The 144,179-nt window shown below is 45.5% G+C and overlaps 1 protein-coding gene and 1 pseudogene across 2 annotated transcripts; one reads left to right on the top strand and one right to left on the bottom strand.

Moving 5' to 3' along the window:
- Window positions 1-193: 193 nt before the first annotated feature.
- On the bottom strand, window positions 194-1,873 carry LOC112619174 (annotated as a pseudogene). Its single transcript, XR_003118186.1, has one exon. The product of XR_003118186.1 is annotated as a heterogeneous nuclear ribonucleoprotein A1-like (transcript).
- A 24,663-nt stretch (window positions 1,874-26,536) lies between these two features.
- Window positions 26,537-115,513, top strand: SPSB4 (splA/ryanodine receptor domain and SOCS box containing 4). Its single transcript, XM_025376458.1, has 3 exons — window positions 26,537-27,130; window positions 41,088-41,934; window positions 114,049-115,513. The coding sequence occupies exons 2-3, from the start codon at window positions 41,241-41,243 to the stop codon at window positions 114,174-114,176; spliced, it is 822 nt and encodes a 273-aa protein (XP_025232243.1). The 5' UTR covers window positions 26,537-27,130; window positions 41,088-41,240; the 3' UTR covers window positions 114,177-115,513.
- The last annotated feature ends 28,666 nt before the right edge of the window (window positions 115,514-144,179 follow it).

Raw genomic sequence — 144,179 nt, 5'->3', positions numbered from 1 at the left:
ATTTTTTTCCTAACTCGGATGCTCACAATCTGCCCAGGTATGCATGGATCAAGGGCTATGCAGAAATTAGGGTAGAGATTTTGCACAGAATTTGGGACTTCTCCTCTCTAGCTGTGTCCTTTACAGAATCCCTTCTCACTTCTCAGTGGCTTCAGTTGCCCTGAACTCTGTCCTCTAGTTTTTTGGGTTTTTTTTTCATTTCATTCAAGAGAATTAAATCGTTTATTGATTACACATGATAATGGATGATACACAAGCTTCATTCCCATCTATAATTTTATCTGGTACCATTATTCAATTTAGATATATCGCATAGGATGTGCCAACAATCACTTTTATAACCAATAATTCCATGATTTTGCTTGGGTAATCCCTTTCAATGGTGAACTTCAGGTCACAGCAGTAACTATCAGTTCAACTACACCAAGGTTTCCAAAGACAATGGCTTCTCCACCCAAGCAGATTGTATATAAATTCCAAATAGAACCTGGCATCATCCTGAAGGAATTCTAACTTCAAACTGTTGGGAAAATTTGCCAAGATGGCTTCAGAGTAGACTAACTTTACACAGCACATTAAAAAAAAAGACATTTATTCAGTGTCACGATCCGACTATTACATTTAGCAATCAACAGCATGGGTGCAAAAAAAAAAATCTACATTAAAACCCTTTGTTGGAATGCTTTACATTTTCCACAGAACAGAAACTAAAATAACCTGTTATACAATTAGTCACAAATACAGTCCTTGAGTTTTTTGCCCATACACATGAGTATTTGTCTAAAACATGTCTTCTTTGTAGCAACTAGGCCCTGCCACCACTGTGCTTGACTGAGTTCACAAATCTGTTGTAACCTGTAGCTTCCTTGTCACTTCTCTGGCTCTCCTCTCCTGCTAAGCTTTGTTTCCTAATTAAAATCTTCTGCCACTGCCATAGTTACTGCTGCTGCTGGAACCACCATAGCCATCTTGGTTTCATGGTTTTGCAAAGTATTGGCCTCCACCACCATAGGGGCCAGAGCTTCTGCCTCCAAAATTTCCTCCCTTCATGGGTCCAAAATTTGAAGACTGGTTGTTATAATTGCCAAAATCATTGTAGCTTCCACCACCTCCAAAATTGCTTCCATCATTACCAAATCCATTATAGCCATCCCCACTGCCACCATATCCACCACCACCACAGCTGCCATCAAAGCCACCATGACCACTGAAGTTTCCTCCACGACCAAAGTTGTCATTCCCACCAAAACCACCTCCACGACCACCACCAAAGTTTCCAGAACCACTTCGACCTCTTTGGCTGGATGAAGCACTAGCTGCCTCTTGCTTTGACAGGGCTTTCCGAACTTCACAGTTGTGGCCATTCACAGTATGGTATTTCTGAATGGCAATCTTATCCACGGAGTCATGGTTGTCAAAGGTTACAAAAGCAAAGCCCCTTTTCTTGCCACTGCCTCGGTCAGTCATGATTTCAATCACTTCAATTTTTCTATACTGTTCAAAATTATCTCTTAGGTGATGTTCTTCAGTGTCTTCTTTAATGCCAGCAACAAATATCTTTTTCACAGTTAAGTGGGCACCTGGTCTTTGAGAATCTTCTCTTGAGACAGCTGTCTTTGGTTCCACAACTCTTCCGTCCACCTTGTGTGGCCTTGCATTCATAGCTGCATCCACCTCCTCCACAGTGGCCCATGTGACAAACCCAAAGCCCCTGGAGCTTGGTGTTTGGATCTCTCATTACCACACAGTCCTGGAGTGTTCCCCATTGCTCAAAATGGCTCCTCAGGCTCTCATTGGTTGTTTCAAAGCTCAACCCTCCAATGAAGAGCTTCCTTAGCTGTTTGGGCTCTGTAGGAGACTCTGACTTAGACATGAGGGCAGGGAGAAGAGAGACTTTAAGGATGCTTCTTCCGTGGCGTCCACAGGCAGAAAAGGGTCCTCTAGTTTTTTCAGGCCAGAAAGACTATTGGTTTTCTAGCAGAGATTTAGCTACTTTGTGTAGTACTGATTTAGACCTGGAACAAAGGCTAAAAGCCACACGTGTGAGTAATTCAATCTGTGCCATTCATGTTTTCCAAGTGTAGATGCCTCTCCAGAATCTACCTGCTTACCATCATTCTTCAGGCCCAGGTCATTTTTTTTTTTTTTTTATGTTTATCCAAGTTTATATTGTTCTCTTTGGGAGGATCAGATCCATTGGTCATATTGGCAGTGAAAATCTCCTTTTGCCTTTGTTTTGTCTATATACTTACTTCTGTTATATTTATTTTAGGCCTGTTTGACATATGTATGACAAAATGTGTCCAACATAAAATAAACTTTTATTTTGCCGAGTTCTAACAACGTTGAAATGAACACCTCCTCCAGTTTTCCATAAAAAAGGGTTCACTCTTGTGTGTTCTAACATTTCTGAAGGGCAGACCTTTGCAGGACACTTTCCCACAACAAAGGTAAAGCCATTAGCTCAAATTAGGAGACTACTGAGTGGGAAGAACTTGAAAGGAGCCATACTAGGTAAACAACGCCCCACTCCGTATTGGGAGACTTGCCCCTTGCAACCCCCTTAGTTGATTCATTTACTCATTAATACTTATGGAACACCTCATATGTGTCATATGTGGTGCTAAGTGATAGTGAAATGGTTAGCAGCAATTTACTAGGGGAGCCAGATGTTAAACAACAGCCCACAGATACAGAATTTTAAACTGTGATTGGTGCCATGCATGAAAAGCATTGAATGCATAAATTCAATAACAAACAAGAATGCATAATGGGGAACTTGGCCCAGCCTGAGAAGTCACAGAAGGCTTCCCTCAGGAGCAAGAAGTCATTTAAAAGGAAGTAAAAGCTAACTGTGTGTGCTAGTTGGGGTAGTTCCAGTTAGAAGGAACAGCATGTGTGAAGATCCAGAGGTCAGAGGGAGGATTGAAAATGCAAAGAATGGGGAGCAGTCTAGTGAGCTAGAGCCTGAAGGACAGTGAAAGTGAGTAGCACAAGATAAATCCATAGAGGACAGAGTCATGGCCAGGCAAACTTTGTGGTCCAGTTTAGAAATATGTTTTTCTTTTTCTTCTCTTGCCTCATCTTCCTTCTCCTTTTACCCTTTGTTGAAAATGAAAATAACCTATAGATTTATTCAAAGAAAACCCAGTGACCCTCTCTTGCCCCATCCCTGTCCAACTCCATAGCGACAACCACCATCGAGGTTTCTAGAACTATTTCACAAACACAAAAACATATGTGGAAATGTATAGCTTCTTCTTAAAAAAAACTGATATGCAGCAAGAAGGGAGATGGGGTTCTATACACAATGTTTTGAACCTTCACTTGCTTCATTTGATAATACACAAAGAGACTTTTCCACATCAACACAGTTAGATGTACACCAATATTTTCAAGAGCTGCACGGTACTCCAGTGGACAGACATGCCATGATTTATTTACTCAGTCCATGATTGATGGATATTTTAAGTTTCTTCTATTCTTTGTTGTTACAAACAATGTAGCAATGAACACTCTTGTAAAGACAAATTTGGACACAGGGAGGGGAACAGCACACACTGGGGTCTGTCAGGTGGTTGCAGCAAGGGGAAGGAGAGTGTTAGGACAAATACCTAATGCATGCAGGGCTTAAAACCTAGATGATGGGTTGATAGGTGCAGCAAACCACCATGGCACATGTATACCTATGTAACAAACCTACACATTCAGCACATGTATCCCGGAACTTAAAGTAAAAAAATATATATATAAAATATATATTATATTTAAAATATATATATTTTAAAGACATATTTGGGTACATTTGTGAGTATATGTGTAGGATAAATTAGTTCTGGTGGAATTTCTTGGTGAAAAAAGTATGCACATTTACAATTTTTATAGACATTGCATAATTGTCCCGCAGAGATGTTTGTCTAGGGCCATTTCATCATTAAAATGTTCTGTAGGCATAGTTTATCATTAGGGGTCTAGGAACAGGTTTGGGCACTGAAAAGCATATATTAGCTTCCTAACACAAAGGGAAACTGCAAATTTGAGATCAATAAATATTTCATCAAATAGCTCTACAATGTATTACTTGTAATGTTATTATTCCTAAAAAGTTCATTATATTTGAAAAAAAAATTTGTAGGCTATATATTTTACTCATTTTGCAGGAATTCACAAGTATGTGAATTCTTGTTGATAAATGGCCTATCATAAATCAAATAGCCTGTTATAAATTCAATAGCCCATTATAAAAATTACTTATAGCCAAGACATTTCAAAAGAAAAATTATTTTAAAAACCCTTTCAATATTTCAGTATCAGCAAAAATTACACTTACTATGAATGTATGTGTAGTTTAATATATTTTATATACTGTAGGGTATGGCTTTCAAAAGTAAGACTGCCTGAGACCTGTGAAAGTTTTTAAATACCTTAATTGTACAACCATGTAGGAACTTGCCTGTATGTTTATATTCTCATCAACTTGCATATTTTCACAACCTTTTATTTATGCCAATATGATAAGCAAATCTTTTGCTTGTTTCTTAGTTTCATATTTATTTAATTACGGCAGCTAAGAACCCTTTTGTGTATTCATATGCCATTTCCCTCTTTTATGTTAGCTAAAGGAGAGCCAACTTTTTTTATTTGTTTGTTTGTTTGTTTTGATGGGGGTCAGCTCTCAAGGAGGTGAAAATGTGGGTCTGATTTAGGTTATGCTGAGTTGCAATATCGCTGAGATACCCAGTGGAAAAGCAGAAGAACCATGGGAATAGCAGAGAGGCAAGCTCTTTTGATAGGATGTTTCCATTTGGATGAATCTTAGTTCCACATTGAGAATCTAAGCTCAACGAACCCCTTCATGGTTTCGACTCATAATGTTTCACTCAGAGAGCTCAACTTGGATCCAGAGATTGGCACAGATTTAAGAAACTGCTGAATGATTTTCCCGCTGGGAGAAAGGGCCATTGGTTTAAACAGAAATACATACTCATTTTAGCCATTCATTTCTGGCTCTAACTTTTTTTCTTTTAATTTAAGAATAATATCAAATGTTCAGAAAAGTTGCAAAAACAATACAAAGAATACCGTTTTTATCAGTCACCTAGTGCTAGTTATCAATTTCTGTATAAAGATCTACTCCAAAACCTGATGGCTTAAAACAAGCACCATTATAACTATATATTATTCTTTTCTATGACAAGAATTTGGGCAGAGCTCAGTTTAGTGATTTACGTTCAATGTGGTGTTCACAGAAGTCATAGGATAGTATTTGGCAAGTGGATGGATGGGTCTGGAGAATCCAAAAGAGCTTCTGGCACCTTGCTGAGGATGGCTGGAAGGCTGGATCCAATGGGAACTATTGACAGGAACACCTACACAAGACACTTTCAGTGCGGTGGTGTCAGGGAGTTGGATGTCTTATAGCAGTTCAAGGTTCCCAGACAACGTGTTCCAAGAGCCCCAGGTTGAAGGCGTAAAGTTTCTCATGACAGTCCTGCAAGTTGCAAAGCATCAGTTCCCCCACATTCTGTTATTCAAGTCACTAAAGCCAGCTCCAGCCGGGCACAGTGGCTCACGCCTGTAATCCCAGCACTTGGGAGGCTGAGTGGGGGGGATCACCTGAGGCCAGGAGTTCAAGACCAGCCTGCCCAACATAGCGAAACCCTGTCTCTACTAAAAATACAAAAATTAGCCAGGCATGGTGACGGGCGCCTGTAGTCCCAGCTACTTGGGAGGCAGAGGCAGGAGAATTGCTTGAACCTGGGTGGTGGAAGTTGCACTGAACCAAGATCGTGCCACTGCACTCCAGCCTAGGCAACAGAGTGAGACTCCATCTCAAAAAAAAAAAAAAAGAAGAAGCCAGCTCAGATTTAAAGGTGGGAAATTGGACTCCATCTTTCAATCAGAGGAGTAGCAAAAAACTAGTGTTTATTATACAACACTAGTTTTATACAACAACTGACCAATTGTTAACATTTGCCACATTTGCTTTATCATTCTTCATCTGGGCTCGTTGAGAGTAGGTTACATACATTATGCTCCTTTACTTCTAGATACTTCCTTATATACACTCTAAAAACAATTCTTTTTACTTTTATTTTTTAATTGACAAATAACAATTGTACTTATTCACGGGGCACATAGTGGTGTTCCTGTACATATAATGTATAGTGATCAGATTGAAGTAATTAGCATTTGCACCATCTGAAATATTTGTCATTTCTTAAAACAAAGAATTCTCTTACATATCCACAATATAGCAGGAATTTAACACTGATAACCACTGTTATCTAATCTATAGTCCATATTCCAATTTTACCAATCATCCAAATAATATCATTTATAGCGAATTTTTTTCTAGGCCAGGATCAAATCCAGCATCACATATTGCATTTGATCATCTGGTCTTTTATTCTCCTTTAACCTGGAACAATTCCTCCTTCTTTTTCTTTTACAACCTTGATATTCTGAACGGTATAGTCAGGCCAATTGTTTTACAGAATATCCCTCTATTTGGGCTTGTCTGATATGTCCACATTGTTAGATTTAGATTATATACTTTTGGCTAGAATACCACAGAAGTGATGTATTCTTGTCAGTGCATCGTACTAGAAAGCACGTGATGCAGATTTGTTCCATAGTGGTGATGACTTTCATTCCTATGCTAAAGTGGTGCTTACTGAGTTTCTAGTTTTCCTTTTCAAATTAATAATTATGTTTGAGGAGAGCTTTGTTGGGACTGCAAATATCTTGATCCTCATCAAACTTTCACCCACATGTTTTAGCATTTCTTGATAATTATGGCCTGTGTCTATTACTAGAATGGTAGCAAAATGGTGATTTTCTAACAGTGTTATTTGTTCTGCATTTATTAGTTGGCATTCTACAGTAAGGAAGAGCTGTTCTTTATGTATGTATGTATGCATTTGTACAAATTTATGAATTCTTATTATATTCATTTGCTTATAATCTATTACTGCTTTATATTTGGATACTTAGTGCCTTCAGGTGTGTCTTGCATACTTTTGATATGGTGCCATTATTTCTTAATTTCTGTTATAGCATCATGTTCCAGATTTATCTTACACTTTTCCTGCCCTAGTCCTTGAATCAACCGTTTCTTCAAGAATTTCTGGTTCTCTTGAGCAGAAGAAAATGTTTTTCTGTTTTTCAGAAACCAAGAATTGTGTGTTAGAGCATGCTCATTCCACTAGAATGTCAGCGCTTTGGGCCTTTGGCTGGACAAAGCCAGAAATACTAATCATCTCTAATTCCAAGCCCCCTCTGTAAGGTTGTGCTTGCCTTGCTGGTTTCGTAGTTATGTCTCCTTAACTTCCACAGTAAGAACTCTGGTTACCAACAACATTAGCGTATTTGCTTATTTGTTCAGATCTGGAAATCATAGAAAATAGTTTCAGAATTCTTACACTTCTACAAAAAACCAGATCTATTAAGTTGAATATAAGATTTATTTGTTTATCTATGCACTTCTTTTTGTTGATAAACTGAAGGTTTATAGTCAAAATACTGTGCTGAAAAATTACTTAAATTCATTCTTTATTCCCCTTCACTGTGGATATTCTTTTGAGATACAATTGGGTTCGTTTATCTGTTTGTATTCCATTTTAGTCTTCCCCCAATTACTTTAGATTAGTTTGAATATGCAAAACGCTAGCACACTTCCAATATCCAAAACTATGCAAAAGATTAAACTCAGTGAAATGTTATTCCTTCTCTCCGTCCTTTTCTCTTCCTTCCTGCCCACCTGTCTAAGCAACAAACTTCAGTGGTTTCTAGTTTTTATTCCTGTATTGCATTTTTAAACAATGAACAGTTACGTGTGTATTTTCTTATTTACACTTTTTCTTACATGAAAGGTTGCATATTCTTTTGTACTTTGCTTTTTTTCTCTTGACAGTGTATCATGGAACTCCCCCATATGAGTTCATAAAGATCGTTTTTGTTTGTCTGTTTAGAGATGATCTCGCTCTGTCATGTCACCCAGGCTGGAGGTGAGTTGTGTGATCACAGCTCACTGTAGTCTTGAACTCCTGGGCTCAAGCAGTCTTCTTGCTTCAGCCTCCTTAGTAGCTGGGACTACAGGAACATGCCACCATCCCTGGCTAATTAAAAAAAAATTTTTTGTAGAGACAGTGACTGCTTCACTATGTTGCCCAGGCTGGTCTCAAACTCCTGGCCTCAAGTGATCCTCCCACTTCAGCCTCCCAAAGTGCTGGGATTACGGACATAAGCTACCACACTCAGCCATGGATTCAAGATCTTCTGCATTTTTTCTTTACAGCTGCATGATGCTCTATTGTGTGAAAGCATCACAGTTTATTCAACGATTTCTTTCTTTGTTTTTTTTTTTTTTTGGAGACGGAGTCTCGCTTAGTCACCCATGCTGGAGTGCCGTGGCGCGATATTGGCTCACTGCAAACTCCATCTCCCGGGTTCACGCCATTCTCTTGCCTCAGCCTCCCAAGCAGCTGGGACTACAGGCACCCGCCACCATGCACGGCTAATTTTTTGTATTTTTAGTAGAGATGGTGTCTCACCATGTTAGCCAGGATGGTCTTGATCTCCTGACCTCGTAATTCGCCCTTCTCGGCCTCCCAAAGTGCTGGGATTACAGGCATGAGCCACCATGCCCGGCCTTATTCAATCCATTTCTTAACATTTTGGTGGTGTCTCATAATTTATAATACAAAATAATGCTGCAATAAATAACCTCGTGCAGATGTATTTTCATATTATTTGAGGTGTATCTTCAGGGTAAATTCTAAAAGAAGGATTTTCTGGATAGAAGGGTAAATGCTTATGACATTTTGTTAGATGTCAATTTCTCCTCATGTGGCAGTACTACTTTGCATTCCCACCAGCAGCAATGTATGAAAGTAATGGTCCTAACTTTTCAACTCTCATTCTTATTTAAAATAATTTTGAGGCCAGGCGCAGTGGCTCACGCCTATAATCCCAGCACTTTGGGTGGCTGAGGCAGGTGGATCAACTGAAGCCAAGAGTTCAAGACCAGTCTGGCCAACATGGTGAAACCCCATCTCTACTAAAAATACAAAAAATTAGGCAGGCGTGGTGGCAGGCACCTGTAATCCCAGCTACTCGGGAGGCTAAGGCAGGAGAATCGCTTGAACTAAGGAGGCAGAGGTTGCAGAAAGCCTGAGATCACACCACTGCACTCCAGCCTGGGCAACAAGAGTGAAACTCCATCTCTAAAACAAAACAAAAAATAAAATAATTTTGACAAGTTTTCTTTTTCTTTTTTATGTTTTGTAGAGACAGAGTCTTGCTCTGTCACCCAGGCTAGAGTACAGTGGTACAATTGTAGCTCAATGTAACCTCAAACTCCTGGGCTCAAGTGAGCCTCCTGCCTCAGCCTCCCACAGCACTGGCATTGCAGCTGTGAGCCACCGTGCCTGGCCAACAAGTTTTCTTTTCTTTTTTTTTTTTTTCTTTCGACACAGGGTTTCTCCCTGTTGCCCAGGCTGGAGTGCAGTAGTATACGAGCACAACTTACTTCAGCCTCAACTTCCCGGGCTTAGGTGATTCTCCCACCTCAACCTCCTGAGTAGTTGAGACTACATATGCATACCACCACACCTGATTTTTCTTTTATTGTTTTTTTAAATTTTAGTAGAGATGAGGTTTTGCCATATTACCCAGGCTGTCAAGTTTTCTTCATAGCCAAATTCTGTTTGTATATAGGCAGGAAAACCTATTCACTTGAGATTCAAGAGAACTGAGAAAAGGAGCTAATTCAGGGGCTAGGAAATTCATTTATTCATGGAGGACTTTTATGTCAAGTCAAGAAGTCTGTATTTTATTCAATGGGAAGTCAGTCAAGGATTGTGCTGAAAAATTACTTAAGTTCATTCTTTTTTTCCCCATCACTGTGGATATTCTTTTGAGATACAGTTGACTTCATTTATCTGTTTGTATTCTGTTTAAGTCTTCCCCCAATTACAAGGCAGTACTATGACTAGATGATGTACTAGCAAGATTATGATAATGATTAGGAATCATTTTGACTGCAAACAATGGACTACTCTCAATGGCTCAAGTAGAGAAAAATGTGTAATTATCTATTTTATAACAAGAAGCTGCAATAACGAAAATACTACTTTAATGGCCTCCTAATTTTGCTCCTGTCCTTGTCCCCCTATTTTCAATATCCCAGTGGAGGGCATAGTCATACTGGTCTCTTTGCTGTTCTTGAACACAATATGCAATTCCCTATTTAGGGCCTTTGCACTAGGTGCCTGGGAATTTCTTTCCCCAGTTACATGCATGACTCACTCACTCACCTCCTTGGGACTTTGCTCCAATCTCACTGTTTCCATGATGCCCCAGTACTTGCAATCACCTTTCCTCTCTTCTGTTCTTCATTTTCCTATATACTCATCACCCTCTTAAATATTCTATATTTTCTTTTTTTTTTTTTTTTTTTTTTGAGACGGAGTCTCGCTGTCGCCCAGGCTGGAGTGCAGTGGCCGGATCTCAGCTCACTGCAAGCTCCGCCTCCTGGGTTCCCGCCACTCTCCTGCCTCAGCCTCCCGAGTAGCTGGGACTACAGGCGCCCGCCACCACGCCCGGCTAGTTTTTTGTATTTTTTAGTAGAGACGGGGTTTCACCGGGTTAGCCAGGATGGTCTCGATCTCCTGACCTCGTGATCCGCCTGTCTCGGCCTCCCAAAGTGCTGGGATTACAGGCTTGAGCCACCGCGCCCGGCCATATTCTATATTTTCTATGTGTGCTGTTTATTGTCTGACTTCCACCTCTCCACCCCCGCCCCCATCTAAAAACCACAAGGTTAAAAATCATTGCTGTTCCTTGATATATCTTTAATGCCAGAAACAGTGCCTGGCACACAGTGGTGCTTAATAAATGTTTGTTGAATATATGAATGTAGTCATGGGGTCGTGGTTCCCAGTTGGTTTAGTGACTCAACAACATTGGAATGCTGGGCTGGCATCTCTATGATTCTCTTAGTCTTGTCTTCATGGTTGAGAGGTGTCTACAGCTTCAAGCATCATTTTCTTACATGGTAATGTCTGAAGCTAGAAGGAAGAAGCAACAACAAGTGGAATTTTCTCCTTTGCTCAAGATGGACCTTCTATTAAGGGAGAAAAACCTTCCCCAGAGAGTCCCAGTAGACTTCCCCTTAAGTTTCATTAACCAGAATTAGTTCACTTGCCTACTCCTAGATCAATCACTGGTAAAATAAAATGTGGTTGCCAGGAAGGACTGAGACCTATCAGGATTCATCTCCTGAGGCTGAATATATTGCCACTGGACCAAATTTAAAACTATTGTTCTGTTGATGTAAAAGGGATGGGGAAGGTTTTTCGGCATGCAATCAATAGTGATTGTCACATCACCATGGGTGTTATTTTGAGAACATGGTGGGGAAAGGAGTGAGGACAGGGAGAGGAGACTCGACTGCCAAAGCCCAGGGGAGAAATAATAAAATCCAGAAATCAGAAAAAAGTTGATTTCATGTTGCCTATGAAATCAACTTTTAACTTCATGATCACCTGTGAAATCATGGGCAATTTCATGTTGCCCATGAAATCAACTTTTCACAGGTCACTTCGGCTCTAGGAGAAAGGAAATGAGTCTGTCTGTAATGCTGCTCAGAGAATTTTTCCAGATTTACTTCTAATCAACAATTTTGGCCAATGGCATGCTTTTCTTTAATTGGCAATTACATATTCCTTTTAACTCTACAGGAATCTCAGATTCTTTTAATAGATGGCATTGTAATTGCAGTTTTCTTCATAAATCACTTTATTTTTGGAGAGAATGAGCAACTATGTCAAGACATAAGATAATTCAGTGAAAAAGATAAAATGCTTGACTACCACACAGGTAATAGCTTACAAGTCTCAAGTGGCAGTAGATTGGGCAGTGTGGAATGGGTAACTTTCAGTTGTGTGGTGGAATATATTCCTGGTTATTAATTCCGCAAGTGCTTGAGACCAGCCGTCCTCACTGATGGCTTGAACTGGTTTCCTCTCAATAGAGCTTGTGCTATTCAGGCTAGTCGTGGGGTGTAACAGCAGCAATCAGGGCTTTAGAGTCAGTTAGACCCGTATTTAAATTCCAGCTCTGTTATTTACTGCTGTGTGATGCTGAGCTGTTAAATGAGGGTAAGAAATCCTCTCCCCAGAAGATATTATGTGCCTTGGCTGAAATAATGAATGATGAAAGCCTGGCTAACAGGCACCCTGTAAACGTGAGTTCCTTTCTGTCTCTCTGTGACTTCCATGGCTTTACTTTTGTGCCTTGACAAAGCCCTACTTATCTATCTTCTCAGCCCCTAAGTAGTCTCAGCCTAATACACCATCAACCAGCTATGAGGATTAGACCACCAGAGGAATGAGAGCCAAAAGGAATAATAGTTTTTACAACTCTATACCCAGTATTTCTTTCAAGACCCTAGGAGCACTGAGCCACCTGCTTCTCTCTTTGTAAAGAAAAGTAAATAAATGTTTTTGAACAGCCACCCAGTGTCCTGACTCTGTATTCGATTTTTTAGATGATTCAAAGAAGTATATGATATGGTCCCTGCTTTCAAGGGGCTTAAAATGCCCCAAAGGAGCCCAAATAAGCACAATGCAAAGTAGACAGACCTGGGTTTAAATCCAACCTCTGCCACTTACTAGCTCTGTGGCCTCCTATATCATTAGGTTGTCACGAGGTTTAAAATTGCACTACATGTAAGGGACCTGGTGCAGAGTAGGCATTTGAAAAAAAATCTGAATTCCATCATCCTCAAACCATATATTAGTTAAATAATAAAGCAGAAAATCTATTACAAGATAACTTATAATTCATTACCAAGTGAAATGCCCTGAAATAAAGGCTCTTGGAGTTCAGTGAAGGCCAGGGCCATTCAGACTGAGGTAGGTGGGGTAAATTCCTGGAAAAAGAAGAAAAGTGACTGGCAGTTCACGGTGGGCTGATTTTCTCTGATGAATCATGGGAGCCTTGGCCCTAAGCCGTTGCTCTGCACTATTGGTAAGAAATAAAGACTTGAGTATCCAACTGATACATTGAAGACTGAGAAAGTAATTCAGGTATTCTCTCAGTGCTTAGACCACTGATACTGTTTGCCCTCAAATTGTGCTTTTACCATCCACCTGCCTCAATGGCCTTCTAGCCTATTATGAATGAAGCATCCCACTTCCTGCAGTGTGAGTAACCAGAGTTCACCGAGCAATCAAAAGCCGAGTGAAGGGCAGAGATATGCCTGGGATAAAGGAAATGTGAATGGACAGAGATGCGTTCACCTTGAGATTCCTGAGAAAGTATAGCTTTTAACAAAAACGTATGTTGCTTTTAACAAAAATATACAGGGAAATTTACCTGCAGAAGAGGCTTTTAATAACAATGATCAGACTGGGCACAGCGGCTCACGCCTGTAATCCCAGCAATTTAGGAGGCTGAGGCAGGTGGATCACCTGAGGTCAGGAGTTCAAGACCAGCCTGGGCAACATGGCAAAATCCCATCTCTACAAAAAATACAAAAATTAGCCAGGTGTGGTGGCTCACGCCTGTAATCCCAGCTCCTCGGGAAGCTCAGGCAGGAGAATTGCTTGAACCTGGGAGGCAGAGGTTTCACTGAGCCAAGATTGTGACATTGCACTCCAGCCTAGGTGACAGAGCAAGACTCCATCCCAAAAAAAAAAAAAAAAAAAAAAAAATCAGCTGTGGTAAATTACATTGTTGTTCCCAATTATCAAGTTCCTTTTCTGTAAGAAATATCAAGTGCCTAATGTAAGTTCATTTGGCATCATCCTCTTGTCTCTACCATGAGAACAGCACCACATCTCAGATGATTCTACTATCAGCCTGGGTCTCAGAATGAGAAAGCCTTGTGCTCAAGGTGAGCCAAGCAGAGCTGAGCTATGACAGACAGAGTTAAGCAGACCAATAGACCGGCAGACCCAGGAGCTAGAAATGTTATTGCAAGCCACTGAGACGTGGAGGTTGTTTGTTGCCACAGCAAAAGCTGACTAATTCATCAACAGTAATTAAACACTTGCTCTGTGCTGGCATTGTCCTAAGCATTTAACATGTGTCCTCTCATTAATCCTCGCATTAATCATGTAATGTAGTGTTTCAGCCAGGGTTCTCCAGTGTAAACACCAGAAAACTACTCTGGCTGTGTTCAAAAAGACTTCTGTTTCCAGCCACGATAGAACAACAGAATCTGGATGTACCTTCCCATCTGAAAGAACTAAAAAGGCAGAAAAAACATGTGAAACAATGGTTCTCAAGATATTAGACAACAGGCAATATGGGAGACTGATTTCTGAGAGATGACAAACAAACGTAACGAACACTGCAATTGACTCAGCTGACTACCTGGATAGAGTTTCCAGGCCATGGTGCAAAACAGAAGAGGCCAGGCAGAGCTTGGCAGTCTCCTTGATTTGGGAATATGGAGCTGAGAGAAGGGAGGCCAAGGGGACTAAGATTTGTGGGGCAGAATTCTAGAAAGGAAAAAGCTACATAGAGAGGAACATTGAGATTTACATAGAGTTCCCCCTTGATGATTTAGCTGAGTACAGATCAGCACACACATGAGAGGAAACTATTCAAGACCTGGAAAAAAACAACCAAAGAGAGGGAACAATTAGTAGAGCTCACATAGGACTCAGAATAGTGCCTAGTCTTACCAGGCAGAGTGGACTTTGGGTGGAATACTCAGAAGGAATTTTTTTTTTTTTTGAGACAGAGTCTCATTCTGTTGCCCAGGCTGGAGTGCAGTGGCGCGATTCTGGCTCGACCACTGCAGCCTCCGCCTCCCAGGCTCAGGTAATCCTCCCACCTCAGTCACCCAAATAACTGGAGCGACAGGCACATGCCACCATGCCTGGCTAAGTTTTTAATTTTTTATAGAGATGGGGGTCTCACTATGTTGCCAGAATTGGTCTGGAACTCCTGGGCTCAAGTGATCCTTCCACCTTGACTTCCCAAAGTGCTGAGATTAAAGGTGAGAGCCACTGAGTTCAGTCCCTTAGAGGGATCTTGCTCCATAGTTGGAAAAAACTAGCAGGCATACAAAGAAGCAGGTATATACAATCCTAAATTTGGAGAAAAATCCATCACTTGAAACTGGCCTAAAAATGACACGGATAATAGAATTAGTAGACAAAGACATTTTAAAAAGTATTATGACTCTATTTTATATGTTCAAGAAGCTAAAGGAAAAACTAAACATGTTAAGTTAAAGGTATAGATGACATAATAAAGTCCCAAGTTGAATTTTTAGAGATACAACTACAAGGTCTGAGATAAAAAAAATATGCTGAAAGGGACTAATAGCAGATTCTACATTGCAGAAAGGAGTGGTGAACTTGAAGACGTAAAAATAGAAGCTACTGAAAATTAAGCACACAGAGAAAAAGGATGAAAGAATCTTCAGAATAACAGGACAACTTTAGGCAGCCTATACATGTGTAATGGAGTCTTTGAAGAAAATGAAGGGGGCAGAAAAGTATTTATAAAAATAATCGCTAAAAAATTTCCCAATGTGATAAAAACTGTAAACCCAACAGATCCAAAAGCTAAATGAAACCCAAGTACAAGAAATATAAGGAAACCGCCACAGGACACATCATACTTCCCTTTATTAAAACCATTGATTAAGAAAAAACATTAAAAGTAGCCTGGAGGAAGGCAGGACATATTACAGAAAAACAAAGAGGAGAATGGCCTTAGATTGTTCGTCAGAAACAATGTAAGCTAAAGGACAAAGAAGCAACATCTTTAAAGTCTGAAAGAAGAAAAAAAATTAATCAGTCCAAAATTCTTTACTAAGGGAAAATATCACTCAAAAATTAAGGCAAAATAAGACTTTTCCATACATGCAAAAGCTGAAAGAATTTATCACAATCAGACCTGCACCATAAGAAATGCTAAAAGGAAATCCTCTCGGCAGAAGGCAAATTATACCAGATGGCAATGTGAATCTATACACTGGAATGAAAAGTATTTGAAATGGCAACTATGTGGATAAACATAACAACTTTAAAATACCTAAATCTCTTTAAAAGATAACCATTTGGGGCAAAAATAACAATATCTTAAGGGGTTTATAACATATCTAGGAGTAAAATGTATGACAACTATACATAAAAGTATACAAAAAAGGGTAAAAATGGAAATAAAAGTTTTGTAAAGTTCTTATACTATACATGAAATGGTATAATATTACTTGAAGGTAGACTATGGCAAGTTAATATGTATCCTATTAATATAAATTCTAAAGCAACCACCAAAATAACACAGTAACTTACAGCCATGAACCAACGAAGGAAATAAAAAGGATTTATAGAAAATAATCAAAAAGAAGGCAGAAAAAAAGACAGGAAAAAGCAGCAAAGAACAAATGGAGAAAATACAAAACAAATAGCAAGATATTAGATTTAAACCCAACCATATCAATAATCACATTAAATATAATAGTCTAAATATCCCAATCAAAAGGCAGAGATTACCCAATCAGATAACAAAATCAAATCACAACTACATGCTGTCTATAAGAAAACCTTTTGAAATATAAGAACACGTGTGTGTTAAAAGCTAAAAGATGGGAAAAGATATATCATGTTAATGCTAATTTTTAAAAGAGTCTAGCATAGTTATATTAATATCAAACGGTAGATTTCAAAGTGGTATTAGCAAGCTTAAACAAGGTAATTTCATAAAGGGACATAACAAACCAAAAATATATGCATGTAAAACAAAGCTTCAAAATACCTGAAACAAAAATGGATAGAACTACAAGAAGTAGCAGACAATCCATAAGTACATTCATAGATTTCAATATCCTTCTCTCAGTAATGGACAGAACAGGTAGACAGAAAGTCATTAAGGATATAGGAGACTTGAATAACACAACCAACTTGACTTATCTGCCATTTCCAAAGCACTCCACCCACCAATGGCAGAATACACATTCATTCCAAGTGCATCTGAAACATAAAGATCAACTGTATTTTGAGCTGAAAATACATTTAAATAAATTTAAAGCTATTCAAATCATGCAAAGAGTGCTGTCTGATCACAATAGAACCAAATTAGCAATCAATTCCAGAATGCTGTCTAAAAATCTCCAAATGTTTGCAAAAAATAACACAATTCTAAGTAACTTATGAGTCAAAGAAGAAAATTTTAAAATTACACAGTATTCTGAATTTGAGGAAAATACAAACACAATATAGCAAAATATGTGAGAGGTATCTGAAGCAGTGCTTAGAAGGAAATGTATAGCCCTAAATGCCTATATTAGACAAGAAAAATGGTCTTAAATAAATGATCTCAGTTTTCACCTTAACAAGACAGAAAAAGAAGAGCAGATGGATCTCACCGTAGGCAGCATAAAGGAAATACTAAAGATCAGAGTGAAAAAACTCAATAAAATATAGAAACCAGAAAAACACAGAGAAAATAAATAATACCAAAAGCTGTTTCTTTGAGAGGATTGATAAATTGCTAATGAGACTGAACAGACAAAAAAAAAAAAAGTGAGAACGAGAGCTGGGGGTTTGGGGGAGATCCAGAGAGAGACCCAAATTAACAATATCAGAAATGAGAGAGGTGACATCATTATAGATTATGCGGGTATTTAAAAGATTAGAAAGAAATAGGATGCACAACTTAATGTCAATATATCCTATAATTAGATGAAATGGACAGATTTCTTGAAAGGTGTTAACTACTATAATTCACTAAAAAAGAGATAACCTGAAGAGCTCTGTATCTATTAAAGATATTGAATTTCCACTTAAAAACCTCTCCACAAAGAAAACTCCAAGGCCCTATTACCTCACTGGTAAATTCTATGACACACTTAAGGACTAAATAACTCCAATTCTATACAAATTGTTTCAGAAAATAGAAGAAAAAACAACACATCTTAACTAATTAAGGTCAGTATTAGTTTGATGCCATAGCCAGACAAAGATGTCACAAGAAAAGACAAACACAGACCAATATCCCTCATGAGCACAGACGCAAATTGAATCCAACAATATATTAAAAAGACAAATACGTTATGACTAAGTGGGATTTAGTTCAGGATTGGAAAGCTAGTTTCGCATTCAAAATTCAATTAATGTAATTTTCTGTATGAAGAGACTCAAACTGAAAGGAAATTGGGAAACTCACAGAGTGGACGGGGAAGGATGGAAAACCAGATCCAGAAAACAAATAAACAAACAAACAAAAACAGACAGGAACAACAACGACAAATTCTAGGCAGCAGAACCACCACGGAGGAAATCTTGCCTCAAACCCAATCTCGTGAGGCCCACTACTGCCACTCCCGGCACTGATCACTGGATATAGAGGTGACCACCAAAGCTAACATTGCCCATGGGCTCTTCTGCCAACCCTGCCCCCAACAGAAAAAATTCTCCATCCTTGCTTTTTTGAATGGCTGGTCCCAGCTTCAAAAACCTAAGAGGGAGGTTTTGATTGGCCGAACCGTCAGGAAGGCGGAATAGTAAGGAACCAACAAGGGGTCTTAGTTGCTAACAACAGAATTCACTCTAACTACTACATTCAGATAGGGACTTAGTTTAAAAGATTGACTAGCTCACAGAATCATTGTGATTGTTGAAACGTAGGTTCTGAACGGAGTTTTCAGGAATATGCCTGTCATTACGCTGCAGAACTGACGCGGTAAGGGAGCTTCTGCCATAGCCAAGAGTAGGAAATTGCTACTCCTACCACTGACTCCAAACAAGAGTTGCATCTTCCTCACAGCAGCCAGAATGAATGCTCTAACCCTAGAGAGTTTCTTCAAGTAGTTCACTTCTGAGTCAGATCAGTGTGTCCGTTCGCAGAATCCAGACGACATCTGCATAGATTACTAGAAAGGAGTCTTGATCCAGATTCCAAGAGAGGGTTCTTGGATCTTGGGCAAGAAAAAATTTGGGGCAAGTATAGTGAAAGCAAGTTTATTAGAGAAGTAAAGAAACAAAAGAATGACTACTTCTTAGGCAGACCAGCCTTGAGGACTGCTGGTTGACTTTTTTTTTTTTTTTTAGATGGAGTCTCGCTCTGTAGCCCAGGCTGGAGTGCAGTGGTGCGATCTCGGCTCTCTGCAAGCTCCGCCTCTCAGGATCATGCCATTCTCCTGCCTCAGCCTCCCGAGTAGCTGGGACTACAGGCGCCCGCCATCACGTCCGGCTAATGTTTTGTAGTTTTAGTAGAGACGGGGTTTCACCGTGTTAGCCAGGATGGTATCGATCTCCTGACCTCGTGATCCGCCCATCTCAACCCCCCAAAGTGCAAGAATTACAGGCGTGAGCCGCTGTGCCCGGCCTGGTTGACTATTTTTATGGCTGTTTCTTGATCATATGCTAAACAAGGAGTGGATTATTCATGAGTTTTCTGGAAAAGGGGTGGGGATTTCCGGGAACTGTGGGTTCCTCTCTCTTTCTTAGACCATATAGGGTAACTTCTGGACATTGCCATGGCATTTGTAAACTGTCATGGCACTGGTGGGAGTGACTTTTAGTATGCTAATGCATTATAATCAGTGTATAATGATCAGCGAGGATGACTGGAGGTCACTTTCATCACCATCTTAGATTTGGTGGGTTTTGGCCAGCGTCTTTAGTGCATCCTGTTTTGTTTGTTTGTTTGTTTGAGACGGAGTCTCACTCTGTCGCCCAGGCTGGAGTGCAGTGGCGCAATCTCGGCTCACGGCAAGCTCCACCTCCCGGATTCACGCCGTTCTCCTGCCTCAGCCTCCCGCAAAGTTGGGACTACAGGCGCCCGCCACCACTCCCGGCTAATTTTTCGTATTTTTAGTAGAGACAGGGTTTCACCGTGTTAGCCAGGATGGTCTCGATCTCCTGACTTCGTGATCCGCCCACCTCCGCCTCCCAAAGTGCTGGGATTACAGGCGTGAGCCACCGCGACCGGCCTGCTGCATCCTGTTTTATCAACAGGGTCTTTGTGACCTGTATCTTGTGCCAACCTTCTATCTCATCCTGGTCTGAAAATGCCTAAGCTCCTGGAAATGCAGCCCCACAAGTCTCATTCTCATTTTACCCAGCCCCTATCCAAGATGGAGTTGCTCTGGTTGAAACGCCTCTGACACATCCAGTGCAAGGGAGGCTAGGAAATGAAAGACTTTTGTTCATTTGATTTTACCAAAAACAAATTGTGAAGAGGGTTTTCAAAAGATTGTGAGCATCATGTCATGACTGAATGCTGGGCTTTTTGGACATTACTGCGAAGTGACTCTGCTTCCTACTTAGAGTAATGTGGCAGGGAATTTCCCAGCTTAGGCAGGGGAATTCAAATGCTCAAGGTCCAAAAAGTAACAAATGTCAATAGAGGAAAGTACTTTTATTAGTTCCATTTTACAAATTGGAAACAGAAATTTCCTAGACATTTAGCAACTTGTGTAAGACCACAGCCCAAAGAACAAACATTCGCCAAGCCCTCATATGCATAACCTCCTTTCATCTTTACAATTTAATGTGGTAGGTGTTATTGCCCCCATTTCATATCAGAGAAAAATGAGGATTATAGAAACTAATTAAAAGCTAAAGATCCTGTGGTACATGCAACCCTGCCATAATCTGCCACGCCCACCCCAATGCTTCCTTCCAGGGTACCAAGTCATTTTATAGCAGAACTCTCCAGGTCTCCGTGCGTGTGTGTGTATGTCCTTAATATCTTGTCCTACACAAAATTCAGTGATCACTGGATATATTTGGGTAGCTGTGACTGAGCCTCACCTGTCTTCTTTCCTACTACAGACTAACTCAGGTCTTTTCCAGAGTTCTCCTGGGAGGCTGAGACTTCTGGGCCCCAGTAGGTCTAATTATCTAAGAAGTAAAGGGAAATGGGGCAGGGAATGGAATGGCCTGGAATCGGAAGCTCTGTCAGTATGCAAATAACTTACTTGCATGCAAATAATTCCAAGGAAATGGAGCTGGGTATCCCTTGTGCAAACATTTTTGTCTCCTGTGAATGATGCAAATTACTTTTGGTACATACAACCCTCCCTGTTTTGTGGCTAGATTGAAAAAGTTTTTAGCCCTTCATTTGAATAGGCTGACCCATGCTAGACAATGATGAAGAGGACAACAAGACACAATGATTCCACTCCTACGAATAGACCCAAGAAAACAGTAGCACAGATGCACCAGGGAACCTGTTCAGAAATGTTAATAGCAGCACGGTTTATAGTAGCTCCAAAATAAAATCAATCTGAACACCTATGGAAGGAAAATGGAAAAATTAATTGTGTATGTTCACTCAATGAACTATTATAGAGCCATGAAAATGAATGAGATACTGTTACGTGTATCAACATGGATGAATCTTGTTAAGTCCAAATGGCAATTCCTAGAAAATGATATATAATACAATATCTTTTAATAAAGTTCAAAAATCAAGTAAAGCTAAATAAATTCATGTTACATGTATTTTTAAATCCAAGGAAATGATAAATCATAAAAATCAGGATAGTGGCCAGGCGTGGTGGCTCATGCCTGTAATCCCAACACTTTGGGAGGCTGAGGTGCGTGGATCAAGAGGTCAGGAGTTCAAGACCAGCCTGGCCAAAATGGTGAAACCCCATCTCTACTAAAAATACAAAAAATTAGCCGGGCATGGTGGCGTGTACCTGTAATCCCAGCTATCCGGGAGGCTGAGGCAGATAATTGCTTGAACCTGGGAGGTGGAGGTTGCAGTGAGCTGAGATGGTGCCACTGCACTCCAGCCTGGGCGACAGAGCAGGACTCCATAAAATAATAATAATAATAATAATGATAGTGTTTTTTGTTTTTCTGGTTTTTTTGAGATGGAGTCTCCCTCTGTTGCCCAGGCTGGAGTGCAGTGGTGCAATCTCGGCTCACTGCATGCTCCGCCCCCTGCAGTTCGCGCCATTCTCCTGCCTCAGCCTCCCGAGTAGCTGGGACTACAGGTGCCCACCACCACGCCCAGCTAATTTTTTGTATTTTCAGTAGAGACGGGGTTTCACTGTGTTAGCCAGGATGGTCTCCATCTCCTGACCTCGTGATCCTCCCACCTTGGCCTCCCAAAGCGCAGGATAGTGTTTTTGTGTGAAGCGGAGGCAGAAGAGATGGGCTAGGAAAGGAGCACACAGGAAGATGTAGGTGTTGGAAATGTTCTAGGTCTTGGGTTCAATAGTGGGTTCATGTGTGTTCATTATGTTATGAATAAATACATAAATTAATAAGTGCCATACTTGGGCTAATGTTGACAATGTGTCATGATCAAGGACTATGATTAATTCAATTCTGATCATTCAATACCTTAAATGGAAGACAGAACTAGAGAGAGAGAAGACAGAACTAGGCAGTTAGCCTTCCTTCCTTTTTTCCTCCCTCCCTTCCTCCCCACCTGCCTGTCTTTCTTTTCTTCTCCTTTACCTTTAATTATTCCACAAACATCTACTGTCTGTTGACTGTATACACTGTGCCAGGCTGAGAACTAGGAACACTGGGATGAATCAGACACAATCCTGCCCCAAAGAGTCACCATGCAATGCGAGAGTCTGACAATTCCTCAAAGGTTTTCAAGGTGCTATGACAAATGTAAAGCAACAAGGTGTGGTAGGGCTTACAGAAGGGGCCCTTAACCCAGCCTGGGCTATTTGGGAAGACTGTGGAGCTTTCTGCTTTGACAAATTAGCAAGAAGAAAATGTGGTTGGGGGTGTAACAGGTATAAAAATGAAAAAGACAGCCTTGCCCTTGAAGAGCTCATATCTTGGGGTGAGGGACAAGAAAGGAGGCCACAACAGTGGGACTTGGGGTTGTGAAAGAGGCAAGCACAGTCTTGAGATGCACATAGGAGGGCACCGTGCTGTGCCTGCGGTGTTAGGAAGGCTTCCTGGAGGAGATGACATGTATATAGGCACAGAGACAAAGTATGAATTAGAGTTACCTGGAAAGTCTGTACCAGAAAGAAAGGTAAGCATGTACAATGGCCTGTGGCAGGAAGAAAGAGCATGAAGGGGGCCCCAGTGTGGCCTGGCCCAGAGTGCAAACGAGAGGAGGTGAAACTAGATGAGTAGGCAGGGAGCCAGATTCCATGAAAAAGCATGACTATTATCCTGTGGGCCATGGGGTACCTCTGAAGGGAGTGGCAAGGGTGGTTTTTTCTTTATGAAGAGAGCCCAGCAGTAGAGTAGAGGTGAGGGGGCTGCTTTCGCTGCTGGGGAAAGAGATGGTGATGTTTGGGTTGTAGAGAGGAACAGAATTTGAGAGCTGAGCACCTGATGGGCAATGCCGCATGGCAGACTGGGCTCAAACACGATTGCTCCTGAGGGGTGGGCAGAGGACATTCAGACCTCACACAACACAGTTCTATGTTGCCACAGACCTCCTTGGAGCAAGCTTCAAGCTCCAAAATTTCTCAGAACTGAAAGTTTTTCCTCCAACTTCTATAAAACCAAGGTAAGTACTTTTGCAAGACAGAGAAGGAGTCCAAGATTTCAATAGCTAAAAACTGGGAAGTAGACTGTATACCATGTCTTGTGGGAGAAAGGCAGGAGGAGTGAGGGTCACAGCTTTGCTTTATCCAAGGGGTTCTGGACTCCTGACTCCAGCAGCTCCCTACTGCACCTTCTGCCCCGGGCATTACTCCGCCTTAGTCCAAGAATCCCACGAATGCTACAGAGCTTGGTCTACTCCTGAGAAGTAGAAGGAAAAAGATTTATTGTGCACCTACTACACGACAAGCTACAACCCACAATTGTACTCTGGAGACATTCTTCTGTTCCTGTTTACAAATGAGAAAGCTAGGACCCAAAGGCTTGGAACTGAGATTTAAGCCCAGAGCTGTCTGACTATGCCGATGCAATACTGCACATTCTTTAGAGCAATACTGTGGCTAGTTTTTCACAGGTGTAGTTTTAGACTCACTCTTGGACAGTTAAGAACATCTTGTATTAGTTATCTACTGCTGAATAACCAATTGCTCCAACATTTAACTGATGAAAACAACAAACATTTATTATCTAACAGTTTCCATGCATCAGAAATCTGAGCACAGGTAGTTGGTTTCGGTGATTCACGATCTCCCGTGAAGTTGCAGTCAAGGCATCACACAGGGCTGTAGTTTCCTATGAAGGCTCAGCTGGGGGGGCAGAGATCTGCTCCCAAGTTCACTTGTGGTTATCGGCAGGTCTCAGTCACTCACCATAGGGCCTCTCTCCACAGTGCCGCTGCAGGATATGGCAGCTGGGTTCTCCAGGGGGGTGATCCCAAAAGAGAGCAAGAGTGCATGCTCAAAACAGAAGCCACAGTCTTCTTATAACCTAATATTGGAAGGAACATCCCATTACCTCTGCTGTATCCTGTTAGTGAGAAGCAAATCAGTAAGTCCAGCCCACACTTTAAGGGAAAGGGTTTACACAAGGGAGTACATACCAGGAGTCAGGGATCACTGGGGGCCATGTAGAAGCTGCTGATCGCAATCTAAAGAATTTTAGTAACCAGGCTATCCTGGCTTCTCCCCAAATAGCAAGTTGTTTCCCTTGTTATCCAGAGGCTGGAGGATTTGGGGGTCTACAGGGACACAAGAGGGCCCTGTTTTGGACCACTCTTTTGTGCCTGGGGCATCATCTCATTGGGAAAGGCCAGTGTGGTGAACCTAACTGGAGCCCCTAAGGGAGAGGGGAGTTGTTTTCTCAAATTATGGCCACTGCTCCCTCCCTCCCTTGTCCTTGAAGCTACTGTGATGCTTCCCAGCAAACTCTGGAAGCAACAGGCATCCTGCACACACACACCCAGCCTGTTAACCAGATTGGTAGAGAAACCATCAGCATGAACATCTTCTTTAAACTTTCCTTTGCTTCTGAGCTTCTTTCCACAAATTTTCTTTTCTTGCCCCCCAGCCACATCCATAACCCCCACAGTAGCTCACAGCAGAGGTGCTCCAGGAGCTTGTCAATAGGAGGTAGGAAGGAAAGACACCAAGTGTGGATGTAGATTAGCACTGTCACTTAGGGCAGTTCAAATGACATTCACTGTCCTCAGCATCTATCCTGTGCTGGTGCAGGCCATCCAGAGATGTGTGAGGTACCTATACTTGCCCTCCAGGGGGGGCTCACAGTTTTAGGAGGGGCAGACATGCAAACAATGATGAAACGTTAGAATAAGTACAATGCATACATGTCAATACATACTTTTGTCACCTCATCATGGTTATCTTAGTTCATAAAGCATCATCTTATGCTTAGACTATTACAATAGCTGCCAACCTGATTTCCTCCATCCACCCATCCACTTGGCTGCTAAGAGGTCTTTCTGGAATGCAAATCCGACAACATCACTACCCTGGTTAAAGGCCTCCCCAAGTGATGGGGAAGGTCAAGCTCTTGATACAGTCCCCACCCAAGACCCTAGACACCATCCATCCCTACAGCTCCATCATACTCCCTCTGCTCATAGCACAGGCTCTGTGCTGTGATAGGTAGCTCTCCAGGTGACCATGTTGTACCCCTGCCTCCAGGAGCTAATTCATGTAGACACATTTACTAGGAAACATTCCCAGTTGCCTTTTCCAGTCTGACAAATTCGCCCCAGAACCTCTCTCAAAACGTTTCCTTCACAGAGTTGGATTGTCTTTACTTGTTTTCCGTGTCCTTGATGAAATGGGCACTCTGCATCTACTCTTTGCCTCTTACCTGGCACAGAGAGGGATTGGGTCAGCAAATGACTGCGTAATGGACCTGAAGTCAATTCTGGGAGGCAGACGAGAGCCACCAAGACAAGAACTTTCAATTTCCCCAAGGAAGCGCAGATACCAGAAGCTCCCTGGCGGCTTCTGTTTTGGCCACGCCCTTTTCCTCAACGCTCAGTTCAGGCTCCCAAAGACGCAGCCCACCATCAGCGCTGGTAGAGCAAAGAGACCGACTTTCTGCGCCTCGAGTGGGCGGGGAACGCTCCTTGAGCAGGTGCGGTATGAAATTGGACTTTAAGAGATGAGTTGGAGCCTGATCTCAAAAATAAAGTGTGGACATGTGTGTGTCCGAGGAAGGTGGATATTAAACCACCCTCTTTTCCTCCCGGCTGCTATTTCCCACGTGCGTTGAGTAAAGGCACCAAAGCTGCCTAGCGACTGGGTGTCTACTCCCCGTCAGGGGCACCCACCCTGGCGCTCCAGGCGCGCTTGAATGAATCCGGAGGACCCGAGCGCATGAATGAGTGCGAGAGCTAGAGAGTGAGCGCGCGAGCGGGCGGGTGAGTGAATGGCGACCGCGCCGCCGCCTCGGAACAGGGGCGCGGGCGCGGGCTCCACTTCCCTCTCCCGCCAGCTGGTGGCCTCGAGAAGGTGGCGGCGCCGGCAGCGGCCCGGGCTGGGACGGCTGGGGCGCGGGATGGTGGGGGAAGGGGCGTTCCCGGCGACCGCGCCTTCCGCGGCTATTGGATTAGTGGCCTTCAGGGATGAGCTCAGCCAGATCGGCTTTCAGCTGCAGCCTCCGGGCCGGCCGGGAAGGCGGGGAGCGGGCGGCGGCGGAGGAGGAGGGGGAGGCGGCGGCGGCTGCAGCATCCAGAGCTGGCCGTGGCTGCCGGCGCGCCCCGCGCACAAAGGCGCCCAGCCCCAGGGGAGGGCGATGAACACACCACATCCCGGGCCCGGGCCCCAGCTGCTGCTTCCGCTGCGTGCGCTCAGGACGCTGGGGAAGACGCCCGGCGCGCCCGGAGCCGGCGGCCGAGGCGCGGCCCGTGCGCCCTGAGCGCGGGACTCGTCGCCCTCCGGGTCAGGCGCCAAGCTTCCAAGCGGCTAAAGCGCGGGCCTTGGAGCGCCCCCACGATCGCCTCAGTAAGGCGCTTCCCCACTCCAGGCCCGACCCCCGGCGCCTGAGCTCCAACTTCGCGAAGAACGCTCCTAACTCCAGGCCATCCTGCAGCGCAGAGGGGGCGCTGCTGCCGGGCATCAGCCGTGAGGACGCGCCCCTGGCCGTGGGGAGAGAGCGGGCATTCGCGGGTCGCTCGGGCGCCCCTGAGTGGGCAGCGGCGGCGGCAGCAGACTCCTCTCCAGGGAGTCCAGGACCTGCCAGCGCTGGGGATTCTTCCCGAAGAGGCGCTTGCCCTCTCGTTTATGGTGAGTACTCTCCAGCTCCTGGTGAGGGGCGCGCGGGGGCCGGGAGCCTAGATCCGGCTGCACGGACTTTGTGCGGGTGAGCAGTCGACACAGCTGGCGCTCCTGGCGTCCCAGTCCGCGAGAATTCCTCTCTGCAGGTTGTGGCAGTTCGAGAAGGTTGATTTGCGCTCAGCCCTGGGGCGTTTGGGGCCCGGCCCTTGGTATCATGGGTTCTCTAAGCCCTTTGCTTCTCTGCGTAGTGGACAACGCACAAAAAACTGCCATCCGATTCACCCGCTTGGGTTTGGATCCAGGATCCGTCACTCACTGGCTGGGTGACCTTGGACAGGGCGACAAACCTCTGTTTCCTCATCCGTAGGATGGGAATAATTATGCATGTTTTATAGGGGTATTGGAAAGATCTGTGGGATGGTGCTCGTAGGTAGGCATGTGCCGGGCACACAGGAAGCACTCAATCATATGTTAGCTAGTATTATTATTAGCTTTGCGAGCCCAAGCTTGTTATCCAACTTTCCGGAGCTGCAGCAGTTCCCTCGTCCGTGTAATGGGGACAATAATTCCTGGGGATCTGTTCGTCCGGGGTATTCGGAGAGGTAGAAGTAAAGCACGGGTCACGCAATAAGCACCGGTGGCTGTTGTTACCGTTTATTCCTAACGCTGGGGCAGTAAGGCTGGTCCCCTGACCCGAGAGCGACTCGGGGACCAGTTCCTGGCCTTGCTTGAAGACAAACTTGTCTATGCTCGGGAAGGGAGGGGGCTGGGAGCTCAGGAAACCCTGGGCGCGGGGCTCTGGGAAGGAGGTAGGGGGCCAGAGCCTTGAGCGCGGCAAATGTGTCCGCCCTGGTCGCTCTGTAAGTGCCAGGGGCTCCAAGCCAGGAGGGGACGTCGAGCCCCCGACCTCTGACTGGCGGGAGAACCGGGGGAGTGGCTGCTCCCGCCGGCCCACGGCCAAGCGCAGGCTGCTGCCGATAGGAAGGAGAGGAGGGCACTTCTGTACCGCTGTCGCGAGAAGGTGGAGAGCTCTCAGTTCTGGAGTCAGGCTTGTGTTCGAATCTGTCTTCACCACCAGCTCGTGGTGTGACCTTGGGCAAGTTCTCTAACCTCCCCCAGCTTGGTTTCCTGGTCTGCGCCCCACCCTCCTCCTTGGGGGGTTGGGGGATGAAGATCGGAGTTCGCTTCTCTCAGACTCTGAGCCCTCTATCCTCCCACCCACTTTCTGCCCCCGCCCCGCCCCCCACCCCCGCAATTTGATGAGCTTAAGTCTGGAAGACGTGAAATGTGTAAAAGCATGATATAAACATCCTTCACCCAAGGGCATATTCCTCTGAGACACATACCCTCTAATTTATTCCATTTTTAAAACATTCTTTAAAAATCGTAATGAAAAGAATTTAAGCCACCTCTGGCAAACCACAAACAAAATTCAACTTACTGGTCATTCTACCCAAGTAGCTCTCCAGTTTGTATTTCTCGTTTATTTTAAAGATACGTTTAATGATATAAAAATAAAATCTGCAGTGAAAAGAAATCACCAGAAACAGTCAAAAGATATATGACAAACTGTCACATATGACATATGCCACTCCTATCACAACAGGCTCATCTCTTTAAATATGTAAAAGATTACTGAGGTCAACAAACAAAAGATCAAATGAGCAAAGACACAATTTATATACGCAAAATAAAATAGAAATGATACTGAAACATATGACAAGATGCGTTATCTCAATAAGAAAAATGCAAGTTAAAATTAAAAGATTTTGTTTTTAATGTATCAAATTAGCAAGTAGTCATAACCATTTATCAGAAGCATCTTTAAAAAATGTTGATCACATTTCTCCCTAGCTCAAGACCTCCTTAAGGCTGCCACAGAGTAAAATCTAGATGATCCCAGGGATCCTCAGGTCTGGTGCTGCCCTCCTCCACCTCTTCATCACCATTTTCCTCTCCCCCCAACCCACTCCCCTAGCCTTCTTGGTTCTACTCCAACACTCCCAAGGCTCATTCACTTGCTGTTCCCCTTGCCTAGAATATTTTTCCTCCTAGTTTTTCATACAACTGAAACTTCCTCATCATTTATATAGACCTTTCCTTGGAAGAGCTTCATTTCTATCCCAGAAAGTGGCCAAGCAGCAGTGGCCAGTGCAGAATTCCTTGCCCTTTTGGGGAAAGACCTAGTACAACTCACCATACGGGAGTTACTTGATTTCCCCTGAGCTGCCCAACCTTTTGTCACACATCCATGCTCTCAAAAAGTTTTTTCTCTGTTGATACAGGAGTGAAGGGTCTCGGGCATGAAAATCAGGGGGTGCCAGGCCCTAGACCGAGGTCACCAGAAGTCTCTGCCTATATATGTACTATATAAGAACATAGTACGTACTCTTGATTTATGTGAACATGACCATCTGTGGCAAGAAAAGATCAACTATAAAAAATTTAAAATCCAGCAACACATTTTTAATCAAACATGGCTCCTCCATAAGCCAACTAATTTATTTGCTGCTGATCAGTTCAAGAAATAGGGATTTGTTTTGAGGCTATAGGAAAAACAGTTGTGGGTAGCGTGTCCTTTGGGAAAGACAGTGGTATACCTCAAACCAGTTATCATGAACTTTGTGGAACTTGAGAAGAACTTTCCTAAGCAGTGCTGATTGCGTGTGATTTTTGCTTTACACATTGAGTTCAGAACTTACTCCATTTAAAACGTATACACCTGGTGGCTCATGCCTGTAATCCCAGAACTTTGGGAGGCCAAGGCGGGCGGATCTCAAGGTCAGGAGATCGAGACCATCCTGGCTAACATGGTGAAACCCCATCTCTACTAAAAATACAAAAAATTAGCCAGGCCTGGCGGTGTGCGCCTGTAGTCCCAGCTGCTGGGGAGGCTGAGGCAGGAGAATGGTGTGAACCCGGGAGGTAGAGCTTGCAGAGAGCCGAGATCACACCACTGCACTCCAGCCTGGGTGACAGAGTGAGACTCCGTCTCAAAAAAAAAAAAAAAAAAAAGGCAAACCATGCTGGAGGTGTAGAGTGGCTAGTCCTTCTTCAGTCTGACAAGCACTTCTTAATGTAACCAGAGGTAACAGGTACAAGGCTGTGTATGAGTATTGGAGATAAAGGCTGGTTGGGTGCTGGCTCCACCAAGAAATGCAGATGTGGTGCAAGAAATAGCGGCAGGAATCAACAGCTAAGATGAAGACAAAGTGGGATGGAGGGCAGAGGGTGCAGTGGGACATAGGGAATAGGACATAATGGGGCAGAGGGAAGAGGATGCAGTGGGCTGGGGGGCTGCCATGGAGGGGTGTCTGGTTCTGCTTCTGCTAGAAGGGGCGGGGGAGTGAGAGAATGTCAACCAGGTCAGAGAAGATGGGAAGGGTCCCAGGATGTGCTGACGAGGAGAGTCTGGCATGATGGGTCTGAGGTGGGCAGTGATGACAGACAGTGTGGGAGAAATAAGAGCAGCCTGGAGGGCCCCTGGGTTCCAAGCAAAGAGGTGCAGCTTCTCTCCAAAGAAACCACCTGGAGGGTTGAATGAAGAGATTGGTGGGTGTCTTGGTCAAATTTACCCGTTGGCAGCATGGAGAGGGGGCTGGCGGGCAAACACTGGAGTCAGGGAAACCTGCTAAGAGACCAGTGAAGTAATCCAGGCAAGGTCTGAACTAGGGGAAAGGTGACAGGGTTGGGTGGTGGGAACTGAGAGACGGGATCCATGGCAGGAACAGTGACATGCAGAGGAACCTGGTATGTGAGAGAGGGAAGAGGCCAGGCTCAGCCCAGGACCTACAGATCCCGAGGTGCCCATGGACCACAGATGTCCCACGGGGCTGAGAGTGTGGGTGTGTCCATGGTAGGAGGCTTACGATGGAAAGAGGTCAGCTGGCCTTACAAGGTCATTTGAAAGAACACCCAGGCAGGGCTGGCCAGTGGCTTCTAGTAGGTGGGTCTTGTGCTGAGGAGAGTGAAGGCAGCACTGGAGACCCGGCTTGAGAGTGTCTGCAGGGCGCTGGAGATGCAGGTCATAAGAGAAGATGCATGGAGAGAGAGAGTGAGAAGCAGAAACTGAAGTTGAAGCTATGGACTTGGGGGTGCCCCATTGATGGGGTAGGCAGGAAGACCCTGGAGCCAGGAGGACACAGGAAAGCTGCTGTGGTAAGCTCTACACTTCAGTGTGCTCATATGTGTGGTGGGAGATGCTGCAGCAGTGCCAAAGTCATCCATCTGAGCTTTAAACTTGTGAAATGTCATGTGCGTGAACTGGAGCTCTGCTTTCTCCAGAAGCGAGTGGGCCTGGGCCCGGTTTGCTGGCCACAGAGACATTGCACCTGTTGTCTACCTTTAGGAGATATCCACCTGTTATCTGCATTCTATGAAATGCGCAAGTTGTGCAGATTCCTGGGGCTGGAGCAGCTCCCTCCCCGATCCTGCTCCCTTTCTCCTCTCTTCCTCTCATGCTCTCTACTTTCCTCCTTAGTATCTCAAAAATGCCCCGAGAGATACTGTAGGCTTAACAGAGGGATCTTCAGAAATCCCAGCAGGTCCTTGTTATGACCTACCTCAAGCCAGAGGCATGAATAGTTCTGCTTTTCTTTTAGGCATTCTGTTTCCAGACAAGAGTGATACCAAGTGGGGAAAGTTCATCTTGGGAGGTAAATGAGGGGTTGGACGCAAACCTTATCATGTTTTCATCATCGTTTTCCCCAGAGGGCTTCATTAAATGGCACCCTTCCCATCTTCTCCCTTCATGCTTTGACCCAGCCCAGACATGCTGGGCCTCAGGGAGGCCAGCTGCCCTGCAAACAACCTCCAAATGTGCCTGGGGCAGGCCTGTGGGCACAGGGGCAGCTGCAGTGACCAGGCTGGCCCGGACTGCACGTGGCCTCGCTGGCTCAGTGGTACGTCTCTTTCAAATGACCTTGCAGAGCTTGCTGCCCTGGTCACAGCCTAGCAAACCTCCTTCATCCCATCCGCTGCTCTCCTTGCTGGCTGACAGCCCAGCTTGCACCTTGGGGGCCCCTGGCTCAGTCACGCGTGGGAGGATTCCCATGGAAACCCCAGGAGAAGGAGAGGCTCAGGGAAACCTCATTGATTCTCACTCCAGGAAGATAGGCGTGAGATGATTCCACCTGGAACTGGACAGATGGCTCTCTTTGTGAGCTCTTGGGGGAAGAAAGGGCTTGCCCAGCCAGTTGTAGCCTGAGCTTCATGTGTGTATAGCAGGAAAAAGCTAATGAACGCCTATGAACAGAACCTTGGGGGTTCTTTAGTTCATTCATTGTTGGTGGGTTCATTCTGAATGAGCATCTTTAATAAAACAGCCTCCCTACTTAATATTTGCATAAGAAAAATCTTAAAAACATTCCAGTTAAACTAAGGTCAGGCACCTATCATTGGTACCTTTGCACAGAGCTAAAAATTGAAAAATAAAGACAGGAAATAAATAGTCTGAGCTCATAGTGCTCTGCATTCCCAGTTCATTCTTACGTGTTGGTTCTTTCTAAGGCAGTGTATTGCTTTTCTTCATTTGTTCATCCTTGTGCATTCCATAGACATTCACCCACCACTTTCTCTAAGCCAGGCCCATGGGGACTCTGATGAGAGAGACCCAGCCCCTGCTCCCCAGTCACCCCAGTCCGATGGGAGGGAGGCAGCCAAACAGACATCATGTCCCCTTGTGATAAGTGCTGTGGTGGGCACAAGTATAAGGGCTGTGAGAGCACAGGGGGCTGGGGAGCTCCCCAGAGTCACTAATATCTAATATCCTGAAAGCCTCAGAGAACCTGTGGAGGATTTTGAGCAGGAGCGTGATTAGATCAACTTTGTACTTTTACAAGTGCTGTAGTATATATTTGAAAGGTATGTGCAGTCTATAAAGGAATTCCAGTGGTATCTAAGTGGATTTCTTTTTACAGTCTTTGTCATTATTCAGATCTGTGGCGGAGTCTGACCCCTTCCGTGTAGGCTGTCTCCCTAAGGGAAAGTGGTTGAGTCTTATGCTTTTCAGCAGCCTGAGATCCCCAGACCAGCGTCATTACTGCTGGCTAGATGAAAGAAGGAGACTTGCCCCCACCTCTGGCTCCGGCAAGTCAAAGCCAGAGGCCACATAGAGAGAAGGGCATTTCACGCAGTCACTACCAATCCCCACAGCAGTCATGTCTTCTTGCAGGCCTTGTGCCTGTTGAGCTCAGCCAGACAGGCCTCTGTGGCTGTGATTTTGGGTCCCAGGCCTCTGAAGACTGTGCATCATATTTTTCAAACTAATGAGGTTCCTTAAACAGTGTGGCATCGCCACTTCGTGTCTCCTCATTCCCCTGTCGGGTAGGAACATCTGCTAGGGTCCTGGGAATGGCAATTAGCAAATTAGAGTTTTTGTTTTCTTGATCAGCCATGATTGAAGCCCCAGAGCAGATCCTTCCGGATAATGTCATTAAGCATCCCCATCCAAGCATGATGTAGGAAATTAAGTTTGGTTTTGGGGGAAAGTGACGGAGGCACCCTTTGGCATTCTTCAGGATACTGGCTGCTTACGGGGTTGAGAGATGATGGTATTCCTATCAGGAAGGTGGATTCTATTGTATGTCCCATGTGCCTGGCCCAGTGCTGTGTGCTGTGGTGGAGAAGAGGAGAGGAGAAATGTGCTAAGTGGCCACTCCCTCTGGCTGGAGAGAGAAGGCAGGGATGAGCCTGAGTTGGCCACTGCTGTGCCCCTGGCTTTCAGCTGCACGGTGCCTGGCACTGTGTTCACTAAGCATTTTTTGAACAAATAAATGAGGGTTGGAAGCAGGGAAGGATGCAAAGCAGTAGCTAATAAAGGAGCAGACTGGATATAGCCAAGAGTCAGCTGCTCAGGAGTGGGAGTCCAACCGTGATAGTGGCATTACTGGGCTTCATGTCCCCATATCCTGACTTTAGCCCTGGCACTTTCTCTGCTTCATCCTCTGAAAAAGAACAGAGCATGAGCCCTCCCTGAAGCCCAGCACAACCTCTCCACAGTCCATCTGTTTGCTCTGACCCATGTTCAAAGTACCAGGCTTGTGTCTTGCATGGAGGGAGTGGGGCAGTGGCTGGGAGCACAGAAGTGATGGTGAAAGCTTCCTGCCATCAGAGGAATGCCCTCAAAGTAGAGAAAAGCAGATCAGTAAGGCCTGAAAGATGTCGCCCCTGACTGACTCAAGGGTGGACAGAGGTACAGGGCAGGCCCCTGGAGGCCTACTGGATCCGGGCAGGCTTCTTAGAGGAGGTGGAACTCACTCTCATGGACTAATTATCTCTCAAAGGCTCCACCTCCAAATACTGTCACACTGGGGCTTTGTGTTAGGCCATTTTTGCATTGCTATAAAGAAATACCTAAGACTGGGTAATTTATATCGAAAAGAAGTTTAGTTGGCTCAAGGTTCTGCAGGCTTTACAGGAAGCATGGTGCTGGCGTCTGCCTGGCTCCTAGAGAGGCCTCAGGAGGCTTACAATCATGGCAGAAGGTGAAGGGGGAGAAGGCATGTCACATGGTGAAAACAGGAGCAAGAGGCGAGGGTGGGGAGGTGTCACACACTTTTAAATGAGCAGATCTCTCTCCAGAACTCAGTCACTATCCCTAAGACAGCACCAAGCCTTGACAGACTTGCCCCCATGACCCAGACAGCTCCCACCCGGCCTCACCTCCAGCACTGGGGATTACAACTCAACATGAGATTTGGGCAGGGACAAATATCCAACCTATATCAGGCTTCAACATGTGAATTTGGGGAGGACACAATCAGTTCATAGCAAGGCACATTCAAGTGGTGAGATGGCAATGTTGGAGGACGTCCACAATTTAAAAGAGCACTCACCACTTACTGGAAGCCCTGTGATGTGCCAGACTTTACAGGTGTCTGCTCTGATACTTGCCAAGGCAGGCAAGGTTAGCACATAGTTAGCAGTACTTCCAACTAGTCTCAGAGAGCTTAAGGCCTGGCCTAGGGCCCAACAGACAGGTGTGGATTCACATCCAGGTCTGTCCTTCATTAGATTGCCCAGCTGCTAGTTTCCCTTAACGGCTTGCCATTCATGGACGTGAGCACTCTGCGGTGTGCCCTGTACTGGGGGAGCAGCAAAGGGGCTATTTACATGCCCACCTTGTCACACCACAGTGTGAGCACCCTTCAGGATCTCTGCCTGCCTCTGGTAGAGACAGAGACTTTGAGACTATGATTGCAAAGGAGAGCACTGTGCTCTCAGTGACCCAGTATGGGCCAAGCCAAGTACTAGTAAGAGGTCTCCCCTGGGGCTGCTGTTTGGCTGTTGCTTTCAAACACGTGTAAGTGTCTTTTCAACAACAGCAGCTCCAAAGTTGGCATGGTTGTGTGCAAAGATAAAGCAGTTTTCCTTAGAAATGTTCTGTGTGGGCCACACAGAGCTGGTTACAGTCATTGCCGTGGAGAAGGCATTATTCTAAACAACATGGAGGAAGCCGTAAGAGCACAGGTTTGTCATATGGTGACTCTGGGATTGATCCCAGTCCTGCCACTTCCTGGCTGTGTGACCCCAGGTTATGCAAGTTATGCAACCTCTCTGAGCCCAGGCTGCTATTAGAAACAGTGCTGCGTATGTATGCATGTGCTGTGTACATAGGTAGTTTTGTGCATTTGAGAACACATCTGAATACATGCTGGAAGTAGAGTTGCTAGGTCAAAGGGTTTGCACATTTGCAATTCTGAAAGACGGTGTTAATTTGCCATTTGCTGAGGCTAAACCAGTTTATATCCATTTTAGCAATGTATGAGTATGTCTTTTGTTCACACATTCTCCAAGCATGCGTTATCCATTTTTTTGACCTTTGATAATCTGATAGACAAAAATGGCATTTCAATGGAGTTCTAACTCATTTCTTTTTCAGTATACTGAGTATACTCAAAGATATTGAGTATCTTTTCAAAGAAACCATTTGTTTCTGTGTAAACTGTTGATATCTTTTCACATTTTGTACTTGTATTCATTTGTAGGAGTGTGTCATATATTTGTTGGTGTGTTGCAAATTTTTTCCTATGTTAAAACAACAAACAAGTCTAACTTCTTTTACAAGTGCTTTTAGCTACACCGTTTTGTTATTTCCCATATTCATTTCTTATTTTACAGATTTCTGTCTTCTCCCCCATTAAATGATTAAATGGTTTATGTTTTATGTGTTTTTAAAAATTTAGTTACTTAAGTCATGCATTTAAAGTATATTTAGTAATATGTTAAAATGCTAATTACATCATTTTTAGGTGTAATAATCTAAATAAATTTTTAAAATTTACCAATTTTTAAAAATAAAATTTACTATAATTTGTAGACAACAACAACAAAAAAGAGAATAAAGCGAAATTCCTCCGAAAGCTGACAATGTTTATATCTAGTTAATGAGTAGGAGAAAGAGGTGAATTCTAGTTTTTGTCCTTTTTTTGTATTCCCTAAAATTTAGACATTTATGTAAGCTTTTCTAATTAATGGGCTTTATTTCTTCAGAATAGTTTTAGATTTAAAGAAAAACTAAACAGATAGTACAGGGAGTTCCCATATGGTCACGCCATTTACCACCCTAGTTTCCCCAATTATTAGCACCTTACATTAGTATTGTACATTTTTCACAACTAATGAACCAGTATTAATAATTATTAACTTCTTTTAATAATTAACATTAATAGTTAAGTTATTAGTATTATTAACATATTTTTTCAGATTTCCTTTTTTCCCCAGATTTCAGTTTTGGCCTAATATCCTTTTTCTTTTCTTTCTTTTTCTTTCTTTTTTTTTTTTGAGATGGAGTCTCCCTCTGTTGTCCAGGCTGGAGCACAGTGGCACAATCTTGGCTCACTGCAACCTCCACCTCCAGGGTTAAAGTAGTCCTCCCGCCTCAGCCTCCCAAGTAGCTGGGATTACAGGCGTGTGCTACCACACCTGGCTATTTTTTTTTTTTTTTTTTTTTTTAGTAGAGATGGGGTTTCACCATGTTGGGCCTGGCTGGTCTTGAACTCTTGACCTCAGATGATCCACCTGCCTTGGCCTCCCAAAGTGCTGGGATTCCAGGTGTGAGCCACCAATCCTGGCTCCTAATATCCTTCTTCTGTTCCAGATCCCATCTGGGATACCACATTACGTGGAATTGTTAGGTATCCTTAGGGCCGTCTTCACTATGATGATTTCTCAGACTTTGGTTCTGATGACCTTGCTGGTTAGGTCAGGTATTTTGTGGGATGGCCTCCAAATGGAATTTGTCCTTTGTTTTTCTCATGATTAGAGTGAGGTTATGAGTTTTGGGGAAGATGCCCATAGAGGTAAAGTGCTATTTCATTATATTGTATCAAGGGTACATACTATCAACATGATAGATTAATATAATAGTAATATAATAATATAATATGATACATTACATGATTAGCTTTAATAGTTTATATGTTTTATTGGTTTGGTTTTTTGTGGTAGAACCAGCTCTTGAGTTTTTGCTTAGTTCTATTATTTCCCTATTTTATTATGCTCCATTCATTTTTAAAAATTTAATATCATAAATATACCAGCCATGATTTCCTGAGAACGGCTGTAGAGGCATCCCGCAGGCCCTAGTATATGGAATGCTTTTTGTTATTGTTGTATTCCAGATATTCTGCAATTTCTGTATGGATTTCCTTTTTGATCTGAGTCGGAGTCAAGTTGTTTAAAGAATTTTTTAAAATGCCCAAGTGATAGGATTTCGTGATCTATAATTTTATGATTAATTTCTAGTTTTCCTTCTGTGTTATCAGATACTGTATTATTTTTGCTTTTTTGGAAGTTTCATTTGTGACCTAATATACGAGAAAATTTTTTTGATGGTTCCGTGAACACTTGAAAAGAACATGCATTCTTTGTTTTCAAGGTATAGAATTTGATGAATACACTAATTAGATCTGTCTTATTAATTATGTAATTTGGTTTTTCTATGTCTTTACTTAATTTTGGTCCATTGGTCCATCATGAGCTAGAAGAGGGAAATTAAAATTATATGCCTCTGATGTGTATCTGTCTAAGGTCCCTCCTTATATTTCCTCTTGCTTTTGCTCTGAATTTTGGTGCTATTTGGTGAGTTCAGTCTTCAACTGTGGATCTTATTCTTTATTAAGTGTTCTTGTCTCACTTAAAATCTTTTGTCCTGAAATCAACTTTACTTGCCTAATATTCAGATTACAGTGCCTGCTTAGTTTGAGTTCACACTTCCCTGTTATGTGTTTGCCTTTCGTTTATTTTCAAAATTGTTAAATCACTTTGCTTTGGGGAATGTCTCTTATATGTAGCATATGGTTGGGGGTTTTGTGTTGTTCCCCAGTCTTAGAATCTTTTTTTAGCAGTTTACTACAGCCATTTAATGACATGGTTAATATTTTGGTCTTAGTTTACTATCATATTTCATGCTTTTATGCCTCTCTTGCTTTCAAACAAAATCTTTCAGTACATGGTCTGTTTTATTTTGTATTGTGTTCAAGGTTTGTATTTGCAAGATGTGTATTTTTATTTTTAGTTCTGGAGATTACCTTTATAACTAGGGAAAATGGATTTAATCTTTTGTTGAGCCCATGCTAGTTGTCTCCCTTCTGAAATAATCAATTATAAAATTAGTTTACAACTTTGGTTCCCATTTTTATCTGCTTTGTGACAGCTTTTTTTCAGGTGAGTTTGCTTGGTTTGCCGTGTTTTGTCCTTTTCGTTTATTCCTTTCTTTCTTCTATAGCATCTTCGACTATATCCTGTGCTGGTTCCTCTTTGAAAGAGGTGAACCTTCTTGGATCAGCATTTTGCAGGAGACGCATGTGGAGGAGGTACCAGGAAGAGGGTAGGATTGCTCCCTGGTTCCCAGGAACTTTGTTCACAGGGTTGTCTTAGTGATTTCCTTTAGTCTTTGCTTCTACTCAGTCAGCAGAGTTCCACAGCTGTGGGCTTTTCCCAATTCAGAGCCCTGCTCTCACTCTGCCTCACCAACACACTGCTTCCTGTGAAAATGGCGGGTCTGTGGTTTCCTCTGTTGGCCCTGCCCTCCTCTTCCTCCAAGGCGTAGGAGGCAGCTCCCACTACCAGACCACATGCCCTGTTCCCATTGTTTCTGATAAGGGATCATTAGTTTTTTCCTTCAGGGAATGCCAGCTCCTGGTGGCTGTGCCAGCTTTGTCTGAGATCTGCCACCACAGGTGTCTTCTCTAGGTGTTTTCTCACAGTATTTTTTATCTTCACTGCTTTTGGCAGCCCTTGCCTGTTTTTGGCAGCCTTTCCTTATAAGTTGTGGTTCAGGTTACAAATGTGTTCTAGTTTGCTGAAGAAGGAGTTTGCATTTCTTTTTTTTCCTTGATTTTGGGTGATTTCAGATATGAAAAGGAGTAACTTTATTCTGCTATCTTAAAACTGTCTAGTGTTGCAAATTGTTATGTGTTCTGGTATTCCCTCAGATTGAACATTAGCCAGAGCTCTCGGAATAGGGTCAACATCTGCTGAAGCTGGGATCTGACAATAGAAACGAAAGAATATGAGAGTTAAGAATAAAATGGAATGGTGAAAAACCCACAGGATACTCGTCTGTGCTGTGTGGCAGCAGACTTCTTTCCTTCCCTACCTGGACTTTGGCTAGGGGTGCACCACTGTCTGGGTGGGAGGTTGAGGCCGGGGAAGGCAGGGCATGAAAAACACCCATCCATCTCCTCATCTGACTCAGGAGAAGTTGTTCTGGGCCCAGCAGCTCTCAGGCCAGGGAGGGGAGGGCACATGCCTCTGCTCTGGACAGGGCTTGGCTCTCCATCTCTCCCCATACCCAGGGCCCGTCCAAGTAGTCCAAGCTCCTTAGGTTCTGGCTGGTTTCCTGGTAATGGTGGCCAATTCCTTTTCCATGAAAACCAGGATCCTGCCTCAGGGAAGGCAATCTGGGGTCAATGCTGTTAATGGTGTTTACATGGCTGAAGAAAGAGCTCACCCATCCAAAGGGAGGGGATCCACATGGGATGCCCAGAAAACAGAGCCAGAGAGGAAAACCTGTTGGCCGAGTTCCAGGACCCTTTATATTATGGTCTCTTAAGTTCCCCCATCACCAGAGGGAGGTGTTTTATCCTCATTTTACTGGCAAGGAATCTGGAGTATCCAAGAGGCTAGGAGGCTTTCCTGTGGACCCACAGTAAGAGATGGAGAGAGGGATTTGGATGCAGTTCTGTCTGGCTACAGAGCCTGGACACCGGCTCCCTTATCCTTCCTCCTCACCTCTATTTACCTCCATTCACCTTCCCATGGAGCCCTCACCCCATCTTCCCACACTGCCTGATGTCCATGTCCCTGGTGACCCTGCTGCACCCTTGTTCTGTGTCTTCCCTCTCAAGCCTGGCTACATTTTAGGAGGTTGTTTAGGCTCCCCAGGACTCCAGGGTTGGGAACCAATGGGCCACACCCTACAGCCCTGTGTCTTGAGCAGCTGTGTGCCCCCGCAGCCTTGGTACAGGGCTTGTCCCTGGGATCAAATGCACCTGGATTCTCATCCAGGCTCTGATCTTGAGCAAGTCACAACTGCTCTGGGCTCACGCCTTATTTCTGAAATCAGACTCCCTATGATTGTTCTAGGTCTGGAACACAGATCCTGAAGCCAGATGACCTTGGTTTGAATCTTGGCTCAGTCACCTATTTGCAGTGGGACTTTGGCTAATCCCTTATCCTCTCTCTGCACTTCAGTGTTCTCATCTGTAAATGGTGAATAATAATGTATATCTCTTATAGGGAGGTGTTAAGGTTTAAACGAACTAATAAACATAAATCATTTAGAACACTGGCATATGGCAAGTGCTAGATTAGTGCCAGATATGAGTGTACGAATTAGTACTATTATTGTGCATGCACAGGGCTCAGCCAAGGCATGGACATAAATGAAGGGACTGGCAACTGGCTGCTGCTGCTGCTGCTGCTGCTGCTGCTATAACCCGTGCCCTTTGCTTCCTTCCAGGAGCTTGGGCCCCTGCCACAGCCCGGTAGAGGCTGTGGAGGTCTACCGTCCGGAAGCCTGGTTCCCAGCCCCGTGGCCCATTCCTGGCTACGGGCAGTGGAGGCTCCCACGAGGTAGCGGTGGCCTGCAGCGGCCCCCTCCCGGCAGTGAAGGATGGGCCAGAAGCTCTCGGGGAGCCTCAAGTCGGTGGAGGTGCGAGAGCCCGCGCTGCGGCCGGCCAAGCGGGAGCTGCGGGGTGCAGAGCCCGGGCGGCCGGCGCGGCTGGACCAGCTGTTGGACATGCCAGCGGCGGGACTAGCTGTGCAGCTGCGGCATGCGTGGAACCCCGAGGACCGCTCGCTCAACGTCTTCGTCAAGGATGACGACCGGCTCACCTTCCACCGGCACCCCGTGGCCCAGAGCACCGACGGCATCCGCGGCAAGGTGGGCCACGCCCGCGGCCTGCACGCCTGGCAGATCAACTGGCCAGCTCGGCAGCGCGGCACCCACGCTGTAGTTGGTGTGGCCACGGCCCGTGCTCCCCTGCACTCCGTGGGCTACACTGCGCTGGTGGGCAGTGACGCCGAGTCGTGGGGCTGGGACCTGGGCCGCAGCCGCCTCTACCACGACGGCAAGAACCGGCCCGGCGTGGCCTACCCGGCCTTCCTGGGGCCCGACGAGGCCTTCGCGCTGCCCGACTCGCTGCTCGTGGTGCTGGACATGGATGAAGGCACACTCAGCTTCATCGTGGACGGCCAGTACCTGGGGGTGGCCTTCCGAGGTCTCAAGGGCAAGAAGCTGTACCCGGTGGTGAGTGCCGTGTGGGGCCACTGCGAAGTCACCATGCGCTACATCAACGGCCTTGACCGTAAGTTGTGCCGGACTGGGGGGCAGGGCTTTCAGTTGTGCCAGGCCCTGGGAAAGCAGGGCAGGCCACGCCTCCATCGCCAGTTGGGAGGATCCTGCAGTGTGGAGGAATAGTCGGGACCTGGGTTTCAATCCTGACTCTCTCCTTTGCTGGTCTGGTGATTTGGGGCCGTGCCTTAGTTCTCCCATGGGCAAAAGCATCACTGTGATAGTAATCTAGCTCACAGCTGTGAAGATCAAATAAGATCACATGTGTGAAGTGCTCAGAACAGTGACTGGCGCCTAATAGGGGCTTTGAGTATTGAGGCCAATTACCAGTTTTCTAGTCTGTACAAAGGTTGTACCAAATGACCCAAGCTAGTCACAATGGGAGGATACTGACAAGTCCCCAGTCCCTGCACTTAAATGCCATGTACTCAAGTTATTGGTAAGTAATAAGTAATGACAACCGTCCTTTATTGGCCACCTACTATATTCGAGAGGCTGAATACCCCAATTCCAGTGCTTACGGGCCATCTGCTAAGGGGGGCAGCTGCCTGTCATCTCCAGCCAACTGTCATCTCATGGGAATGAAAACCCTGGGTTGTGGAATCTTGTGACTTTTTCCAAGAGAGCTCAGAAATCTAGATTGTGTGAACGATTCCAATTTTTAAAGTTGACAGCTGCTGAAAACTCTCTATGGGCAAACAAAATACCCTTGCAGGCTACAAACCATCCCACAGGCTGCTGGGGTTGACCCCTGACAACTCTACAGCTTGCTCTCATTTAATATACACAACCATCCGGCAAGATAAAAAGTATAGGAACAAAGACGGTTATTGGTTTCGGGAGGGAGTCACTCAGGAAGACAGGGTGGCCTCTGGACCGAGGCACACGTGGCTGCCTGTCCTGAGCTGAATCCCAGCTGAGGGGCCAGGAGCCAGGCACGTGTGGGCTTGCACACTCCCCAACATCAGCCCACCAGCACCCATCCAGACTTCCTGCCACACCCCTAATGAAGCTCTCAGAGGCGATGCTGAAAGCTAGAATTTCCAGTTATTCATTCTAAATAGGAGATGTAATTACCAGCCCCTGAGGCAGATCCTCCTTTTAGAAATAAGGAAACTTAAGAGCAGAGCTACAGAGAGCCAGAATCAGGGTTCCCCCAGTTCTGATGGCCCTGAAGTGCACTCTTTCCCTGTGTTCTCCCCTTTAGATGAGGGACTGAGAGTAACACCCCAGAAAAGAGTAACACTTCTCCAGAAAAGAAGTCAAGGACGAGATTTTACTCAAGCAAAATTTACATTTACTGGAGCACGGGAAGGGGACATTTGATAGTTTCCAAGGGTGGCAGGCTAACGGAAAAGTGGCTGGTACGCTCAGCGCTCTGGTATAATTGTCGACGTTCTTGCTCCTATTTTAATTCCATGATCGTTGCCTACAATTGCCATTGAATGGCAAAATGTTGTTCCATTTTCTCTGTTTAATGGGTTAAATCTAGGAACTGATGATTATGTCCCTGAGAAGGGCAAATTTAGTCATCACGGTGCCTTCTGGAAAGTGTCTGGAGCCTTCTGAGACATAGTGACCAGGCAAATCCCAGTGGTGAGAAAACCAACAGAAACAACAAACAACCTTTATTTAATGGAATTGGAAAATTTATTTGCTGGAATTAATCACTGGACTAGAAGAGTGGCCTCGGTGTACCAAGGCTCTGGAGTCTGATGTGACTTATTTCCAAGTGTTAGTGGTTTTGTGTCTTTGGTGAGTCACTCTTACTCCTTAAGACTCATTTTACTCATCTGTAAAATGGGATAGTATCAGGTCCCCTTTTTGCTGCTGTAAGCTCTTGTGTGGTAGCACCAATAATATGGTAGCTGAGATTTAAGGCCTGACATTGACACCCAGTGGGAGCTATCAGAGCCAACGGTTATACTCCTGCTGTAGGCTTCTTCTTGGCTATTAATTCACACTTGGGTTTTATTGGGTGCCTGGTTTTCAGGTACAAAGCCCAGGTGCTAACAGGGTTCCAGCCCGTGGGGCTATGCATGTTGGGATCAGGAGCAAGGACCTACCTCAGGGAGGTTGGGTGGGGAAGGGCAGTTGTGTTTGGGGTATTTTAAGCTTAGGGGTCCTTCAGGTGGTTGAAAAAGTTTGGTGGAACTAAAATGTGAAGTGTTCTATCCTCTTCCTTACTGGTAGTGATTTTTCAGGTTGGCTGAATCTGGAATATTGAATCTAGGAGGCAAGAGAGGCCAGATGTCATGGGATGCAAGCCTGGGGCATCTTCCGTTCAGTGATAGGGTTGGCTTATCTGCTATGGCACTAGTGTGTTCTCTAGATAGGGGTAATGTTCTCTCTCTCAGACAGGAGTGTGATTGCAGAAAAGGGAAGCTCAGCTTCTCTGGTTTTGAAAGGTCTATTCATGGCCAGCCTGGGACAATCTCCAGAGCGGGCCGTAGGAGAAGCTGCAGTGGAGTCTCGCAGGGATAGTTGGGAAGGGACTATGTGATGCCTATAGCCTGTGTCCTGGGCTGAAGTCTACCATGAATCCCCGGGTTTGGGACTACTTTGGCTCTAGGGAGTCCCTGAGCAGGGAAGGTGACCCAAGGTGGATTCTGTGGATGGAAAGGATTCTGAGTTAATGTCAGTTGTGGACATGGTGGCAGGTCCCCAAACTCAGACATGATTGGGGTGTGAGGGACCAGAGTCAAAGACATGCTTGGAAGCAAAAGGCAGGCCAGCTCTCTGGAGTTGCTTCCCCACAGGATCATAGGAGAGAACTCTGCCCGGGGCCCCTCACAGAGCCGGGTCAGACCCGGGCCCCAGCACTCAACAAATGGCTGTTGGCGATTGCTTCTGCCTTCTGAACCTCAGTGTTCTCCTTTGAAAAAGGACGAGGATGATAAAGCTCACCAGCAGAGAGCAAACACATAGCAATTGGTGCCCCTGCGTTGATGAACTAGGTGAGCTGAGGCAAACTCTGGGGTTCATCTGTGGCTTAAAGCAAAATGGCCTTAATAGAGGCTTTTCCTCTGACATGATGAAAGTAAGGTAATGGATATCGCTTTCTCAATTTTTGAATTTTTATTACGGTAAAAGTAAGACTTAGGGCTCACTACATTTAACTCTGGAAGCATGTGTTTGTTGAGGGCAAGAACTCCGAGAGGTGTGATTTCCTATTGCAAATGCATAACATTGTCAAACCTTCTGCAAGTGGAATTGTTTTGCTGCACTGTGGAGTGAAATGGCTTAGCATCTCAAAGCTAACTACAAAGAGCTGCAGGATGCACGGGGGCCCTGCCATTTAAGTGAACTGAGAAGCATGGAGCCGAGGCCAGGCAAATGGAGAAGCTGTCCCAGGTTGTCCAGGGCACAAATAATAATAATAATAATAGCAATAACAGCAACAACTAATACTTATGTAGTGTTTAGTCTAAGTGGGTAAGGGGGGTAGTATTCTAAACACTTTACAATTTCTTTTCTTTTCTTTTTTTTTTTTTTTTTTGGTTTTGTTTGTTTTTTAGAGACAGAATCTCACACTGTCACCCAGGCTGCAGTGCAGTGGTGCAATCATAGCTCACTGTAACCTCTCACTCCTGGGCTCAGATGATCCTCCCCTCAGCCTCCTGGGTAGCTGGGACTACAAGGATATGCCACCACTCCTGGCATATATATAAATATGAATGAAACTGGCTCAGGAGGTAATGGCTAATTTAATTTTTTTTTTTTGGTAGAGACAATGCTCTCACTATGTTACGCAGGCCAGTCTTGAATTCCTGGCCTCAAGCAATCCTTCCACCTCTGCCTCCCAAAGCACTGAGATTACAGGCATGAGACACCTCACCCAGCCATTTTGCAAATTTTAATTCATTTAATTTTTGTAATAACTCTTTGCACTAGTAGTATCTATATTATCATTTTCAGGGTATGATGAAGAAATTGAGGCACAGAGAGCTTGAGTAAGTTGCTGAAGGTGACACTATGAGTAACTGAGAGAGCCTAGATTCAAATGGAGGTACACACGGGCACCTTGTGGAGACATTTACCCTCAAGGCAGGGAGAGAATGCACAGGAGCATCTACTGCATCTGGCTGGTGACCGTGCAGCCCAGGGCCAGGTCCTTGCCTTTAGCAGTGAGTTTGGGCGAGTCCCAGAAATGCTGTCCCTGTCATTTTTCCTCCTCTGACTGGCTTTACCTCCAGCCCTCAAAGCTCTTGGCTCAGCATGGAACTCTGCAGGGTGTTCTGTTGTACAAAGGCATCCCCAGCAGTGGCCGTGGATCAGGCATTCTTGATCACTAACAGGGGAATGTCATTGTAAATGTCTCAACTACTGTGAGGTGTGGGCCCCTGGGGTGGGCCAGGCCTTTGGAATCTGCTCTGGGCTGCTTTCTGGAATTGCTCCATGGCTCCCCAGCTCCTCTCTCCACATGCTGGCGGCGGGAGGGCTGACAGAATGGCTCTGTCTCACATCTCGGAGTTCCTGGGTGGTGAGTGGTGTGTGAGTGACACAGGAAGCGGAGGGGAGTCTCAGACAGAGACAAGCGGCCTTGGGGTCCCAGGCAGCTTTGATTTGGGGGTATTGATGACATTTTTGTTGGCTCCCATCCATGTTCTGTTCTGTACCCTGGGCTTAGGGTTTTACTCATATTTTTTTTCTTTTCATCTCAATAAGCCATGAGGCAATGTGACTGTTATTCCCATTTTATAGATGAGGAAAATGTCTTGGAAAGGTAACGAATTCGCCAAGGCCACACAGCTAGCAAATGACACAGCTGTGCTTATACCCAGCTCTGCCTCCTATGCCTGGGCCAACCTGCCCAAGCCTGCCTACCGCCGAGCGTGGCCCGACCCCACAGAGTGGACGCCAGTGTCAGGGCTGACTTTCACAGGGTGGGGCGTGGAAATGCAGGTATCTTGGGCCTAATGGCTGAGAGGGCTTTCCCCCTGCACGGAGCCAAGGAAGCTGTATTTCCAGACGTCTTTCCTAGATGGTTTAATTGATCTGCCAACAAGTATTTATTGGCTCAATGGCTGAGCAGAGGAGGCTGGCAGCTAGCCAAGGCTTCTGGTATTGATGAAGGCCAGAGAGAGTTTACGCTCCCGATGACTACAAGGACACCATCTCCTTGCCAGAGCTGCACTCCAGACCTTCTCACTAGACTCCCGTGCGTCTCACGGGGTATTGGGGTCCTCCTAGCCTCCGGGACATCTGTACTTGGCTCCTCTGGGCCTGGTCGCCCCTTTGCCCCCATCCCTTATCAATCTGTCCTGACTCCAGCTCACCCCCAGGCCTCAGCTGAGGACTCTGTCTCTGCACCAGGAGTTTAGCGCTGATTTCTCCTACATCTGCAGGGTTCACTCATTTTTCCACCCATGCATAGGCCTTCTTTCCCCAAGTGGTTATGAAGTTCCTCAGGGCAGGGATGGAGACCCAGGAGGCATGCATGGTGAACTGGGAAGATTAGGGACGTCATATGTGCCTATTTACTTGATATCGCTTGGATATTTGTTTCTTCCAAATCTTGTGTTGAAATGAGATCCCCCATGTTGGAGGCGAGGGTTGGTGGGAGGTGATTGGGCCACGGGGGCAGATCTAACATGAATGGCTTGGCGCCCTCCTCGTGGTAATGAGTGAGTTCTCACTATTAGTTCGTGTGAGAGCTGGTTGTTTGAAAGAGCCTGGCATCTCTCTTCCTCCCTCTCTTATCATGTGACACACCTACTTTCCCTTTGCCTTTCGTCATGAGTAAAAGCTTCCTGAGGCCCTCAGCAGAGCCGTGCCATGTTTGTCCAACCTGCAGAGCGCTGAGCCAAATAAACCTCGTTTCTTTATAAATTACCCAGCCTCAGATATTTCTTTATAGTGACACAAGACAGACTAAAACATTGCTCTTGAAAGGAAAGCTGTACGTGTGGCAACAGATTTGAATACTACCAAAGGGTATATGGTGAAGTAACCCCTCCTCTGTAGGTCGGCCCCCGTCCCCTCCTGCTGGCAGCCACTATTAGCAGTTTCTTGTCTTTCCAGAGATATTTGTGACAGATAATTTTTAGATCATACTGAAAATATTCCCCTATATCTTGTTTTCTCCCTTCAATGGACCTTGGCAGTTATCTAATATCAGTTAATACAGAGCTGCTTCATTCTTTCTTAACAGTCGCATGGGGCCATGATATAGTTGTGTTATAATCTAATTATTCAGATCCCCATATTTGGACATTTAGGCAGTTTCCAATCTTTGAACATAAACTTTTGATCCCAATTGAAATTTCCTTTCTGCCCCCTCTTAATTAACATCCCCAAGTCTCAGTTTTCCCATCTGTGCAGTGGGAATAATTATATGTACCTTGCAGAGTTGCTGTATTAGAAGTGATGCAGAAATGAAGCATGGTCCAGCACGTGGCTCTCAGTAGGTTAATATTGATATGCGTATCCTGAATTTCTGATTGCGATGCTGAGCTCATTTTGCACACCTGATGAAGGCTCATGAATGACTTTGTTTCTAGTTTAAAATACAGTAGAATCACATTAATTTTTTCTCTTTTTAAAATTTATTAATTTGATATTAAGGAGGCTTCAGACACATTGTTGGATTAAGATTATTTGAGGTGTCTAATTCAGCTGGTCCTTACATAGTGTATAGTCAACATAAGACACCTAGCCCTTTACTTCACAGAATAGGCCCATAATGTGTGTGTTTTGCTTTTCTGTTATTGCTGCTGCTGCTAATGCTGAAAATGGTGGCTCTTTGCTGTGGCAACTGCATCTTGGCCTTTTCAACCACCCTATAGCAGCCCTTGCAACAGAGTACATAGTACGTGCTCAGTAAATGCATATTAATGTCCTGGCCTCCCACCACCTGAATAAGCTTTTCTTTCCTCTGCCACAGGGGGACTTGAGTCACAGTTGGCTGGAGCAGAGGGGCTGGCTATGAGCTGCCCCCCCCACTTGAAGCCTGGCCCCTGAGTGACCCTTTTCCCACCTCTCATTGTGTCCTGTGTACAGCACATCTGTCCCTGCACACAGGCCAGGCATGTTAATTCAGGATCCTGACATTCAGAAACTGCCCCGTACCCTTCGTTTGAAAGGAACAGTCTCCCATTTGAGAAAAGGCCTCGATCAGATGCTGTGGCCCTTCTTTGAAGGAGGTTTTCACATTAACATAGTCATAATTAGGTTCATGGAAGTCTGGTTTGCAGAAAGGTGGCTTGAAATGCAGGTGACAGCATTTGAAATCAGGCTTAATCAGGACAAGCATCACCGTGGGCCACAGCATGGTCTTGTGGGAAGCGCAGGGTTCAGGGGTCTTCCAGCACTGGCTTGGCTTCTAATTAGCTGTGACCCTGAACAAGTCATTTCACGCCCAAGCCTTCATTTTCTCATCTGAAAAATAGAAACTTATTTTGTCACAAGGTGTCAGGATCATGGATTACTATATAGAAAGTGACTGATCTAGTGCCTAGAACATAGCTACTGAAAAAGTGGTAGGTTTAAAAAAGGCTAATTATGACTATTACTGCTCTCATAAATTGGTAAAATTACTGTTATTAAATATAGAAATAATTCTGGTTATTAAATTTTGGTCCACACCGTGAAACTGAAGGATTTCACACGAGGGGATTTGTGACGGTTTGGACGGTCTTGGTCTCGTTTCTAGGATACATGATGGAAATGTCACCTGAGGTTCAGAGGCCATTGTGAGTTTGTTGCAAATGAACTAGGAGTGTTTAGCCTTCCCTGTGAGCAGTTTCAAATATTTCTGGCTGCATGTCTTATTCAAGCGGTTCTCTAAAAGGCCACAGCTTCCAGTGGTGACTTGCCTGGTAGACATGTGTTCACAAGGATACCCAAACAAGCAGCACCTTCACCAGCTGTGTGCAGGCAGACATTCAGCAGGGATGAGCTGCCAAGGTGGCAGCCCTGAGGGCCAGCGTCCACCTCTGCAAAAACAGTGACTTGGTCTAGTTGTGGGCTGGCCATTATTGGACCTTTGGGAAAAAGGGAAGGGGAAGAGGTAAAGGGTCTTACCTTTTCAGGCCCTGGCAGAAGGGTGAAGGCAAGGCCCCAGACACAGGGATAGAAGAGATGATATCTGGCAGCCAATGCAAGACCCACATTTTACAGGTAGGAGCTGACTGGACCAGAGAGCTGGGAGGCTTTGCCCAAAGTTACCTGCCAGTTAGTGGCAGAACCTGAACTAAAACCCAGGCCTCCAATCCCCCTTGAAAATGTTCCCCGTCAGAAACAAGGGAGTGAGAATTCAATGCCATTTATGAGTCTGTATTGAAAAACACAGCTGTGGGAGGATGTAGGCGCTTAGGAGGAGAGTGATTAGGGCCGGGGATGACGCTGATGGGTCGGAGGGACTTTCGGAGGGGAGGCCTTGGAGCCTGGGCAGAGTTTAGACCGGCGTCTCCCCACAACACACGCAGATGAAGATCCTCCATGGCTTCTCAGTGCCTCCTGCATGTCAGAGACCCTGCCCTGGCCGCCACTCAGACCATACAACCGGGGGGTTAGCACAGTCACAGATACCCAGGTAAGAACTGGTCTGTCTGTTTAGTACCTGCGTGACCTGGGCATACGTTTCCTAACTTTGCAGTTCCTCGGTATCCTCACCTGTAAAGTGGATATAGTGATGATACTTACCCGTAGAGTTGTCAGCAATGCTGCTCAAACCTCAGTGTGCATTCAAGCCACCTGGTGACCTTATTAAAATGCCGATTCTGACTTAGTAGGACTGGGTCGGGCCCAAGATTCTGCATCTCTAACAAGCTCCTGGATGATGCTGCTGAAGAGTGTGACACAGAGCAAGGGCCCCCAATCACAGCTTGTCCCCATGCCCCACCATCCACTCGTCTACCCCCATGCTGAATGATCTGGCAGCCAAGCTAAAATGCATATTCCAGCCGGGCATTGTGGCTCACACTTGTAATCCCAGCACTTTGGGAGGCCGAGGCAGGCGGATCACTTGAGGTCAGGAGTTCGAGACCATCCTGGCCAACATGATGAAGCCCTGTCTCTACTAAAAATGCAAAAAAAAAAAAAAAAAATAGCCAGGTGTGGTGGGACATGCCTGTAATCCCAGCTACTTGGGAGGCTGAGGCACAAGAATCATTTGAACCCAAAGGTGCAGTGAGCCGAGATCAAGCCGCTGCACTCCAGCCTGGGCAAGAGAATGAAACTGTGTCTCAAACAATAAAAATAAATAAGATAAAATAAAATGCATATTCCTCTGTGCCTTGGTCTGCGTTGCCCTCTTTGTTGGAAATGGCCCACTTCCCTGATGCCAGCTCAGCCTGGGGTTGCCGAGCCTGGCTCTGCCCTCGTCCTTGCCACCTGGCTGACTCCAGGCCAGTCTCAGGCCTTCCTTGGCCCTGCTCCTGACAAGGCAGCTATGCCTTCTGCATTTTCTCCTTTTCACGTCCAGCCTTACTTCCCTCCCCAGCTACCAAGTGATTCCATTTATGTGCCCTGGAACCCAAATTCTTATAGTTGCCAATGCAGTGTACACAAGTAAATCCACACTCTTATCCATGAATGTTCCTGTGAGGGTGACTTTGTTTGGCAAGGGATTACTGCAAATGGAAACAGCTCTTTGTTAAACAGTCATTGATTGAGCACTCACAAAAGGCCAGACACTGCCCAGCTCCACTGCCCCACACAAAGGCTCATCAGCACCCTACACGGGGTAGCTCATTTAATCCACGGGTGAGGAGAAGTGCGGCTATCACAGTCTGCACGTGTGGATATTGGGCCTGAGGGAGATGAAGAGCCAGCACTTGCTTGGGAGGTATCTGTCCCGAACTTGAGTCCGGGCCTACTCCAGCGCCCACACCTGTAACCTCTGTGCTACTCAGGGTCACTTTGAGTCTTCAGTGGTTTTGCAGGTGGTCCCAGGCCTTGGATTGACTGTGCTTAACAAGAGTTTGCTGAAGCCAGCGTTGGCAGCCCCCAGTATCACAGCGCTTAGATACCCTTAAATACAGTACAGCAAACTGCATTCACTCTGAACTCTTCTGACTTGCTGATGATTCTGAGTGGGTGGTGCTGGGAAAGCATTGAATGGAGGAAGCAAATTTGCCGGGGTGGGGGTGGGGTGTAAGTGAGCAGGGAGAGCCAACCGCCTGCCAGGCTGGCGGCAGCCTTCATTTACAGGGTCGGGAGCCAGCTGATTTGCCCAGTCTCGTCCTTTGGTTAAGGCAAGGGGGCGGTTAGCGTGAGTTACGGCCTCGCCCAGACACTAATAAGGCTGCTTGTCTGAGGCCTTCCATAATTCAAGCAAAGGCTGTGCCGCTTAATGGCCCGTCTTCGTCAGATCTTCCAGGACTCAGTGCCTCCTTAATGATTTATTTGCTTGGGATGAAATTAAGCCAAGACAGCGTGAGCTTGGAAAATACTGCCGTGCAGGCTCTCCCCGGTTCTTCATCCTTCACAGTGGCTGCTTTCTATAAATAGAGCCGTGAGTCCTGCTTCATGACCCGCCTGCTGGGAGCCCCAGGGGGCACCTGGTGTCCCCCATCCCTCCTGTCTCCCACGCCCATGATCTCACTAGTGAGCAGCAGGGGGCTGGAACTGCCAGCAAAGACCTTGTCATCGTCCCAGCTTTGAAGTCATTTAAGTAGATGCTTCTGAGTCAACCCAGGGAGCCACAGCTGACTTCCAGATCTTGCCCTCTTTGTTGATGTTTCTCCCTCAAAATGCAATTCATGAGGAGGTCCCAGGGTGAGAGCATGTTTGCTTCTGGCATGTTCTGGGGTAGAGGACAGCTCTCTGCCTGATGTTTGAGCCTCACAAGGAGGAGCATGGGAGATCCCGTTCATCTCTTAAGGGTGAGGGGTCACCCTTCTGGAGTGAGGGGCCAGGGGTCACAACTGAGGGCCACTCACAGTGCTTATGCAGAGGCTAGGCCAGGTGCCAAGAGTGGGAGTGGGCTGTTTAGTGGGGCCTCCTTTGGAAGCCCAGAACTCACAAATTGCCTTAGGAAGTGGTGAGCATAAGACTGCATGTGGATTGTGGGAGGCAGCAGGTGGTCCAGGAATGAGAAAGCCTTTAGGCACCCCATCACTGCATCAACTGCACGTCTGCCCTGGTCTCCCCACCACTCCCAACCTCTCCTCTATCTTTTCTGTTCCCTCATAATTTGAAGTGCCCCTTGGCTTCGGCTCACTGTGGCCCTGGCAACTTTAATAATGGGCTAGCTGGCATGCTGTGTTCCCAGATCTTGGTTTAAAATCCTGTGAGTGTCTGATGGGCCCGGTGCTTCTCCTCAGGTGCAGGCAGAGGCTCCTACCAGCCCTTTGGTTGGGATGGGCCTAGCTGCTGCTTCTTCAGCTGTGGAAGAGCTTGGCCCTTAGCATACTTGCCTGGACCTCAGCATCCTTCAGGGCATGTGGAAGACACAGATCTCTGCTGTCTCTCACCTACCAAATCAGAAACCCTTGTAGTGGGACTTGGAACGTGTGTGTCACAAGCTTCCCAGTTGACTTGTGCCATCTGTCCCAGCACTGGCCAGAAGTCAGCTGCCTGGAATGCCTGGCCGGAAAGAGAGTGTGGGGAGTGCAAGGTCCTTAGGGGCAGGGTATGGTAGAGGGAGCCGCAATGCTCCAGATTCAAAGCGTTGGGGAGCTCGGTCCGGGGCAGAAGCAAGGGTCGGGCTCTCCGTATTGGCTGGAACAAGCTTGGGGGACCTGAAGATCCTTTCCGTCGACTCCGCCACCAAGGAAAGGTGTGTTTAGCAGAATTCAGTGGCTTTCCTCTCCAAAGGGAAAATGTGTCAGTGCAACCTAAGTACCAGTGGTAGGTGCTCTGATTTGAAAAAGCAGCTTCATTTCACTGTTTCTTGCTGGGGCCTCCTGAGGGGCCTCTGGGTTAAGCGCCAGTGCATGGAAGCACTCTGCCGAAAGCCAGGCCCTCTGCTGCAGTTCCAGGAGGTGCGGTGCTCTCGTGGGTGCCACTTCTGCACCCTCAAGATTGTGCAGTACAGTCTCAAGTCCTCCCAGTCGCTGCCCCTCTCCCGACAGCAGGGGGCTGTCCTATTTGTCCTGACATGTAGTGGGTTCTGTGTGTGTTTGTTAAATGAGCTGCTGCATCACTCAGATGCCACACTGTAGGATGAAAAGCACATTTGGTTGGCAGCAGAGGCAGGGAAAGAGTGCCTGCTTCCCACAGCAACCCACAAAACAGAAAGAATATAGACAAGCTTCTCACTGAAATTTTGGAGAAGGGAATCCTGAGAAATTTCCAATTAGCTACTAATAGTCAATTGAAATTCATTGCACCCTGCCCATAGCTACTTAATTTGATATGAGTATAAGGAAGCCATCGCTGTTTCCTCAATCACATGCAGTCCTGCTAGATCAATCAGCTGAGCCGCGTGGGGAGGGCAGTGACACCCGGTCATCTATGCCTGCACTGGTGTTTGTGAAGGGCCTGTGGTGTGCTGACCCTCAGCCGGGAGCCAGGCAGCAGGAGTGGGCAAGTCAGGTCCAGTTTCTACTCTCATGGAGGAAACAGAAAAAAACAAGAATAAATGCTTATGAAAATTCATAAATGCTTATGAAAATCCAGATACAGAACAAAGTTGGAGAATATGATAAGGGAGGGAGGTCAGCTGCTGAGTGGCCCCCTTTGAGGGAGGGGCATTTGAGTGAGACCTAAATGATGGGGCGGAAGGAGCCATGGGAAGATCTAGGAGAAGAGCGAGTCACTGGCGACCAACAGGCAAGCCTGTGGCTGGCAAGGCTGGGGATCGTGGAGGGCAGAGTAGGGGTGGTGAGGCTCAGGGGTCAGCAGCAGGGAGACACCAGCATGTCTTTTCATCCTTCAGACTCCAGTCATTCCACTACTTTTTAAAAAGTTATACACAATCTCATTTGAAAGAAGCAATTCTTACTACCAGTGTCTTTTTCACTGGGACAGGTCTCCCCTGGTGCTGCAAAATGGCGCGTTGTTGGAATTTTGGTCAGGGTGGCCTTTGGTTGAAGTGGATATGGCCATTTGCATTTTATAGACAAGTTGATTGAGGCCCAGGGTTGCTCCTTGAACCCCCATCTTGTGCTTTTCCATCTTGCCACTGTTCCAGAAACTGAATTCTAGGCTTTTTAAGAAAGTGTAGAGTTCCCTGGGTCTACTAAGAACCATCTGGCAGTCCAGCCATAAAAAGGGGCCTCTGTAAAGCAGTGAACTCAGTGTGAGCCTCAGTAAGTCCCAACTCTGGCCTGTTCTGGGGCAGGACATTTGTGTTTCAGTCTTCCCTACCTGGGGCAAGCGAGTGACCCAGGGCTTGGAGCCCATCCCGACCTCTGTAGCTGTGACATAGGTCCCCTGCCTTGTCCATCATGCTGCAACCTCTCCACATTCTTGGCTGGATCCTGGGAAGGCAGCACCAGGGCAGGGCTCTGCTTGGGTGAGCTCTGCCTTCCCCTTCTGTCGCCTGGGATGGTGGAGCTCAAGCTGGCCTGGGCACTTGTCACTGCCAGGCTGGGCAAGCCACCCTGGAGCGAAGTGAGGGCTTGTATTTCCTTTTTGGCTGACGTGGGCAACCTTCCTTGGATATTTAAGATGTTCTGCCAGAGTGGACTGTTCAGATATGTGAAAGTTAAAAAAGCATACTCACCCTGAACTGAGTTGATGTACTCAGAGTCTGGTGTGGGATTATAAAAGAGGCAGGAGGCAGACAGGTCCTGGAAAGAGCACTTGTCTGGGAGTCAGGAAACCTGGCCCAGCGGGCTCCAGCTTGCCCACTAGCTCTGTGACCTCGGGGAAGTCAGCTCCTCTCTTTGTGCCTCAGTTTCTCCATTGCAAGGAGGGGACTGGGTAAGATGACCTCAAGTGGTCTCCATCATTCTGCAGTCTCTGAGATTGAGGGACTGCGCATCTCGATTTTTTGGTTGACAAACACTACACTGTGGTGCTACAGCGGCTCCACGTCTGCCCTATCCAATGTGGGAGCCACTAGCCCTAACCATATGTGGCCGTTTCATTCAAATTAAATAAAGTTAAATGTTCAGTTACTTGGTTGTGCCAGCCACATCCGAATGCTCCACAGACACTCACGGCTGGTGGCTGCCCTACTGGATGAGCCCATGTAAACCATTCCCACCACGGCTCAAAATTCTAGCGGATGGGGCTGCTTTAGAGCCACTGGAGAGGGCTGGGGAGCCCCAGAGAGAGAGAGCACAGGCCTCTGTTTCTGCCATGGGACTTCTTCTGGGCCAGTGGTCAGCCGAGTGGCTCCAGGGCCCAAGGAGCGAGTTCAAGTGGGGGCGGGTGTAGGAGAAAGATTTAGCCCAGATACCGGCCAATGAGTGTCAGGCTGCAGGACCAGAAAACCTTAGGAGAATGTCAAAGGTCCTGGGTGGTGGGGGGTGGCCACTGACAGGAGGTATGTCAGGAATGCTGAGGAGGGCCTGGGGGACAGCAGGGGCCAGGAGCTCTGCGGGGGGAGGGGCGCTGTGCAGAACACAGCAGCAGTTCTGCAGCAGGCCTCTTGCTAACTCCGTGTCCTTGGGGACGTCCCTGAGCCTGCTGAGCCTCCGTTTCTTTGTGGGTGAAATGGGAAAAATAAGAAAGAGGGCTGTTATGGAGATGAAATAAAGCAAAACCTGTGAAAGCCCTTTGTAAATGGCAAAGGCCTGGACGGTGTTAGGGGCTACTTCATATGGCACTATTATTTATCTCAGCTTGTAATAAAGCTGGTTTTGCCTGCAGCTCTTCCTGCTACAGTAATCCTAGACCATCCTCAGTTATGATGTTAAGGTTCTGGGGTGTCCATCCTGTCTTTCTGATGGGACTCTAGACCGTTTAGAGAAGGAGGCCAGCCATGTCCCTCTTGTATCCCCGACAGCCATGAACAGCGCTGGTGGCCGCTGCGTGGGGAGCCCACGTCTTTCTCTTTTCCTCCTGACCTAGTGGCCTTTCACCAGGCCATATTCCTGCCCCGAGACTTGTTGAACATGTTCCTTGTCCCGGACACATGTGTGCATCTGGCTGGGTCTGGTTGTCATTTGCTGAACCCATGGCCCATCCTGAGCTCTGACCCCAGCTCCCCACCATGTGAAAACAATTCAGGGGCAGAGGTCAAAGGCCAGAGCTGGGCTTTGCCAGGTCTCCCAGGGAGTGCGCCTGGCGGGAAGTAGCCCAGTGCCAGGCTGCATCAGGCGGCCCCTCCCCAGGCTGGGCCAGGCTCTCATCCACATCCGTGGTTGGGAGGTGGCATTTCCAGCTGACTTACTGATGATGGATTGTCTGCTACACTCTAGCCCTGAGTGGGTTCATTGCTCAGATCTGGCTTTGGCTTTTCATGAGGTCCACACCACAGACATGCAGAACATAGAGAGGAGTTTGAACCCTGCCAGATAAACTTGCTGTCACAGAGCTGCTGTGCTTCCCAACAATATTGGCAGTGAAGAAAAGCCAAAATAACCATTTGATGATTATCTCCTTGCCCCAACCCAGGTGCTATCTATCTATCTATCCATATTTCCGTTAAATCCTTTTAGCCCCATGTGGGGGGTGTTAATAATATCCCCTTTTCACAGATGGGGAAACTGAGGCTGTGAGAGGCTGAAAGGTCTCAGGGCTGGAACTAGAATTTGGACTCTAGTCTGCCTGATTTCAGGCTCAAAGCCTCCCTTTCGGGATGTCCTGAGGGCTCCTTTCTTCCCTGCTGTCTTCACTCTGACCATGATGAGCTGCACCAGGCTTTCTAAGTATCTGAAATGCTCTACGCCATCCCTGCTTTCTTTGTTTGGCCTCAGCGTGGTGATCTGGGCTTCCTCAGATTTGGGTTTAAGGCCAGTTTTGGTGAGCTATGGGACCTGCGTCCACCACAGACCCCCCCAGACCATGATGAGCTGCACCAGGCTTTCTAAGTATCTGAAACGCTCTACGCCGTCTCTGCATTCTGTGTTTGGCCTCAACATGGCGATCTGGGCTTCCTTAGATTTGGGTTTAAGGCCAGGTTTTGCTAAGCTGTGTGACCTGTGTCCACCACAGACCCCCCAGGTGCCCTCACTAGAGTGGGGGTGCCTGGCTGGCTTATTTGATGGAGGAGATGGAGGGCTGGAGTGCCACGTGCATGGCTTCCCCGGCTGGTTTGGAGGGCCCATGGGGACTGTGTACTGTGACTTTTCCAAGGAGACTATCACTGTTGTCTCCACACTGCCACACCCCACCCTCTGTAGAGCCCTGGGTGGTGCCCCTCATGGTCCCAGGGCGTGTCCAGCAGAAGATATGAGAAGGGCCCCAGCCCCACTTGGGGCTTAGGTCTGCCGCTTTCTCTGGGCAGGGCCAGGGAGATGACCCTTGTGTGTGGCACCCAGCACCACAGCCTGCTTCTCCACCTCCCCCAGCAGAGGAGTGTGACCTCCCAGCCCTCAGTGCAGCCTCCACATCCCCTGGTGGGCAAGTCTCTGCCTCCACGCTTCCGCTTGTGCTGTGCTCCCTGCTTGATGCCAGCCCACTTCTCAGCTATCCTTTCTGAAGGCTCCAAGCAAGGCCATCTTGGTTTTTAAAGTCCTCTTTAACGACCTTAGTCCATATTGCCCACTCTGTTCTGTGCTGCTGGAGCACATTTGCGGTGGTGAAGGGGGTCTGAGGGGTCTTTATAAGGCACGGCCCCCTTCTTAGTGACCAATCCTCACAAGCCTTTCTCTGAGACTCCTCGTTTGACTCTGGCCCCTGCTTACCTCCCTCTCCTCTGAATTCCAGAATCCTCTGGAAGCCCTGCAGGGTAAAGGGGAAGGACTCTGCAGCTGGGCAGAAAGCCTGGGTTTGACTCCCAGCTCTGCCACTGCAGGCTGTGGGACTCTGCTCTTTGGCGTCATCATCTGCAGAATGTGGTTAATAAAGGCAGAGAGAGGTGGATGAGGCCGCAGTGTGGAAAGCCCGGCGTCGCTGGATAGAGCTCATGTGGATTTACTTCCTCTCCGGAGAGTAACAGCATCCAATGCAGATCCAGGGAGACAGTGGGCACACAATAAATACTTCTTGACTTTTCTAATACTTTCTTTTGTGATGTTTCTTTTAAAAGCAACCTAAGGCACTCTATGGTCTGGAGCAGAAGCACAGGCTTGCTCAGCCTCTGAAGGGGCCTCTAACCGTCCCTTCCCTCCGCCTCCCCCCAAACCCTTCTCCTGGCCTCTCCGTGCCCTCACCCTCATGCCGCCTGGGTGGCTGAACTGGCCTATAAATCAAACGGGTCCCTGGAGACCTTTGACCCAAACCAGATGGCTGTACTATGCCAGCGCAGAGTAAGCTTAGCTTCCAACAATGCTTGGCCCCCCTCCCCCTGCCTGCCCTGGGGCTTGGAACTTTTTAGGCAGCTGCCCTGTCAATCACAAACACTTGGTGATCCAGGCCCGGGCAGCAGCTGGGGGCTGTGACCTCTCCAAGACATCAGGGACCATCTTGGAGATATTCCATTAAGCCATATAAAGATCTCTGGAGGGTCTGTGGTGTCTACTTGTTATGGCACAGGCATTAACCTGGACCAACAGACCAAGCTGGCATTCCCTGTGCCGCTATCTCTCCCTCCTCCTCCAAGAAGCTTTTCTGCACCACGGCAGCTGCTGGAGCTTCTATAGCTCAGAATGTCTGACCCCTCCAGATGCTCATTCATACCTTGTTCATTCTTTCTGCAAACATTTACTGTGCTTCATCTGCCTGGGCCTATGGGGAAGATCAGACGCTGCCCTTGTGCCAGTCAGTCCCAAAGACAGCTATGGATACAGAATTGTAGGAATCGGTGATAGGGGCTGTAACTGAGCAGGAAGGCCAGGGTACTGTGGGAACTCAAGATGGATGCACTGCAGTGTGAGAATCCAGGACAGCTTTCCAGAGAGCAGTACTTGAGCTGAGTCTTGAAGGATGAGTTGGCGTTTGCCAAATAGATAGGGTGGCAGAAGGGTGCTTCAGACAGAAGGAACAGCATGTGGAAGGAAGGTACAGGCACAGGATGGGAACCAGCTTGATGGATTCAGGGACCTGCAAGCTGGACAGCATGCTGGAAGTACAACTAGGGGAGAAAATGAGGAGTTGGAACTGTATCAGTGAGAATTAGGTCTGCTTGTTTGCAACCAAGAATGCCTAATACTATGGACTTAAACAAGAATTTACTTCTCATGGAAGAGAAGTCTGGAAGCAGGCAGTGCAAGGATATTGGGGGCTCCATGGTCACTGCCCCTGGCTCCTTGTACCTGCTGCCCCACCTTCCTACCTCGTGGCTTCCATTCCCATAGGTACCTCATTGACCAGAATGGCTGCTAGAGCCTCAGCCATTGCACCCACATTCCAGGCAGCAGCGGCATGGAAGAGCTAAAGGAGGGCACATGACTCATCTTTTAAAATATTTTTCTGAAATGCCTTACTATGCTTCTGTGCACAGCCCAATGGCCAGAACATTATCACATGACCACTTTTAGTGCAAGGAAGCTGAGAGATACAGTTCGGATCAGTAGGTGCTGCGCAGAGCACTGTTCTGCAAAGGATTCTGCAGCCCAATCTTACTTCTGTGGGAAAGAACACTGTGATCAATTAATGATGCCTCCCTTTGGTGTGGGTGTGGAGCCAATAGCATGTGTCTTGCTGGTCTTCTGCCAGAAGGTCCTCTCCCTAGGGATTCCCAAGGCTTGGTGCAGCTCCTGCAAACAGAGCTGGCACAAGGCCCACCATCCCCCAAAGCCCCAAAGCAGAGCAGAATTTAAGTGAAGGGTTTCTTGGTGCTCTGCAGTCTGATTTTATTTCTGATCTGCAGCCTCCTTAAGGCATCCATTGACCTTCAGGAGGGCTTAAGTCTGCAGAATGCTCTGTGTGGTTGGAGCATGAATTAGGAGGAAGAGAAGGAAATACGATGTCACTAATGTAGCTGCAGTCTCATCCCCTGGTGAGAGGTTTTCCAGAATGCAATAATACCAAAAGAATTTGAGGGAAGTTCTGAGCCATTTTATTTTCACACCTGGAAATGCACTGTGTTTGTTTTAATTTCACTCCTGCTGTGTGTCACAGCCCAGTTTCCTTAGCTGTGAAAGGGGGTAATACTACCTTCCTTGAAGGGTTTTTAAGAGGATCACACAAAATAAAAGAGGGCAAAGCAGGTGAGAGACACAGAGGGTAGCAATTGGGTGCAGAGGTTGTGTTCAAACTGTCTGGGTTCCAGTCTTAGCTTTTCTGCTTGCTTGCTGTGTGATCCTGCATCTGTTACTTAACCTCTCTGTGCTTCAGTTTCTTTGCCTGTAAAATGGAGATGATGATAATAGTACCCACCTTATGGGGCTGTTTTGAGGCCTGTACATGTGACATACACATAATCATCTTAAGACCTGGCACACAGTGTGGACGTGTAAGTGGTAATGGCTCCTTTGGTCATGATACAGTATTTGGATCCAACAGGTCTGGGCTATGATCCTGGGTAAACTACTCCTCTAAGCCCCAGTTTCTTTTTTTGAAACAAGGATAATACGACTTGCCTTGCAGAGTGAGGATTACTGACAGAATAACTTTAAAGTCCTGACACATAGGACATAAGCAATAAGTTAGAACTATGGTGGAGATTACAAACTAATGAAACCGTGTCCCAGGCTCTGTTATCAGCACTTTATATGTGTCACCTCTTTTACCTCGTAAGGACATTATAGAGGCAGGTGGTGTGAACATTCCTCTTGGGGAAACTGAGGCATAGAGGCTTGCCCAAGGTCATGTAGCTGGTGAGAAAGGAAGCTGAGAGTTGATTTCCTGGGTCAGCTGACCCAGAGCCTGTGCTATCCTGCTTGGGAACACTGATTCTGCAGAGGAGCAGGCCCTGGGTTTAAGAGCAGAAGGAAGGGGAGAAAGGTGGCCCAGAGCTTCAGGACCAGCTGCCTGGAAGATGACGTGCACACAGCACAGAGGACTAGGGCTTCTGAGCCTTCACAATCAGATTTGCATGCAGGACCCTGACCCTTATTTAGGAGGATGTGCTCTCTGAGCCTATCTTGAGGGGGGGCTGTCCTCCTGCGGCTGGCGTAGCAGGCAGTGTGGACAGCAGTATGGCCGCAGTAGGTTGACAGGCCAGGAGGAGACCTCCAGGAGACCTGGAGCATGCGGCTGCAGAATTTAGACTGCCTGTAGGCAGTGGGAGCCAGGGGACAGGCTGGCGGCGCATGATGAAAGCCACGTGTTAGGATTTTCCTTTAGTAAGGTGGTACGAAGCACCAGGGGGCCTTGGACAGACAAAACTGAAGAAGGTGGAGGGAGGCAGGCCACATAGGGAGGTAACCCAGGAAGAGGGTCCCAGTATGGGGTAAAATGTCCAGCGTATGCTCAGGGAGCCCCCAGTTGTAGGACCCCAATGACATCAGGCACTGTGGCAGCTGCTTTACATCCATGACCTCATTTGATCCTCAAATAGTCCTGGGAAGTGTGTGTGATGTACCCATTTTCCAGATGAGCAAACAGAGCCTCAGAAGGTCAAGTGGCGGCTTGAGGTTGCAAGGCCAGGGAGTGGCAGAGCTGGACCAGAGCCCAGGGCTGCATACCAAGCCGCAGAGTCCTGCATTCCCCACGTGCCTGCCAAGGCAAATGCGGGCAGGGGAGAGGAGGAATGGGAGGGGTGATGGCAAGTATCTCTAGTCGCCTGTGAGGAGTTGCTGCCAGATGCGTTCTGGCCTTGTCTGTGGTAGAGGTGGGGAGTGGTGAGATGCTTCTGTACTCCACAACCTTAAATGATAGACTTTTCTTTAGGAAGCAAAAGTTTGGTTGGGCTCAATGAGCAGGAAAATGGAAGTGACCCTTGAGCGGAGATTTAAAGCCCTGTTGGCCATTTAGGCAGCACCGTGTTTAATAGCTGAGACACAGCATCAGGGTGATAAATCCGCAGTGTGCTGTGGGGTGGGGAATGGCCCAAGGGGGTCTCCCTGCTCTCTGAGTTCCATCTGGTCCTGAAACTCCTTCCCCCAGGGCTCTTTTGGAAAAGGACCCAGGAGCTGCCCACCCCTTCCCCTGGACTGCAGACGCTGTTAGTGCTGGTTTCAAGGGAAGTTGTTGCCAGCGGTACACAGGGACACAGAAAAGGGCACACAGTTAAATGTACTGCATACATCCATGCTACAAAAAATAATGCTGGAAGGTATATTCCAAACAGGCTCTTGGCGATTACTTCTAGGTGGCAGGATAAGAGGTGAATTTTCCTGCCTCTTTGTGCTTTTATGTACTTCAAATCAACACATACAAAAGGATATAATTGTGAAAATTCTAAAGTGCCTGTATCCCCACTTCCTAGCAGACTCTTGGGGTGCCCCCACCACATCCTCTCAGCTCACCTGGTTAGGTACTGCTGTGGACGTCAGCCAGCTTTGCTTTCTCCTGAGCTGCAGGTAGCCACTCAGCAGGATGCAGGCAGCACCGGGATGTGCAGGGGAGTTAACACCCTTGGAGACACCCCTCAATGACTCAGAGACAGGAGTCCATGGATAAGTGCCCCCAGCTCCCCAGCCTCCAGGGGCACGGTTCTGAAGTTCATCCTACACAGGGGCTCAGAGCATCCTAGTGAATGAGCCCAGCATGCGCACAGTAGTATGCGGCTCATTGACACATTCCCTCTAGTCTTCCTCCCTTCTCTGTCTCGCTTTCTCCCTCTCTCATTTTCATCTCCTGAGATCGTCCCACAAAGCCATCTGTGCCCACATCTTTGTCTCAGGAACCCAAACCAAGGCCCACTCTGACCAATTTCTCATAGAGCTCCACAGACATATTCTAGGCATGTATACGCGCATCTGTGTCCATATCCAAACACTGACATACACACTTTCTTTTTCACAGAGTATAAATGGGACCACACTGAACTCACCAGTGTGCAACTCACTTCCTTCATGATTCAATGAAATATTGCAGGAGGAATTTCAGGCCAAGCAGCCCTTCCTGGCAGCCTCAATCCTGCTTAGGGGGTCACCCCCAACCCCCAAGGTTGGGACCAACCCAAGCCAGAAGCTACTGGTCCTTAAGGAAGGGTGTGTGTGACAAGTTTTTGTTCTCTTCAGGTGGACGAGTGTCTAAACACTGGCTGACCTTCCCCACCTGCGCCGGGAGGCCAGACCAGGACGGGGAATTGCAGCCACAAAGATTGGCCAACACGGTTCCAGCCCGTACGTCCAGCAGGAGTAAACAGTTCAGTAAGGACCCCAGGTGCCCACAGACCTCAGAAAGGAGACACAGGACACAGAGGAGTCAGGGAGTGAAGGGAGGGCTGTGCAGAGGAGGTGACACTCTGAGTCCTGGAATCTGTGTATTTGCCTAGTGGGGTAGAGCCTGGAGGAGAAGGAGGGGCCTAGCAGGAAGGCAAGGCAGGCCAGGGGCCAGCTTGAGCAAAGGTGGGGGAGGAGGTGGGTGTGGGGCAGGTAAGACAGTGAGCAGAGGTGGTGTTTCCAATGTCTTAAGCCTGTAGTTTTCCTGGATGGCAATGAAGTCTTTTATCACAGACTTTTACAGCCAGGCCTGTGCCGGCAGCCTCAGGGTTGGGAACCAGATGAGATGATGGACACATTTGGACAGAACCTCTTGCCTTATTCTTTGGGGGAATTTGTCAAAAGCCAGTTATCTTTGCAAAACCAATTTTCAGGGATTTCACAGAAATCATTTCACAATGTTTGGGTGTTGACAGCTCTGCCATTAATCAGCTAGGGTGACCTTGGGAAAGTCACTCTAGGTCCTGCTTTGAGAATTGCTCTTTTTGTTGTTTTGAAAGCAGCTGGTGAAAGCTTGCAGTGGGGTGGGGAGGTCCATGAACACTTGTCTTGGTTGGTGTTGGCCACTCCCTCCCTCCCCCATCCCTTGTGTTCTTGCTCCTGCCTCCCTTCCAGACTGCGTATGAATGAAGGGAGATGCTAAACAGAACAGTTCTTTCCCATCCCCTCCTCTCCCTCTCTTCTCCTGCTTCCCAGATTGGGAATGTATTAATATGTTGGCATTAGCCCAGAATTTAAACTCCCAACTCTACCACCATGTGTCCCTGAGAAAGTCCATTTTTAAATTCACTGAATCTGCACATATTGAGTACCTACTATGTGCCAAGCACTATTCCAGGCACTGATGATACAAAACAGCAGGGGCAAAACAGACAAAAGTCTCTGTCCTCATGAAGCTTATATTTTAGTAGGTGGAGACAGAAAATCAGTCAATACATGAACAGTAAAGTGTTAGCTAACTATAAGTGCTGTGGAGAAAAATAAAATATGGAAGGGGCTGGAGTGTGTCAGAGGAGGCTAGGGTTTGCAATTTTAAATAAGATGGTTGAGAAACCCGTGGAGAAAGTGACATTTAAGCAAGAAAAACGTGAAAGAGGGGAGGGAGTGAGCAATGTGGGTATCTCTGGGGAGGGCTATCCAGGCAGCAGAAACAGCGTGTACAAAGGCCCTGTGGCACATGTATTGGAGCCCAAGGGCGAGGGAGAGAGGAGCAGGGGCTGAGACCAGCGAGAAACCAGGCACAGAGGTTAGCAGATCAAGGATGATGTTTGACTTTTTCTGAGTGAGACAGGGAGTCACTACAGACTTTTGAGAAGAGGGGTGGCATGATTTGCCTTAGGTTTTAGAGGGATCACTTTAACTGCAGTCTTGAAATTAGACTGTAGAGGGGCCAGGGCAGAAATAAGGAGGCCAGCTAGGAAGGAGGCTATTTCAATAAAAGTAAGAGATGCTGGTGGCTTGGATCGGGATGGCAGCAGTGCAGATGGTGAGAAGTGGTTGGATGCTGGATTTATTTTGAAAGTGAAGCCAACATAATTTGCTGTAAGGGATAAGAAAAGAGTCAAGGAAAACCCCAAAGTTTTGGGCCCAAGCAACTGGAAGGATGAAGGGGCCATTCACCAAGATGGGGAAGACTGTAGGTTGGGGAGTGGCCAGCAGGGGCTCAGATTTGGACATGCTATGGTTGAGATGCCCATCAGACATCCAAGAGGAGGTTCTGTGTGGACAGAGGTCAAGCATCCAGATTTTTAAAACAGTCACGATGTAGCATGAAATCCCCTGGCTAAGGAGGGTGGCTACCGAAGAGAAGAGGTCCCAGCACCAAGCCCTTGGGCACTGTAATGCTTAGAAACCAAGGCTCAGTTTCCGCTTCTGTAAAATAGGGATAAAAGCCATAACCACCTCATGAGAGTTGTCATGGAGATTAGTGAGACAGTGCTTATAATAAAGTGCATAGAGTAAGAGTAACAGAAACATGAGTTTCTATTAATGACAGAAATTATTGTTTCAACGAGCATAATGCTGTCTACTTATAAGTGCTTTTCAACTTTTGAATCTGTTTCCTATTATTTTTGACCAACAAAACTGTCCTGAGCAATAAAGCAGGACATAATTCTTCCCATCTGACAAGTGAGAACCCTGAGTTCAGAGAGTGTAAGGGAAGTGCCCAGATCTCCACCACATGTTGGTGACAGAGCCAGGGCTGTCGTGGAAACCCCAGACTCCTGCTCCTGTGATCTCTCTGCCACAGCCTGTTACTGCTGACAAATGACTTAATTAAAGTGGTGCAGGTGCCGTTTGCCAGCAATAATGTGGATGCTGACTGCTCAGGACAACCCAGTGGCACTGCCCACTACAGGTGGTACCAGGGGCCCAGGTTCATGCTAAAAATGGCCAGGGAACACAGGCTACAACCCACAGAGGTGGTGACAGGGCAGAGAGACTTCCTTTTGTCAGACAGTTTCCTTTTGGAAGGTAGACGAGCAGGCAGAGCTCATTCCCTACCAGCTCCCTTCAGCAAAGCCTGTGTCTCTAGAGCCTGCTCACCCCAGATGCTGCTTTTCTCAGTAGTCAATGTAGCATCGAACACAGCAGGGAGCAAACTCTGGAGGAAGCTATGAACCCAGAGCTAGCAGCATGGGGACAGGCAAGGTCTGGGTTTGTGGGAAGCAGAATGTCAGTTTTGATTCAGATGGAGCTGGGTTCAAATTTCAGCTTCCTTTATCCTGAGCTGGGAGACCTGGTGCAAGTCATTTCACCTCTCTGAGCTTCGGCTTTCTCTTCTGCAAGATGGGAGGGTAACCCTTGCTTCTCAGCATTGTTTGAGGATTAGAAATAACAATGTAGAGTGAGAGGCACAAACAAGGCCTGCTAAATAGTAGATATTATTATTAGCATTAGCATATTAGCAAAATGCTAATGCTAATTTTTAGGGTGAAATCAACCTACATTCAACCAAAGCCCTTCTCCTTCACTAACCACATCTACCATTCTCAGCTGTCAACAAATGATCAGTCAAGAAGCATTCATTAGAGCCGACTACACGTAAGGCCATTGTTGTTGATACAACTAATATCTGCATGTGCCCCTGTGCACCAGGAGTGCGCCTTGAGACTAGGATGGAGCTGGACTCTGCCAGAACAACTCTGGGCAGCTGGGGCCTGCTCAGGCAGCTACCACCTTTGCCCAGACGCCCCTTCCTGCACTGCCCCACCAGCTGGCTCTTTAGAGGCTTGATTGGCATGCGGGCTTAGACTCTTGCTGTGGGGTTTACTGCTGCTGAGGCCGGGTGAGCAGCCTGTGCACTGTCCCAAGGCAGGGAACGAGGAGGCAACATTCCCTGCACAGACAGGGAATCTTCCTATGCGGCAGTGCACACTCACGGTCTTATCCACTTCCTCACACCTGCACTGCTGCAGGGACGGACTGCTCTCCGATTTGATGAGGCTCAGAGAGGGGAAGTGACATGCCCAAGACCACACAGCTGTTTTCAGGCTAGTCTGGTGCTTCGGCTCTGCTCTTTTTCCTCTGCCTGCTTTCTCCCTCCCCAGGCCTGGCTCAGAGGAGGCTGTGGTCACACCGTGGTTGCTGGCCTGCAGTACAGGCTTCAGGGTGGCTCTGGGAAGGGGGTGGCAATGGGGCTGAGACCGCCTGACAGGAAAAGGTGTCAGGAGCCCTATACCTGGATGGGATGGGAAGAGGTGGTAGAAGATGGGGCAGCTGCAGGGATGTGGGAACATTTGCAGAGGGAGTGCAGGGAGACGAAATGGTTCTCTTTCATAAGAGTCTGTAGAGAAAAAAATCAAAGCTTCTTGGAACTTAAACCTAAAAATGCCAGCTGAATATGATGACAACAACAATAATAAAATATCTAGTAATGCCATACATTGCAGTAAGCACTTTTCATATTGTAAATCTTCCCAGCAAATCTGCAGAGGAGGCCTTAGTTTCTTTTGCACTTAATGGCTCAGAGGGGTCACATAACTTGCCCAAGGTCACCCAACTAGTAAGTGACAGAGCCAGGATCCAAACCTGGGTCTGTCTCATTCCAAAACCTTACTCATTCGGCCATACCGAGGTGTAATTCATCACAGTGTTTGAGCTTAGGTGACACAGAGGAGGCCCAGAGAGGTTAAGCCGGGCTTGAGATCCATGGTGGATTAGTCACAGCCAGTGAAGCTTCCGGTTCTCCAGAGCCACCTTCCCACCCTGCGGCGCTGGAGAAGGGCCATGCCGGCTGCCAAGGCTCAGCTGTGCCTCCCTCCCATCGTCCCACATGCATATTAATCGCACACATAGACTCTAATGAGCAGTCCAACCTCTGCAGCAGGCTCAGACCAGAAGCCAAGGGTCCTCACCAGCTGGGCATGAAGAGCCCTGTGCCCACTCCTGCGGCCCTCCAGAGCCTGAGCCGTGCCTTGCTGAACTCCAGCCTGAGTCGTGCCTTAGCCCCCTCTTCTAATACCACACAGATCTCCCATGTGAGCTTGTTCTGGTCACTGCTGTGTTCTGAGCCTCTGTTTCCACCTCTGGGAAGTGGGAGCTAGCCGCACCAGCCCCATGAGATGTCTGTAAAAACAAAGCCAGCCAGGTCCTGGCAGGCAAACGCTCCCCCGGCCTGGCCAGGTTCCCTGTAGTTGATGGCAGCCGGGCGTGCTTGCTGTATCTCTAGAGCAGTTTGCCGCAGCCTTGCTGCCTGGGGTCAGCTGGGGTTCAATGGTCTGCCCCGAGGCTGACACTTCTCATGGCCACCTTCTCTTCCTCCTCCAGCTCCCAGTCCTCTCCCGCCATGGCCCTCCTCACCTGACTGTGAGCCTGGTTGGTCTGTGCACCTCTGGCCTCCAGCACTGGGCCGGCGCAGAGCAGGTGGATGGGAACCTGGTGAATGAATGAGTCATTGCATTTGTGTCTGGCTGTTTCCAGATCTGCACTGGCTGCCATGGGACATCCCGGGGAGAGTCTCCGCTCCTGCCCTCTCCAGGTGACCGTGGGGAGATGAGGCAGCTCCTTATCAGGCAGCTCCTTATCTCTGTCAGCCGCCTCGGAGGGAGCTGAGCTGGACAGCTTGTTGCATGCGCTTCTGTGCCCTGAACCCAGAGAATGGCTGGTGAGAGACTCAGGGAAGGCCTCTTAGAGGAGGTAATTTTTTAACGATGCCCTGAAGAAAACATGGGTTGGATATTGTGTTTACTCCTGGGCCTTTTTTTTAACCACCCCCAAAAGTCCTGTAACAAAATGCTCTCAAGTGGAAACCGCCTTATTGCACCCTGAGGAGGAAGCTGGTTGCCTGCTAGACTGAGATGCTGGCTTATTTCTTGGCCTGAAGGTTTTCCCTTGTGCCCTGCCCGCCCCCCACCCCAGTCCCCCACAGCCCCCCACCTGTGCCCCCTGGGAGCGGCCCTCAATCACTGTCTGGAGGGTTGGTGTACACATTCTCCAGCCGCTCACCCTACCCCTTGTGTTGGCTCACCCTGTAGCTGGCTGAGGACAAGCCTTCCCGATGTCACTTTCCCACTATCCTGCCTGTGCTTTCCTTGTCTCCAAGACCTCATCCATTTTCTCTGTGGCTGCACTGCTCCTCCCAGAGAACATGGGAGATTTGGAAGTACCTTAGAGGCCACTAGGGATGCCTTGTATCATGTGAGAGAAAAGCCTCCACTGGCTGGCGGCGTATTCTGCTGCCAAACGGGGTGTGTCTCGTCCGTCCCTATTTGGGTTAGAGGTGGGGAAGAGGCTGAGGCAGGCCACGGGTAGGGGTGAAGGCCGCTTCAGCCACCGTGCAGCAGTATGCCTGTGTGCTAGGTGTGAGGGTGATGCCGCAGCCCTGTGCAGTCCCCGGAGAGTTGCTGTGCTGCCGAGACTGCGGAGGGCATGTTCAGGAAGGGATTTCCGGGCTACTCTGAGGCGGAAAATTTGAGACTATAAGCTCCTCAACAGCTGTGTCCTCTGTATTGTTTGGGTCGCTGCCTGGAGCACCATGGCTACGGAATGAATACAAATGCATAATGGAAGAGGCTGTCCTGGGGCGCAGAACAGACTTATTCATTCCCCACTCACCCACCTGCTCCCTTCCCGCCTCCCCTGAGACTTTGCTGGGACTTGGTGTTGTCAAAAGTCATATAAATCCTAATGTCATCTGGCTCTGTTGTCCCCCACTGCCCCAGACATCAGGCAGAAGAAGGGATTTTTTGCTTTTCTCTGTGAGAAGGATGGATGAGGAGGGCCTGTGCCCACCCAAACTTCCTGGGAAGCTGCCAGGACCTGGACCCATTGTGTCCTGCCCCCCTCGGAACATTCTGGAAAATCTATCCCAGTGCTTTCTGCGTATGAGGCTGGGCCTGGGGCTAACCAGGGTGGAGCTGGCACTGTGGGCAGAGGTACTCTCCCAGGATGAGGGAGGCCGAGGGAGGCCCTGGGAGGAGATGTGGCAGAGATTATTGGAGATCTTGGATCCAGACTCAGTGGAGAGCCAGGAGACTCCTGAGAGCAAGTCTGGATTGGGACCCAAGGCCTGGATTTGGGCAAGAAGAGCACAGGTCTTCCTCATCCATCCTTCTTACAGCTAAAAGTAAAAACTTCCTTCTTCTGCCTGATGTCTGTGGCCGTGGGGAACAACAGAACCAGATGACATTAGGGTTTATATGACTTTTGACAACACCAAGTCCCAGAAAACTCTCAGGGGAGCCAGGAAGGGTCCAGGTAGGTAAGTGGGGGAAGAACAGAGGTAGGAATAACGCCTGAGGCAGAAAAACCGGAGGTACCTTCTGCCTCAGCCGAAAGTCTTTTTTATGCTTCCTTGTAGAAAAGGAGCCAAACCTAGAATGTGACAACCACCCAGGAGCACAGGGGGAAACATCTAAATAGCTGAATAACATGGCTCATGAATGTAGTGACCAAAGGAGGTACATGACGTGTTAGACACTTGGGACCTCCTAAAACACAGGTTGTAGTAGGACCCTCACCTCCCATCATCTGGACCTTGTACTTCTTTTGATGCAGCCTCTGTTAGTCTTAGCTAATTGAACAGCCAGCTCATATTGCCCTGTCTCAGAGAACTTGTGACTCTCTTTCATGGAACATATTGCCAGGCCAGCTCTCCCTGTCCTGCCAGCTGGATTGATCTCCAAGGCCTAAAAACAGGACTTTACAGGAATCCCTAATGGGTTCCATCTAACTGCACTATGACAGATTTCCTAGAGTATGGAGACCATTTGGGTTTCTAATTCCATATTCTTTGTGCTCTCTCTCTTTTTCCCGCATGTGCTGCTCACGTATTTGTTAACATCATAGTAAACATATTAAAGTATATAGCATCCTACATTAAACATAATGGATGTGTAACTAGGATCCAAGTTGCATGTGACTTCTTGACATAATGCTCTTTTTTTTGGTAGGTGTTTAATTAAAACATATTCATTTTAACTTTCAGTAGTTTTTGAACCAATAAGTTCACCACATGTCTCAAACATTTTTTAAAGCCCTTGAAAAACATGTAGTCCAGAGCCCTGTGCCTGGAATGAGTGCCCCATGGTTGAAACGGGCCCATCGCCTTCTCCCTGGTGTCCTGGTCAGCTGAATGAGCATCCCAGCCAACCTTCCTGTCTCTGGTTCCTTGTCCTCAATCTATCGTCTTTGTGCATGGCTTCTAAATTCATCACCCTGAAATACCCGTTCTTTCCATTTTCACCCTTTCTTGACAGTCTTGTGATGGTGACTGGAACCAGGCCATGCCACTCAGCCTGCATGGGGGCTCTCCATCAGGAGCTCCCAGCCCCCATGTGACCCAATGTCCCTCTGCCTTTACACAGGCCATTGCTGTAGTCTGGCCAGGGCCTTTGTTGGCCCTTGGACCCGCCATGCTGATTCCTTCATTTCCTCCATTGTTCCTGCTCTTACCTAGACTGAGAATGGGAAGAGCTTCACCAATACCATCCTAGACCCAGGGATGGTATTTCAACCAAGGCTTTCAAACCACAGAAACTATTTCTGAGACTGCCCATGTTTTTCTCCAAAGACACCCATATTCTTTTTGTTTGTTTGTTTGTTTGTTTTTTGAGACACGGTTTCCCCATGTTGGCCAGGCTGGTCTTGAACTCCTGACCTCAGGTGATCCACCCGCCTCGGCCTCCTGAAGTGCTGGGATTACAAGCGTGAGCCACTGCGCTCAGCCACAAATTTCCCATATTCTTGACCCTCTCTGAGAACTATCTCCTAATGCCTCTTCACTTTAACTTTCTGCTTGTCTCTCATAGAGGAGAGAGACTGGCCTCCCTCCTGTTTAGTGAGGAGGAATGGTCTCTGGGATCCGCAGGTAGCTATATTTGGGAGGGAGGACCTGACAGGGAACTGAGATGTGGCTGCTCTCACAGAGCAAAAGGTCAGTGAGCCTCTGATTGGGTGGCAGATTGATAATATTTAATAATTGAAATAATTTTAAAAGAAAATGTAATAACCAATAATAAGAAAATTATTGATAATAATAGTGACCCTTTAATGAGTAGCCATTGTATTGGAGTTCCTAGTCTGAGCACTTTACACACATTACCTTACTTAATTTCCACAATATTCACATGAAACAAAAACAGGCTCAGAGCAAATACCAGAGACATCTAAGGTCACATGGGCTGGGAGGACAGCTCAGGCCTGTCTGGTTCTCAAATCCATGCCCTTTCTTCTTCACTAAACCATTTTCTTACTAACCAGCAACTATTTGCCAGTTTCTAGAGAAATGCAGTGTTCCACTGATCCGTCTAGTCCTTCACCGGTACCAAGTGGTTTTGATTACTGTAATGCTATGGTTAAAAATCTGTTTTAATAGCTGATAGGACCACTCCCACCTCAATCCTCTTTGTTTTAGATATTTTTCTGTTTCTTCTTTTGTGTTTGTTTTTTTGAAGAATTTTAGTTAATTAATTTAGTATGGTCCCCACAAATTCTATTGGTATTTTTATTGAGATTATATGGCATTTATAGATTATTTTAAGAGATAAATGATATTTTTAAATTGTTAGGTATGCCAATCCAAACATAAATGTCTTTCCATTTATTCAGCTTTTGTTATATCTTTTAGTATATTTAATTTTTTCTTACAAGTCTTACATAATTCTTGTCATGTTTATCCCTAAGTATTTAGGGATACTAAATTGTTTTTATTATGAAAGAAGCCTGTCTTTCATTATATTTCCTAACTTGTTATTTGTTTAGAAGGAAGCTGATGATTTTTTGTTACCAACTTTGTAATTATCTGCCTCACTGAATTCTAAGTTCCTCTAGTAGATTCTCTTTTGATTCTCTAGGGTATTCTAGGCATACCATCAAGTCATCTGCAGATAACGACAATTTTGCCTTCTTTCTTTATGTAATTATTTGGCTAATATGTCCAGAACAGTGAAAGGTAATAGTAGTGTTGGTGGGTGTCTTAGTTCATTTTCTGCTGCTAAAATAGAATTCCAAAGACTGGGTAATTTATAAAGACAGAAGTTTATTTGTCTCACGGTTCTGGAGGTTGGGAAGTCCAAGAGCATGGCGTTGGCATCAGGCGAGGGTCATCCCATGGCAGAAGGTGGAAGCGAGCACATGAGAAAGAGACCAGATGGGGGCCAGACATCCTTCTATCAGGAGGCCCCTCCCAAGATACTAGCCCAGTCCTGTAGTAACAGCACTAACATATTTCTGAGCGTGGACCCCTCAGGATGTCTTACCTCCTGAAGGTCTGATCTCTTAATACGGTTACAATGGCAGTTAAATATCGAGATGAGTTTTAGGGGGACAGTTAAACCATAGTAATGGGATTATATGACTTTTAATGACTAAATAATGTGTCACCATTTGGTTATACCATAATCCAATTAATGTCCTTGATTTTATATGTATAGATCGTTTATAATTGATTAAGTAATACTGCGGGGAATGCTTTTGCTTATACATTTACCACCCATGTTATTTATATCCATGTGGTAGATTGTTAGGAGTAAAAATGATGAGTCATGGAATAAAATTGTTTTTGACATTGCTGATGCTGAATGCCATCTGATTTCTCAGAAAATATTTCTTTGTTAACCAAAGTGTATACTTCAAAGCTTCCGATGTTGGTTAGTGCCTTGCAGAGTCTTAGGATTGTGGGGGCATTTCCTGAGAAGGGAATTTATGTTGTGTGAGCTTGTATGTTAGTCTTGTTGGGAAGGTGTTTTATTGTGAGCTTAGATTTAGTTAAGAACAAGACATTGTGGCACCAGAATGGGCTGCTACTGAGGCCATCCCCCCTAACCTGAGGTCAATCAAACAAAGCCTCTGTTTACCTCTTTCTGAGAATCCCCTTCCATTAAGGACTGCTATAAACCATGCAACCATCAGACACATGCCCTAGTATGGTCTTGACTGGTCTTGTCCAAGCCCAAGAAGCCACAAGTTCATGACAGTGGCTCTCATCAGCCATACAGCAGCCATGTGGCCTCCTCCTCTGGCTCCCCATGGCTCTGCCCTCTGTGCTGACTTTGAGCAAGTGTCTCACTCTCACTCATTCTCTCTCATTGCTCTCTGGTGGTTAACCCAACTGCCCTGTAGTCAGCTGCTGGGCTGTGCCTTGTTCTTCCCTGGCAGCTCTTGTTTTACCTTGCAGAAAGTAGAAGAAGTGTTATGAGTTGATTGTGCCCCCCGCAAATTCATATGTTGATGTCCTAACCCCCAGCACCCCAGAAAGTGACCTCATTGGGAAATGAGGTCATTGCAGATGTAATAAGTTAAGATGAGGTCATCAGGGTGGGCCTAAATCTGCTGTGACTGGTGTCCTTATGGAAAAGGGAAATTTGGACATAGACGTGCACACGAGAAGAATGCTCTGTGAGCATGAAGGCAGAGACCAGGGAGATGCATCTATAAGCCAAGGAAAGTCAAAGATTGCCGGTAAACCACCAGAAGCTAGGGGAGAAGCATGGAACAGATTCTCTCTCACACTCCTCAGAAGAAACCAACCCTGTAGACACCTTGATCTTGGACTTCCAGCCTCCAGAACTGTGAGGCAATAAATTTCTGTGAAGTTACACAGTCCATGGCACTTTGTTACGGCAGCCCCAGGAAACTGATACCCAGGGTTAGGGTGCATCTCCTCAGCCAGTGTGAAGCAAAGGTTCTCCACTGCTCAGAAATGACTTGTCGTGGTGGCTTGAACAGGTGAGGCCAAGGATGGGGAGGGGGCAGGAGGAGAGAGGAGAGAAAGCCTGTGGAGTGGGTTCCCTGAGTCCTGGGGTATGGTAGCCCTGGATATGGGCAGGGGCCTAGGGAGAGAAGGGAGGGCACCCTGGTACCCACATCGTAGCCCTCTGGTGAATGCTTGTTTTACAAACTCAACAAAGGGTCCCTGTGAAGTGGTTGGAGGTCTCTTTTCCAGGACCGAAGACAGACAGCTGCCCCTCTGGTGGTGGGGATGCGTGATGGCCAAGAAGGGAATGGAAACTTCCAGACAGCAGAGGGCTGGGTCCCCCTGACACCTGCAGCTCTGTGAATGTGGAAGGATGCAGTACAAGTTGTCATGGGTGAATGGCACTGGCCCAGAAAATGCCACCTGGACCTTCTGAAGCTGGCAGTGAAGGAGCCCCCTGAGGAGAATGGTGGGTGGAGCTTAGAGCCCAACTCTTGTCCCCTTGGACACTGCCACAGCTCCACCAGGTTGACACTGCCATGCTGTAGTGACCTGGCCAGAGTGATGTGAGGGCCCACCCTTTGCACCTCCCCTTGGCATTGCACTAAGGCTGGGAGGTCAGGAGAGACAGACCTGGCAGGACCAGGGGCTGGGAACCTTCTTTCCATGACAGCACTTTTGTCTTCAGCCTGGGGACACCTGCCTGGTGAGGAGCCCCTGCCTAGCTCCTCACTCCGCAACTGGGGCAGAGACGTAGGAGTCCAGCTGCCAGGGGGAAAGCCCAGCTGTGCCCCAAGCTAGTTCTGGAACCACAGCTGAGTTACTCAACCTCTTCAAGCCTCTGTCTTCCCATCCGTAAAATGGAGACAATAATCCCCACCTCGCAGAGTTCTCCTAAGGATTAAATAATAGAATGGGTATAAACTGCCCAGGACGCTGCTGGCACACAGAGGTGATCACCATCAGATGGCTTTTATTATTACCCATGTAATATTCCCCAAATGATGGACACCTAAGTTCTTTCCCACGTATTAATGTTTTTACCTTCCCTTAAGCTAAACAACTGACAGCACACTAAATAGAAGATGCACCGATAACACATTGCCCATTAAATTAGTCATAATAGGTTCTGCACTATTCATTTCCACGCACCAGCCCTTGCTCACTGGAGACCTGTAGGTTTCCCTGAAGCATTTAGAGAGATGCTTGTAAAGTCATCGTGCTTCCCTGAAGGCAGTACTCCTTCTCAGCGGCCTTTTCTTCTGGGAATGCTCCAGCCCCACATTTCGTGCCTTTCCAGTTGTGCAGTGGATTCTCACATAAGTCACCAAAAGTTCTAATAGTTTGTTTATTCATGCTTTCATTGATTCATTCATTCCTTCATCAAAGAGTAGGAATTACTTAGGCAAGAAAGGTGTATCCAGGCAGAAAGAGCAAGAAATCGGAGTTATGAGAGGGCTCGGGGTCTGGGGCAGCTCAGTGGGGCTAAAGCCAGAGTGAAGGGTGTAGCCACTGAGTAACTGAGTAATATATACAGAGCGGGTACTGTGGCCAGGCCCTGTGCTACGTACTGAAGATAAGGCAGTGAACAGGCAGCCAGGGATCCTACCCCGTACAATTAACAGGGAAAACATACAACCGATTACAGAAATTAGCCTGTGGTTACTAGTGTGCAGGATGGCATGTTGGGAAGGTAGACAGCCCTGGGAGAGTGTATGAGTGGTGCCTGGTCTGTCTTGAGAGCCAGACAAGGCTAATCTAAGGAACTGCTAAGCTTAGAGGAGGAATTAACAGGCGAGGTGCCTGTTTTGGGGTGAGGGATGAAGAAAAAGGTATTCTAGGCAGCAGCAGCAGCATGTGCAAAGGCCCTGTGGCAAGAGGGAACCTGGCACAATTTAGGAACTCAGGTGGCAGGTGGCATGCAGGGAGCATGGCAGGAAAAAAAGCTGGAGAAGCAGGCAGGGTCTTACAGAGGATAAAGGAGCCAAGCAGGAATGGAAACTTTGTATATATGAAAAATTTTAGTAAGGTAAGTTGGGGTGTAGGCAAAATTGCAGACTTACTAACAGGTAAGTGGCCCCTTTGAGATGCCTGGAGGTCAACGCGGTTGCTCAAAGAAAGCATGGCCAAGAGGAGACCACTGCTTGGCAGAATTCATCAAGCCCTAGGGCAGCCAAGCTTCATCCCGCTCATGAGGAAAAGGCCACATCTCTGCCTCTACCTCACACTTGGACTCCAGGGACTCCTCTCTGTTCCAGACCCTAAAAGAGGATTTCCTGCAGCCCAAACCAGATATGGTCACTTACGAAAAAAGGAATGGCTCCCAAGTGGCCGTGCCTGTCCTGTGTGCTGCATAAAGCTGTTTGACATCTCCGTTTTCCCACTACCTGATGGTTAGCAACAAGGCTTTAGGAATCCCAGTGGCAAAGGGGCAGCCTCTGAAGGCAGCAGCCTACCCTGGCCTGGAGCCATGGCCCCCTCTGAGCTGGCTCCATTTGCAGACCTAGCATGCCCTTTCAAGACGCAATTAATTCTAAAGCAGGAGCTGATAACAGTGAACCCTGGGGTAGGTCACATCCTCCAAGGCAAGTCAACTGGGACTTGTTACTGAGCTACTCCAGGTCAGGCACAGTGTGGACACAGAGGGGCCCCGCGACAGGGAACAAAGGGCTCCCCATCCGGCTCACTCATCAACCCAAGGAAATGACAGCATCAGAACAGCACACACCTTTGATGCCATCAGCTCTACACAGTCCTGACCCTGAAAATGAACGGAAAAGACTCACTTGGTGCCTGGGAAGGAATCAGCTTTTGTCCTGAGTATATTAAAGAAAGGTCTTCTCAGGTGCTACTTGCTTGCAGTTCATTTACACCTGCCTGGTTACCTGCCTCCCATTCCCTCCGCACAACAAACCACAAATGAGAATGAGGGATAGGTAAGGCCAGAGACAGGCACACCAGCTGCAGCCTGCCAGTAGCCAACTGCATACCCACACGAGGGACACAGAACAGCCACAGCAAACAAGAACTCTTGAAGTGCAACTGTCCAGAGCCATTCAGCAAAGGGGCATGAGGCCCAGCCCTCAGGAGCCAGGCAGAGCAAGGTTGCAATATCAAAAATGACTTTCCTTTTTTTGTTTGTTTGTTTGTTTTTTCTAATTCTGAATCCTCCAAAATGAATTCAGTTATGTTTAGGGTGATTGGTTTAAGATGAGGGAATAATGGGTCTTAGAAAAATTCCCACCCAAAGAGATCATGCTCAAAGTAGGTTGTTCATTTAAAAGGACCATTGATCAGACAAATTCACTCATGTTGAGAAAGCTTTCCCCAACAGTTTCTAATAAATGAGGTGTCAGTGAAATGATCTCAGCCGTGAAATAAGTAATCCCAGCATTAAACAATAAAGCAGCCCCAAGAAGGTATGATTATCTAGTGAGGGGTACAGACAATGAGTGCCTGCGGGCCCCTGCGGGTGCAGAATGACAGAGGGACTGGACTGAGAGGAGGACCTTGTGTCGCACTGAAATGGGGCAGGAATGGGCTGGAGGGAGAGGGCAGGGGAAAAGCACTCCAGGCGGTGGGAATGGCAGGAGCAAAGGCGAGGGGCTGGAATGTGCTTCGTTTCTTGGGGAAGGGGGAGACAGTACATGAGCCTGGCAAGTGGGAAGTTTGTGGGTAGATTCCTTGAGGAGAGCCTGCTGGGGCCAGACTGTGACCCGGACACACTGCAGACACCTCCCGGGTGGCTGTCACTGACCAGCCACAGAAGCTTCTTTGAGGGCCTCCCAGACACACCCCCAAGGATCTCCTCAGCATGGCAGATGGCTGGGGTTGTTTTTGGCAGCTTAGAGTCTGGAAGTCTGTGGGAGGAGATGGCCAAGCGGGACTGAAAGGCTGCCAGGCCTCATGGCCTGCACACAGGTGGCCGGTGTCAGGCAGGCAGTGGTGTCTGCAGACTTCGCTGCCCAGACCTGGGCAGGGCCTGCCAGGGCGTCCTGGGAGCCGGCACAGGCTGCGTGGCCGGCCCATCACAAGTGAGCCTTTGTGGCCCCGGTTTACGAAACCAGCCAAATATTTTCCCTGTCACTTTACGAGGTGCTAGCTCTACCCATTCAAGCTGGGAAAAATAAAGCGTCACATAATTTGCGCCGTTAGAGTTGAGGAGGTTTGAAGTGAACCAATGCTCCTTTTAAAAGAATTCTGTGCCCCTGGGAAGGCCTGTCAGCCTGAGGGGGAGCAGTACACTCAAGATCCCACCTCTGGAAGGGATGGGTACCATCCAAGCCGCCTGCGGGTTTTGCAGACTTAGAGAATGAGGCCCTGAGTCTGGAAAGTCTTCAGCCCACAAGGCGGATGGCGTCAGACGAGTGAGGAGACTGAGTTCCTTACACATCTTTAGCACCACACATTCAGGAACCATTTCAGCCTCTTTTTCACAGGTGAGGCCAGAGAGGCTCAGAGAAAAGGGTGGCTGGGAATTCTCTTTCAGAACTTCACCACAAGGCAGAAAGGATTCCAGAAGGGCTTTGAGACTGAGGTGCGTGGTGAAACGGGATGTTACACACTGAAGTTGAAAAGCATCCGCCTTGTGCAGTAAGCCAGTGGGCAGCCACCATTGCGCTGTGATTCCTGGCCTCCCACTGAGCTCCCACATCCCCTACAAAGCCCCATTTCTTACTGCCCACGGCCTATAATTTCATTGGTAGATCTGCTTCTCTTTTGCCTCTAGTAATAAGTGTCATTTATTGGGTACTTGCTATATTATGCCAAGCATTCCAGTAGGTACCTCATTCATTCATTCAGCTGAGATTTATCAAACACCTACTATATGCTATCCCCCGAGGATGCAGCAGCCCTATCTGTCGTAGTATTGAATCCCTTGTTACAGATGGATCATTTGAGCTCAAAGAGGAGTGACTTGCCAAAGATATACAGCTAATACATGGCAGAGTTGGATTTCAAAGCCAGGCGGGTCTGACTTCAAGGTATGGCTTCTCTCCACTCCCTCATTGACAGGGTTAGGAAGAGGCAAGTAATTATTAAAGAAGACACAATGTAAGTAATCAGAATTCTTTTCTTTGCCTTCGAAGTTATAATAAAACTGATCAAAGTTTTAAATGCCTTCTACCTTTTTTTAAAAAATTTTCTTTTCCATCTCCCTTTCCATTATCTTTTAGATGAAATAAAGATACACTTTCATAAAAGCCAATCCGCGATGGCCACTTAAAATTCCACACTACATGCGGTAACTCTACATCGCCACCTGGTGGTAGAGATTTTGCGTAACGGGATGTAAATCAAGAGCAAAGACAACAGCTATGGGCCTTTGGAAGGGACTACGATCTGGAAGTGAGAATTCAGAGGTTCTAGTCTGTGGTCTGCCTAGACTGGCCACGGTGGCACTGAGTCAGCCACTCCAGCCCTCTAGGTGGCAGATCCTTTTTTTGCAGTTCCTGTGTGGGCTGGTGTCCCTGGAGACTCCCTTTTAACTTGGACATTCCCTGACTCTTTGTTGTCCTCTTATGTTGCATGGAACTCAAAGAAAAATGCTCAGGTGGGTTTTGAGGTACCAGTTGGGGAGACAAGGTGGGGCAAGGCTTTCTGGAGCAGCACCTCCTCCTCTAAGTGTGCACCTTGGCCTGGCCTCAGGCATCCCATTATGGCTTCTCACCCTCCCTGGGATCTGCTCTGACTGCAGTCCTTTTAAGGGCAGTTCTCACCCTATGCCTTTCTTCACCAGACCAGAGACCCTCTACCACACCCTAGGGTATCCATCAGGAATTACCTCCAATCATAATTCAAGAAACCATGTTCAGGGTCTAGGATGGGCTTAGCACAGCAGAAGTAGTTTATTAGTTGTATTATGTTACAAGGAACAGAAGACCTGACCCCAAACTTCCTTAAGCTAATAAAAGGAATATATGTGCTTTTATCACTGAGTAGTTGCAGTTGTTTCAGCCTCACCTGTATCCCACGTTCAAACACCATTGGCATCTCTCTCTCCATTTCTCAGCTCTTCTTCCTACGTGTCTAGTGGCACCTTAGGGGTGTCTTATGGGGCTTTAGGCCCCACACCCTCAACCTACCCGAAATAACACGATCTAAGTAGACAGTGTTTCCTAGATCTCCCATCTCACAGACCACCACTTCTGAGCCCCTCCTACATACACATTCTAGAGGCCCCTCTACGGGGTCATCTTTCTCAGGTCCCCAAATGATTTCAAGGAGGCCCTGGGTCCACCTGTTGCTCCTTCTTATTGCAGGCCATGCCCAGCATAAGTCCTGGAATCCATTCTTATGGGCTCCACTGGGATCTCAGGCTCACCCCTGAACCAATCACGGCGGCCACTGGACTGGAATGTGCTGATTGGCTCAGCCTGGTCAGAGGCTCCAAGCCTGGGGTTGGGATGGGGCAAAGCCTCAGGAAAAACACACTCCCCAAGGGATCTGAAGTGTTTTACCTGAAGGGCAGGTGGAGGATGCTGGAGGCAAAACCATCAGAAATCCATTAGTAACTAACATAAAGGTTAGTAGAATGGAAGTTCATAAATGATTTATCTTTTGAGTAAATCAGAGTGATAAGACTATCTTCATGGTAATGTCCCTTCATTCACTGAAAAGGCATGTTCCTAGGAATGCAAGAGGCTTAGGAAAAAATAAATAAGAAAAGAGAAAAGTCTGTTCAACGACAGAGAAAACTGAGTTGGGCCTGGCCTCTGTCTTGTCCCCACTATGCTTCCATCCAGGGCAACGGCAAGGACAGTATTGGTGAAGACATGTTTCAACAGTGCCTTCAACTCAGCCCTGAAGAAGAGAGGTAGTCCCTTAGGTTTCTGAGTTTCCCTCGGGGAGTCTGTCTTGCATGTGAATATCATCCTGTAACTAGTGGGACAGCCTTAAATCCCCTCTGCTAGTCTCTAATGTTGATTTGAAGATTTTTATTTGTGCCTGGGCACAGTGGCTCAGGCCTGTAATCCCAGTACTTTGGGAGGCCAAGACGGGTGGATCGCCTGAGGTTAGGAGTTCAAGACCAGCCTGGGCAACATGGTGAAACCCCATCTCCACTAAAAGTACAAAATTAGCTGGGCATGATGGCACGTGCCTGTAATCCCAGCTACTCGGGAGGCTGAGGCATGAGAATTGCTTGAACCTAGGAGGCAGAGGTTGCAGTGAACCGAGATCACACCGCTGCACTCCAGCCTGGGCAACAGAGCAAGACTCCATCTCAAAAAAAAAAAAAAAGAAAAAGAAAAAAAGATTTTTATTTGTCTGCAGTGGCCTCTTTCACTGTTCTGTCCTGCTTGGGCTAATGTTTAAAATTCCAGATAGAGTGTCCAAGTGGGCAGGGCCTTAGGGACTCTGGTGCAAGCCCCTTCTGCTATGAATGGGGGCCAGCGAGGGTCAGGGTCTTACTGAGTTCTCAGAGCTAGTTAAATCACTGAGCTAGTTAAATCACTAAGCTCAGGAGCCTCTGCCTGGCAACCCCTTCTCATGGGTGTCTCGTTACCACTGGGTTCCCAAGCAGGCAGACAGAGAGGCAGCCAAGGTGAAGGCCCAGATGACACCTTTGCTATGAATAACCCACAAAATCAATTACCGCAATGGGCAGAGCAGCAGCCCGGCCCTTCACTGTGTGCTGCTGGGCATGTGTACTGAGATCACTTCTTGCTGCAGGGCTTCCCTTCCTAATTGTATTTTGCTCAAACTAATGTTAAAAATTAACTTTCCCAGCATTCAGATGAGGCCAAAGCGGGAGGTGGAATGAAAGAAAAGACTTAATTTTTAGTGGACAGACCACCTGGGATAGATGTTCTGTGTGTGTGTGTGATCTCTCAGAGACGCAGAATATTTACTGAGCAGCATTCTGTGCTAGGTCCTGGGGTACTCCCTAGGATCAGACCCAGGCTCTGCCTCAAAGAGCCCCTAGTTTATCAGGTAGCCACACAAGTAACAATCGTGATAACTCAGTGAGATGAGCATTAATAAAGGGCTCTGGGTTGTGCAGGAGGTGTGGAGGAGAGGGAGAATATCAGGTGTTTGGGTCAGCTGTGGCATCGAGGAAGCGCAGACAGAGGAGGAATAATTGAGTTGAGATTTGAAGACTCAAGTATCCCTTTCCCTAGATGGAGAAGACTGAAAACGGCATTTCAGGGGAGGGTATAGCACGTGCGAAGGCACAATGGCTTTAAATTGCACAGCAGCGCTCAGGAGGTTGTGAGAAGTCCAAGGAGCAGTCAGCAAAGAGACCAGATCATGGAGGGTGACCTCACTGCTCTAACTGGTATTCATTCATTCATCAAAACCTGGGCCTTTTGGAGTCCAGTTTTTAAAATTTAGATTTTATTTATTTTGAATACCTTTATAAGGTTTTATCAAAACATGACAGTGACCAGTCTTCGACCCATCCCTGTTTTCAGCCACCCTCCCCAGAGGCAACTGATGCTGTCAGATTCTTGTGTATTCTAAGGTGTTTTGCACAAATACACAAGCAGCAGCAGTCCGCTCACACCCTGCCGTGCACCTTGCTTCCGTCACTTCATATATCTTGGAGGTGATTCAGCACCTGGAGCTTCCGCCTTCTCCTTGACAATGGTGGGAGCTCAGTTGTTAGTCCTAGCTTAGAGACCTTCTCATTCCGCCCCTTGTTGTACAGTGGAAAGGCCCAGAGAAGGTGGGGAGCAGCTCCAGCTCACCTGCTGTTCAGGGACTGAGCCAGGCCTGAAACTCCCTCCTCTGCCTTCCATACCCACCCTGGGCCAGCCAGATCCACTTCCTTGCCGGCGGTCCTCATTTGCTAGCCCATCAGCTGGGTGAGGCTGCCATTTTTCGTAGCCATTATGGGCAGAAGCTGGTGTTTCCATCGGCCTCGTGATGTGGATTTTAGACTTCCACAGTAATCTTTATCAATGTTTTCTCACTTTCCCTTTCTCTCTCCTCTTCCTCCTCCTCTTCCTCCCTACCTTAAATCTTAGCAGCCTTGTATCAAGCCTCTGCCCCATCCCGGTCCCAGCAACTGGTCACCATGGCAACAAGGGCCTTCCATCAAAAAGCAGCCTTCCAGGTATTTTATTTTGAGCCCCAATTAAGCAGGGCAGGCCACAGGCTGGGAGCAGTGCAGAGAACAGTGTTTTATGGCCTGTGAGAGAGCCCAGGTGCTATTTATAGCTCCTTAATCCGCGTTGCTAAATGGGTCTTAACGCAAGTCCTGTGGCAACTGCACATTTTCATCACAGAGAATCTCCGCCCCACAGCCTCACCCCCTCCATCTGTTGGCCTGAGGGAGAAATGGCGCCTCCTCTGTGCTCAGCAGCTCTCAGCAGGCCACTTGGCCCTTGTGACCTCCTCCTGACATGCTCCGGCCCTTTGCAGCCCTGCCTTTGGGGATATTTGGTCCATAGCGGATGCTTCTGTCAGGAACCCAGAGGCCTCAGGAGGCTGCCTGTCCCAGGGCTGGAATTCTGTCTGCAACCTCCCACCACCTTTTCTCAGCCTCCCCATCAAACCAGAGTGGTAAGAGGGACATGTAAGACAATATATCCAGGTTTTTACGGATACTCCAAAAATTCTTTCCATTAACATCTCATAGGTTAACAAGCAGTTTCACTCATTAAAAGAGAGCAAGTTAACTGTTTCTCACAGTTGGGGAAATTGAGGCTGAGAATGTGAGAGGGAATTAACAGATACCCATTGCCACACACTGCCGTGGAGATTTATGTGTACCATCTCATTCAATCTTCACACAACTTGTTTTATAGAGAAGAAACCTATACCAGTCAGGATAGCCCAGGTTTCGCTGCAGTAACAGACAGTCCCCAAACCTCATTGACTTCAAACAACAAAGGTTTGTTTTTGCCCATACTGTGTGCTCATTGCTGTTCAACAGGAGGCTTTATTCCACAAAGTATGTCCTCACTTCGGGTCCAAGGCAGAAGGAACAGCCCCTAATGGTGACTAATGGAAAAGTGAAGGCAGCAAAATTCACCCTGGCTCCTAAAGCTTCCAAGCAAAAGTAACACATATCACTTCTGCTGCCATTTCCTTAGCAAGTCTTATGGCCACACCTGACTTCAAGTGAGTAAGGAAGGGTAAGCTGATCATTGCTCAGAGGGCAAGAGCCAGAATATTTGAGAACAACTGCAATGACCTCCCCAGAAGCTGAGAGTCCCAGAGGTGAAGTGATTTGCCCAGATGCCACGGCTCCAAAGTGGCAGAGCAGGGATTTGAACTGTCAGCTGTTTTCTCCAGAAACCTGTGCATGTAACAAAGTGGTTATAGACTTGGGCTCTAACGTCATACTTCTGGCTTGAACTCTATCTCCAGTATTCACCAGCTAGGTTATCCTAATTAGGCCAGTCATTTAACCTCTCAGAGCCTCATTTATTTGTTAAATGAAGACACTAGTGCAGGACTATGTTCTGAAAACCAAAACTTTTTTCATAAGTTTAGGGCAAACTCATGTGGCAGCCAGACTCAACTTGAACTGAGTGAGACTATTTCTATCATTCCTTATTCCACTTGGTGTGAATATTCATAGGTTTCACTGTAGAAATATTAAAGTGTTTGATTGCAGGCCACTGGGGATGCTATACCATACATGGCATATGCAACCTAATTACTAAACCCTGGAAACTTTCTTTTTTTTTTTGGATGAGGGACAGTGGTCCTGTAGTACCTCCCTAATAGGTTCATCATAAGGGAAATGATTTGTCAAAAATTCTGAGCAAGGGCCCGGCACATAGTGAGTGCTCCATGCTTGGTGGTTATTTTTGGTCCCTAGATTGAACTGTCGAGGCAGGAAGAGGCCTGGGCTGCGAGAGACTGCCATACAAGCTGAAACCACAGCAAGAAAAGAGTGGGAACACTCCAGTTTGCACAGAACCCACATCAGCGGGTCTCTCAGTTTCCTGAGTGTTCTGTCCTAGAAAATAGAGGTTCTTTAGGGCCCCATTAATCCTCTAGGGTATTTTTGGAATGATTCACTCTGAGAGCAAATGGAGTGTTTGGGTCCTCGGAAAAAGACAAAGTGCTTTGTAAGTATAAGGTATTGTTTTCACACTTATTAAATGTGATGTGCCCTTACCATCGGGCAAGAGTCTAGGGCTTTGTCATGTTCATTTCTCAGAATCGTGGAATCCAAAACCTTGTTCCTGGGAAGACCTCAAAGCCCTTCCTCACGGTTAGAACCCGAGACCCCATCCTCCACTCTGAGCAGCTTCCCATCTCTCTGCTAAATAGACTGGAGTTCTGTGTAAATTTCATTTGGCAAAGTGTTCTGCTGTTTGGAGAAAACTTGCCCCTCTCCTTGCAGCTGGAGAACTGCAGCCCAGGGAGGCACCATGCGTGGCAGTCAGAACCTGGGCTAGGACTGTGCTGGGATCCCCACTGATCACTCACTGGCTCCAAGATGCCCTTAGGCAGGTGGTGACCCCCCTGTGATTCACTTTCCTCATCTCTAAATGAAGATGTCAAGGGTCGTTATGAGGATTAAATGAGCTAGTGTGCAGAAAGTTCTTACAACAGTGCCTGGTGCAGTAGACATACTGATGATGCTGGCTATTATTAATATTTTCTCACAGCGAGTTTGTGGTAGAGCCAGTACTTGGGCCTTCTATCAAAAGAGAGAAGGAATCTTGTTCAACTAAATTCATGGATTTGCCCTTTGCCTGCTGACTGGGCCATCCCATCATGACCTTAGATGGGTTATTGGGTGCCAGACCCTGCTCCTCTCAGTCCTCAGAGCGGCCAGGCAAGGCATGGGGCAGCAGAGCCTGTGGACGGACCACTTCTGGCCTCAAGGAGCTTTCCAGGGCCTCTCAGCAAGTGGCCCACGTAGAGGGGTTCTGACAGCGGCCTATGAGGCCCCTTTAGGTAGCTAGGACAATGGGCAAATGAATTGTTTGATCATGTCTTGGACAGATGCCTGGACAGAGCCCCTCCAGGTTACCCCAGCTGTTCTCCTATCTTCTTTGTATCTCATGCTGAGCAAAAGGTCAAGAAGCAGTGCTTTAAATTCAGTGCAAGGATCCAAACCACAGTGAGATGCCACTTCATACCCACTAGGAGGGTTATAATTAAAAAGCAAACAAGCAGAACAGAAAATAACAAATGAGGAAGATTTGGAGGAATTCCTGGTGAGAATGTAAAACGATGCAGCTGCTGTGGAAAACAGTTTGGCAGTTCCTCAAAAAGTTAAACATAGAATCACCATATGACCCAGCAATTCCTTTCTTAGGTATATACCCAAGAGGAATGAAAACAGGTAGGTATTCAAACAAATATGTATGCATGAATATAGCAGCACCATTCACAATAGCCAAAATGTGCAAACAGCCCAAAGTGTCCACCAGTGGATTAATGGGCAAACAAAATGTGGCATATTGATATAATGGAATATTATTTAGCCATAAAAAGGAATGATATTCAGATACAACATGGATGAACTTTGAAAACATTGTGCTAAGTGAAAGAAGCCTGATACAAAAGGTCTCATATTATATGATTCCATACAATCATATAATATTCTGTATTCATATTCTGGGTATGGAATATCCAGAGTAGGTAAATTCATAGAGACAGAGGGTAGATTAGTGGTTTCCAGTGGCTGGGGAATGGAGGATGGGACACAACTGCTTAATGGGCACAGGGTTTCCTTTGGAAGTGATATAAATGGTTTGGAACTTGACAGAAGTGATTGTTGAATAACACTGTGAATGTATTAAACGGCACTGAATTGTATACTTTAAAATGGTTAATTTTGGCTGAGCATAGTGGCTCATGACTGTAATCCCAGCATTTTGGTAGGCCAAGGCAGGCAGATCGCTTGAGTCCAGGAGTTTGAGACCTGCCTGGTCAACATGGTGAAACCCCATCTCTACAAAAAATTAGCCAGACATGGTGGCGCATGCCTGTGGTCCTGGCTACTCAAGAGGCTGAGGTGGGAGGATTCCTTGAGCCCAGGAATTTGAGGTTACAGTGAATTATGATCACACCACGGCACTCCAGCCTGAGTGACAGAGTAAGACTCCATCTCAAACACAAAATAAATTATTAATTTCATGTTATGTAAACTTCACCTCAATTAAAAAATTATAAATAAATTCAGTGCAAGAAGTTACCATCAGAATTCAGTCAACAGGTCAGTTGTGTTCATGTGGAAAATATCAGGGGTGAACTCAGTCAATCGCCCTGAGCATGGCCCTGGGGGAGCACCCTTCATTCCTCATGAGCCCAGGAAACTGTGCACTCCTTCGGCTGAGGGCATCTTACTCATTTCCAGCTCCCCTGCACCTGATCTGGCACAAGACAAATTCTTAAGAGATTTGGAACTAACTCCTGTGGGTAATTGACGAAACACAGTGAATGCACAGGTACCTGTCCTCCACTCACTGGCATTGCAATATTGTGCTAGAAGCTTAATCTCAGCACTTAGTTTTCCTCACTGTGAAGTAACATGGGACAATGAGGCCGAGTCTAGATCCACTATGCTGGCCCAGCAACGGGATGCATCTAAACCACCATGGCCAGGCTGGGCGCATTGGCAGGGCTCTGCAAAGGGCATCTGCTGCTGGTCTTAAGTGGTTATCATTGTTATCCATGGTCAAGGGCATCTCGGTCTGTGGTCTTTCGAGAAACTGCTTTTGCCAGTACCTGAACTAAGGTATTTTTCTGCCTTGTCCCAATTCAAAAAAAGTTCATTTTCTTTGTCATTTTTCTCTACCAATACATTTTTGTCCATAAACCTCTAATGTCTGCTACCCCTCTAATGTCTGCTACCCCTTGTCTATGGTAAAATAAGAAAGAAGGTGTCTGGTTTTATGGAAAAAGTAGATATCGTAGGCATTGTACATCAAATGTGTGAATGTTCTGGGCATTGACCAGTGTCTTGTGAGGAACACAAGAGTCTCGTGAGCCCAGCAGCCCTGCCAATGCTGCCTGCGTGACCTTGGAAATCATATGACCTCTCTGTGCCTGAGTTCCCTCATAGGGTGTGAGGAGGACTGAGTAAGTTACTGCAGGTCAAGTGCTCAGCCAGCATCAGCACAAAGTGAACTTCCCAATCTGGACACTCAGACACTAAATGGGGTTTAAAAGCAATTCTGGTTTTTTACGTAGTTACGGACATCATAGCTAGAGTTGGTTGAGGTATGGAAGAACAATGATCAGATTCCTGGATGCAACTGCATTTGGGCCTCTGTGGTTGGATCCAGTCTCTGGCAGTTTACTGAGGGACCAGCTGTCCCCTGGTGGTGTTGGCAGGTACTGACATCCTTAATGGTGGATGAGCCTTATTTTGCAATAGAAGTGATACTGTCAGCTCAGGGCTGGATCTGGGCCTAGAAATATTTTGTTTGGCCATACTAAATTAAAACAACATAGAAATGTCACATAAAAACCTGAATTTTGGAGTTTTCTGGAAAGAGCAGGAAATGCCCCCTGCCCATAGCTTACACCTGCTCCCCACTATTCACTTAGGTTACCTGCCTGGCACCATGGACACTGGAGTTTGCAGCCTTTGATCTAAATTGCAAATGTATTTGTGGCACCTGACATAGTTTTCATTAATGCACTGATCATTAACTTTTTAAAAATGTATCTAAAACAAAAAATCATTTGCCTTGAAACCAGAAGTGGAAGTAAAGTAGCTGTTTTTAAATTGGCCAACTATTATTTTGTATCATGGCTGTTTATAAACTGAAAACATTTATTTCAGACTTCATCATTTACCACTTCTTCTTAGACACAATTTTCCTCTTCTGGAGTATCTCATAAATACTGAGTTCCTCTTGGGCCTAATTGGATCATTTGACTAAAGGAGGAGGGGAGCTCTGGTGAGAAAACTGGGCAGACTCCATCCAAGAATTCAGTTTACTCATCAGTTTTGCTTAACTTAAGAAAAACAAGCTTCCACCATCCTCCTCTGGGCCTGTTTCTGAGCTCACACTTGGAAAGGTCAAATAAACACAATAAATCCATTAGAAGGCCTTCATATTAAGCCCCTGGGGCTTATACTATTTAGCAAGAGACTAAGGGATGACGTTTCCCAAGTAGAGGAAGTTTGCTCAAGCATAGCTGTTTGCTAGAAAACAGGAGTCAACTGTGCCAGGTAGTCTCAGTGGTTGTGAGGAGCACAGCCCCAGGCTGCTTCAGGAAGGGGAGTGGTGGTTCTGGTGGCTGGGTCTGGAGGGGAGAACACCCCCTTGTGGAGTCCGTGTCAGCTGCCTTTCCCTTTCCAAATTCTTCAGGCCAAATCCCAGTTGGAATTAAGTGGATTGAACCCGTTAGTTGCTGCCCCCCACTAGACAGAGTCCCTCACTCTGGCTGAGCTTGGAAAACCAACTGGCACCACCACATGAAGCAGGGCTGAGGGTCAGGGCCATGGGGCCCCTGGGACTCAGGAACAGAACTGATAGGGTTGGTGAAGAGGTTTCCTTTGCAGTGACCGTCATCCCACTTCTTCAGGGGAGTTGGCAACAGAGAGTGCATCCCAGAGCATGTTGCCCCAGTTCCAATCCCATTCTCACCACGTAACTGTGGCCTTGAGCAAGCGCCTATCCTCTCAACTGCCCCCATTTCCTCCAGTCTGTAGCTGTGCATTCATAATGGTAACTACCTCATTGGGTTGTTATGAGGATTAAATACAGTAAGACAAAGAAAGTGCTTAGAACGTCTCATGACATAGGAAGTACTATGTAAGCTACCACTTACTACAACTATAATATTATTATTATTATTGCCAAAAAATCAGTTGAAGAGTCCAGTAAGAGCACGCAGATGGACTTTGAAAATATGTCAACACTCATGAGTTTCCCAAGGCCTCTGCTTCTGATGAGAAGATTAGAAGGAGGATCCTGAAGAGTGGAGCAGGCTGATGGGTGCAGCGGGAGCCGTGGGTCACACGGAGCTGGCTCTGAGCCCCAGCTCGCGGATGCATTAGATGCTGTGTCCTGTGCAGGCCTCTGTTTGGAATTATCTGTGGTTATTGATGTAGAGGCATCCTACCTAGGTGTCCAGTCCTCAGCTCCCTACACCAGCTGTCTATTTTTCACCTTGTCCCAAAGAACACTAACTTCTCTGAAATATTAATAATAGCTGTCATTGATTCATTGCCCACAAAAGACAGGGCCTATGCTGGGTACCTGGACTCTGTCCCTCTTCTAATCCTCCCAGCACTCCCCATGATGCAGGTGATGTTCCCATTTTACAGAAGAAGCGGCCTGCCCTGTAAAGCCAGAACTTGACTCTAGGTCTTCTAAGTCCAGGCCTGGGGCTGCTGTTTCCTTCCAGCTCTGCCTTTGTCCAGCCACGCTAAGTTCTAAGCAGGCAAGAGTGACTCCATTATTACTCCTTAGCTAGAATTTATAATTCATCTTCTGGCCAAGCTCTTTGAGTTTCGTTGGGGCCACCTCATAACTTTCTCATTCACTTCTGTTCTCTCTCTCTGTTTATTTTTATTTTTATTTAAGTTCTAGGGCACATGTGTACAATGTGCAGGTTTGTTACATAGGTATACTTGTGCCACGTTGGTTTGCTGCACCCATCAACTTGTCATCTACATTAGGTATTTCTCCTAATACTATCCCTCCTATAGCCCCCCCACCCCCCAACAGGCCCCAGTGTGTGATGTTCCCCGCCTTGTGTCCATGTGTTCTCACTGTTCAACTCCCACTTATGAGTAAGAACGTATGGTGTTTGGTTTTCTGTCCTTGTGATAGTTTGCTGAGAATGATGGTTTCCAATTCAACCAAGTCCCTGTAAAGGACATTAACTCATCCTTTTTTATGGCTGCATAGTATTCCATGGTGTATATGTGCCACATTTTCTTAATCCAGTCTATCATTGATGGACATTTGGATTGGTTCCAAGTCTTGGCTATTGTGGATAGTGCTGCAATAAACATACATGTGCACGTGTCTTTATTGTAGCATGATTTATAATCGTTTGGGTATATACCCAGTAATGGGATTGCTGGGTCAAATGGTATTTCTACTTCTAGATCCTTGAAGAATCTCCACACTGTCTTCCACAGTGGTTGAACTAATTTACACTCCCACCAATAGTATAAAAGTGTTCCTTTTTCTCTACATCCTCTCCAGCATCTGTTCTTTCCTGACTTTTTAGTGATCACCATTCTAACTGGCGTGAGATGGTATCTCATTGTGGTTTTGATTTGCATTTCTCTGATGACCAGTGATGACGAGCATTTTTTCATATGTCTGTTGGCTGCATTAATGTCTTCTTTTGAGAAATGTCTATTCATATCCTTTGCCCACTTTTTGACGGGGTTGTTTGTTTTTTTCTTGTAAATTTGTTTAAGTTATTTGTAGATTCTGGGTATTAGCCCTTTGTCAGATGAGTAGATTGCAAACATTTTCTCCCATTCTGCAAGTTGCCTTTTCACTCTGATGATAGTTTCTTTTGCTGTGCAGAAGCTCTTTAGTTGAATTAGATCCGATTTGTCTATTTTGGCTTTTGTTGCCATTGCTTTTGGTGTTTTAGTCATGAAGTCTTTGCTCATGCCTATGTCCTGAATGGTACTGCCTAGATTTTCCTCTAGGGTTTTTATGGTTTTAGGTCTTACATTTAAGTCTTTAATCCATCTTGAGTTAATTTTTGTATAAGGTGTAAGGAAGGGACCCAGTTTCAGCTTTCTACATATGGCTAGCCAGTTTTCCCAGCACCACTTATTAAATAGGGACTCCTTTCCCCATTTCTTGTTTTTGTCAGGTTTGTCAAAGATCAGATGGTTGCAGATGTATAGTGTTATTTCTGAGGCCTCTGTTCTGTTCCATTGGTCTATATATCTGTTTTGGTACAAGTACCATGCTGTTTTGGTTACTCTAGCCTTGTAGTATAGTTTGAAATCAGGTAGCCTGATGCCTTCAGCTTTGTTCTTTTTGCTTGGGATTGTCTTGGCTATGTGGGCTCTTTTTTGGTTCCATATGCACTTTAAAGTAGTTTTTTTCCAATTCTGTGAAGAAAGTCATTGGTAGTTTGATGGGGATGGCATTGAATCTATAAATTACCTTGGGCAGTATGGCCATTTTCACGATATTGATTCTTCCCATCCATGAGCATGGAATGTTCTTCCATTTGTTTATGTCCTCTTTTATTTCGTTGAGCCGTGGTTTGTAGTTCTCCTTGAAGAGGTCCTTCACATCCCTTGTAAGTTGTATTCCTAGGTATTTTATTCTCTTTGTAGTAATTGTGAATGGGATTTCACTCATGATTTGGCTCAGTTTGTCTGTTATTGGTGTATAGGAATACTTTGATTTTTGCACATTGATTTTGTATCCTGAGACTTTGCTGAAGTTGCTTATCAACTTCAGGAGATTTGGGGCTGAGATGATGGGGTTTTCTAAATGTACAGTCATGTCCTCTGCAGACAGAGACAATTTAATTTCCTCTTTTCCTTATTGGATACACTTTATTTCTTTCTCTTGCCTGATTGCCCTTGCCAGAACTTCCAACACTATTTTGAATAGCAGTGGTGAGAGAGGGCATCCTTGTCTTGTGCCAGTTTTCAAAGGAAATGCTTCCAGTTTTTGCCCATTCAGTATGATATGGCTGTGGGCTTGTCATAAATAGCTCTTATTATTTTGAGATATGTTCCATCAGTGCCTAGTTTATTGAGAGTTTTCAGCATGAAGAGCTGTTGAATTCTGTCAATGGCCTTTTCTGCGTCTATTGAGATAATCATGTGGTTTTTGTCATTGGTTCTGTCTATATGATGGATTACGTTTATTGATTTGCATATGTTGAACCAGCCTTGCATCCCAGGGATGAAGTCAACTTGATCATGTTGGATAAACTTTTTGATGTGCTGCTGGATTCAGTTTGCCAGTATTCTATTGAGGATTTTTGTATCAATGTTCATCAGGGATATTGGCCTAAAATTCTCTTTTTGTTGCGTCTCTGCCAGGCTTCGGTATCGGGATGATGCTGGCCTCATAAAATGAGTTAGGGAGGATTCCTTCTTTTTCTATTGATTGGAATAGTTTCAGAAGGAATGGTACCAGCTCCACTTTGTACCTCTGGTAGAATTCGGCTGTGAATCTGTCTGGTCCTGGACTTTTTTTGGTTAGTAGGCTATTAATTATGGCCTCAATTTCAGAACCTGTTATTGGTCTATTCAGAGATTCAACTTCTTCCTGGTTTAGTCCTGGGAGGGTATATGTGTCCAGGAATTTATCCATTTCTTCTAGATTTTCTAGTTTATTTGTGTAGAGGTGTTTATAGTATTCTCTGATGATGGTTTCTATTTCTGTGGGATCAGTGGTGATATCCCCTTTATCATTTTTTATTGCATCTATTTGATTCTTCTCTCATTTCTTCTTTATTAGTCTTGCTAGCAGTCTATGCATTTTGTTGATTTTTTTCAAAAAACCAGCTCCTGAATTCATTAATTTTTATTGAAGTGTTTTTTGTGTCTGTATCTCCTTCAGTTCTGCTGTGATCTCAGTTATTTCTTGACTTCTGCTAGCTTTTGAATTTGTTTGCCCTTGCCTCTCTAGTTCTTTTCATTGTGATTTTAGGGTGTCGATTTTAGATCATTCCTGCTTCCTCTTGTGGGCATTTAGTGCTATAATTTCCCTCTACACACTGCTTTAAATGTGTCCCAGAGATTCTGGTACATTGTGTCTTTGTTCTCATTGGTTTCAAAGAACTTATTTATTTCTGCCTTCATTTCATTATTTACCCAGTAGTCATTCAGGAGCAGGTTGTTCAGTTTCCATGTAATTGTATGGTTTTGAGTGAGTTTCTTTTTGTTGTTGTTGTTGTTGTTGTTGTTGTTGTTGTTATGGAGTCTCGCTCTGTCGCCCAGGCTGGAGTGCAGTGGTGTGATCTCGACTCACTGCAAGCTTCGCCTCCCGGCTCACTGCAAGCTCCGCCTCCCGGGTTCATGCCATTCTCCTGCGTCAGCCTCCTGAGTAGCTGGGACTACAGGCGCCTGCCACCACACCTGGCTAATCTTTTTGTATTTTTTTTAGTAAAGACGGGGTTTCACTGTGTTAGCCAGAATGGTCTCGATCTCTTGACCTCGTGATCTGCCCACCTCGGCCTCCCAAAGTGCTGCAATTACAGGCATGAGCCACCACGCCCCACTGGCCTTGAGTGAGTTTCTTAATCCTGAGTTCTAGTTTGATTGCACTGTGATCTTAGAGACAGATTGTTGTGATTTCTGTTCTTTTGCATTTGCTGAGGAGTGCTTTACTTCCAATTATGTGGTCAATTTTAGAATAAGTGCGATGTGGTGCTGAGAAGAATGTATATTCTGTTGATTTGGGGTGGAGAGCTCTGTAGATGTCTATTAGGTCCACTTGGTCCAGAGCTGAGTTCAATTCCTGGATATCCTTGTTAACTTCTGTCTTGTTGATCTGTCTAATGTTGACAATGGGGTGTTAAAGTCTCCCATTATTATTGTGTGAGAGTCTAAGTCTCTTTGTAGGTCTCTAAAGACTTCCTTTATGAATCTGTGTGCTCCTATATTGGGTGCTTATATATTTAGGATAGTTAGCTCTTCCTGTTGAATTGATCCCTTTACCATTATGTAATGGCCTTCTTTGTCTCTTTTTATCTTTGTTGGTTTAAAGTCTGTTTTATCAGAGACTAGGATTGCAACCCCTGCTTTTTAAATTTTGTTTTTTTATTTTTTGCTTTCCATTTGCTTGGTAGGTCTTTCTCCATCCCTTTATTTTGAGCCTGTGTGTGTCTTTGCATGTGAGATGGGTCTCTGGAATACAGCATGCCCATGGGTCTTGACTGTATCCAATTTGCCAGTCTGTTTCTTTTAATTGGGGCATTTAGCCCATTTACATTTAATGTTAATATTGTTATGTGTGAATTTGATCCTGTCATTATGATGTTAGCTGGTTTTTATGCCCGTTAATTGATGCAGTTTCTTCATAGCATCAATGGTCTTTACAATTTGGCATGTTTTTGCGGTGGCTAGTACCAGTTGTTCCTTTCCATATTTAGTGCTTCCTTCAGGAGCTCTTGTAAGGCAGGCCTGATGGGGACAAAATCTCTCAGCATTTGCTTGTCTGTAAAGGATTTTATTTCTCCTTCACTTATGAAGCTTAGTTTGGCTGGATATGAAATTCTGGGTTGGAAATTGTTTTCTTTAAGAATGTTGAATATTGGCCCTCGCTCTCTTCTGGCTTGTAGGGTTTCAGCCGAGAAATTCACTGTTAGTTTGATGGGCTACCCTTTGTGAGTAACCTGACCTTTCTCTCTGGCTGCCCTTAACATTTTTTCCTTCACTTCAACCTTGGAGAATCTGACAATTATGTGTCTTGGGGTTGCTCTTCTCGAGGAGTATCTTTGTGGTGTTCTCTGTATTTCCTGAAATTGAATGTTGGCCTGCTTTGCTAGGTTGGGGAAGTTCTCCTGGATAATATCCTGAAGAGTATTTTCTAACTTGGATCCATTCTCCCCGTCACTTTCAGGAACACCAATCAAACGTAGATGTAGTCTTTTCACATAGTTCCATATTTCTTGGAGGCTTTGTTTGTTTCTTTTGACTCTTTTTGCTCTAATCTTGTCTTCTCACTTTATTTCATTAATTTGATCATCAATCACTGATATCCTTTCTTCCACTTGATTGAATCAGTTATTGAAGCTTGTGCATGCATCGCGAAGTTCTTGTGCTGTGATTTTCAGCTCCATCAGGTCATTTAAGGTCTTCTCTACACTGTTTATTCTAGTTATCCATTCTTCTAACCTTTCTTCAAGGTTTTTAGCTTCCTTGCAATGGGTTAGAACATTCTGCTTTAGCTCGGAGAAGTTTGTTATTACCGACCTTCTGAAGCCTACTTCTGTCAACTTGTTAAACTCATTCTCCATCCAGTTTTGTTCCTTTGCTGGTGAGGAGCTGCAATCCTTTGGAGGAGAAGAGGCACTCTGGTTTTTGGAATTTTCAGCTTTTCTGCTCTGGTTTCTCCCATTCTTTGTGGTTTTATCTACGTTTGGTCTTTGATGTTAGTGACCCCTACAGATGGGGTTTTGGTGTGGATGTGCTTTTTGTTGATGTTGATGCTATTCCTTTCTGTTTGTTAGTTTTCCTTCTAACAGTTGGGCCCCTCACCTGCAGGTCTGTTGGAATTTGCTGGAGGTTCACTCCAGACCCTATTTGCCTGGGTATCACCAGCAGAGGCTGCAGAACAGCAAATATTGCTGCCTGATCCTTCCTCTGGAAGCTTCATCCCAGAGGGTCACCTGCCTGTATGAGGTGTCTGTCAGCCCCTACTTGGAGGTGTCTCCCAGTCAGGCTACATGGGGGTCAGGGACCCACTTGAGGAGGCAGTCTGTCCATTCTCAGAGGTCGAACACCGTGCTGGGAGAACCACTGCTCTCTTCAGAGCTGTCAGACAGGGACATTTAGGTCTGCTGAAGCTATCTGCTGCCTTTTGTTCTGATATGCCCTGCTCACAGAGGTGGAATCTACAGCAAGGCAGTAGGCCTTGCTGAACTGCAGTGGGCTCTGCCCAGTTTGAGCTTTGCTGAACTGCAGTGGGCTCTGCCCAGTTTGAGCTTCCCAGCCTCTTTGTTTATACTGTGAGCACAAAACCACCTACTCAAGCCTCAGCAACAGTGGACGACCCTCCCCTCACCATGCTGCAGCATCGCAGGTCAATCTCAGACTGCTGTGCTAGCAGTGAGCAAGGCTCTGTGGGCATGGGACTTGCCAAACCAGGCACGGGAGGGAATTTCCTGGTCTGCCTGTTGCGAAGACTGTGGGAAAAGTGCAGTATTTGGGCAGGAGTGTACCGTTCCTCCAGGTACAGACTGTCACGGCTTCCCTTGGCTAGAAAAGGGAAATCCCCCAACCCCTTGCACTTCCTGGGTGAGGCGATGCCCTGCCCTGCTTTGGCTCACCCTCCATGGGCTGCACCCACTGTCCAACCAGTCCCAATGAGATGAACCAGGTACTTCAGTTGGAAATGCAGAAATCACCTGTCTTCTGCGTCGATCTCGCTGGGAGCTGCAGATCGAAGCTGTTCCTATTTGGCCATCTTGGAAGCTGGGCCTAAATCCTCTCTCTTTGTTTTTATTTTTTTATTTTTTATTTATTTATTTATTTTTTGAGACAGAGTCTCGCTCTGTCGCCCGTGCTGGAGTGCAGTGGCCAGATCTCAGCTCACTGCAAGTTCCACCTCCTGGGTTTACACTATTCTCCTGCCTCAGCCTCCCGAGTAGCTGGGACTACAGGCGCCGCCATCTCGCCCAGCTAGATTTTTTTTGTATTTTTTAGTAGAGACGGGGTTTCACCGTGTTAGCCAGGATGGTCTCGATCTCCTGACCTCGTGATCTGCCCGTCTCGGCCTCCCAAAGTGCTGGGATTACAGGCTTGAGCCACCGCGCCCGGCCTCTTTGTTTTTAACTGAACTTCTGATATACAGAATTGGATTAAACATAATCCTTAGTTGTAATACACTGTCATCTTTGGTCCCATGCATAGCCCTCTTTAATTCTAATTTCCTTGTTTATGTATTTACCCCTTTATAATGTAATGCACACCCAAGAATCCACCACCCAACCCAGTGCCTAGAACATTGATAATCAAGCACCTTTATGTCCCTCGTGTCATCTCTGCCAATCTGCACCCTTGCTGCAGGCAACCACTCTTAGAATTTTGTGCTTATTATTCCTTTGCTCTTTTCCTTATAGATTTTTTGTGCATACATGTGTACCTCAATAATGCCTTGTTTCATTTTAGTTGTTCTGCAACTTCCTAAATTACTTACTCCTATACCAGTACCACTCAGTGTCATTGCTACAGCGTTAAATAGCCTGATATCTGGTAGGTAAGTCCTGCTGTCCCCACATTCCTCCTTCCTTTTTAGAAGGAGATGCCACAGGGAACTGGGGACCCATTCCTTAGAGGCACCCCCACCTGACACTCTCCCCATGTGACAAGGGATGTCCCATCTGAGGCCAGCACGTCCAACCGTTGTGCAGCTCCCCGGGGCAGGCTCCAAGTGAAACACAGTCAGATTTTCTGGGACAATTTTAAGCTGAGTTAGGAGTATCCTCTACCAGACCAAGGAACTGGTGCAGTGTTACTAATTCTGTCTGCCTGCAGGGCCTTGCTGGGGTTCTTCAGTGGACTCAGGGCAGTATGAAAGAGCTACTTTTTATTCATTACCTGCATCAGAGGACCTGGGCTGCATTTTCCTTTGTAGAGATGCAGGCTAATTTCAGCTGCCTCCTCTCTCCTGAACACCAAGTTTCTCATTCTTATTGACCCAGCACCCACAATATCCAAAGCAGAGCGGTAAGGGCTGGACAGCTAGCATGAGACCCAGCCCTGCCTGTGGGAGCCCATAGGGGTGAGGACAGCTCCCAGGCCTGCCTGTGGGAGCCCATAGGGGTGAGGACAGCTCCAGCAACAGGGAATGGTTCTACAGTGATTTAGGGTAGTCAGGGATTTCCTGAAGTTTAAGGGCAGGGAGACCACATTTCCCAAACCCCAAATTAGGACAATGAGGTCTGGCAGCAGGACAGAATATTTCAAACTAGAACCGTCTCATAAAACTCTCAGGTTTCGTCACCATAATGATGAGAACCATTCACAGGCCTCTGCCTGGGAGAGTCTGATGAGGGTGTGGAGAAGGGCTCACAGCAGCAGGTGTGAGCTGTGTTGGATGGGGACAGAGAAGGGCAAGGAGACCTAGGGAGGCTGCATTCCTGATGGAGTCAGGAAGATAGAAAGGATGGAGCACTGAGATGTTTAGGAGGTGGACATGAAAGCACTTGGGGGTAGGTTGGGCTTGGAGAGCAGAGGAGGGACATCATGAGTGTGTCTGAAGGCCTCAGCCTGGTAACACGGCTACAAAGACAGGGCTCCCACTAGAGAAGTACAGCAGTAAGAAGGAAGGGCAAGGAACTTGGTTTCACTGCAGAGCATTTTCATGTCTGTGAGGTCACGGACAGGGCGTGTGGACCAGTGTATCAGAATCACTCAGATCATGTTAAAATGTTGCTTATGATGCCGTAGGTCAGGGTGGAGCACAAGATCCTGCATTTTCAACAGGCTCCCAGGTGACACCGGTGCTACCAGTCCACAGACCACATAGCCAGGCTAACAAGGGTCCCAGACAAGGACTGGGCAGAGATCGCGTGTGACAATGTCCCTAATTTGGATAAGGAGTGAAGTACATGTTGAATTGAGGTATGTAGTGTCATTTTTCACTTCTCCCCACAAGAAAAATGTCTCAACTTCCAGGAAAACCATTATCGATCATCCTGATCAAAATCCAGGAATGCAAAAATGGAAGGGGAGATGTGCCTTTATATAATTTTTTTCATATGAAGAAATGATTCCTGTAACTTTCACAGGTATGACTTTGGTTGTAAGCAGTTGAACAGAGCCATTTTTTTCTTTCTGCCTCTTCGGAAGTGAATTTTCTGATGAGGTTAGCTCCTTCTCTGCGTTTCACCCATGCTCTCACCAGCACAAGGTGACAGGATCTGCACTCAGACAGGAAGTGGCTGATGTTGCGGTAATATTAGAGTCAGGGCAGCTCTGTGCCTTCATCACATCATGACAGGGGAAGAATCAGAAGGTTCAGAACGCTGGAGACCAGGACTCCCATGCCTCCTCCTCATAATACCTGGACTCAGGTGTTCTCAGGCATGTCCATTAGTATGAATTGAAGTCAACGTGTGCCCCCTGCCAGGGGTCAGTCTCATTCTGAGACCACAGTCTACCTGCAGAAATAAGCAGTGAAGGAATTTCAGGCACAGGCCCAGGGTGCAGGGGGATGTATGTGGTTCCTCTGAGAATCAGGAAGCTGCGTCCTGCCCCAGGGTTGTCTCTGCAGACCCCTCTTCCCTCCGCTCATATTCAGGGAAGGGTTGCAATTCAGCTCCTGTATATTGGGCTTATTTTGAACTTTAATGACACCAAAAAAAAAAAAAAAAGTTGATTTTGTGACTTGGTTTTCTTTGGGAGTTTTAAATAAATATTACTATAGAAATATCATTCTCCTGGTCCAAGGCTTCTCTTCTAAGAGGTGTGGAGACAGAGGAGAATCATATTAGATCCTGGCCTTTCCCCCACTGGTGGAGATTTTGTGGGAAGGCCAGTCAAGCTTATGGGTGCCCCATGCAGACAGCTTTGAAAGACCTGCCTGAGAAAGGGGTTCTGGTTACATCCTTGCCACCCCACCAAATGCTCCCCAAGGCTGTGGGGTTTTATGATTCCCCACAAGAGAGTGAGCCCCAGCATTTCAGAACTGACCAGATGCTTAGAGAAAATCTCGTTCAGTGGCCTCAGACAGGAAAGAGAAGCTCAGAGAGGGAAGGAACGTTGTAGCGTCCCAAGGGGTTAATGGTGGAACTGAGATTCAAACCCCTGTCTCCTGAACCCAATCACCTCTGCCTCCACCTCCCTGCCTTCCTTGACCTGAGGAGTGGCATTCACTGCAGCAGCCCAGGTCCCAGCCAGCCTTTCATCCCTGAGGCCCTGGGCTCAGGAGATCTCAGACTCAATCCTGAAGAGAGAAGATGGAGCAGCCTGTTGGAATGGAAGCTGATCCCAAGTCCACATCCATAGAGATCAAGGCTCCTGGACCCCAGTCCAGTCCTCTGTTTTTCTCCCACTTTCCTTCAATTTCCAACCAGGGTTCCAGGCTTGCTACCAACATCCCAAGGGTGACATTTCTCTAGGGTGCACCATCTGCCCATTTTATCTACCCCAGAGGATCTTCTTCCACAGACCCAGGGAGACCAAATAACAACAGCAAACCAAACATCAATGGCATCTGAGCGTATGCCAGACCATGCTTTAATCCTTTCCATAGGTTACCTCCTTTAATTCACACAAGCACCATCAGAGACGGGTCCACGAGCTGAGTTTGCTAGGACCTTGGCTGGAATAGAACTTGAATTCCTCTGTGAAAATAGAGCCCACTCCGACCCCTTCCATGGATAGATTAGTGGTGGATCTGCCTCTGCTTTCGATGGTAAGAGGCTACTGAAAGAGTCTGGCGTGGGCCTTGCATGAGGGTGGAGGCTGAGCTAGGATTCATCTCCAATACAGCCCCCCATGTCCCAGCCCGGGCTCTCAAAGCCTGGGCAAGGGATGGGACCTTCTTCCACCCCTTCACTGCCTGCCCAACCCAAACACAGAGGTTTCTCCAAGATGTGTATGCTTCGAGGTCAAGAAGACCTAACAGTGGTCCTGGGCACAAACCCCCAGGAGGACCCAAGTCTCCAGCGCCTTCCTGGAGCCAGTCATTCTTCCTCACAGCTGGGAGGGGGTCGATAGTGAACACCCATGTGGCTCAGCAGGGCTGGGGTGCAGCAGCAAGCCAGCAGTGGACAGGCAGCTGAGTGCTGCTGAGCTCTTGGCCAGGAAGTCAGAGGCCTGTGGAAGGAAGGCCCCCAGAGAGGGGTTCAGGTCTCTAGACCCCTTGTTCCTTTGACAATGCTAGTGTGAGCCCATGGCTAAAATGAGCCTCACCTGTAAAGCTGAGTGAGGCCTCAGTTCAGCCAGTCCTGCCTTTGATAAGAACAGCAGCTTGAACCTGCCTTTGGGCCTTGTGCAGCCCCACCTCCCCGAGGAAACCTGCCTGGCCTCTGTCCAGAGCTCAGAAGCCACATCCCCAGGTCTGCAAGGCTTTTCTAACATTTATCTCACAGACATCACTTGCCTTGCCATTCACTTTTTCATGTGCATTTTTTTTTTCTATCAAATCTAATTTGATTTGGTACAGTCAAGGCCCTTTCACTGCCAGGATTAAATGTGATTTCTGTTCTGCCAAACGTCAACCAGTGCAGAGGCGCCTCAGCCATCATGCCAAGCCATTTCCCACTCTGATGGAGACACAAGCTGGAGAAGGAAGGCAAGGCCACTCTGCCAGCTGGTGGCTGAGACTGGCCAGGCACCCAGGGCTCCCAGTTGCCCAGCTGCATGGCAGGTCAGGGAAAGGAGGACAAATCCTCTCTTAGGCCCTGCAGCGGAACTGAGGTCTAAGAACTGAGAACCAAACAGAATTCCAGATGCTCTTTGTTCCCAGTGCGTTTCCTAGTCCCTGGCCCTGCCCGTCCCACAGCCCCTCACTGGCTACGCCATTGGCCTGCCTGGCCCCATACCCTTGATTCCTGGCAATAGTAAATTGTTCAACTGGATGAGGAGGGGAGGGGAAGAAAAAGAAGGCTGGTGGGTTGAGCAGATCTTAAGAGACGGCCCTGTGGCCTCCAGGTTTCCCTGAGGGGAAATAATGGTTATGGTCAGTGGGGAGGGAGGTGGAGTGTGGCAATTCATTGGTCAGAGACTGGGGTGCAAGAATGGGTTTAGGGGTGATGCTGAGGTTCGTGGTGGCCCAGGTAATAGTGGCTGGGTGGAGGAGAGGGTCCCTGAGGATCTGGCAGTCAAGAATCAGGAGCCTAAGTGATGAGAAAGTGATCCCTGTGGAGGAATCATCAAGGGGTGGCAGGTATGGGTGGAGAGAGGGTGTGGGAGGCCAGGCCAAAGCCCTGACAAACGTGGGGCCAGCGGTCAGTGGATGACCGCATCAAGGAGTGGAGAGAGGACTGAGCCAAGTGGTGTGAACCACACAGGAAGGGGGATTTCTCACAACCAGAAGGTGGGTGTGGAGCTTTGTATGTGGCAGAGGAGCCAGGAGGGGCCGTGCCCTGCCTCCAGGCCTGAGTGAGTACACAGCCCCCAGAGAAGGTGGAAGGGCAGCGGGGTGCCAGGACAGATGCTTGGTCCAGTTAAGGCAGTGGAGGGGAGCTCACAGAGAAGAAGCTGGGGTTGCAGTTTTCATTATGTGGAGTGGCAGTTCCAAAGGGTGCAGTGGAAGATCTGAGTGGTGGGGAAGCTGAGGGCTGGAGTCAGAGGTGAGGGGGACAGAGCATCATCGGGGGATGGCTCTTTAGCAAAGTCAGCTGCTAGAAAGAGGTTCTACTAAGCATCAGGATCCAACAGAACTTCAAATTGTTCCATTCTACCTTCCTTCACTTCAAGGTTACATTCACCCTTCTCTTTTTCCGGAGGTGGGTACCATCCTGTTTCTAGGGCTCCTTTTTCGTTTTGCTGGAATGCCTCCTTGAGTAACTTTCAGACTAGGGGGATAGAAGCTCTTCTTTCAGAGCCACTGCACACATCCAAAAAGGAAGCTGCTGTTTGCTCTGCAACAGTGTAGCTCCCCTTAGCCTGGGAGAGTGAGGAGTCTGGGTGAAAATATTTTGCCAGACACACTCTCCTGTCAGTACTGAGTCAGGGAGCTGACAGGAAGGCCAGACCCTTGAGTTCTTCATCGAAGTGGAGGTGTCTTTCCCACAAATCCTGCCCACCTCTGTTGTGGAGGTTTTGCCCATGCTTTATTCAGCTTCTCTATTGGACCCTGACACCTCCAGGAGCTTCTCCCAAAGGCTGCCCTGCTCAAACAGAGCTGGATCAGGCTCTGCAACTGGGGCAGACGAACACAACTGTCCCAGATGTTGGGATTACAGTTCTTTGAGGATTACCCTATATTTACTCCTTGGAGCTTGGGATTTCTCTGGGACTCTTTTGGTGAGAGCCCTGTGCACCCCTGGTACACAAGGCTACTGGTCTCGCTGCTTGATTTCTCCACCATCCTGTCGCACCTGCTTCCTGTCTTCCTGGAATTTACCATAATGTCTGGCTGCTGATGGCCTTTCTTGTTTTCCAGCACCCTTATCCTGTCTCTTGTGCACACGCATGCACACATGAGCGAATCTTCTGTCATTTCAGAGAGACGCTGGGTGGGAGGGGTGCAGTGTGTGGGCCCAGGCTGCCCCCTTGAGCACCCTGCCTTCGTCCTTTGAACAGCCCCATGCAGTTCAGCTGGAACATTTGAATGGAATTTTTCAAGCACTCCCTGTTCTGAGTTGTCCCCTTTGGAGGTTTCTCACATCCTTGCTTTGCAGCGTTGCTAGGGAAGGCCATGCATTATTTAGGACTATTTTCCTGTGCAACACTCCTCTGTGCACAAGAAGTAACTTGATAGCTCCCTATCCCAGGGAAAAATGAGGGCCCCACCTGGACTGTGGGGACCATCTGTGTGGATGACGCTTGTTGGCACAGAGTTCATTGGAAGATGCTGCTTGTGTCCCAGCTGTAGTCACAACCCTTTTTACTGGGGAAACAGTGAAGCTTGTCAACAGAAAACTCTCCAAATTCCAAATGCTTCCTAGACGGGAGCTGAGGACTCTGTTGCCCATGACAGGGCCAGTCGATACAGGGATGCCATATTTTAGAAGTATCATTACTACAGGTAATGATACACTTGACAATTTGCATGATTAAGTAAGTGGATTGACACCTAACAGGTGCAGACCCTGAGGGCAGAGGAGCCAAGTCATTGAGGAAGAGGTGACACTTGATTTGAGTCTGGAAAGAGGAAGCATGCTCCTGACAGGAAGTACAAGGAATAGTGTTCTAGGCAAAAGGAGCAGCATGAGGGGAGTCTCAGGGGCATGAAAGCAATTCTGAGGCTTCGGACACCAAAACCATATTCTGTGGATAACTGATGAACACAGTGTCTGCCACAGAGTGTGTGTGTGCTTGCACATGTATGTGGCTCCTCCTCGTTTCATTCCCTGAAAACAAGCAGTGCCCAGGTCTATTTGAGTTCAGCTTTCAGGACTGTCGCTCAAACCCTCCACCATCGGCTGACCATTGTCTAAAATTACCACAAGATAATTTCACCTCTTGACCCTAAGATGTTGATTTTTTTTCAAATATAAATACAGGGTTGGGATAGGGTAGTGACTTGTGTCTTGGCATGTTCTCACCGCAGGCAGAGAAGACTTCAAAGGGCCCAGGGAAGCAGCTTAAGCCACCAATCTCTGTGCCAAGATCTCCACCCATTTCCGTCACAGAAACAGACCATCATAACCGGATGCAGAAACTTTCCCCATTTTATTGATAGCTAAACAGAGTCCCTGGGAAGTCCAATGGTTCATCTAGTCCAAGTCCAATGGTTAGTGATGGAAAGTTAAGGAATATTCAGGTCACTAGAGAACTTTTGAAATGATTACCTTGTCATATTTTTAGCACAAAACCAGACATCCATCCCTGGCTCCAGGAAATCTTCTTCAAGAGCAGAACATTGTTGTCAATTAGGATGATGTACTGAGGCATCTGTAGAACCACAATAAGTAAATTATGACTATTTTTAAGGGTGCTTCTTGGGCTGATGGCCTGAAATAAGACGCACTTTAGAGAGAAAACACCTTTAAGGCAAGGGGCCTGTTATGTCATACCATCATCACAACAGCCCATAGATGGAGGTGTTGCTATCCCCATTTTACAGATGATAAAAATGTAGACCCACATTTTTCTCCTCTAATAAATGGGTGGTGGGAGCAGAAGCTAGGATTCCAAGCCAGCTCCTTCCCCCTACTTTTTCCCATTAGGGCAGGCAGACAAATGCTTCACTTGTGTTGCCTCTCACCAAGTACTTCCGTCAGTGATTTTTTCTTTTTTTTTTTTTTTTTTTTTGAGACGGAGTCTCGCTCTGTCGCCCGGGCTGGAGTGCAGTGGCCGGATCTCAGCTCACTGCAAGCTCCGCCACCCGGGTTTACGCCATTCTCCTGCCTCAGCCTCCCGAGTAGCTGGGACTACAGGCGCCCGCCACCTCGCCCGGCTAAGTTTTTGTATTTTTAGTAGAGACGGGGTTTCACTGTGTTAGCCAGTATGGTCTCGATCTCCTGACCTCATGATCCGCCCGTCTCGGCCTCCCAAAGTGCTGGGATTACAGGCTTGAGCCACCGCGCCCGGCCTGTGATTTTTTCTTTAATGTAAACTTGTTTTTGAAGTATGAGATATATGTAGACAGCACACAAATCTTAAGGGTGCTGCTTGATGATGTTTACAAACAACAGGCTAGTAGAACCAGAACTCAATTCCAGCAGTAGAAAATACCAGCCCCCTCCCCAGAAATCCCTCATGCCTCCTCCCCATCACTAACTACTCCCTTAAGGTCACCTCTGCCCTAACTTCATCACCTTGCTTTTGCTTTTATACAGAAGATGTCACACAAAATTTACTTTTTTTCACTCAAAACTATGTTGAAAGATTCCTCCACGCTTTTACATATAATTGTGGTTCCTTCATTCTTGTGGCTGATTAGTGTTCTATATGAAGTTACACAATTTATTTTTACATTGCACTGTTGATGGACAGTAGAATTATTGCTTCCAGTTTGGTGCTGTTACAAATAATGCTCCTATGAGCATTTGTGAATGTACATTTTGGTGAACATGCATATGCTTTTCTGTTAGGTGTTTGCCCAGGAGATTCAGCAGTTTTAGTCAATGTGCCTAGCTTTCCAAAGTGGTTGTGCAGTTCACATTCCCACTGAAAGCATTGTGAGCATTCTGGTTGCTCTGCATCCTCATCAGCACTTAATACTATCTTTCTCATTTTAGTCATTCTTTTTTTTTTACTTTCTTAACTTCAATAGTTTTTGGGGAACAGGTGATTTCTGGTTTCAAGGAAAAAGTCTTTAGTGGTAGTTTCTGAAATTTTGATGCCCTACTCAATGTGTAGTCTTTTATCCCTCAATCCCCTCCCACCCTTTCCCCCAAGTCCCTAAAGTCCATTTTATCATTTTTTATTTTTTAAATATTTATTTGTTTATTTATTTATTTATTTACTTATTTTTGAGATAGAGTCTCGCTCTGTCGCCCTGGCTGGAATGCAGTGGCACAATCTCGACTCACTGCAACCTCCGCCGCCCAGGTTCAAGTGATTCTTCTGCCTCAGCTTCCCGAGTAGCTGGGACTACAGGCGAGCACCACCATGCCCGGCTAATTTTTTTATTTTTAGTGGAGTTGGGGTTTCACCCTATTGGCCAGACTGATCTCAAACTCCTGACCTCGTGATCTGCCCACCTCAGCCTCCCAAAGTGCTGAGATTACAGGTGTGAGCCACCATGCCCAGCCTCAATGTATCATTCTTACGACTTTGCATTCTCCTATCTTAGCTCCCATTTAAAACCGAGAACATAGATGTTTGGTTTTCCATTCCTGAGTTACTTCTTTTAGAATAATGGTCTCCAACTTCATCCAGGTTGCTGTGACTGCCATTATTTCATTCCTTTTTATGGCTGAGTAGTGTTCCAAGGTGTGTGTGTGTGTGTGCGTACATATATATATATATACACACACACATTTTGTTTATCCACTAATTCGTTGGTGGGCATTTAGGCTGTTTCCATATTTTTACAATTGTGAATTGTGCTGCTATAAACATGCATGTGCAAGTGTCTAGTTCATACAGTAACTTATTTTCTTCTGGGTAGATACCTAGCAGTGAGATTGCTAGATCAAGCAGTAGTTCTACTTTTAGTTCTTTAAGGAATCTCCGTACTGTTTTCCATAATGGTTGTACTGGTTTACGTTCCCATCAGCAGTGTAAGGTATTCCCTTTTCACCACATCCACACAAACATCTGCTATTTTTTGACATCTGTTATTTCTTAAATTATGGTCATTCTTGCAGGAGTATTTCATTGTGGTTTTAATTTGCATTTCCCTGATAATTAGTGATGCTGGCTTCATACAATAATTTAAGGAAGATTCCCTCTTTCTCTATCCTTTGGAATAGTTTCAGAAAGATTAGTACCAATTCTTTGAATACCTGATAGAATTCAGCTGTGAATCCATCTGGTCCTTGACTTTTTTTGGTGGCATTTTTTTTTATTTCCATTTCAATTTCACTACTTGTTACTGGTCTGTTTGGAATTTCTATTTCTTCCTGATTTAATCTAGGAAGGTTGTGTATTTCAAGAAATTTATCTATCTCCTTTAAATTTTCTAGTTTGTGTGTGTAAAGGTGTTAATAATCCCCTTGAATGCTCTTTCGTATTCTGTGGTATCAGTTGTAATATCTCCTGTTTTGTTTCTAATTGAACTTATTTGGATCTTCTCTTGTCTTTTCTTGGGTATTCTCATTAATGGTTTATCAGTTTTGTTTATCTTTTCAAAGAACCTGCTTTTTGTTTTATTTATCTTTTGTATTTTTTGTTTCCATTTCATTTAGTTCTGCTCTGATCTTTGTTACTTATTTTCTTCTGCTGAGTTTGACTTTAGTTTGTTCTTGTTTCTCTAGTTCCTTGAGGTGTGACCTTAGATTGTCTGTTCATGTTCTTTCAGCTTTTTGATGTAGGCATTTAATGCTATGAACTTTCTTCTTAGCACTGCTTTGACTGTATCCTGGAGGTTTTTATAAGTTGTGTCACTATTATTGTTCAATTCAAAGAATTTTTACATTTCCATCTTGATCTCATTGTTGACCCAAAGATCATTCAGGAGCGGATTATTTAATTTTCATGTACTTGTATAGTTTTGGGGGTTCCTTTTGGAGTTAATTTCCAATTTTATTCCACTGTGGTCTGAGAGGATACTTGATATAATTTTGATTTTCTTAAATGTATTGAGACTTGTTTTGTGGCCTATCATATGGTCTATCTTGGAGAATGTTCCATGTGCTGAAGAAAAGAATGTATATTCTGCAGTTGTTGGGTAGAATGTTCTGTAAATATTTGTTAAGTCCATTTGTTCTAGGGTATAGTTGAACTACATTGTTCCTTTGTTGACTCTGTCTTGGTGAACTGTCTAGTGCTGTCAGTGGAGCACTGAAGTCCCCCACTATTATTGTGTAGTTGTCTATCTCATTTCTTATGTCTAGTCATAATTGTTTTATAAATTTGGGAGCTCCTGTGTCAGGTGGCTTTATATTTAGGATTGTGATATTTTTCTCTTGGACTGATCCTTTTATTATGATATAATGTCCCTCTTTGTCCTTTTTTTTTTGGGGGGGGGGACAGAGTCCTACTCTGTCACCCAGGCTGGAGAGCAGTGGTATGATCTCGGCTCACTGCAAGCTCCACCTCCTGGGTTCACGCCATTCTCCTGCCTCAGCCTCCCGAGTAGCTGGTACTACAGGTGCCCACCACCACACCCGGCTAATTTTTTGTATTTTTAGTAGAGACGGGGTTTCACCATGTTAGCCAGGATGGTCTTGATCTCCTGACCTTGGGATCCACCAGCCTTGGCCTCCCAAAGTGCTGGGATTACAGGCCCGAGCCACTGCGCCCGGCCCCATCTTTGTCTTTTTAAACTGTTGTTGCTTTAAAGCCTGTTTTGTCTGATATAAGAATAGCTACTCCTGCTTGCTTTTGGTTTCCATTTGCATGGAATATCTCTTTCCCCCCCTTTACCTTGAGTTTATGTGAGTCCTTATGTGCTAGGTGAGTCTCTTGAAGACAGCAGATACTTGTTTGGTGGATTTTTATCCACCTTAATGTGGTGCTCTCCTGCTTCCCCTAGGGATGGGGCTACCTGAGAGCTGGACTGCAAAGATTGTTATTGCTCTTCTGGGTCTAACCATGCAGCGGGGCTACCAGGCTCTGGGCTGGTGCTGGGAAATGTTTGCAAGGAGTCCTGTGATGTGATCTGTCTTCAGGTCTCCCAGCCATGGATCCAGCACCTGCTCTGGTGGAGGCGGCGGGGGAGTGAAGTAGACTCTGTGAGAGTCTTTGGTTATAGATATGTTTAGTGTACTGGCTTTCTCTAATGCTGGTTATGCTAGCAGTGAGGTTGTAATATGGACAGACTTGGGAACCACTGGTTAGCCAGGATTTGGCAGGCAGTGGAATTAACTCCTGTTTTCTTCTTCCATGGAGCAAGGTTGTTCTGTCATGAGTTGCTGTAATGTCCTGAGTTGGTTGGCCTCCAGCCAGGAGGTGGCGCTTTCAAGAGAGCACCAGAGTTCTTTTCCTGTCTCACAGAATTTGCAGTGGCCTGCCACTTCTTTTCGTTAGGTTAATTACATCTGAGGGTTACAGACTGAATACAAATTTAGAAATAGACAAACATATGAGTCCTCATTTTTACATTAATATGTAAATTAAATATAAGTAGACAATAAAAAGTAGAAGAAAAGCCTATTTTTAGAAAAGACCAAATTAATAGCTCCTAACAGTGTCAGGGACATTTATTTGTTCATCAGTTGAGTCTGCATAGACAATCTTGGAATCATCACAGCTGTTTGAGCAAACTTGGATTGGAGGACAGGCTGTGCAGTTAACTCTGGGTATGAATTTTGGCTAAATATTTGACAGCTTCTAAGCAGATCCTATCAGAGGTCTTCATCACTCCAGACTTCAGTCTCAGGCATTACAGGAAAGAGGAAATCATCATTTTAGTCTTCCTTGTTGGTATGTAGCAGAGTCATATTATGGTATTAATTTCTACTTTCCTGATGATTCATGAAGTTAAGCACTTTTACATATGTTTATCGGCCATTTGGATATTCACCTTTGTGAATAGTGATTCTTTTTCAGTTTTAACTTTGGTCAAAAAATAGTTCTAAGAATAGTTCCCATACTGGAAAATTCTGTGCTTCACTTCCTATCTAGGTGATTATTTCCAAGCTTTGACATTTGGTAGTTCTAAGAAAAGCCTCAAAGCCAGGGGAGGTGAGAAAGAAGAGCCAAGGGAATGGGCACAGCCAATGCTGGGCATTCTCTGAGCTCTTAACGTTCCACAGTGGGGGCAGGAACTCAAGGACTTTCTCTGTGCACTTTGGGATTGTCAGTTTATTCTCCCCTCAGAAGTGAGGAGAGATGATTTATATTTCACATTTAGAGCTAGCAACGTACTCTGAACTCCTTTTCTTTCTCCCTTTGGAATTTAGACTCTAGATTGATTTCAATGACTGCAGAGAGATGAAGATAAAAGGCATCTGTCCTCTTCAGCCCCTAATTTGGGCAGGCAACACACAAGGAGTTGGGTTTGCTGACAAGGCTAAGCATTTTGGACGTTGAATACCTATTATGTGCCTAGGGTGTTAAAGTGATAAGAAAATCTCTTAAGGTCTGCCAATGATTTTGAAATTTTAACAGCTCAGTTTTCCTGATGCCAGATGGGGGACAGGGAGTGGGAGAACTGGGTACAAGGGTGTTGCTGGAGGAGAGATGGGGACACCTTGAGGGAGGGTTGTCAAATGTTGGCCTAGGCACAGTGATTGGGTGACTGGAGGTGAGCAATCAGCCTTCTGGGCCTGGAAAATAGGGCATGGCTGGGCTTCCCCTGTCCAGCTTCATTTTCTATGAGGATCAATATACTGCCTCCATATTTGACTGTTCTGGAGGTTTTGTACAAGTGGAATTATACAATAAAAATAATAAATAATTGTTTTAAAAAGAGGATACAGAGGTGAGTGTTTGAAGCCACTAGTGCTCCCTGCAGATAGCCTTGGGATCTGGCCTCAAGTGAAGGAGAGCTGGATGTACTCTTGTGCACAGCTTCCAAAGCATGTGCCCCGAGCCCCACTTTCATTTTAATGGCTCCCCTTATTAACTGTGCGGCTCAGGTAAATAAAAATTCCTGTAAAACATATTCTTGACTCTTGACTACATTCCCATGTAAAAATTATTTCTTACTGCAGGTCGTGATAAAAAATGTTTGAAAGCTGCAGGCCTCGGGTGGATCTGTAGAGGGCCTTTCTCTGTGGTACTATTCCTATCACAGTTCTTGTGTTAGTATTCACCACTCAACAGTTTTATTGTATCTTAGTATATTATAGGATGTTTATGAAATATCATTTATTCTATTACCAAAAAAAAGTATTAAGATGCAGGTTCAGGCTTCCAGCCTGTAGGATTGGGGAAACCAGGCCTGTACAAACCATACCAGATGCCATGTGACCACCATCATCATCTTCCTTCCAGCTGGTGCTAACTGATCAGCGCTGTTCCTCTCCCCACAAACTTCCAGCCTGTCCTGTTTTATTCCTCTTTTGCCTTTGCCTGTTCTCTCTGCCTAGGATACCTTCTCCACCCTCATGTGCCTTTAACACTCCTATTCACTCTTCAAAACCCCATCATATGTCTTCTCTTTGAAGCTTTCAAACAGCTCTTCTATGTAAGAAATTCCCAGTTTCTGTACCTGTATATTTAGGAATTATTGCATATATTACACTCTATTAAAATGATTCACGTATTTAAAATCCCAGATCATGAGCTTCCACCTCCCACTCCACCCCCACCCTCTTTCAGAGCTGCCACTGGTGTTAGCTTAGTTATCCCTGTTTCCCCAGGGCTAATCATAGGGTTTGGACCAGAATAAGATCTTACTAAAGGTGTCTGCAATAGACCTAGTTAAACTTGGTTTAACTGGTCCTATGTCCCGGGGTTCCATTATTTATGGATTTTAACTTACAAATTTTTCCAGAGCTAGGTGCTGGAAGAAAATGCAACCTGCTGCTGACCATCAAGGGAAGCTAGAGGGGAAGTTTCAGGGTTCACAGGCATTCCAGGCAGCCAGCCTCTCAGAATCTAACTGGTTTGTAGAGGAAACCCCTCTGCAGATCCACCCAAGGCCAGCAGCTTTTAAACATTTTCCATCATGGCCTGCAGTGAGAAGTCCTTTTCACATTAAGACACACTAAACACCTACATCAGAGACAAGGCTTTCATGAAACAACATTTATCCTTTCTATGGGTATTGCTCCCATTTTCTCTTTTTTTAAAAAAAAAAAATTATTGCTGGTCACCACCCACTGAATTGATTTTGTGACTCTTTAGTCTCACTGGTTGCATTCCACGGTCTGATGAACACTGCTCTACGCTTTCAGTTTATGTAACCAGAGAAATCTTCTCAGAGGAGAAGCCATCGGCCCTGAAGGTCAGCTCAGAGGAGCGGGCAGGAGGCGGCGTGCAGCGGGGGCTGGGATGAGAAGGTGCCAGGACGGCGCGGGGCACATTCTAACTGCTTCCCTCTCGTTGCAGCGGAGCCCCTGCCACTGATGGACCTGTGCCGGAGATCCGTCCGCTCGGCCCTGGGCCGCCAGCGCCTGCGGGACATCAGCTCCCTGCCCTTGCCTCAGTCTCTCAAAAACTATCTGCAGTACCAGTGAGCCGGGCCTGACAGGCAGCACAGACACACAACGCAGGGCCCGGCCCGCCTGTCATTCACAGTCCCGTGGCACATAGGGGAAAGGATCCACCCTTCCTCCGGCTCCCCAGGACACTCAGTTCTTTCAAAGACCAGGATGTGGTATCAACTTTGGAAACGAAAGGTCTGTTGCCAACAGTATCTACTGCCCTCGAGGCAGCCCTCCCGAGTCAGACACCTCCTTCGGAGCCACAGAGAGCCTGGAGTCTGCACCTGCTGGAAATCCTGCCACCAACCAGGACACAGCAGCCACTGTATTGATCAGAGAGCCTGTTTCCTTATTCAAGAGAATGAATAAAACATTTAGGCAGGAGACTTTCTATTGCGTACCCTGTTGCAGACAGGGCCAGGGAGAAATTAGCCAGGGCAGGGAGAAAATTGCCTCTGAATAATGAATGATGAAAGCAGCCTGACGCTGTGCCCCTCCTGGCCCACACCCCTTGCCAGGGCAGCAGGATTGTCATGCCATTTTAGGACTTTGTGCCACTTTGAGGGACTGTTCCCAGGAGGCCCAACCGCAGACCTGGCAAGTGGACAGTGCAGTGTGGAGACACCCTCCCGCTTACCTCTTTGAACGTTGTTTACCTACCCCTTTCCACGTGCCCCGCTTCCCAGCCACTGACTCACAGTTCTCTGGATGCCCAGACACCTCTCTTCAGGGAAGAGGAGTCTGACTGGTTCGCCCCAGGGAAGAGCATATCCTTACCATTATTTTAAGTAGCATTTGCATTTTAAAAGAGGAATGCGGAGAGGACAGTACTTAGTCCAAAGGTGCTAACAGGGAAACGGGGGAACCGGGGGCATGGTGACACCCAAGTCTGATGTGTCCTGGGTTGGGGGGCCTTCCTGGAGTGTCAGGGTCTCTGGGCGTCGTCCATTCAGGGCGCAGCATGGCTGTCACAAAGCTTTATTTGAGGAAATTATTTTTTCACTTCAGGAGACTTGTACGAGTCTCTTTCCTGTTTCAAATGTGTGTGTGATGTGCTGTTTATTTATCAGCTGAGGTCTGTGGGGGCGGCCTTGTGACTGGAAGGGTGGATATGGGAGACACATTCTCCACCCGCTCCGAGCCTGGTCCTCTCGCAGGAATGCTGCTGCTGCCTCCGCCGCCACCTCTTATATGTTTCAGACACTCTCTGCCCAGACTCATTTTTAACTGGAAATCATCACAGCGGTGGGATATCAGAGCTCCAGACAGCACTGCCTCTCCCTACCCGCCCCCCCACTGCCCCCATCTTAATGTGAATTTGACTGATGAATGAGGAGCGTTTCTAATAAAGTTTGTCATTCAGTCCTTCAGCTGCGTATTAAATGTTGTCTGGGGAGGGACCCTGAGAGCTTCTTCCATCAGCCTGCCTGGTCCGTCCGCAGACCCATAGAAGCCAGCCACGTGACTCCCTCTTTACACATTTCTTGTCTCGTCTGACTTGTGGTCCCTGCTTGAGCCCAAACTGCAGCTATTTTGCAAAGGCCTGCCCTGGACAAGAGAATGTGCCTGTGTCCTGGGTCCATGCAAAGCTGACCTTAATGGTGGAAAAACAACTGAGCCTCCTGTTGCCAGAGCCAAGGGGTGGCCCTGCAAAGGGGCTTAGGGTCAGGGAGGGCAAACCCAATGGAACACCAGTTTCCAAGTGGACTGGAGGTGGGGCTGGATGTGACTGTGATGAACGTATATTGTCATCAAGGAGCAGTGCCAGTTGCTGAAGGTGAGTGTGAAGTAAGGCCAGGCTCTGGGCTGGTAGCAGTTCAGGAGTTAGAGTCAGTATAGGGTCTGGGTAAGGACTGGCATAGCATTCACTCAGCAGTACCAGCCAACAGCACACACTATGCCAATTTCCAGAGACCCAGCACCCAGGCTGATATGTCTCATCCCCAGAGACGTGTAGTACAGCATAATAAAGTGAGAAGGAGCTCATGAAGCGGGGTGGATGAGAGTAGAGTAGGAAGGGAAGGCTTCCTGGAGGAAGAGGCACTCTCCAGACTTTTAAGGACAGACAACCTTCCTGAGGACCACCAAGAAACCAAACTTGCACCTGCCCCCAGGGGCAATGTTCCCAGCTCTGACCTCAGGGCTGGGCTCTGCATCAGGCAACTTTCAGTCATTTTGTTTGCTAGAGGCAGCTTCCTGTGGCTGTGGCATTAAGGCTTTGTGGCTTTGTGTGTAGGAAGCCTGGGTTTCAGTCCCAGCTTCATCGTTTTTGTGCTGTGACCTTGGGGAAGTCACTTCCTTCTGTGCACACTGTGCTGGCTGAGCCAGGTAGCCAGTAACTGGGGACTCTTCCTCTCCCAGCTCATGGAGTCCCCATCTCAGCATCAACTTTCCAGCTTGGATGCATCTGCCTTATCTTGGCTTCCAAGCCTCACTTATGTGGTTTCCCTCACCCCAACAATGTCCTCCCCATCTTTACCCTCTCCAGGATCTGGCTTACAGTGGCCCTCCAGGAAGCCCTCTTTAACCACTCCCCCCATCTCTGCCTCCTCTGAGAATTCAGCTCTCCATGTCCTGGCCTGAGGATGCCACTCCCGGGGCCCAGGACCCTCTCCTGAGTACTGGGACTTGAGCTCCTCTGCCCTGTGGTCTCACCTGCCCAGGGATCTATGGACGTTTGACGGGCGGGGCCTCTGCCTGCTCCTTCCCACACAGCCCAGAGCAGACACATGGGCTCAGCGAAGATGGAGGGGTAAGTGGAGGTGCCCCAGCAGCTGGGATGACTATGGGAAACTGCAAGGAGGAGCGGGGAGGGGAGGATCCTCCCAGAGCCAAGAACCTGGCCTTGAGGCCTCCCGGATCTCTTGCCCTTTCATTCCCTCACCTTTTCCCAGGTATTTATGAGGCATTTTTTCATGCACCCAGCACTATTACGAGGACATGAATAAGGAAATCTGGCCCTGCCATATCAGAGCTCACATTCTAAGGGAGAGACAGGACACACAAGCAAAGAAACAGATGACGTCAGAGGGTGGAGATGAGCAGCGGGTGGGCTACAGCAGGGGAGCAGAAGGGACCCAATAATTGAGGGTGATTGGGGGGTGCCCTCTGGGAAGATGCTGAGTACTGAAGAAATGAGAGGGAGCCAAATACCTGAAAGGGCTTGGATCTCCAGGTCGAGGGGAACTTCTGGCTCTCCCAGCCTACTCAAAGTGGGAACTCCCAAGCCCAGTGAGTTGAGCTGAGGAAAGGAGGCCCCTGTGCCGCCACTCCCACCCAAACTGCAGCTCAGCGTCCCCGTGTATGTGAGCCCCACATACCTCCGGGCTTGCTCGTGCAATTGTGCTCCCTGCAGGTGTGCAAGTGCGCCCACACACAGACACACACACGACCAAGGGCCTGTCCCCAGCAGACATCCTGGGAGCTCATGACCACCCCGGCCCCCTAGTGCCAGAGTACATTATAACCCGGATCCAGCCCCCTCCATGCTTGGCACATTCTCTAAAGTTTGGCCTCTCCATGACCCATTTCCAGCAGAGGCACTTGCCAAACCAGTCCTGCTAGTCACTTTGTAATTGTCTACGAATAGAGCATATGGTGGCACCGTCCCCCACAGATCTGATGATCCCCACGAGCACCCTGGCTCGCTCTACCCCATCTGACATTCCCATCTTCTGAGTAAAGCCACCCTTTTTCCCTTGCTTTCCTCCTCTGTCATCTGCACTAGCAGCTGGCTCCTGTGTGGGTTATCTTTCACTAGGAAACAAATACTTCATCTCACAGTGTTACAGAAGTGGCAGCAGGTAGCAAGTAATCCCGTTATATGGCAGTTGATGTGTGCCAGGGCAGCTGTCTCTGTCCCCAGGGCCTTGGTCCCAGCCACAGCCTCTGAACAGGCGGCGCGTATTTGCCAAGACAGAGGAACAGGGAACCACACAGCATTACACTTCAGGTCCCTAACAAGGAGTGGAAATGCCCAGTTTTAGTCCAGAAGACAAGAAAATTGGTGCACTCTTGCCTCTAGCTCTGGGTGCTTGGATCTCATTCCAGCCCACAGATTTGTTTTGTTATACTTTGTGTGTGTGTGTGTGTGTGTGTGTGTGTGTGTGTGTGTGTGTTTTAATAAAATTGAGCCTAGCAAAGAAAAATCAAGTAATTCAACAAAAAAATCCAGATTTCAGATTTCTCTTGAAAACTGGGGAGATGTGGTAAAGCCAGGCCCACATCCCTTCATGGTGAGGTTGGCCAAGGCTGAGTAGTGCCAGTCTCTTGAGGAGAGGCCTCTGCTCTGTGGTCCAGCCCTACGTCCAGCACTCCCACAACACAGCATTGGCACCTCTCACCGCCACCTCCCTGAAGGGAGTGAAGGGCGTTCACTCCCTGCGTCTGCACTAAGGCTTCTGAGTTTGCTTCTCTGGACTATTGGTATAAGACACATCAGTGGGTAATAAGTACCCACACATAGGTGTGCACACACATACATACACACACACACGTGTGCACACACACACACACCCCTGACCGAGGGAGGGCACAGGAGGGGAGAGTCTGCTGGCTCTTAATTTGACTTTGAAGTCTCTCCAGCCTCAGCCACTGATATTCAAGGAGCTCACAGACACCCAGGATCTTTACCCAGACACCAGAGAAACCCAGGTGTTCCTGGCTAGATGGTGAACTCCTAGAGGACAAGGACAAGAATTCTCAGGGCCTATTTGTAATGAGCTGGGTGACATGATTAGACAGCCTAGCTGCACATTAGAATTCCTTGAGGAACGTTGTAAAAAGTCCCAGTGCACAGGCCCTTCTTCAGTCCAATTAAATCAGGACCTCTGGGGGTAGGGCTGGGCCATGGCAGTTTTTAAAGCTCCCTAGATGGTTCTATGCTCAACTAGGGCTGAGAACCACTGGATAAGGTGCTTAATTAAGTCATCTCCTTGAAGAGGTGATTGACGTTTTTGAGAATACACATCCAAGACCAGAAAATGCTGGCCCAGGCTCCCTGCATTCCCAGAGCCAATGGGATGCTGAGTGGTGGGAGTCCCCAGTGTGGCCAGGTCCAAAGGCAGGGAGTCCCTCCCAGCCCTTCTTCCCCCTTTCCAGTGATGCTGAGCTGGTTGCTCTTGAGCACGGGGGAGAAAGGACCAGCCACACCTGCCCTGATGCTGCACAATTCTTGACAAACTGACTCCAGCCCCACCCACTCCCTGACCTGTGAGGCCCGTGCTGGGGGGCGATCTTCCGGACAGCATTGTCCTGAGCAATCAGAATAACCTTAGAATCAGAAGTGAAGAACAGACTGAGAATGGCTTGGTCTTCAATGTGCTATTTTGAATAGAAAAATTTGAGATTATGAGAATTTGAGATAGTGAGTGGTTTGGTTCCTAGCATTTCCAAACCTTGCTTTCTTAAGGCCAGGTAACATATTTGGCCAATAATAAATAATAAAGTATAGTTAATTATGTGCTTATAATTATAATTATATTTGTAATTTATATTTGTATTTATACATTATATGGTTATAATTATAAAATTGTGCCCTTTGCACACACACTTCCAGGTTTTAGAGTAAAATGAGCCATGAACAAGCCAAGCCTGGCTTGGTGGCAGTGTTAGTGTCCCCAGCTGCTCTGCCTCTTCAGCAAGCAGGGCTCTTTTTCTGGGAGGAGGCCTGGTACTGGTGAGTGCAGCCCCGTTAGCCCATGGAGGAGGATCAAGGTAAGTCATTTCCCTTCTTCCAACCAGCCCCAGGGGCCTCGGTAACACCAAGGGAGATAATATGTTGATGATTTACCGCACAGTGATGGCATTTAAAAAAAAGAGTTGCCTGTTACTTGCCTGATTCAACAAATGGCTCTGTACCAAGCTCTGTGCAAGCTCAAGAACATTCCTGCTGCCCGAGAGTGCCCCTACACCTCAGGGACACCAACAGGCAAACAGGTGTCAACTGCCTGCTGACAGGATGGGCAACAGGGCCAGTGGAGAGAAGGCACAACAGAAGCAAGTGCTGGAGCGTGGAGAGTCTAGAGTGTGGTGGGGAGTGTTGAGGAATCCCAAACAACAGAGGAGAAGCTACACGGGGTAGTGGAGGGGGGCACACAGTGATGAAGGGTGGGGCCTTGCAAGTCACACTCAGGAATAAGGGGTTGGGATGTGTCTTAGTAAGTTCGTATTGCTATGACAAAGTACCACAGACTGCAGAGCTTGTAAACAACAGGAATGTAAATATTCCCCACAGTTTTAGAGGCTGGAAGTCCAAGATCAGGGTGCCAGCGTGGTCAGTTTCTGGTGAGGGCCCCCTTGCGGGTTGCTGACTGCTGACTTCTCATTGTGTCTTCACGTGGCAGAGAGCAAGAGAGCTCCCTGGAGCCTCTTTTATAAGGGCACTAATCCTATTCATAAGGCTCCACTCTCACAACCTAATTAGGTCCCACCTCCTAGTACCATTATGTTGAGGGTTAGGATTTCAACACACGAATTTTGGAGGGACACAAATAGTCAGTCCGTAACAGTATGGGCCAGCGTTCTAGGAGGAAACAGCTAGCACACTGAAATGGTAGACTGAAGGGAGAGTTCAATAAGAAAGGGACTATTTACAGAGGTATGGGCAGAGTTCAGGGAAACCAGCAGCTGAGTGTGAGGAACCCTGCGCTGGCAACACTGGGAGGGAAAACCATTAGCATCCCTTGGCTCAAAGGGCCAAGAAAAGGGAGCAGTAACTGGGAAAAGAAAAAACCATAGCTACAAGAGAGAGCCACCCAACAGGAGATGCAAGGTTAGATGGAGGAACACAGCCACAGCCACTGCCAACCAAAGCCTGGCAAGGAGGAAGCAGGGCATAAATATTCTCACTTGCTCTTATTCTTCCTCTCATCTCCTGTCTGTGCCTCCCACTGGCTGAAACTCAGGAGCACAGCAGACAAGGGAACCTGATTGGTGTCATCCACAGAGGTCAGCTTTCTACCCACAGAGCAGGACAGAGGAGGAGGGAGAGTGGATGAATGTCCAGAGAAGAATATATGCAACAAACTTTATCTATAGGATAAACAAACAAAATTGCAAATATGCAAAACTTGAGTGCATAAATAGATAAAAGCTAATTTGTTTCAAATGTGGGTGGGGGATTTTGAACTCCTCTGCCACCCTAACATCAGATGCTAAACATCTGAAGCATCTCCAAGGAGCCTTAGGTTAGTATCAAAATTACATTCTTCCAAAGTACAACTCAAATGTGTGATACAAAGAGGCAGGTCCAGAGCCTAGAATTAGATTTTGTAAATGCTGTTGCAAGAGCGACAGAGGATTTGAAGTGGGAATTATGAGGTCCAGTTTGCGTTTTTGTATGGTTTGTGTTTTTGCAGGAATGCAGGGTTTTTGGATGGGGGCTTAGCAAGTCAGCGGGAGTAGGGGTGGGTAGCGGTCATGGTGGCTCATGCCTGTAATCTCAGCACTTTGCAAGGCCAAGGCAGGCAGATCACTTGAGGTCAGGAGTTCAAGACCAGCCTGGCCAACATGGAGAAACCCTGTCTCTACTAAAAATACAAAAAGTAGCTGGGTGTGGTGGCCCTTACCTGTAACCCCAGCTACTTGGGAGGGTGAGTCAGGAGAATTGTTTGAACCTGGGAGTCAGAGGTTGCAGTGAGCCAAGATTGTGCCATTGCACTCCAGCCAGGGTGATGGAGCAAGACTCCATCTAAAAAAAAAAAAAAAAAAAAAAAAAAAAACCAGAGACAAGAGTACAGGTGGGGAAATTGAGGGAAAGGCTATTGGTTCTAGGGAGAGAAGGAGGGCCTAAATGAAGGCCATGGGAGTAGGGGCTGGGAAAGAGAGCTGGTGCAAACAGGCCAAGTCCACAGATATTAGTGACTTGGTGCATGCAGGACTCCAGCAAGAAAAGAAGTGAGGACACTCGCAAACCATTCACTCACTTGTTCTCAATACGTTTATTCAGGGCCTGCTATGTGTGAGGCACTGCTGTTGATGCAGAGGACACTACAATGAAGAAAACAAATATAAAATCTGCACCCTTGGAGAGCTTATACTCTAGTAGGAAAGGTACATAGACAGGTAACCTGGTAAATGTAAAGTATCCCACATGCATGCTAAGCCGGGAAGAGGAGTAGAGAGAGCAGATGGCTGCGCTGCCACAGTGGTGTGCTTGTAAATGTTTAACAACCATCTCTCTGGGGATAAGTAAAAAGCCCTGATTTGTAGTGTTTGCTGTTTTCCATAATGTAAATACTCCCACCACAGCCAATTTTAAGCTCCAACGTGATGCCACTGAATGCAGATGGGGAAAAGATGATCAGTAGCCAACCAACACAGAGTGTTTCCAATCATACAGATATGGTAGATGTAAATGATCTGAAGAGCAAAGATAATAATGAAATGTAGTAACATAATTAAAAAGTGATGAGTGTTCAGTATTTGTTTTTAATGTAATTTATTTAATTGTGCACTTATATAATTTAATTTTTAATAATGACTGTAATCAATAGCCAGTTTGAAAGATTTCCAAAGTTTTAACCATCAGCGTTTGCAAGCCAGTATGAGCTGGCTCCAGGATACTACTATGCTGCTGACATTGGGATTATCCCATATTAATTCTGACCTTGTTTGGGTACTCTACCAAGTGTGAGCACATTTCACTCGGCCTAACATTACAGTGGTCCCTTTTCTGACATGCCCCTTGATTAGTGATGAAGATAAGCTGGCTTAGAGTAGATGGGAGTGAGGGAAACCAAGCCTCAGTGAAGCTTTCACAGCAATGACCTACAGAGTCTGACCCATGTATGAGAGTTTACACCTCTAACTATTCCTGGGCACCCAGCATGCACACAACATTACCAGAGACACTAGTTCAAAAGAGAGATGCAAAGATCTTAAAATGTTAGCAAGTCAAACCGAGGAGTATATATATCTCTTCATCATGACCAAAGTGGATTTATTTTATGAGTACGAGTTTGGCTTAATAATCAAAAAGTGATATAATCGTATTGTCCAAATTTTAAAAATTACCATCTCAATAGAGGTAGAAAAATTATTTGCTAAAATTCAATACCTGTTTATGATTCTGAAAAAAAATTTCATAAAACTAGGAAGAGATACACTTACTGAAACTAGTAAAGGATATCTATGAAACACCTACAGTTAATACCATATTTAATGAAAAATTATTGAATGCTTCCTTTTGAGATGAGTAGCGAGAAAAGTTGTCCATTATTACCACTTCTACACAATATTGTATTGGAAACCCTAGGCAGTTTAATAAGACAAAAATAAGAAATTAGAAGGTGTAAAAATCAGAAGGAAAGAAACAAAATCACCATCATTTGCAAATGACATCATTGTATGCATAGGAAAAAATATAGGAAACTATGAGAATTCATAAGGGAATTTAGAAAATATGAATACAGGTTAATATTTTAGAAGTTGTATTTCTACATATTAACAATAAACAATTAGAAAATGAAATGTAAAACAATGCCATTTATAGTAACAAAAATAGAAAAATCTAATGAAAAATGTGCAAGACCTCCACACTGAAAATTACAAAACACTGGGAAAAGACATGGAAGAACTAAAGAAATAGAGGGCTCTACCGTGTCAATTGGATAATCCAATATTGTTAAAAATGTCAGTTCTACCCAAAGTAATCTGTAGAGTCAATGCAAAAACAATACAAATTTTCTGAGCTTTTTTTGTGGAATTGACAAGTTGATTCTAAATTCATTTGGAAATGCAAAGGACCTTAATAGCTGTAACAATATTAGAAAAGAAAACAATGTCAGGCCAAGATGGCGAACTAGAAGAAGCTAGTATGTGTGGCTCTCATGGAGAGGAACAGAAGACATGAGTAAATACAACACCTTCAATTGAAACATCCAGACACTTGCACTGGGACTAATCAAGGAAACAACTTGACCCATGGAGAATGAACAAAAGAAAGACAGGACAGTGGCCCACCCGGGAGCAACACAGAGCCAGGGAGACCCTCCCCTGTCCAGGGAAGGGTGAGTGAATGTGAAACCCCAGGAAACCACACTTCTCCCATGGATCTTTGCAACCCTCAGGTCAGGAGATCTTGTGAACCCACTCCACCAGGGCCTTTAGTCTGACAGACAGAGCTATGTGGACTCTTGGCAGAGCAGCCATTCAGGCATGCTTGGAGAGCCTGGAGGCTTAGGTACTTGGGCTTTCCAGCAAAAGTAGCTGCAGGCCCAACAAAATGGGAGGTTAGACTCCCGTACATACCCCTAAGAAAGAGACTGAATGCACGGGACTGAGCAGTGACAGCCTGCAGGCTCCACTTCCACAGCACTTCACAAGATAAGACCCACTGGCTTGGAATTCCAGCCAGCCACCAGTAGTGGCATTGCACCTCCATAAGAAGGAGCTCTTAGGGGAAGGGGTGGAACACCATCTTTGCTGTGTGGGCACCTTACCCGTTCCAGCCTTCAAGCTTTGGAGTGTCTGAGCCAATGGGGGGCAGAAGGGATTCCCCACAGCACAGTTGCTCTACCAAAACATGACCAAACTGCTGCTTTAAGCAGATACCTGATCCTGTTCCACCTCACTGGGTGGGACCTCCCAACTGAGTATCCAGCCACCCTGCCCATGTTCACCATCTGACAGAGATTTGAATTCTCCTGGGACAGTGCTCCCAGAGGAACGGGTGGAATGCCATCTTTCCTGTTTGGGCCACCTAGCCAATCCAGCCTTCAGGCTTTGGAGAGTGAGCAACTGGGGGCAGAAGGGATCCCCCAGCACAACACAGCTGCTCTACCAAAATGCGGCCAGACTGCTTTCTTGAGTCCTCAATCTCATTCCTCCTCACTAGGCAGGGCCTCCCAACCAGGGTTTCCAGCCACCTCCTACAGGTGCCTTTGAACTGGCAATAGGCCTGTACGTTTTGGGAATGAAGCTTCCTGAGGGCGGAACAGGCTGCCATCTTTGCTGTTTTGCAGCCTTCACTGGTGATACCTCCAGATACTGGAAAATGTGAGGTGACTAGGGACTGGAGTGACCCTACAGAAAAAGTGGCCAGACTGTTACATGGGTGTCTATTCCCGTATCTCCTCACCAGGCAGGTCCTCCAGGCCTGGACCTCCAGCCACTCTATGCCAGAGCTATCAAGCCACTAGCAACTCAGCAATTCCCCAGACAGAGACTCCAGGGACAACTGAAAGCCTCTCTGCCACTGCCTCTGCAGTGGAACTGCCCTGCCATCCTCTGACTAATGAAGGTGTAAAGACCCTAAGTGCTTTATTCATACTTCCAACAAGCTGCGGTCGACCTAAGGAGAGGAGGCCCATCTGTCTCCCAGGGGTTCCACACACCTCCCACTGCTTGTCACCAGACAGGGAATCCCTTGCTTGGGCCCAAAACATACCCTCCATTCTGGGCTGATTGCACTGAGCAATTGCTGACCCAAAGCTCTCTGGGGTGGAGCTCCCAGGAGACAAGCAAATGACCCTCGGCCACAACCACTACTAAGATCTCTTCCTCTGCTGCCTTCAAATTGGGGAAGAAACATAAACACTGAGAGAGCCCCAGAGCTAAAGTGAGCAGCCCAAGAGTGCCAAGTCATGATCTATAATCAGGACTCAATGGGGAGAGGAACCCACACTTTCAGAGCATTGAGAGGGGACATGGCTGCAATTGTGAGGAAACATAGGGGAGCCCCACAACCAAGCAAGAGTCTACCAACTGACCAATATGCCTGAGTGCCACCTGCTGAATCACACCCCAAAGCTTCAACACCAAAAATATCTCACTAACATACCACTCTCTGAAATAACGGACAAGAAGTCAGCATCAAATAAAGACCCTGCACAAAGCCTTGACCCAGTGAAAACATTCAGAATAAAAGTCTATTGACTATACTCAATCTACACTGCAATCAAAGGAATACCCACATGCAGAGATGAGAAAGAACCAATGCAGGAACTCTGGTAACTCAAATGGCCAGAGTGTCATATGTCCTTCAAACAACAGTACCAGTTCTCCAACAAGAGTTCTTAACCAGGCCAAACTGGCTGGAATGACAGAAACAGAATTCAGAATATAAATAGGAACAAAGATCATCGAGATTCAGGAGGATGGCAAAACCCAATTCAAGGAAAATAAAAATCATGATAAAGCAATACAAGAGCTAAAGAACAAAATAGTTGCTATATAAAAGAAACTAATAGGTCCAACAGAGCTGACTAACACAATACAAGACTGTTTCTCTGAAATAAGACAGTCAGACAAAAATAAAGAAAAAAGAATAAAAAGGAATTAACAAAACCTCCGAGGAGTATGGGATTCTGTAAAGAGGCCAAATCTATGAATCATTAGCATCCCTGAAAGAGATAAGGAGAAAGCAAACAACTTGGAAAGCATATTTCAGGATATCATACATGAAAACTTCCCCAACCTTGCTAGAGAGACCAGCAGTCAAATTCAGAAAATACAGAGAACTGCAAAATTCTACACAAGAAGTTCATCCCCAAGATACATAATCATCAGATTTTCCAAGGTCGAAATGAGGGGAAAATGTTAAAAGCAGCTAGGGAGAAAAGGTAGGTCACCAACAAAGGGAAACCCATCAGGCTAACAGTGGACCTCTCAGCTGAAACCCTAGAAGCCAGAAGAGGTTGGGGGCCAATATTCAATATTCTTAAAGAAAAACATCTTCAACCAAGAATTTTAGATCCAGCCAAACTAAGTTTCCTAAGTGAAGAAGAAATAAGATCTTTTTCAGATAAGCAAACATTGAGGGAATTCATTACTGCCATATCTGCCTTGCAAGAGATCTTGAAAGGAGCACTAAATATAGAAGGGATAGACCACTACCAGCTAATACAAAAACACACTTAAACACGGAGACCAGTATCACTGTAAAACAACTACACAAACAAGCCAACATAATAACCAGTTAATAGCACAATGACAGGATCAAATCCATACATATCAATGGCAACCTTGAATGTAAACAGGCTAAATGTCCCACATAAAAGACAGAGATTTGAATTCTCTTGGGATAGTGCTCCCAGAGGAAGGGGTGGGCCACCAAGCCAAATTAAAAAAAAAAAAAAAAAAAAAAAAAAGCAAGACCTAATGGTATGCTGTCTTCAAGAGACCCGTCTCACACTTAATGTCACTCATGGGCTCAAAATAAAGGGATGGAGGAAAACCTACCAAGCAAATGGAAAATAGAAAAAAAAAAGAGTTCCAATCCTAATTTCAGACTATTCAACATAGTATCGGAAGTGCTAGCCAGAGCAAAGTCAAGAGAAAGAAATAAAGGGCATCCAAATAGGAAGAGAGGAAGTCGAACTATCTCTGTTTGCAGAAGACATGATTCTATATCTAGAAAACCCCATAGTCTCAGCTCAGAAGCTTTTCCTGCTGATAAACAACTCCAGCAAAATTGCAGGATACAAAAATGAATGTGCAAAAATTACTAGCATCCCTATACTAACAACAGCCAAACCAAGAGCCAAATAAGAATGACAGTCCCATTCACAATTGTCACAAAAAGAATAAAATACCTAGAAATGCAGCTAACCAGGGAAGTGAAAGATCTCTACAATGAGAATTACAAAACTCTGCTCAAAAAAATCAGAGAAGACATAAGCATCCCATGTTCATGGATAGGAAAAATCAATATCATTAAAATGGCTATATTGCCCAAAGCAATTTACAGATTCATTGCTATTCCTATCAAACTACCAACAACATTCTTCACAAAACTAGAAAAAACTATTTTAAAATTCATATAGAACCAAAGAAGAACCCAAATAATGAAGGCAATCCTAAGCAAAAAGGAAAAAGCTGAAGGCATCACATTACATGACTTCAAACTATACTACAAGGCTACAGTAACCAAAACAGCGTGGTACTGGTATAAAAACAGTCACATAGACCAATGGAACAGAATGGAGAGCCCAGAAATAAGGCCACACATCTATGCCCATCTGATCTTTGACAAAGCTGACAAAAATGAGCAATGGGGAAAAGACCCCCCTGTTCAATAAATGGTGCTGGTACAAGGGGCTAGCCATATGCAGAAGATTGAAACTGGACCCCCTTTTTTTACAGCATATACAAAAATCAACTTGAGATGGATTAAAGACTTAAATGTGAAACTCGAACCTATAAAAATCTTGGAAGACAACTTAGGCAATACCAGTCAGAACATAAGAATGGGCAAAGATTTCATGACAAAGACATTGAAAGCAATTACAACAAAAGCAAAAATTAACAAATGAGATTTAATTAAACTCAAGAGCTTCTGCACAGCAAAAGAAACTATCAACAGAGTAAGCACAGATTTGGTACTGGGCTTAATACCTGGGTAATGAAATAATATGCACAGCAAAACCCTGTGACATGTGTTTACCTATGTAACTTTCACATGTACCCCCAAACCTGAAATGAAAGTTTTAAAAAAGCTAAAAACCTATAGAATGGGATAAAATATTTGCAAAACCCCCGTGACATGTGTTTACACATGTAACCTTCACATGTACCCCCAAACCTGAAATAAAAGTTAAAAAAAAAAGTTTAAAAAACAACCCTACAGAATGGGAGAAAATATTTGCAAACTTTGCATCTGACAAAGTCTAGTATCTATTATCTACAAGGAACTTAAACAAATTTATAAGAAAAAATCCAAACAACCCCATTAAAAAGTAGGCAAAGGACATGAACAGACACATTTCAAAAGAAGACATACATGCGGCCAACAATCATATGAAAAAAAGCTCAATATCACTGATCATTAGAGAAATGCAAATCAAAATCTCATTAAGATACCATCTCACACCAATCAAAATGGCTATTTAAAAAAATTAAAAAATACCAGATGCTGGCAAGGTTGCAGAGAAAAGGGAACACTTATACACTGCTGGTGGGAGTGTAAATTAGTTCAATCATGGGGGAAGCAGTGTGGGGATGCCTCAAAGAGCTAAAAGCAAAACTACCATTCAGTCCAGCAATCCCATTACTGGGTATATATCCAGAGGAATAGAAATTATTCTACCATAAAGACACATGAATGCAAATGTTCATTGCAGCACTATTCACAATAGTAAAGACAAGCAATCAACTTAAATGCCCATCATTGGTAGACTGGATAAAGAAAATGTGGTACCTACGCACTATGGAATACTGTGCAGCCATAAAAATGAATGAGATCATGCCTTTTGTGGGAACATGGATGGAGTTGGAGGCTATTATCCTTAGCAAACTAGCACAGGAACAGAAAACCAAATACCACATGTTCTAACTTAAAAGTGGGAGCTAAATTATGAGAACTTATGAACACAAAGAAGGAAACAACAGACACTGGGGTCTACTTGATCAGGGAAGGTGGAAGGAGGAAAAGGAGAAGAAAAGATAACAATTGTGTACTGGGCTTAAGACCTCAGTAATCAAATAATATGCACAGCAAACCCCTGTGACATGTGTTTACCTACGTAACCTTCATATGTACCCCCAAACCTGAAATACAAGTTAAAAAATAATAATAATGAAGAAAAGAAAAACAAAATAGGAAACTTACATTACCAGATCCTGAGAAAACTATGAAGATATGATCATTGCTATGGTTTGAATGTGTCCCCCAAATTCATGTATTAGAAACATAATTCCCAATGCAACAATGTTGAGAGATGGGGCCCTTAAAAGGTGGTTAGGTCATGAGGGCAGCCCTCATGGATAGATTAATGTTGTTACCTTGAGAATGAGTGAGTTATCATAGGAGTGGTTTCCTGATAAAAGGATGAGTTTGACCCCCTTCCCTCTCTTTTTCTGGTGTGTGCTCTCTTGCCCTTCTGCCTTCTGCCATAGGATGATGCAGCAAGAAGGCCTCTGCCAGATACAGTCCCCTTGACCTTGGACTTCCCAGTGTCCAGAACTGGAAGAAATAAATCTCTATTCCTTACAAGTTACCCAGTCTCAGATATTATGTTTCAGCTGCCCAAAATGGACTAAAAAAATAATTAAGATAGTTTGATACTGGGGTAAGCATAAAAACAAATAGACCAATGAATAGAATAGAGTCCAGAAACAGACCCACACTTACATGGTCCATCGTGATGCTGCAATTCAGTGGGGGAAAAGATGGTGTTTTCAACAAATGGTACTGAATCAATAGGATATCCATATAGAAAAAACATGAATCTTCACCCCTTCCTTACACCATAGACAAAAACTAAATGGAAAGTGATTATAAACCTAAACATGAAAAGCAAAACAGCAACAACAAAAAAACTCCTAGAATAATACATAGGAAAAAAAAACTTTATGTTTTTGGGGTGATCAAGGCTTTCTTCAACAGAACATTGAATGCAATAACAACAAAGAAAAAGACTAACATTGTGAACTTCATTGAAATTAATAACTACTTTTCATTAAGAATCACATTAAGAGAGTGAAAGGCAAGGCACAGTCTGAGAAAAGATAGTTGCAATATACATAATTGATAAAGGAGAGTATTCTTAACACTCCCAAATTGGAAACAATCCAAATGGCATCACTGGTAGAAAACAAAAATAAATAGTGGCATATTCATACAGTGGAATACGATACGACAATTTTCAACAGAAGAAACACACTACTGCTTACACACCGCATAGATGAAGCTCATAGAATGTTGAATAAAAGAAGCTACACATGAAAGATTATATGATTCCACTTAGGTGAATTCAAGAACAGGCGAACATTATCTATGATCGTGGAAGTTAGAATAGTGTTACTCTGGAGGGAGAGAGGCATGTTATTGATTTTGGGAATGAGCATGAGGGAGCTTGCTGGGGTCCTAGAAAAGTTTCACATTTCTATCTGGGTGATGATTATATTAACTCATACATATATAAAAGTGTATCAAACTATGTACTTAGGATTTGTGTACTTTGTTTATGTATAGTACACCTAAGTTGTTGTTGTTGTTGTTGTTTTGAGATGGAGTCTCGCTCTGTCGCCCAGGCTGGAGTGCAGTGGCGTGATCTCGGCTCACTGCAAGCTCCGCCTCCCAGGTTCACACCATTCTCCTGCCTCAGTCTCCCGAGTAGCTGGGACTACAGGCGCCCACCACCACACCCGGCTAATTTTTTTGTATTTTTAGTAGAGACGGGGTTTCATCGTGTTAGCCAGGATGGTCTCGATCTCCTGACCTAATGATCTGCCTGCCTCGGCCTCCCAAAGTGCTGGGATTACAGGCTTGAGCCACCGCACCCGGCCCATCTAAGTTTCTTTTTAAGGAGGAGGGAGGAGTAATATCCCCAAACTTCTGTGTTTAAAAAGTTACTACCTTCTCACTAGAAATTCTTTGGACTCAATGTAGTGTTTCCCTTGGCAGTAACTGCATCTGAGCAGAGAAATGGTTCCATGGCAGAAAAAAGAAAGGGGGGCTGAGAGATTGGAAGATCTGGAAGAAGGAAGAATCCTGTTGTCTAGTGAAAACAACTCCCAGAGCTAACACCCTAGAAGCACTCACAGGAGTTCAACATCTGTTCAGTGACTCCCTGGATCAAGTGACCTCCTATAAAGGAAGTGTGGGTGCTCTCAGGAGCCCGACTGCACACAGGCCATAGGTTCTAGAATTGCAAATTTTTATCTAAAATGCACATTCTTTTCGTGGATGAAGATAATGTTACACAACAGCCTCTGGGATTTTCACAAAGAACTAAACAGGATATCACTGCCCACTAGCTAGAGAAAAATCAGTCTTTTTTTTTTTTTTTTTTTTTTTTGTAAACAGAGGAGGTAAACCTTTTCTTTTTCCTTTTCTTAAAAGAAAAAAAAAAATCTCCTGGCAGGTAAATCAATTCACTTTTCTCAATGTGCAGGCAGTCCCATATTCCTCACCAATTCCTCCAAAATTTTCAGATGAAGTTGCCAGGACTGGATTTGAATTATTAGAAATACAAAACAGAGACAAAAAAAAATCCTTTTCTTGTAGAAAAACAAACACATATTTTCAGATGAAATAGCATGATATTTGGAACTGGGGCAAGGAGTATGGATGGGCATATAAAGATGAGACAGAATTGTCATGGCCAGGTGCAGTGGCTCACACCTATAATCCCAGCCCTTCGGAGGCCAAGGCAGGTGTATCACCTGAGGTCAGGAATTCGAGACCAGCCTAGCCTGACCAACATGGTGAAACCCTGTCTCTACTAAATATATGAAAATTAGCCAGGCGTGGTGGCAGGCGGCTGTACTCGGGAGGCAGAGGCAGGAGAATCGCTTGAACCCAGGAGGCGGAGGTTGCAGTGAGCAGAGATGCCACTGCACTCCAGCCTGAGTGACAGAACAAGACTCTGTCTCTAGGAAAAAAAAAACAAACAAACCCAGAATTATCAATGAATTGAAAATTGTTGAAGCTGAGTAATGAGAACATGATAGTTTATTATACTCTTTGTTCTAATCTTGTTTGAAATTGCCCGTAATAATTATAATATAAGAATTCTCTGCGGGTGAATTGATTTGGAAGGTTGAGCATTTACATATGATCACATGAATTTATAATCAAGGAGATTCTGACTGATTTAATCAACTTGCCATTTCTCATCAAGCTTGGAAAATGGAAATAAAATTCCCTGATTTGATACCCAAGTCCCTAATTATTTTCTGCTTTCAATTGTTCTTCACTAACTGGTGTCCAAGCTTTGAGTTTAGTATCTTGTTATTTTCATTTTTGATTGCTAAAGAACATATTGGTTCTTCTGTACTCTTTTTTTACCTGAATTCTTTCAGATAAATAACAGCATGATTATCTATGTTTTTAACATGTAGCAATAGTTAATTCCTTTTTATTACCGAATAGTATTTCATTGCATAGATATACTACAATTTGTTTATCTGCTCACCATTGATGGGCATTTGGGTTGCTTCTGGTTTGGGGCCATTACAAATAAGGCAACTGTGAGCATTAATGTTCCAACATAGACTTTCTTTTCTCTTGGGTAAATACCTAGGAGTGGAACGGCTGAATAATACGGGAGGTGTATGTTTAACTTTTTAGGAAACTGCCAAACTGCTTTCCAAAGTTGTGTCATTTTACATTCCCACCAACAGTGTATAAGGGTTTCAGTTTCTTCACATCTTTGCCAACATTTGATACGATCAGACTTCGTAGTTTTAAGTATGAAGTGGTATTTCATTGAGTGTTTAATTTGCAGATCCTTAATAACTAATGAGATTGAGCATCTTTTCATATGTTTATTTACCACTCATACATATTTTTCTGTTGAAATATCTGTTCAAATCTTTTTCCCATTTTTAATTGGTTGGTTTGTTTTTAATTAAGTCTTGAGAGTTCTTTACATATTCTGACTGCATATTCTTTATAAGATACATGCTTTATTTTCTCCCAGTGTGTGACTTGTCTTTTCATTCTCTTAACCGTGTCTTTCAAGAACAGAAATTTTTTACTTTGATAAGGTCCAGATCATTAATTTGTTCTTTTATAGACTGTTTTTGGTGTCTTATTAGAGAAATCTTTGCCTTACTCGTGATTCCAAAGATTTGCATCTGTATTTTCTTCCAAAATTTTATAGCTTTAAGTTTTATATTTAGGTATTTGATCCACTTTGGGAAATTTTTGCACATTTTGCCTTAGAGGAATTGATCAAAGTCTTTTTATTGAGTGTGTATATCCAAATATTCCAGCACCATTTGTTGAAAAGACTATCCTTTCTCCACCCAATTGCCTTTGCATCTTTGTAAAAACTGAGTTGTCCCTATGTGTATGATCTTTTTATGGACTCTTCATTCTGTTCCATTGATTTATTTGTTTTTCCTGATGCCAATATTATGCTATCTTGACTACTGTAGCTTTCCAATAGGTCTTGAAATCAGATAGTATTAATCCTCCAACCTTGTTCTTCTTTATGAAAGTCATTTTGACTATTCTAAGTCTTTTGTATTTCCATATAAACTGTAGAATCAGCTTGTCAATATCTCCCAAAAGGAAAACTTACTTGAATTTCAGTAGAAAGTGCATTGCATCTATAGATCAGTTGTGGACAGAATTGACATCTTAACATTACGGAGTCTTCTACTTTGTGGAAAAAAATATATATACCTTTCCATTTATTTAGGTCTTTTTAAATTTCTCCCAAACATGTTTAGTAGTTTTAGTGGACAAGCCTTGCACTTCTTTTGATAGATTCACCCCCTAGATATTTAATATTAATTTAATATTAAATTGGCATAAAAGTAATTGTGGTTTTTGCCATTACATTTTAAAAACCTTCAATTACTTTTGCACCAGCCTAATATTTGTTGATGTCATTGTAAATTTTTAAACAATTTTCTACTTTGGATTCTTGGTTGCTGACATATAGAAAATCAATTGATTTTTATATATTGATCTTGTATCCTGCCAACATTGCCATAGTAGAAAATTTTTACTTATTAGTTCCATTGTCTTTTTGTAAATTTTACTAGTTTTTATACATAATCGATCATGGTGTCTGCAAATAAGGACAGCTCTACTTCTTCATTACCGATCAAGATGTCTTTTATTTCCTTTCCTTGCCTTATTGCATTGGCCAGACCCTCCAGTACAATGTTGAATAGAAGCAGTGAGAGGACATTCTTGTTTCATACCTGATTTTAGTGACATAAGTATTCAGTCTTTCACTGTTAACTAAGATGTTAGCTGTTTTTCATAGAGGCTTTTAACAAGTTGAGAACATTTCCTTTAGAAGAAATGCTAGTTTGTTTTGAGTTTTGATCTGGAATGGATATTGGATTTTATCAAATGTTTTTTCTGCATTTACTGAGATGATTATATGGTTTGGTTTGGTTTTTAGTTTGTTTATTATTTATTTATTTATTGAAACAGGCTCTCATTCTGTTGCCTAGTCTGGAGTGCAGTTACAGGATTATAGCTTACTGCAGCCTCAGATTCCTGGACTCAAGCAATCCTCCCACCTCAGCTACCCCAGTAGCCAGGACTACAGGTACATACCACCACATCCAGCTACTTTTAAGTTTTTTTTTGTAGACCTAGAGTCTCACTATGTTGCACAGGCTGGTCTTGAACTCCTGGCTTCAACCAACCTTTCCACCTCCCCAAATTTTGGGAATACAGGCATGAGCCACCACACCTGGCTGTTGTTAGCTTATTAATGGGGAAGATCACATTAATCAATTGTGACATGTTAAACTAACCTTGCATTCCTGAGATCAACCCTACTTGGTAATAATTTGTTATCTCTTTTTACACATTTTTATTAATTTGCTAACATTTTGTTTTAAAGTTTGTATTTGTGTTTGTGAGGGATGCTAGTCTGTAGTTAATGTCTCTTGTAATGTCTCTTATCTGGTTTTATGTAAGGGTAGTATTGGCCTCAAAATGAGTTGGCAAGTATTCCCTCCTTTTCAATTTTCTGGAAGAGTTTGTGTATAATTTTAATACTATTTCTTTCTTAAATATTTTATAGATTTCATCAGTGACGCCAACTGTGCCTGAATTTAATACCTGTTATGGGGATCTATGATCAGTAATCTTTGATGTTACTATTGTTTTGAGACACCATCAACCACACCCATATAAGATGGCAAACTTAATCAATAAATATATGTGTTCTGATGGTTCTACTGACCAGCCATTCTCTCTCTGTCTTTCCTCAGGCCTCCCTCTTCCCTGAGAAACAACAATATTGCAATTAGGGCAATTAACCTTACAATGGCTTCTAAGTGTTTAACATTTCTCACTTTAAAAGCCAGAAATAATTAAGTTTAATGAAGAAGCTGTGCTAAAAGCCAAGACAGGCAAAAATCTAGGCCTTTTTCACCAAATAGCCAAGTGGTAAGTGCAAATGAAAAGTTCTTGAAGAAAGTTAAAAGTGTTACGTCAGTGAATGCATGAATGATAAGAGAGCAAAACAGGCTTATTGCTAATATGGAGAAGTCTGAGTGGTCTGGATAGAAGATCAAACCAGCCACATTTCCTTAAGCCAAAGTTTAATCCAAAGTAAGGCCCTAACCTAATTTTATGAAGCCTGAGAGAGATGAGGAAGGTGCAGAAGAAAAGTTGGAGGCTAGCAGAGATTGGTCCCTGAAGTTTAAGGAAAAAAGCCATCTCCAAACATAAAACTGTAAGATGAAGCAGGAAGTGCCGCTGAAGAAGCGACAAGAAGTTATTCAGAAGATTTAGCTAAGATAATTGATGACGGTGGCTACACTAAACAACAGATTTTCAATGTAGACAAAACAGCCTTCTATTAAAAGAAGATGCCATCTAGGACTTTCGTAGCTAGAGAGAAGTCAATGCCTGGTTTCAAAACTTCATAGGACAGGCTGAGTCTCTTGTTAGGAGGTAATGCAGCTGGTGACTTTAAGTTGAAGCCAGTGCTCATTTACTATTGCAAAAACCCTGGAGCCCTCAAAAATTATGGTAAATCTACTCCTTCTGGATGATAGCACAACTGTTTCCAGCATGGTTTACTGAATGAGTATCTTAAGCCCACTGTTGAGACCTACTGCTCAGGAAAAAAAAAAAAATCCTTTCAAAATATTACTGCTCATTGACAATGCACTTGGTCACCAAGAGCTCTGATGAACATGTACAAGGAGATTAATGTTGTTTTCATGCCTGCTAACACAACATCCTTTCTGCAGCCCTGATCAAGGAGTAATAACTCTCAAGTCTTATTATTTAAGAAATACATTTCATAAGGTTGTAACTGCCATAAATAGTGATTCCTTTGATTGATCTAAGTAAAGCAAATTGAAAACCTTCTGGAAAGGATTCACCATTCTAGATTTCATTAAGAACATTCATGATTCATGGAAAGAGGTCAAATATCAACATTAACAGGAGTTTGAAAGAAGTTAATTCGAACCGTCATGGATGACTTTGAGGGGTTCAAGATTTCAGTGGAGGAAGTAACTGCAGATATAATGGAAATAGCAAGAGAACTAGAATTAGAAGTGGAGCCTGAAGATGGGACTGAATTGCTGCAACCTCATGATAAAACTTGAGCAGATGAGGAGTTGCTTCTTACAGGTGAATAGAGAAAGTGGTTTCTTAAGATGGAATCTGCTCCCGGTGAAGATGCTGTGAATATTGTTGAAATGATAACAAAGGATTTAGGATATTACGTAAACCTAGTTGATAAAGTAGCCCCAGGGTTTGAGAGGATTGTCTCCAAATTTGAAAGAAAGTCTGTTGTGGGTAAAATGCTATCAACCAACATTTCATGTGACAGAGAAACTTTTCATAAAAAGAAAAGTCAACCCATGCAGCAAACTCCACCGTTTTCTTACTTGAAGAAATTGCCATGGCCATACCAACCTTCAGTAACCACCACTCTAACCAGTCAGCAGTCAACAACATTGAGGCAAGAGCTTCCACCAGGAAAAAGATTACAACTCTTTAAAAACTAAGATGATCATTAGCAGTTTTTAGCAATAAAGTATTTTTAAATTAAGGCATGTACATTTTTTAGACATAATGCTATTTGTGGAGTATATGTAAATGTTATGTTTATATTATACCATAGTCTACCGTAATAGATTATGGGTGAGCTAGCCTGGTGACTAGCTATGTTACATTTATAGTCTACCATAGTCTGTTGGTGACTCACCATAATAGACTATGGTATAGTATAAACATTTGTATACACTAGAAAGACAAAAAAATTGTACAACTCACTTTATTGTGATATGTGCCTTATTGCTGGGCCTGGAACTGAACCCACAGTATCTCTGAGGTACATCTGTACTTGAGAGAGATCCCCCTGTTCATTACCAGGTTCTTTCTCTGTGCCACTCCCTCCTCTTCAGTGCTCTGCCCTGTGAACTCTGGCCACCTTGGCCTCCCTGGACTATCAGCTCCATGTCCTCAAGTGCAGAGATACCACCAGGCTCCACTCGGGATTGCTCTCTTTACACCTTGTCCTGGAGCTTCTCTTAAGGCAGTAAGCTGGTGCAATTCTAGGCCTCACCTTGTATTTCTTCTGTCTTCCAGAGAACATTGTCCTTTGTTGCCTGATGTACAGTGTCTTATTTCATATGTCTTGTCTATACTTTTCTGTTTGTTTGGGGTTTTTTGGTTCAGAGAGGAAGTTCAATCCAGTCCCTGGCCCTCCGTTTTTTTCTGAAAGAATTAGCAATCAATTGATTTTCAACAACATTGCCAAGGCAATTCAATAGAGCAAGGTAAGATTTTTCAACAAATAACACTAGTGTGATTTGATATTAATATAAAAACCAATTCTTATCTCATGCCATACACAAAAACTAATTTCTATTAGAAAACACATGAAAAAATTGTTGCAACCTGGGAATAAGCAAAGGTTACTTGGGGCCAGAAAAGCATGAAACATAAAGCAAAATGTTGATAAGTTGGACTTTATAAAAATCTTTTATTCCAAAATACACTGCTTAAAAAAAGGCAAGTCACAGAATCAAAGAAAATATTTTCTATTCTTAGATCTGAAAAAGTGCTTGTATCCAGAGCATATAAAGAACTTTTACAATTTAATATAAAGTTATTCAAAACAACATGAAAATGAACAAAGCATTAGAAAAGAAACTTCAGCAACTTACAAATAAGCAGAGATACCACCAGGCTCCACTCGGGATTGTTCTCTTCGCACCATGTCCTGGAGCCTCTCTTAAGGCAGTAAGCTGGTGCAATTCTAGGCACGCAAAAAGATGCTAAATATTATTAGTCTGGGGGAAAAGCAAATAAAAGCCACCATGAGAATAGCTAAAATTTAAAAAGCAAATTAAAAATGCTCACAATACCCAGTATGAGCTAGGATGTGAAGCATTGGAAACTCCTATGCTCTGCTGGTGCTATGTAAAATGGTAAAACCACTTTAAGAAATTCTTTATGAATGTTTAAAACTTGAACATTCATTTACCATACAATCCAGCCATTCCACTCCCAGATAATTTCCCAAGAGAAACTAAAACCTAGTCACAGAAACACATGTCATAAATATATATAGCACCTTTATTTAAAATTTCCCCAAACTGGAAATAACCCAAATGTCCATCAGTAAGTGAATAAATAAGCAAAATATGGTGTATCTATAGAATGGAATTCTACTCAGCAATAAAAACAAATGGACTACTGATAACATGTAGCAACATGGATGAATTTCAAAAATACTATGCAGAATGAAGACAATCATATTCAAAAGAGAATATACTATATCATTCCATTTATGTAAAATTCTAGAAAATATAAGCTAATCTATAATAACAAAATGCAGGTCACCGATTGCCTGAGGCTATGATGGAATGCAAAGGGTATGAAGGAACTTTGGGTGGTGATAGAAATGTTTTGTATCTGGATTGCAGCACTGGCTTTATTGGTGTGTATACATCTGAAAAAGTGAAACTGCAGACTTTAAGTGGATGCACCTCATTATATAAAAATTATACCTACCTAGAGTTGATTAAGGAGACTCTAACATTTGGAACATTTCTTTTCTTTTCTTTTGGTTTTCTTGTTTTTTGTTTTTTGAGACAGAGTCTCACTCTGTCACCCTAGCTGGAGTGCAGTGGCACGCTCATAGCTCACAGCAGCTTCAACCTGCTGGGTTTAAGCTATCCTCCCACCCCAGCCTCCTGAGTAGCTGGGACTACAGGCACACACAACAATGCCTGGCTAATTTTTTTTTTTTTTTTTTTTGTAGAGATGGGGTCCCACTATATTGCCCAAGCTGGTCTCAAGCTAACTCTTGGACTCAAGCAATCCTCCTGCCTTGGCCTCCTAAAGTGCTAGGGTTATAGACTTGAACCACCGTGTCTGGCCAGGATTTCTACTTTCACTTAGGACCTAGAAAGTTGCAAGACAATTCCTCTAACTATAAAAATGACAGGTAGGACTGTGGACAAAACCGAAATAGGCCCACAAGAATAAAAGATAAAGAATTCAACCAAAAGAATATACAAAATTTTATATATAAAGAATAAAAGCTAATGAAGATTGAAAGCATGTCCCATAAGGGAAAAAAAATGTGAAAACACAGAAAAGGCACATAAAATAAAGGAAACCATCTATTAAAATGAAAAAGGACTCACCCCGAATTCTTTCTTGCATGAGATCCAAGAACCCTCTCTTGGGGTCTAGATCAGGACCCCTTTCCAGTAACACTGGGAGGGAAGGAACTGACGAGGAAGTGGAATAGTCTTGAATTGGATGAGTTTAAATCTTCAATTGACACATTTAAAATCAGTTCTGCTAAGGTGGCTTCAACTAGTACATTTAGTTCTTTTTCTGAAAGGGGAGTCTATCAGTCACTCAAGAAAAAATAAGGTACGTATTTGCATGTCTGAATTAAGACTGCAAATTTTTATACTGACCACCTGTTAGCAAATTCCACTTCTGTCTTCATTCCTTTTTATTGTTACTTTGCAAGTATCCAACATCTCCAGGCTCTTTACCTCTGTCAACCTAAATAACCAACAGAGAGGAGCTCTCTAAAAAAAATAATATTTATTTGGGAATAGGGTATTGCAATGGGAATACACATACCATTGTAAACTGTGTGTGTATTCAGGAAAGTAAGGGAAGACAAATGGTTTTAAAGAAAAAATGAGGAGGATTACATAATTATTTTGAGATGATCACCCTTGGCTACAAGGATCAATAACAATGGTGACACCACTCTGAGTTTGGACAGGCAGTTGATAGGCAGATGTCCCTGCAGAATTATCTTTTGTATAAGGTTGTGATAACCTCTGTGCAACGTTTTGGTTTTTGTAGAATTTTTTGTGATAGTTTTTATTATCAGGCACTTGTGCATGAAAACCCTCTCTTTATATCCTTTTTAACTCTACTTGTCAGAGTTTTTGGTTTGTTTGTTTGTTTGTTTGTTTTTAACACAAATGACTCCATTTTGATTCTGAGTCAGACAACTTGCATATCTGTGGTGTGTGTATGTCCTCTGATTGTTGTGAGATTTCCATGCTAGAATGTTCACAGAAAGAAAGCCCATTCTCCCCTCTGTATGAAAGAAAATGTTCCAGGAGTCCACTGGCAATCTGAATAAACGGAGTTTAATAATTTGGTGCATGTAAATCGACATTGGACCAGAATTTCAAAAGGACCATGGATACCAGGGAAATTTCTATTTTCTGAAGAGAGATCATTCCTGTGATTTATGTAGGGGCAGAGAAAGTCATAAGCATCAAGAAAATTGCAGAAAGGTATTCGAAGGCCAGTTCCTGATAAGATGGAAAGATGAACACAGGACCGTGTCCACTCAGTACTCTGTACATAGTAGACGTTCAATAAATATCTACACACTTTTTTAATAGAGAAATAGAAAACTATTATTGTCCCTCACACTTTTAAGTTCATATGCTCTTCCTCCCAGAAGTTTCAGCGTTTCAACCTAATTGGTTATTCAGAGATTGCAGACTTCATCCCACCTAGAGAGGGATATGACAGCCTCTTTCTAGGCGCCTAGCTCCCATGAACTGAATTTGGGGAATCCCCCACTGTGTGAATTGGGCCCTCCCACTAGAGGAGCTCTCTCTCCCAGCTTCCCTAGCAGCGAGGGACCAGCCTGAGCCCCACCCTGAGTCAGCTGCCTCCATGCCAGACTGTAAATCTAAAGTTGATGATAAGGAAGGAATGGGCCCCCATGGGAGCAACTCAGCAAGGACGGCAGCAGCAGCGGGCTAGGGCAGGGCTCCCCCAGTGCCTGTGCCTACCTCCCAGGGAGCATTACTCCTGACCATGCAGCCACCTTGCCTGGATTTCTGACCCGCCTGGAAATTCTGTGAGCTATTTAATATTCTCTAAGCTTTGCTACTTCCAGTGAGATGGATGGGTCAGCAACGGCATCACCTAACTAGAAATACAGAGCCCCAGGCCTACCCCAGACCTACTGAATCAGAATCTGCATTTTAACAAGTTCCCCAGGGACCTGAATTTGCATTAAAGTTACAAAGCACCAAAAGATTTATCAACCATCCACAAGGGGTTTCTATCATTTGTGATAGAATCCTGCTGATGGGAGTCCTCATTTCTGTGCCCCCATCTTCTCATCTGTACACTGAGAAGGCTTGACTTGACAGCCTTGAAAAAAAGGAAATTGTGACACATGCTACAACATAAGGATGTTATGCTGAGACAAATAAGCCAGTCACAGAAGGACAAAAACTGTGTGATTCCACTTGCACAGGTCCCTAGAGTAGTCACACTAATAGAAAGCAGAATGGTGGTTACTAGGGGCTGGGGTTGAAGGGAAAGGAGAAGGAGCTGTTTAATGGATACAGAGTTTCAGTTTTCCAAGAAGAAAAAGTTCTGAACATTAGTTGCACAGCAATGTGAATATACTTAACACAAACTGCACACTTAAAAATTGTTAAGGGCCAGACGCAGTGGCTCACGCCTGTAATCCCAAAACTTTGGGGTACTGAGGTGGGCAGATCACCTGAAGTGAGGAGTCTGAGCCTGGCCAACATGGTGAAACCCCATCTCTACTAAAAATACACAAATTAGTCGGGCATAGTGGTGTGCCTGTAATCCCAGCTACTTGGGAGGCTGAGGCAGGAGAACTGCTTGAATCCTGGAGGCGGAGGTTGCAGTGAGCCCAGATCCCATCACTGCACTCCAGCCTGGGTAACAGAGTGAGACTCCATCTCAAAAAAAAAAAAAAAAAAAGAAAGAAAGAAAGAAAATTGTTGGCCAGGCTCTGTGACTCACGCCTGTGATCCTAGCACTTTGGGAGGCCAAGGTGGGCAGATCACAAGGTCAGGAGATCGAGACCATCCTGGCCAACACGGTGAAACCCCGTCTCTACTAAAAAGATACAAAAAAATTAGCCAGGCATGGTGGCGGGCACCTGTGGCACCAGCTACTCTGGAGGCTAAGGAAGGAGAATGGTGTGAACCGGCAAGGCGGAGCTTGCAGTGAGCTGAGATCGCGCCACTGCACTCCAGCCTGGGCGACAGAGCAAGGCTCCATCAAAAACAAACAAACAAACAAACAAACAAAAAGCACATGAAAAGTTGTTCAACATCATTAGCCATCAAAGAAGTTCAAATTAAAACAAGGCTAAGATAACCACTACACAGCTATCAAAATGGTTAAATCCAAAATGGGGAGAATACCAAATGCTGGTGAGGATCCAGAAGAACTGGATTGCTCCTCTGTTGTTGGTGGTGGAAATGTAAAATGGTACAGTTCCTTGAACTATGGAAAATGATTTGGTAATTTCTCAAAAAACTAAGCACAGAACTACCACAAGACATAGTAGTTTCACTCCTTAGCATTTATGCCAGAAATGAAGACTTATGTTTACACAAAACTCTGTATATAAATATTTACAGTAGCTGTAGTCATAGCAGCCAAAACCTAGAAACAGTCCAGATGCCCAATGGTGAATGGTTTAACAGTCACACATCTATACCATAGAATATTACCCAGCAATACAAAGGAATTAACCACGGAGACATGCAAAAACCTGGATAAATCTCCAAATAATTATTCTAGATGAAAAAAGCCAATCCGAAGGTTACACGAGGTAATGACTCCATTCATATGACATTTTTAAAATGTCAAAATTGTGGAAATAGAGAACAGATTAACAGTTGTGAGGGGTTAAGGAGAGGGTGAGTAGGAGGAAGGTGAGTGTGGCTACACAAGGGCAACCCAAGGGATGCTTGCGGTGATGCACATGTTCTACCTTGACTATATCAATGTTAATTTCCTGGTTGAGATATTGTACAATAGCTTTGCTCAGTGATGTTATCACTGAGGGAAACCAAGTAAAGGGTACATAGGGTGTCTCTATATTATTTTTTACAACTGCATATGGATCTACAATTATCTCAAAACTAAAAGTTTGATTTAACAAACACACACACAAAATTCCTTGATTTGGACGATAAATTACACAGTCATCCTGCTTATACGGCTCACTGTGACCTGACCTTTGCTTATGTCTCTATGTTCTGAAACTCCAACTTGCACTTCTAGCCACAAAGAATTGCTTTTGTTCCCCACACTTCCCTGCAAACTCTACTATTCTTCATCCCCACAGCTGAGGCCCATGCTCCTAG

Source organism: Theropithecus gelada, chromosome 2 (genome assembly GCF_003255815.1).
Source record: "Theropithecus gelada isolate Dixy chromosome 2, Tgel_1.0, whole genome shotgun sequence".
NCBI classification, from domain to species: domain Eukaryota; kingdom Metazoa; phylum Chordata; class Mammalia; order Primates; family Cercopithecidae; genus Theropithecus; species Theropithecus gelada.
Note: the sequence above shows the minus strand (reverse complement) of the source record. Positions and strands in the feature narration are given on the sequence as shown.

Bases quoted from the DNA above. Each gene is read 5' to 3' on its own strand.
- SPSB4 (XM_025376458.1), top strand. From the start codon at position 41,241: ATGGGCCAGAAGCTCTCGGGGAGCCTCAAGTCGGTGGAGGTGCGAGAG. The intron at 41,935-114,048 runs GTAAGTTGTGCC...CTCTCGTTGCAG, and splicing joins CTACATCAACGGCCTTGACC to CGGAGCCCCTGCCACTGATG.